This window comes from Lepisosteus oculatus, chromosome 11 (genome assembly GCF_040954835.1).
Source record: "Lepisosteus oculatus isolate fLepOcu1 chromosome 11, fLepOcu1.hap2, whole genome shotgun sequence".
Taxonomy (NCBI): domain Eukaryota; kingdom Metazoa; phylum Chordata; class Actinopteri; order Semionotiformes; family Lepisosteidae; genus Lepisosteus; species Lepisosteus oculatus.
The window spans coordinates 35,361,040-35,482,935 of record NC_090706.1 but is presented as its reverse complement, the minus strand read 5'-3'; the positions used below and the strand labels follow the sequence as shown (position 1 = coordinate 35,482,935).

At 36.9% G+C, this 121,896-nt stretch overlaps 4 protein-coding genes and 1 long non-coding RNA gene across 6 annotated transcripts in view; 2 read left to right on the top strand and 3 right to left on the bottom strand.

Moving 5' to 3' along the window:
* Positions 1-14,183: 14,183 nt before the first annotated feature.
* LOC107077707 (uncharacterized) lies at positions 14,184-19,617 on the bottom strand. Its single transcript, XR_001478706.2, has 3 exons — positions 19,440-19,617; positions 18,890-19,106; positions 14,184-14,539 (listed from the first exon to the last, which is right to left on the bottom strand). It is a non-coding gene; the product is annotated as an uncharacterized lncRNA (long non-coding RNA).
* A 6,653-nt stretch (positions 19,618-26,270) lies between these two features.
* LOC102692611 (proteinase-activated receptor 4-like) lies at positions 26,271-30,774 on the top strand. Its single transcript, XM_006632032.3, has 2 exons — positions 26,271-26,397; positions 27,072-30,774. The coding sequence occupies exons 1-2, from the start codon at positions 26,310-26,312 to the stop codon at positions 28,100-28,102; spliced, it is 1,119 nt and encodes a 372-aa protein (XP_006632095.1). The 5' UTR covers positions 26,271-26,309; the 3' UTR covers positions 28,103-30,774.
* On the bottom strand, positions 29,946-74,951 carry arap3 (ArfGAP with RhoGAP domain, ankyrin repeat and PH domain 3). 2 transcript variants are annotated; one of them, XM_015349879.2, is made up of 34 exons: positions 74,480-74,951; positions 56,918-58,018; positions 54,038-54,081; positions 53,438-53,511; positions 51,510-51,583; positions 50,774-51,010; positions 50,045-50,114; positions 49,413-49,533; positions 49,011-49,195; positions 47,580-47,686; positions 47,056-47,255; positions 46,785-46,870; positions 46,383-46,565; positions 45,964-46,123; positions 44,739-44,864; positions 44,088-44,241; positions 43,404-43,506; positions 42,710-42,908; positions 42,164-42,227; positions 41,594-41,757; positions 40,762-40,974; positions 40,245-40,350; positions 39,413-39,560; positions 38,914-38,982; positions 38,663-38,737; positions 37,736-37,853; positions 36,960-37,088; positions 36,504-36,640; positions 36,162-36,244; positions 35,880-35,915; positions 35,542-35,605; positions 35,253-35,390; positions 34,866-34,904; positions 29,946-33,147 (listed from the first exon to the last, which is right to left on the bottom strand). In XM_015349879.2, the coding sequence occupies exons 2-34, from the start codon at positions 57,931-57,933 to the stop codon at positions 32,650-32,652; spliced, it is 5,220 nt and encodes a 1,739-aa protein (XP_015205365.2). In that variant the 5' UTR covers positions 57,934-58,018; positions 74,480-74,951; the 3' UTR covers positions 29,946-32,649. The 2 variants fall into 2 exon arrangements, with proteins under 2 accessions (XP_015205365.2, XP_015205367.2); XM_015349881.2 differs by lacking the exon at positions 34,866-34,904.
* Positions 74,952-78,193: 3,242 nt separating this feature from the next.
* stard15 (StAR-related lipid transfer (START) domain containing 15) lies at positions 78,194-99,801 on the bottom strand. The gene is made up of 6 exons (XM_006632030.3): positions 98,843-99,801; positions 89,472-89,619; positions 87,498-87,601; positions 86,208-86,325; positions 85,203-85,255; positions 78,194-82,263 (listed from the first exon to the last, which is right to left on the bottom strand). Exons 1-6 carry the CDS (start codon positions 98,990-98,992, stop codon positions 82,033-82,035), a joined length of 804 nt encoding a protein of 267 aa, XP_006632093.1. The 5' UTR covers positions 98,993-99,801; the 3' UTR covers positions 78,194-82,032.
* Positions 99,802-117,091: 17,290 nt separating this feature from the next.
* Positions 117,092-121,896, top strand: part of tgfbi (transforming growth factor, beta-induced) — a 24,779-nt gene continuing 19,974 nt past the window's right edge. Inside the window, exons 1-2 of the mRNA XM_069196157.1 lie at positions 117,092-117,313; positions 117,589-117,687. Of these exons, the coding sequence (XP_069052258.1) occupies positions 117,198-117,313; positions 117,589-117,687 (215 nt within the window). The 5' untranslated portion in view covers positions 117,092-117,197. The remainder of the gene's footprint in view (positions 117,314-117,588; positions 117,688-121,896) is intronic.

Sequence of the window (121,896 nt, the reverse complement as noted above, 5' to 3'; positions counted from 1 at the left end):
TCAGGAGGGACAGCCTCTGAGTCAAACAGTAACAAAAACATCAAAACAGTCTCCCCTCACTCCCACTCTGTGCTCTGCCTTTCTCAGACCAAATCTTGCAGGGCTATCCGGAGGTGGAATAAGCCCCATTGACGATGGCCCAAGGTTAGAGGTTGTGTCTGCAAATGTCTCAAACCCTTGACCTTTACATTGGAGATAAGCAGTGACACACTGCAGACGACTCATGTCCAATTCATAAATGCACCATGGGACATTGCAAAGACATTTGATTGAGTTGAAAGTAATATACAGGAAAATACGCCAGGACTTATTGCATTATTTAAAAATGTTTACTTTTTGTGGTTATGATCAACATTATCAGTACAGTGATGAGTTTGCCTACCTGTCCATGAAACTGTTTGTTATGATGTCTATCTTCCCATTCTCCTACTCACTGACCAACCTACTCGTCTCTGTGTACAGCATCTATGGCTTTTATTAACTGCTTTGAAGAACTTTAAATACTTACTTGTGGTTAAAGAAAAATATTCATAAATGGGGGGGGGAAACTACCTCACAATTTCCAGATTTGATTGATAATGCACTATCTTCTAAATTAACAGCAGAGTACTGCTTTCTTCAATCCATGTGTTTTAGTGCAGCACCATGTCAATTTTTCCAAATGTGTGAGGCCTGCTTGTGTTATCTGTTAAGGGTTGTAAATGTGAATCTTTCGACTCATTTTCTTACAGTCAAGCACATTTTAGGTTTCTGTAGTTGTCACATTGCTGTACAGGTGCTCTTTCTGAACATACTGATTTCTAAAGATCTCAAATCAAGTACTAAAATAATTTTCTAGCTTAGGCCCTTGGATGCAGAAACTCCTGTTTTGTCATGTTATTTAAATAGAGTGATACAGTAGAACAGACCTACAGACCTTCTAACTTTATGCTTCTTCAGAGTTCTAGTAGCAGTTATTAAAACACTAAAAAGAACACATGAGCCCAAGAATTGCAACTCATATTGAACGGATGATCCCAAATTGATCTTAACTGCTAAGAGCCTGTTTTAAAAGGGCTGGATTTGCCCCCTCTGTGTTTGAAAGCTGCCGGTTTCTAGAGACCATTAAGCATTGATTGAAGCAGGATGAAGGGGCAGCAGGTTTAAGTCCCCCTCCCCTCATCTCACTTTAGCCTTCAGGGTATGTGACTGGACTGCACACAAGGAGAGGACAGCATCAGCTGCACAAGAGGAGAGAGAGAATACCTCATTATCAGAGCTTTGAAAAGCACCATCGTTCCTAAAACTTTACTGCACCTAAAGAGCAGTAAAGAGACACCATATTCTGGGCTGTTTTTGTAAACTATTCCCTGGTACCACATGAAGCTTGCACTTGCTTTTCTTTTGCCAAAGAAGAAACCAGCCTAGTGACGCTGTAATGTGTCTTTAAAAGTATTTTAGATTTCAGATTCAAGGCTGCACAGGATGTTGGAAGGTTTTCTCTTATATGGGGAAAAATACTTACCTTCAGAACTCGCAAATCATCCTCTGATGACAGCACTGAAAAAGGAAATGACTGCTAACATTTGGCAGGATGACAAGGGAAGTGCTGTTTGAACTGTTAGGTCTTAATTACGTGGGCTAGCCCGTTGCTTTCATCACCCAACAAGTGTGGTGTTACTGTGGATCAGTGTTGTTTTCGGGCACCCTCCCCGATTGCTTGTTTTGGAGCGTTTTGGCATCTTCCCCCTGAAGCCCAAATTTCTGTGCAGATGCTGTTTGTGTACACATCCCAAATGAGGATTAGTGAAGTCCTGCTGACAGCTCCTCACCCTTCCCAGCTCTGCTCTCCCTCCTCAGTCTGTTTCCAGCTTATCGCATTCCTCCCATTCCCCATACTTCAAACTGAAGGTTTCACACCTTAAGCTCCTGAGCAGCTTCTCAGAAGCAACTAACAGCAGTGGAAAGCTATTTAGGTTGCTAATGATTTGTTGCACAAATAGGGGATTATTTTCCATCTTTAGAAGCTAATTGGTCTTATTAGTATCACAAACTACTTAGTGCCAGCCCCATCAGCACAGCTACCCAAGTATGACAGATGTCCATAAAAAGTACATCCCATCCCCAAAGATTATAAGATGCCCCACACAATATCTTTTTCTAAGTGAATGTAATAATGGGAATAAACAAATTCTCAATTGCACGACTTTTTGTTATAAATATAACCGGTCACTCTTAGTGTCCATGGCCACATGATTTTTCACCAGCTGCTGCAGTTTCCTCTCTTAGTCCAAAGACTTTAGCACAGAATTATTATTGCAGAATGGATTATCAGGACAAGTTACAAAGGCACAGATACTGGTGTCTTTTAAAACTATCCATTACACTGTGGTAGAATAACGTACTATATGGGGAAAAGATGAGCACTGACAAGCTGAATGGGATGTGAAGCTGATGAGTTCCATTCCACTTCTCTTCAATTCTTAAGGGCATGGAAGATCTCATGATAGAGGCTACCTTCCGTCAGTACTTCTGATCAGGTATATAATTTGTTTTATACAAATGTCAAAAGCTTGCACCCCACCTTCTTCAGTTCATGAAAACAGCAAATCTTCCTGTTTCTCCTTGTCGGGGATTTAGAGCTTTAGGAGGGTTTAGAATGGGTGGAATCCTGAATCATCTTCTCTTCCACCTCTGAGAAGGTGATAGTTTTCCACCTGCACTCCCCACAAATATCCTTGAGCTTGTGGCAACACCATTGCTGGCGTGACAGGAAACTCTGTGAAATGCTTCCCACTCATGGGGATGATCATGCTCTGTCTTCTCATGAGTTTTATTGAGGAGGATATTAGTGAATTGTTAGCCCGTGCTCTGCCCTTCACTTGTGCCTAATCATGACAGGCAGCAGCCGACAAAATGCTTTTATGCAACAGATTAGGCAGTGAATGCTCAAGTAATTCAAAGCAAAATAAGCAGCAGGCAGTGTATAGAATTGTAGATATGTATATATAGAGACAAATCCTCATCTAATTTTCTTAATTTACCAAATCCATGACAGTTTCCTTTGTTTTATTGTTATATCCATGACGGCTCCTGCTTTGAGTGCCCAGTGAAGGTGTTTGCTGTACCACAAGTACTGTTTATGTTGTTGGGGTTGTTTTGCTCTACAATAACACAAAACTGGCAAGAATACAAAACTGATTTGATATTAGAAATTATCCTGATGATGCCATGCATGCCATTTCATGGCATTTCTTTCTCAGGTGGCATGACATTTATAATCAAAACAGCTGTATTTTTACCTACTCTTTAGTTAACAAGTGTCTGTGGTGAGGTGTCTTTTTATGGAATTTGCTTTATTCTGGGAATTTTATAGAGTAAATTTATTTAATTTGTCAAATAATAACTCAGATAACTCAAATGGTCCTTTTTTTTCCAAAAATGGAAATTAGTCATAACACCCAACTGTGATTCATTTCTGATTGTCTAAAATGGTCAAAGAACTGTTCCTTACCAATTAGGTACAGCTGAGAAATCTAATTTTTGTAATATAATTGCATTGTAAGATTTATACTTAAAAGAATTGGTACATACACAGTTCACACTTCTGATATTTCAACACAAAGTGCCCCTCCATCTTCGTACACGCAAGAAAAAATCTCCATGACACAGAAACCCTTGAGTACACACACAGATACACCTGCCTACATAAACCTGTCATAAACAATACAAAAGTTAAAATTATTGTAGCCAGTCATTGTCCTACAAAAGCATATGTCTTAATCTGAAACATTTGGAGAAGGCTTTTGGGTAGGAAAAAAATATACATTTTAACACTCAAAGTGCAGTACAGGAGTTCTTTATCATTGACAGCAATTTAATCATGATGAACGTTTCAGTAATCGTTCTAAGAGTGCATTTGCACTGTAGACACATCACTAGCAGTGCTATTTAAGTACACTGATGTTAGTTACTGAACTACTGTGAGTGCAGATGTTTCTCTATGGTAGATTAAACATATGTCCCATAACCTAAGGTAGAAACTAACCTTAGATCTGTGTGCTTCAACTATCCACTTTAAATCTGTGGAACAAAAGCACAGAGGGACCTAGCCTCAGGGCTCCTAGTTCCAAGCGGCTGCTTTCATTATGTAAAGATAGCTTGTCTTCATTTGTAATTGAAAGCCACCAATACACACAGCCACACAATGTTTGTGCACTCTTAAAGGAGAGCTCTTGAAATATAGATTTTCAAAGCAGACGTCTTGGTTTTGTATTAAATTTCAATACTGTTTCAAAATCCTTATTTTCTTTTCTGTTTTTGAGAGACCAATGGAAACGCTCTCATCAATATAAAGCATTTTTTGTGTGTTTGATGCCTGTGCTATGTGTTTATTTACTTACCTTCTATTCTTATACAAGGTGACATACAATGTAGAATGCCATTTCAGTGTTAGTACATAATGTAATCGGGAAAAAAATACTTCCATTCTCCCATATAAACCATTTAAAAAACATGAAAAGTATTTTAAATTATTCTTTAAAAATGTAAAATACAAGTTGTGTAAGTGTTTACACATTAGAAACAGATGAATGTATCTAAAGTTTAGCTGGATGTGTAAAAGCAAGACTGTCTTCTTGAAAATACGCCCACAATTAACTTTCCAGTGCACTCTCTGTGTGTGCGTGCTGACTCTGTTGCTTGAACAAAAACATGCTCTTCTTAATGAACGGATGCTCAGGTTGTGCATTGTGAGATATTTGACAATGAGGTGCTTGCATGAATAAAGCCCGACTTCAAAGTGCGAAGGGCTACTCTTCAGAGCCACTACAAGTTCAAAATACAACCTGTTTTGAGAGGATGTTTGTAGGGAAATCGCTAGCAGTAGGTTAGAAGTGCTCTCAACCATGATAAGTGCTGTCTAATTAGGGCTGAGTGGGGAGAGAAAAGGGGAGGGTTTGGGGTGGAGGCAAACCTACCTGAGCTGACATGCACTGTCACCTGCGCTAACCCCTGCCTACTCCAGCCTCCTCCTGCCTTTCTCCTCAGTGCAGGGACAACCCACCACTTGTACAGATGCTTAGATACCCACAGAAGCATAACAGAGTCACAGGAAAGTGTCAATCAAAGAGGCAGCCATGCAGCTGCACATATTCATACCGATCCTATGGAAATAGATGACTTTTTTTTTTTTAGAAGGGGTCCTAAGAGAGCAGAGATAAAAATCAAGGAAACCCAACCCGCCTCACGCTCAAGATAAACAGATGTGATTTTCCTCTTTCTATGCACTACAAGATAACCTATTCTCCTCCTTCTGCACCTGTATTAAGGCTTCACTGATTTCAAAGCTTTATAGAAGGGGAGGTCACAAAAATTGGCCAATGGCTTTTTGTATTCTGTGCTAGGATGGCAGCTATTTATGATAACTGGGATAAAAACAGGATTCAGATGTTTGTATTACCTTTCTGTAGTCAACTCAGTGCACTCATTGAAAGCAGTGAAAAATTATATAATGCAGAAAAATGTATAAGCCAGGTTGCAAAATTGAAAACAGGTTTACTTTGTTAAAGTTCAACAACAGATTTATCTTTAGATTTGAATTAGTCAACACTAGTGATCGCTTTCATTCATACAGGCCAGAACGTTACTGAGAAAAATTGCAAGAGGTCTGAAGCAACATTCCTGAGCATAACTCTTGTTGACCCCTCTGTTCAATATCAGCGATTCTCAGTTTCCTTGGGAAGGTTCAACAGATAACAGAAGTGTTGAGGTTAAGAAATGGAAGGCTTGGTAAAACAGAATATCTGTCCAGAATGAGATTTGGAACTTTTGGGATTACCTGTGCAGGGAAGCCAGGCATGGTGTTACGTAGCGTATCTGTGTCTTCTAGATGGTGCCAGTTGGAAACTGCATTTTGTAGTGGCTAGTGTTTGTTGATATTTGTATCACATTATGTCCTGAAGTTCTGTAATGTTGCTTGCCACTAGAAACTCCATCTTTGCTTAAGAATGAAGATATTCTTACTTTTCCATTCTTTGATTCTTTGAAGTAAACCAACAGATCAGAATGATTCTAGGAGTAATCTTCAAGTTCATCTTAATGACGTTGGTAGCAAATATTAAATACTTTTTCACTAAATATCATTAAAGATACAAAAATCTATTTACCTATACATTTATGCATGAGCATTTGGTAAATACTGTACAGCTACTATATTTCTCATATAGCAGTAATGCTGTTTTAAGCACCCTTATTAATACTATGAATTTTAGCACACTTTTATCTAACCTTTTGTAATAAACCAGGTCATAAAGCCCATCCTCACGTTTATGGAAGAGAAGAATATTTCATTCATGTGTTTAAACACAAGATATTTCCTGGCTATGAAAAGTATTGTGACACTTTCTTGGGATTTTCTTCATCTGAATACTGTTTTAAAAGACTTTTAAAACTGAGCCTGCCAATAAAGTGCGAAGAACAGTTGCAAGTACAGAATAATGCCGTTTAGATTTTGAGTTTAGATGTGTGTATAAACCTTAGGCGTAAGTATTCTGCCTGAAAAGAGGTATTCATTTTTATAGGCAGAAAATGGAGAAGACAAATTATAACTATAGCGATAGGAAAAAGGACAGACTTGTGTAAATTCTCTATTGGGCAATTCTCTGAAACCAGTAAAAACTTTGCAACATTTGGACCTATATATTGTTTTTATAAAGCATTCCAGTGAATTGAGCATGCCTACCTTTGAACTCAGAAAACAGTATTTTTTTTTTCTTTTACTGTTGGAAGCCATTATTGAGATGAAGCAGGGAGGTTTTTTATGAGAACTTAATCAGGGCAGCAGAGGTCAACCCCCCTGCTTGTCTTCAACAATTACCATGAAATTCTTAATGTCCACAATGCGGACGGGACCTCAAATTTAAGTGTCATCCAAAGGGCGACTTTTCCAACACTGTGGCCCTTCCACCCCCACCTCCTTTACACCCATCATCCTGGGGTACCGATAAATGTAGCAGTTTAAGTTATAGTCAGGCAGCCGCTGAACCTGTGACCTTCAGAAAGAGAAGACAAGGGGCAATTTACAGAGCCATAAACAGACCTATAGCACAATCAGTGTAGTTTCCTTGACTAATGCCCAGGCCAAACTGAAGTGAGGTTTTCACAATTCTTGAACCTTGATTATAGCCAGATCTCACATTGTAATTTACAGTTACACTTCACCTAAAAGTAGACTGCTTTGAAAGTCATGCTGAAGACAGTACAAATCGTGATTTATTTGGTGTTGTTTTTTCCTTCCATGGGCTGTGACTCCCATGCTTTTATTTTAAGTAAATAAGAACTTTTTTATATAGCACTGCATGGCACCACAAAGAAATACCTAAATATGGCAGTTCCCTGAAATAATTCATGCTGAGTTAGACTGTTTTGAAAACAGAAAATAACTGCCAGATATCAAACGTTGAAAAATAAAACTCTCTCATAGCTGGACTTAAATAGGCCTTACAAATTAAGCTCCTGCAGATAAAAACATTTAAGTTTTTCATGAAGCAGTATGGTGTACGCTGCCTGTCGCAAACAATGGTTCACGCTAACTTTTTTGTTGTTGTTCAAATAATGCATCCTATTTTTCTACTGTGCATGATGAAACCAAGCCCTACTCTTTGAATCTGGTTCCTATTTTTTTTTTGTTTTAAGTCACCATGAAGAAAAGTATAAATCAGACATTTAAGTTGGCCGAGTGCACGGCTCGCAGACAATAAAAAGAAGCAGAGAAGAAGAGGGTAACGCCATAATGTAAAATAGTTAAAAGCTTATTAGAACCATTCAAAGGCAGCGTGATTTCCACTTTGTTTCGGAACACCCCAAGCTCAGCCTTTCAAGTGATTGTGAAGGGGGCAATTCAAATCTCTTTTGGTCCATATGAATGGAGGCCTCTTAAAGCTCCTTTATAAACCACCAAATTCCCCACAGGCGTATGCCCTTTAGCTCTATTACTGATTTACCCACAGCATTCATCTCTAACCTTCTGCTTCTCCTTTGTCATTGTTCTTCCAGCCACCCCAGCACCTGACAACTCTAGCACCAGGCTTCTTTTGCTTCTTAAAAACGTGTAGGCCCCAAGAAGTGAGATTATTGCTATATATCTTTCCCCCCTATTTTTACCAGCAGTAAAAAAAAAAAAGAAAAAAAAAAGATATAGGTTGATTGATTTTCTTCACTCACGGGGTCCAGCAGTTGGTAATGTTAACATAAATGCCTGAATAAGGCCTACTCTTCTCTGGATAGAAAAAAAGGGAGGCTTGTCTCCCTTTCTTTCTTTCACTTCAGATAAAGGAGTGAAAAAATTCCAAGTGGGCCCATTGCCTCTGTACTTAGATTAATTAGGCCCCTTTTCAAGGGCTATTCTTTCCACCTCTAAAAAGGGCCCGAGTTACATTATGTAAAGTTTTCAGAGCCATTTGCATTTGTTTGTGTTACTGAAGTTAGTGATGAGGGGCACTTGGAGAGAGAAAAAAAAAACAACAAATAAAAATATACGCTTTTACCAATTTTTAACATCAACAGCTTGAATTTTGTTTTCACGTTTTTCCTTAACAGGCCAAATTTAAAACAGTGCAATACTTTTTGGAGTAAAAAAAAAACTTTCTTCTTAAACGAAAAGAAAAATCAGTTTGTTGATCAATCGCTGCAGTACTGCATTCCCTTTGCGTCATTCATTAAAAGGATTAATTCATTCCAAAAGATTACTTTCCCCTGTATCAAAAACTCCCCATTGAATCCACTACTACTGTTATTATTGATATTATTATCCCTTCACCCACACCTTAAGTGCCATTCTGTGCCATCTATATACTAGTTATACTACACAGAAGGTAGAAAAGGACTTCAACAATTGAAATCAAGGGAAACTGTAGATTGTAAATGTCCAAAGAAGAATTTAACCAAGATACTCCCTAGTTTTTTCTACGGGTGCTATGATATCTTTAATGACAAAGGGCAGCAAGCACCTGCCCACCTGCACCAGTTACAGCAGTGACCTATCTTACCACAGCATGTCTACAACGTGGTCATGCTGATGTCCAGCAAACAAGAAATTGAATATTGAATACGCATGCATTGAAAAAGACTGACCTAATTAAATATCTGTAATCATAAAAATGTTATCTATTGTTGAGTCTTTCTACTTAAGTATTATGAGGTTTGTCTTGTGGCCGAAATACCTTCTGCAGATTTCCAGAGGTCGCAAGGGTCTCTTTGAATACTTTAGACAGTATTGACAGTAGTAGAGGAATGGTTTAAACATACTGTAAGACAAACATCGGCATAGCAGAAGTGGGGTCATGAAACATAGTTTTCCCAAAGTTTTGGGTGCAAACATCATTTGATGATGATCATCCTTTCTTCCCCAGTACCTGCGGCATACCTAATAACAATGTTATACCATGTTATAAGATGGTGGTTATTAGGTTGTAATTAAGTAGTAATTGTGTAGTAATTCAGGTGGGTAGCTGCGTCAGCATGCGTAGGCTGCAAAGGAACAAGTAAGAGGTCAACATTTCGTTGTGTTCTCTTTCTTCTTTTTTTCAGCATGGAATAAACCTATTTATTGTGTAGTAATTACTGCTGCACATAAAATTCCAAAGGCAAATGAAAGGAGTTATCATTAATTTTAAAACGCCTAGTTCCAGTACTTGGTTTTGTAACTTTATGGAAAAAAGTGTCACTCCTTGTTGGTTAAATTTGAGTTTGTAATATCATTCCTTCTTGAATTACAATTCAACGATCTATTAACTATCACCTGTTTATTGCTTTCCCTATAGCCACAATAAGTAAAAATGGTTACAAAAGCCAATTTGTTGAAGTGCCTGTAGAATGAGGAACAGAGGTTCCCAAGATGATTTGAATGAAAAAAGTTACATTTCTGTTTTAGGCCCAAAACCTTCAGGGAATATAGATTTCCATCAGTACTGATGATCATTTTTGCTGTGCATAGCCTTGCGGTATCAGATGTATTTTCGGTAGTGTCCCATTTTCATACAAGGACTCATCAGCATGTCCTTCTTCTAAAATGTGTTTACAGGTAATTTGATTTTTGTAGGAAATTTCTGCTTCTTTGTGTGCATCCCTGTGAACTGCGATATAAATGTTAAACAAGACGGGATCATCTAGTGTCCAAATGCCAGGCAGTGTTGTAGAGCATTCATAGGGAAGTTGCAATGTACAGTAGCTGTGTCTGACAGAGGGTATTTGGATTGTGATAAGGTGGGAAGAGTCTTGGGTCTGCCGAAGTATTCAAGCAGAGTTTTAGAAAGGGACTGGATGGTGTGGCTGCTTAATACCAAAAAGTATCACAACACAAAGAATTAGGAGGAGGCTTAGTGAATGGTGGCTCTGTATTCCAGATCATATTAGAACTGTAAGTCTTAGAGCTCGGCTGGATTAAGCATTTGTCAAATGAAAGTGTTTGAGATCCTTAGAATGAGAAGGGAGAAAACAAAATGGCAAATCCATGGAAAGGGCCCCGTAGCAGGGTATATATGCAGAGGAGATGAGAAGAACTCTGCCATGCATTTTGTGTTTTGTAACCTGAACATTTCTTTTTGTATACAGTTCAACTGTTAGGAGAAGCAAGTGAAAATTCTGAAGTATGTATGCGAGTGTGGTCATTTTTAGAAGTACTTTTAGTCAGCTGCCTGTGTTTTTTAGGACTAAATTAGTTCTCTTCTTGAGCATTGACATTCCTAAAGGAATACATTTATTCATTATATATTTAAAGGAATACACAGAGCACTAAAAAAAACTCTCCTGAAATTTAAAAATTATACTGTATATGGACACTTGACACGCGTTACAGATTCAGAATATTCCAAGTTTAAATTGAGAATATTTATTTATATTTATATACATTCAGGTGCAGACACCTGAAGAAGGCTCCATGACCGAAACGTTGTGTTTTCTTTCTTCTCTTTTTAGCATGGAATAAACCTATTACTTGTTCCTTTGCAGTCTACGCATGCTGACGCAGCTACCCACCAGAATTATGAATATATATTATTTATTTATTAATAGTAAAACTGTTGTACCATGTTTCTATTGGAAAGTTCCATGGCACGTTCATCCTTATTTAGTAGACTTTGTTACATTATACTGGGAATTCCAAAGGAAATTTGATTTAAATTAAAAACAGTTTTTTTTTTGCTTGGACGTGAAGAAAATGAAGAAAGAATGTTCAGGAAAAACCTGTCATATAAGTCATTCAGCCACACTCAAACCCATAAAGACATCTATGCTGCTGTGTTGTGGGCTGCATTTTGGTTTAATACTGCTCTACCATTTAAATGGACACTAACATGCTTAACTGTGGCATTCTGCCACTTTGCCTGGGGATGAAATAGGAGCACTCTGCAGCCTTAAATTAGAAATAAAAGTAGAACAAAGAGCTTTAGAGAATGGAACGGTGTAGGACAGACTTAGACAACGAGAGGGGTCGCCTGTCTACATTGATCTTTTGCCTCTTTACTCTTTCAAAGGATCTACAACTTCTTCTCTTGTTCACCTTTTGGCAACGTTCCTACCCTCACAATTCCTCTGGGAATACAGTCTGTCCCGTGCGTTTGAACCCACTCCCCATCACAATAAACAACACCAGAGCCCTCTCCATTTCCTCACAAGCTCAGCAGCACGCAGGGAGGTCAGAGAGGCCAGCCCAGAGTGGATAACAAAGCCCTGAAAGCACGGCCACTTGAAATTGCCTGACCAGGCTCCTCTGCTTTTCCAAAAGCTCACACTGTTGACTTTACTGTCAGCGGTGCCTGAGATCATTTCAAGCCCTAGAGGTCTTTCGGTGTAGCTCATTAGTCGGGCGCTCGGAATGGAAATGAATCCTCCTGCTGGCACTCCATGAGCTACAACCAGCTTAAATCTTCTCCTTTCTTCCCCTCTCAAAAGTCATTTTTAATAAGACCTATCCAGATATCCCAACTATGTGAATTACATGCACATATCTGATTTTAAAATAGGTTGCAAGTCCAGTTCTGGCAATAATGAGATTTCTCTGACACCTGGTTATACATTTTCATGGATGTCCTTTGTAAGACTGAATCTGTCTTCTGGATTGTTTTGAGGAGGGCTCTGGCATACTTCAGTTATGACTGTGTGCTAGACTGTGTCATTTTTTAATGTCAGTGTTGAACTTCACCAACAGTGAAATGTAGCAATAGTGGTTTACAAACATGGCAGATATTAATGTCTTCACCACAGGTGTCTGTTGAGGATATCTGTGGTGTTCCTTTCGGTATAAGAAATACATTTTTTATGTCAATAAAAACAGAATGAACCTGCAATACTGCCCTAAAACCCATTCCTGCAGAAATAGTTATCCTCTGCTGCTGCTACACATGGAATTCAACTAGAAATGCTTTGAGACCCTTTGACTTTTCATCTGAATTGGCCTTTAATCTTTCCAGCCATCTTTTTGTGTTAAATTTCTAAAATGACTAACAATAAAATACCAACCAACATGAACACGTATAACATTTTACCCATGTGCTGTTGATCCCAATCTTTAAGGGATTTTCTGTTTATTACCCCTCTAAAAACAATTTTAAAAAGAGAAAATGGGTGACACTGGAAGAAACAGCTAATTTCAGACAAACCAAGCAATTTCTTCTGGGTTTTGTTGAAATATATTCCTACTAATTATTTGACATAGGAGCTCAAGGATCACAGGATTTCCAATCCTGGTGTGGATATCCTCTTCCTCCTGCTTCTGTGTGGAAAAACAGAATTACTGCACATAATTAATTCACCCAAATGTAATCTAATTTAAAGAAAATGTTCTTATGGAAAATTCATAAGGCTAGTACAAATTTAAAAAAAATTCCGTACAACATAAAGCTAAAACCTTTTTATTTTAATTTTAAAATATTTATTGGATAACATCACCAAATTACAACCATAACAAAACATCCATTTGTCCTCCACTTACATGAAACAATTAAATTGTCAGATCTAGGTTGTATCCACTCTAAGTCAGTTTTTAATGTTCTGCGGCTCCGGACTACTTTGTTTAATCTTTCATTCAATTGCAGTTGTTTCATTCTGCTCTTTCCAAGCCACAAACTTGGCAGAAAGCTAATCGAAGCAGCAAGTGAGGATCATTTCATCTTGTAAATAAAACAGGAAAAAATACATATGTTTTCACCAACCAGTTTTTCCTTTAACTTGTTTTCTGCCGGTCTCTTTATGACTAAAACAAAATCCTGAAAAAAAATAAAACTGAAGCCCAGACACGGATACAGATATGCCCCCATGAGGAACATCCATCCCTCCCCCCTTCCTGTCTGCCCCACATTAACCCTAACAATACCCCCCCTCTCTGTGCTTCCAGACCGTGCTTCACCTGTAGTAATGACTTCTTGAGCACCCAGCCAGATGATCTGGGTCAATGGGGCCCCTACTGCAGGTGGGCGAGTCTGGGCCGAAGTGTGCCACCCGCCTCTGAAAGACTGGAGCTCTGAATGAGCGCGAGGAGATCAATGAGAGCCCCAGAAAATCCCATTACATCCCATTCGCAGGCTGCCTTGGCTTAGACCTTTGACTGCCATCCTCCCTGAGGCAACATCTCTCTCTTTGTGCACCTTGTCTTTTTCTTAGATTTTATCACATTAGTTCCAGGGGAAGCTGGAAGTCTGGAATAATTACGGGCCTGTGACAGCGGTGGTGCAGAGGGGCCGAGTGGGGCAAAGGTGGACGGCTGGCTGGGCAGGGAAGCGGGGGAGGTGGGGGTCGAGGGGTGGGAGTGTGGAGGAGACGATGAAATGTTTCCTTTTTTTCCCCCCTGCTCCATATCCTTACATGCTAAACATTTCGTCTTGTGCTGCTGAATAAACTCCTCCGTTACGTTGAACTAGATTGAAAACAGAACCAGGAAAGAGCATTTGCTTTTTTTTAGTTCATTTAAACAAGTTTGTAAAACTGGATTGTAAAAAAAAAAGAACAAATGAAACAAATGGACATAGAAGTCTAATATAGGATATCATCCCAACTCAACATTCATCAAAATTTTCCTAAATACTGTAATTCACAGATGTTTATAGTTTGCATGTTCTCTTAGTTTGAAAGAAAATAAGACATACATTTAGCTTTAACATTATCTAACAAGATCTTTCATACCATAGCATGGCTTGAGACATCATGGAAAGTACAAGTTAAATGAACTTGGGATCAGTTTGCTCCTACGTTTATTACAAATCAGTAAAAGGACAACATGCACCTAGAGTTTTCTGTGAGGTTTACAATCACTAAAGTAAGTCACATGGACCAAAGATCAATAAGCTGAATGATCAGTCTGCTTGAATCTGAAGGCATTTTATTCTTATTCATGGATTTGATGTAGTACCTTTCCATTGGAATGGCTTCCTTTTTCATTATGCATGGGCCAGATGAGCTCATTCACTTATAGATTGATCTTTCTGTGGCGGTGTTGGGTGTAGTGGGCGTTCATCATCCGGATCTGTCAGTGAGTGGCAAGCCTTGGCTTCAGCCTGAGCCTTTTAGACTGAGAAATGAGAAAATGATTAACAAACCTGTCAATACTTTCAGTGCCGTTAAACACGATGACCGTTCTCATGCTAATGGCTAAAAAGCAGGCACGGGCCCACATTTTCAAGGCACTGGCTTTGAAAATTTCAAAGGTTATTTAATGCTTTATTCATTAGACCTTCCACTACGTTGTTATTTGTTGTGAATACTTTGAATCTTAATGATAAGCTCCTATATTCATTTAACACACTCTTCACTGGCCCATATGTCGATATTTCCAGAAACATACTAGACAGACTGCTGTAGAGCTGTAAAGTGTAGTTTTGGGATATTATGGTAAAATAATGAAAGAAACCACCTGCCTCAAAACCTTTTTGTCTTTACATTAAATTCTACCCATCAAAGAAAATTACAGTATTGTAGCAACTTGAGTAGATGTGTATGAATGCTGGTATGAAAATTGATCCTAATGTTAACTAAGATAAGAGATGATTAATGAGTCACAACAAGGATTTATTTTACCTTAGTGTACACACATGCACATTTTGCCTAGGTTTCAGTATTAAATATCTGACCAAGTTTATTTGACACTTGGATGCATTTCTTGCATTCTGTCCAGTCAAAAAGAATTGATTCCTTTTGTGAACTGAGAGCAAATAATAAAAAAACGGTTCTCAATCTTTTGTGCCCATCAAAGTGTTAGTATCTCCATGAAATATCCATTCCCCCAGTATTTCCTCCCTCATTCCCTTAGCCATGTAGACACGGAGAAGGGTCAGACAATATTTAAGCCTGTCTGAATCTACCGTAATGTACACAGTTTCTCACGTGCAACCCAATACGTGTGAATCAGCCCTTGAATGTGTTGCCCCTGTTATGGAGGGCTGGTCTGGTGCCACCCTCAGACAGTTTCATTGTTCGTACTCGGAGGCAAAGATTATGTGGTTGCAATTAAAAAAAAAAGAGCTTGCAGAAAAAGAAAAAAAAATCCTAATGGTCTTTATATTGCTCGATGCGGTTTTACGCATTAAAGAACACTTTGGTTAAACCCGTCAGGTTTTGGAGTCACCTGGTGTCCTTGCCACCCAGCATGACACGCTTTCATCTTTTGTATCAGAGTGGGAATGGGCGGCGTTTTTTGCAATGCAGCTGGTTTAGCCTGCCTGTTCCCAAACCACCCCCCCTTTCCCCACCTCTCCAGCACAGAGCATCATTATTGGGCCACCTTGCTGCTGTTTGATTTTAGGTTATGGACATTTGTTCCTTTTGGAAAAAAATAAAATCCATACCCTCCAGTATTTCTATTCTTCTTAACAATTTCCCTGAACTTTATGGAAATCAAATGTGTACAATACAACCACCAGACCTTGGGTGACCTTTAAGGAACACAAATACGGAAGATTAGGGGTCAAAATGCAAACTGGTCCAGTCTGTGTTCTGACAGAGAATGAAATGACAGTTCCTGGGATCTCAGGGATCTGACCGTTCTGCAAGTAGCATTATCAGTCGACTTGGATCGACGTGAAAGGTGGCCCCAGGAAAATGTGACAGCCCTGTGCCTTTGAATGGAAGCACTCTGTACTTGTAGCGAGGATGCTGGGATTTCATCCTCTCTTTGAGGCAAGCTGGGCCCTTCCTTTCTGGCCCTCTCGTGATGGGGATGAGAGGACGGGGAGCAGTAAATGAGCTGTTTATCTAGCCATCATTGTTCTCCATTGAGTCTCAGAGAAGCAAGGTAAACAAGCTCCAAACAAAGGCGGTGCTTCACAGTGATAAACGCCCAGCAGGAGCCCAGTGTTCTGTGGCACAGTGACAGTGGCAGTCCTCGCTTTGAACCAAACACCGATACGTCACGCTCACCTATTCCCCCATTCAGCCATGACAAAACGGCTACCACAGTGGAGTGGCCTTTTCAACGTCCCCGTTTCAGCGCGTCAGACTCCTCGCTTCTGCCCCTCCGTAAAATAAAATATGAACTAAAATGAAATTAAACTAAATGCAACAAATCCACACCAGCAATGCTTCCACAGCCTGAAGACCTTAGACTTCAAAATGCAGCTGCATAAGAACAGGTTACATTTAGGATATGAACATTCTTGTGTGGTTCTGTAAACTAGGCTTTTTATTTTTCACAGTAACTCACAATGTCAGGAGTGTTTGCTGACATCGTGTTAAAGGTAAAATATGTAATACTATAACAGGATTTAAAATCTGTGGTTTTCCTCAGGAAATATGTATACATTGGTGAGAACTGTACAGAACTATAATTAATGATATTACTTTTCTTATTTTAATTACATTTGTTTTTAATGGGGTATGTTTGTAAAACCTTTAAACTCAGTTGTACATGCAAGACAATATGTAATTCAACTTTTTTGTGGGGCATAGTTACAGTTCACCTCCAATTAGGATCAGGATCTTATTTTGCATTAGTGTATGCTTTCTCATATATCAGGGTTACATATATTGTGTTTTATTAAAATGATTACAATAAAAAGTACTTTGTTGTAAAGATAAAGGTGTTTAAATTCCTCGGTAGCTGGGTTCTACAGACCCCTGATGTATCACCTAAATTAAGTGGCGCCATCTGCTGACCTTATCACATATAACTACTATTGGCTATTTAAAATTAAAATTAAACTATGAATAACTTTATTTTAAAATAACAAGTGAAAATATATTTTTAATAAGTAGTAAATAAACTAAAATACACATTTATTATTTTAAAAAGATATTGGAAGCTATCATCTATTTTATCATGTTTATATTCCTTATAAAGACCTATATTATTACATCAGTCAGTATACAATTTTAAGAATGAGAAGCTCCTCATAGTGAACAAATCACAAATGAAAATAAATCATTGAAAAAAATGGAAAAATAAAAAAGAAAAGCATAGGTATTTGTTGGTAATCAAAATGAGGTCAAATTAGTTTGTTTCCTTTTGCTTTCGAAATATCTTTCCATTCATTTTCATTCTTGAATGTTATTTAAATGGTGCTGAGAGTTTGGCCTTTAGTGCGTTTCACGCTCTTGAAAAGAAATAAACAGGAGAAAGGGAGAAAAGGTAGTGATAAAACCTGAGCTTTATCTTGAATATACAATTGCTTATGTTTTTGAAAGCCGTTCACAGATGGCACAACGAAATAGTCAAAAAACGCTTTCAATGTTTTTACAAAGCAATCTAATTGAGAACAAACTGGCATTGAATTATAAAAGACCATGACCACGGACTGCTCTGGGATGCAATGGATTTTCTTATAAATTTCCCTGACCACATTAATGATAACACACTCCCCTCTTCTTTGTGTGACATGAAAGTTAGATGAGGCACAGCCTTGGAAGACAAATGGAAAAATATCTGCTTTTAACACACTAGGTTCAGAGAAAAAACAGCTTCTTTTTTTAACGCCCCCAGCTCTGAAGCAAGTTTAAGTAAAAGTTGTATTGTTTTCTGCTTTAATGGATTACAAAAATGTGTTTTTTTTACAACAGTTTGTTAGTTGTAATATTTTAGCCATTAAATCACTGTCATGGCAGTGTGAGAGTTCACTCATTTTCTTTATGGAAATTAAACTGGAAGTGCTTGTTCATATGCAGGTGACAACAGGTGACTTCAACTGAAATTTCTTCTAATTCCTTTTCCATGAGTTCACAAAACGCAACTTTTAACTCAAGCATTGTTGTTTTTTATTGCAATTCAGCAATGTTATTTGTATGTGTTTAAACTGGTTCAAATATTGTACAATTTGAAACCCCTTTACAGCGTTCCACAGTGTAAAAATTACTCCAGCATGCTGGGTCAACTCTCCTAGGTTCTTCAGGGTGAGAGATCCCTTGCTAGGCTCCTACAGTATTCATGCCAACAGGATGGGTGTAAATTAAGATAATAGTATAATCTCAAGTCCTAAGGTCTTTAGCACTTTCCAGTCAGTTGCCTTTGCTAAAATTAACAGACGGGTGTTTAAGAATGTAGAAATGGTAAAAGAAACATTGGAAGGGGTTGCAGCACTGTGTTAGAGTCAATTAGATGTGTGAAAAAGCCATGTTGATCAAAACCAGCACCTGTAGACACTGATGGTAGAACAATCCCCTTAAAAAGGTGATACGTACACTAAAGATACACTACCTTTGTCTGCACGTGTAAAGAAATTGAAGAGGAGCATGTTATTCATCTGTTTTTTATTCACTTATAGTGGTGGGAATTGTGGAAAAAGGCAAAATAAAATGTGCATTGTATAGGGTGCCTTACTGTGATACCATGTTAATCTTTTCCCTATTCGTAACCTCTTCTAACTGTTATTGGACATAAAGGTCTGAGAGAATAACAAAACAGTTAAGTATTGTGATATTTAGCATTTCTTACTTTCACATCACTATTGGCGAGTTTCTCTTCCAGATCTGGTCAAAGTGTCGTCTTCAAATTCATTCATTGCGTCAGGGAATTTTGTTTCTCTTGCACAGCAGAACTACTTTGAACTCTGTGACAGGAAGACTTGCTTATTGTGCAAATTTATTTTGCAAATGAGGTCATTTCTTCTTCAGTATCGTCTCAGGCTGTATAGTTGGGGATCCCACAGTAGCTATTTATGGGAAATATAATCACATCTCTATTTTTAAAGACTTTGAGACTTTTTTAAATGTAACTGAAAGCTCTTGTTTTTAATATTAATACTTCTAAAAGGTTATTGTTAAATTACAAAAAAAAAAGACATAGCAAATTTAGATTTAGAAAAGTATTTATTTGGTTTTCACATCTGTGTTTTGCTGCCTGACCAGGGGAATACCATAAAATCCCAAAACATATACTATATGTCTAAGAATCATTTATTAATGTGCACCACAAACTTTCACAAGAGCATTAAAATGTCCAAGTACAGATCATGAAGTAGTCAAAATAAACTTCAAATAGTTACCTGTTCTTCAAGGAGAGGCATTGCTAAAATATTTCATCAGAATACCTCGAAACCATTTTTCAAGCCACCTGGAGTCAAAAGAAGTCATAAAAGTCAAAAGGCTTGTACCAGAAACATAGGTTTTTCAATAGCGAGTAAATCATGGTACATAAGTTGTAAAATGTAATAATACGTGTAATGCTTGTAACATGATTTAATTCAGACAAAAAATATCCCCCAAAATTTGTGTTGAGAAGACGATTTCAAGATTTATATAAGATCACTTATATATTAACCCTTTACAATCTGCCAGTAGAGGGTGGTATTCAACCCACTGGGCACCATTGTTAACATCAAACCCACACTTATTAGTTTTTTGACAGAGAGTGTGCCATTCGATTTTTGAACACCGCTACACAAAGTGTAGCACATTGTATGGTAGTGAATTTCAGTGGTGACACTGTGTCCTTTAGAACGTGCTAGTTAGGATTTGCATTTAATTCACTCTTGTGACTTATTACTACAGATGTTTCAATGATGTTTGGACGGAAAAAAATAACAGAAAAGGTGGGGGGTGGAAAGGACAAAAACTAGATTATTCAGACTGCAGCTCAGTCTTTGCTACAAAAGCGTAATAAGGAGGAACTTGACCACAAAAAGGTGTTGAGGATTAAGATGGTAGAGCAAGCTTTCCATATATAGGAAATTACATTCAGGCTCTGCTCTTTCATGACTGATTCCACGTCTTGCCTTCTCCGTGCCCTGAAGTAAAAGGGTTTCCACAAGTCTTCATCTCATGATTTCACTGGTGAAGACAAAAGACCAGTAGTGCAAAAAAGTACGGCAGAACAAAAACTGTAGCAGGAAACACAAAGACCTCTCAAGAAAGTTCAACAACAAACTATATTGGAGTTGTTCTTACACAAAAAGCTGCCACAATCATGTCAATACTGACCCATTTTTTATAATTCAACTCCCAAACTTGAATCCAGTTTATCTTAACCTGTTGCCTTTTTATCAGTCATGTTCTTTACGAATTTAGAAATAGACATGCTCTTAGGCTACTTTTTACTTTCTAATGTAGCTGGCAAATACTTTCAAAGCAAAAACTGGTTGTTCATTTGTAACTCATGGTGCTGCTTGCAATATCCTGATACTTGAGCTGCTATTGAGCCAATTCACACCTTATCTAAACGATTTTGGAAAACATAGTTTTTTTCCTAAATGTTCTTATTTTGTCATTAGCAAAATGAACTAACAGGTATTTTTTTCCCTCACAATGAATTGACCACAGTAGTTCTGTGGTAAATTTATGATGAAATTATGGGGAGTTGGTGAATGCAGTTTGTACGTTAGTTTTGCGTAATTTGTTTTCAGTGGTTTGTGTTGTGAAATGCACCAGTGTGCCTGTCTCAAGTTGAAACTTTCGGGATGCTTCTTTTTATTTTAGTGCCATATTTAATTTTTTTTTAGTTTCAAGACAAGAGGCGGCTATAGAATAGAGGGCAGTAGGAGCTCAGTGTTGCATTCTATAAGCTCCTTTAAGGCCAATTAAAGAGAATCACAGTCATATATTTTATTTTGTTTTGTATCAACACAGCAACATGCTTCTCCTTATCGGCTATGGTGCGCCATATTATTCCTCCCCAAAGTTTTCCCATCTGTCCCTGTTGATCGCCAACAAGTCTCTTTCAGGCCCCTAGCTGGGAGTGGAGAAAAAAAAGTAAACTAGCAGGGGGTCCTCATTTCAGTCCAGCCCTCGACTGTGGCCTTCCAGACCAAAGCACTCTTGTATAGCTTTTTGATGGGCTTTCAATCCGAGTCCCACTGACAAGAGGGTTTATAGGAGGGGTAGGAGTTGTGTTTTTTTTTTAGGGGGGTTGGGGAGCTTTGCAGAGAGTTGGGGAGGGGGGGTGGGGTGGGGTGGAAAGTAAAAACTGCAACAGATGGGTCTGATTGTGCTCTCTACGCAAATTAAGGAGAGGGACATCTGCAGCACCAAAATACTGGTGGTCTGAAGCAATTAGGCCCCTGGTGGAAAGGAATAAAAAGAGGAGGAAAAGGCTGTCCGGCCTGCCAGTGCATAGAAATGAAGTCGGGCTCACATTACAATGAGCTTGGCCACAATGGTGAGGAGCAGGGAAGGAGAGATGAAGAAAGAAAAGAAGATTAATGTACAGAGAAGCAAGCAAGAACATTTGCAGCACTAGGCCGTAAAACAAGAGGAGTGGCTTCAGGATTCAGACTCGGCTATAAAGTGTCCTTTCTTACCATCGTCCCAAATCTGGGGGCCATTTTCAGAGGTGTCATCTCAGAGGTTCAGTGTTTTTTTTCCTTGGGGAGATGACATGATAATGCAGGGTCATCTTCAGGATTATACTTTTTTTAATGTATTCTTTGTCGATTGGTTTTGGTAACTTGGGATAGACTGCGCAGGGGGAAAAAGGAAGAAATGCTACCAGGGTGTTTACAAGATTCCCTGCGGGAAATCTGTGCAACAATGCAGTCACTTGTGCAGATTTGCATAATCCAGCCTAATGAAACAGTCACGTGTTGTGTGAAATAACTGGGGCAAGTTACTGGGTAGATTGCCGGGAAGCTAGTTGTTTTCTTGCTCTGAGTTGCTGGCTAGTTAAACATAGGCTGTCATATCTGCTGTCATATACTCCATGCACAAACATGTTCATCAACAGGAGCATAAAGGGCATAACTTTCCTGTGATGAATGCCAATTGACATATAAAGTAAAAAAAGGAAGGGGTATGCCCACCTTGCAAATAAAATGTATATAGTAAAGGAAAAACTGAAACTAAGTATGATACTGACAGGTTTTCCAACGTTCAACATCATAGATTTAATAAATTGCTGATATATATTTATTTATATATATATATTTGGACTGCAACTGCAATCATTAGTTGGTTGGGGTTACACATAAAGGCATCACTCTTGGATTTAACTGTCCTGTTAAATGATTAAAAAAACAGGATTAGGCAACTTATCCAGACAGTGACCATGCTTTGTGCCTATATTCAAACATATTATAGGCACAAATGTATTCGTTTATACTTAAATTTGTTTCAGCTTAATATTCCCTTACAAATATTCAAACCTACCTAGGTTCACACTTCTGTTCATTGTGTGTGCAGAAGATCTATACCTGCTTTCTTCTGACCTGAACTTTTACATGCACTATGTTAGGATTTAAAAACTCCAGAAATGTATTTAACAAAAATTGGCATTGTTTGGGATAAACTATTGCCAATAATACCTCTGTGAGCCATTATTATTAATATTAATGCAAATAATACATTTGCATCACCTACACAGGTAGTTCAGAATTATTTCTAAAACAAACAAACAAACAAACAAACAAACAAACAAACAAACAAACAAACAAACAAACAAACAAACAAACAAACAAACAAACATTATAATGGGCTGTATTTTTTATATCTGATATGAACCAGAATAAATTAATGGGACAGTTTCTCCTAGCATTATGCGACATACTGTAGATACATCTGGCTGATAAATCTGTATACACACCTGTGTGTGATGAGGGGAAAAAGGGAATATGGAGTTCAGAGGTTTGTGGTCAGAATTGCTGGTAAAAATAAAAATAATGAGCATTTACCTGAAAGGTCTCCTGTCTTTGATTTCAATAGCTTCCACAAAGTGCTAATTGCTCATGATTGCTAAGAGGCTCTCATAAAGACAGGATTGCTCTTGGTTTGAAATAGGAGCCTTAGCTACCTAATCCTGTGGTTGCCTCATCTTCCAACTCAGACAGATTCCTAAAACATTTTTCCCACATTTGCACAGTCATTACTATCTTTCCGTCTTATTTAAATTAATAAGGCACTACCCGAGTTTGAAATCTTCACCCCTTTAATGCCACTTCCACTACACTCTTCAACCATCTAATCCTTTGTGAAATACAGAAATATTTCAGGTAAAAAGCAGTATTTTCCAGGATTGACTGTGCAGTTTAAAATGGTTCAGGGTGAGGGCTGTTCAATTAAAGAAGTGGATACAAAAAGAGAATGGAGGTCACTAAATGAAAGGTCACTACTTCATTTCATTTGAGACGTACATGACAACAAACTTGTCTGTAGGCATTTAATTTTTATTTTTTCGTGTGTGGTTGATTTCAAGTCAATACCTGCTTCCGAAATCTCTGATGTCAGATCGTCAAGAAAACAACCAAAGTTTTTTAATAAGCAAAGTTACTTTTAGCACACAAGGTGACCTTATGAAAATAAGTGGTTAGAAAATGGCTGGACAGGTGACTTTATATTGCTCAGTGGAGTACGTCAGCTGCTGCAAAACATTCACATCTGTAAGAGTGTTTCAATTTGGAGATAAACTGGCAGTGAGAATATGATTAAGGCTTTAATTCTCTGCTAAGGCTTGAGTGTTCTGACCAGCAGACTTCGGCTGCACTTCATACATACATCTGGTGAACATGTTTACTTCTCTGTGATACACAAACAATATATGAGTGTAGTGTACAGTTTGTGGTGTAATCTGACAAATCTGATAAAGGCCTTCCCATTCTTTTCAGTTATCAAAACCACAATCTAAAACAATCAGCAAATACCAAATCCTACCCCACTGTGGTTTCCTCTATCAACCAAAAAAAATAATAAAATTAAGCAAAAACATTACAATATAAATATCATTCTTACTTTAATAGAATGTACTCTCAGGGGAACAAAAGCAGTAAAGAAAAATGGGACTAATCAAACATCAAGTGCTTACAAAACATGTTGCAACTGATACAACCCTTGCAACAGCACAGTGTAATTTTGCTGGTTTCAGTACAACGTCTATGAAAGAGAAAATGTTTACCACTGTTATCTTTGACTCTACCCAGCCTTATAAAATGGACTTCTTGACAGCGGAAAAAGTTGCCAGCTGAAGACATCACAACTCTTTATTAGCAGCAAACTGGGAATCATCACTGAGCAGGAGTTGCCTGGATGAGGATCCAAGCCAAGGAATAATAACCTGTACTTTCCTCATTCTGTAATGGTTAGATGTGCCTTATTTAATTTAGCAAAGTCAAAATGTGACACTATAATCACACGTTCTGTAATTGTGTTTTGAATTTATCCCTTTAGTCTTTAATGACATTTAACCTCCTCTTCCATGCTTATTAAAGTGGGCAGCTAATCTGTAATTGAGGGGAATTTCATCACAGCTCGAAATAATGGGAAAAGGAAGCAGAATATCCTGTCTTTTGTTCCTTGCAAGTAGTATTTTTCTTGGCGTTTGCTTGTTTTTTGGTAATGACTGTTAAATACTGCGAAATGACTCCATCAGTGCAGAAGGGAATTCAGTCAAGCTCAGCTGCTGGAACTGTATTGAAAAGCCAAAAATTTAACAATTTCAATGCATAGCCCTTTCCGTAAGCTTACTGTGGTATTCCATGGTTGAAACACAGTGGGGTGTTGTGAAGCATTGTGAAAAAAGGGGAAAAGAGTGACAAAGTATTGCAGAGATCACAGTTATAATTAACCAGATAACTCAGTTAAAATCAAATTCTGTTTTGCCATGATGTTTTAGTGAAGGAAGCCACATACAGCACCTACAGTACATCAACAGGAATAGGCCACATTTAAACCCAGAATCTTCTAGTTAGAATAGATCTAACTCCTATTCCACACTGCCAGCCAAATAAATACTTGCAATGGGTACACGAAAAACACTGGATCATATAACTTTACTAAACATCAATGATAGCAAAGAAGGGAAGTCAATGTTAGACTTTATTCACAACATTGCGCCTCCTGTGGGTCGCTCTCTAGCATGGTTGTATGATACTGCTTCTCAGCTTTTGGCACCTGAGGGAAGAGTATCACTTAAAAGACAAATATCAAGTCTTCAAGGTACAGTTTCATCTTAAGAGTCTCCAGTTAAAAGCCAAGCTGAGCCTTGCTTGGTTTGAGATTAGACATCAAGGTGGTATGACTGGAGGCACTTACAAAATTAATTCCAATAACTTAGAGTAAAAAGCTGCACTCTGCCCTTAGAATCCAGGTGGTTTGACAAGCAGTGATCTCTAATCCACACAGGCACTAAATGAATGGATTATTTCTTCCCCTACTTTGTTATAAGGTTGCGTGTTTTTCTGTTGATCTGTTGAATTGAGATAATTAAAACAAAACCTTCAGTTTTATTTCTGTATAGCGTCCTTCACAATAAGTAGTCACAGAGCAATTTGACACTTATTTACACAGAATATACAGGAAGGGTTATACAATAAATTCAAAGGAAATGAATGTAAGTGGATGTAAAGCGGTTTAGTGTATCACAGAGTAACTGTAATTGGACTGAAACACATAAATCTCCATAAGGAGAAAAATACATCTCTGGGGGTCCAAGGCCCAGTGGTCTGCCTCCCCTCCAGGCATGAGCTGTGTGTATTGAGACAGTAGATGTGTGAGGCATGTTGGGGAGAGTGTGTGTTTATTTTGCTCAAGTTAGTGTATGAAAGCAGAATTTATAATGAATTCAACTTATAAATAAACAAAGCAATGATATAAACTCATGTAGTTTCATATGGATTTTTTTATCGCTCTTATTTAGAAACATGACAAAAACGAGGAAGAAAACACATTAAGAAACATAGAATGAGGTTAATTAATGTCAGTTAATCCAGTCATTCAATTTGAAAAAAAGGTTTACCATTTGTAATGAACATTACTTTATTCTAAAACAACACTGTATTCTAAAAATAAAATGTATCTACGTACCTTAAACCGGATTATCAGCAGGAAGCTGTGGTTGAGAAAGACTAATTTCCATCTGACCAGCTGTGTCATCAGTTTTACAGATCTGTGTGACAGCGATAGAACGTTTCAAACTGATCTCTGGAGTTGAAGTGATGAATTCGTTGCTGTTCGGACTGAGTTTATTTTTTGGACTTTTTGGTCTCATCTGGACTCAACAGCATGTCAACGAGCGGAAATGTGGTAAGGGGCAAAATTTTATTGAACTTTCACTAGGAGAGATTGTTGGAGTATATACCATAGAGCATGCCATGACTTAGCCCAAGTTAACATTTCCCCTTTTCATCTTTAGAGTATTAAAACAATGTCCCAGACAGTATATCCATTTTTTTCCTTAATCACTTTTTTAACCAGATCTTTCTGAACCACTTATAAGATATTTTGGTTGTTTCAAACAAAAACTGTTTTATTTTATCAATAAGTTAGTCTGAAATAAGGGGAGTTCTTAATAGACCAGAGACTGTTTTTGCTGTAGATGTTCACACTAAAAGCACATGATCCTTATTCAAACATACCTCAGCATGTTTGAAATGGTTTGTGGGCTGTTCATGATACAAAGCTGTTTTTCTTTTTTGCTTCTGTGGTTACAATTTCCATTTGTTGACCCACTTTTTTGCTATTCTTTATATACATATTACTTTATGTATTATTATTGCATTAGTAGATTTGACCTTATAAAATCGGGATACATGCCAGAAAAAATGTATGAAAAAGTTAATCTTACCTTAAAAATTGTCTTCAATCTAGTTCTGGGAAATCAAGATTAATACAAAGTCAAACTATACCTCAAAGCTCCTCACTCCAGGGATAAGTACAATGCTTTCTGATTCACAAACACAACGTTTATTTTTATGCAGGACCTCCTCCTTCCCGGAGCCTCACCCTCTATCAGAAGTGTGAAAATGGAGTCATCAGTAACTTCTTGAACGCCTCCAGTCAATCCACTTTAACTGGTCCAGTAGCAACTTTAATAATCCCCATCGTTTACACTGTGGTGTTTCTGGTGGGGCTACCAGCAAATGCTGTCGCTCTCTGGGTCTTGCTTACCAAAGTCAAGAAGCTGCCCTCTGTAATTTTGCTCGTCAACCTGGCCCTTGCAGATCTCCTCCTCATTCTGTTTTTGCCTTTCAAAGCAGTCTACTACTTTCTGGGGAGCCACTGGACGTTTGGAGAGCCTATGTGCCGTATTGTCACCGCAGCCATTTATGGCAACATGTACTGCTCCATCCTCTGCCTCACGCTCATCAGTATCGACCGCTATATCTCTCTGGTCCACCCCTTTTCAGCCAAGAGCTTCAGAAGCAGGACGCTGGCCATCTCAACTTGTGCTGTGGCTTGGGCAACTGCCATAGCAGCCATGGCGCCGTTTGTCTTGAACAAACAGTCTTACCCCATCAACGGCACCGACCTGATCATCTGCCATGACGTTTTACCAGAATCTCTAAATACCGGCTTGTTCATCTACTACTTCTCATTTCTGTCAGGGTTTGGGTTCCTTGTTCCCTTCATTTCCATCCTATTCTGTTATGTTTCCATTGTGTTTTCGATGATTCGGCACAAAGAACGTTTCGCACGAACTATCAAGATCACCATCCTGGTACTGACTGTTTTCACTGTGTGCTATATTCCCAGTCATGTCATTCTGTTGCTTCATTACTTCAGAGATAAAGCCTGGCAGGACCCCCTCTTGTATTTGGCCTACATGATTGGCCTAGCCCTCAGCACGTGCAACAGCGCTATTGACCCTTTTCTTTACTACTACGTGTCGGATGATTTCAGAGCCAAAGTCAAGGGGGCGTTGGTTGGGCTAAGGACACAAGAAAGCACTCAGGGATCACAAACAACACAACAATCCTCTAACAAACTGAAGTCGGAAGAAATCATATAATTTGTAAAAACTAGCTCTTTAGAAAAAGAAGAAAGGACATGATGGACTGACATTTGACATTTGTTTTTTAAATAATACCTTCATTTTGATAGTGGTTGCTACACACACATAATTATCTTTTCGATAATAATAAGGAGAATAATCCTACTGACAAGCTGTAAAATAGAGGTATAAATGATCCTCATTTCTACTTTTAAAGATACTATTTATTTAGCTAATGCCTTTATTCAAGACAACTCACATTGAAAACAATGAACTGTACAAAGTACACACTGCACAAGAAACATGCAGAACACAAAGTAGTACCAATAAGATTATTGGTTACTATAATTTCTCAAAATAATTCAATATTTCAAACTCTGATGGTTTGTCTTGTCTTGATAAAGAAGCAAGGAACACGAAGATATGGTCATATAAAATAAGAATTGTATTTAAGAACTAATTAGAATGCCTCAACTGCTAAATGAAATATGCTCTGTTGACCAAGAAACAATAATGATAGTGCAATAGATATTTAACAGAAAATTATTTTCTATATTTTCACATGATGTGATTGCTTATAAGTAGTATGCACAGTAAGTACCAATTAGAAAACAATGAGAATGAGGATATTGAAATATAATCTGATGAAAACCACAATCAGTGTTGGAAGATTTCAGGGCTTCTTATAACCTCACAGACAAAAAATACTATGAAAAGGTAATTCATACTTACCAATGAAGGTGATATTGCTTCGTGAAAGACCATGTCTGTTTAAAAGACTGTGTCTATTTAAGACCAATATTCATTTTTAAAACTTTGTGCTGGTAGCAAAATGCTTGAAAATCAAAAAACATATGAATAATTGTAATTGTCATTGTCAGAAGCTGGACTTTGTGTTCTTAAGGCTTATTTATCTATTATAGCTTATTTGCCTTTTCTCTCACACAATTACGGAAATAATTGAGCTACATCCTTTATTTCTGAACCAATAAAAAATAATTTATTTTATAGCATTTTTGTGTAAACAAGCCAATGTATATATCAACCAGTGTCTATCAGTCAGACCCCTTATAGAAAGCCTGTCTAGGAAGCAAGTAGCAAGTAGCTTGGTTCTGAGACCGTAATTCTGAGAAAGGATATGAAGCAAATAGTTCATTTTAAGAATGTCTTATGTGCTTAGTCTTCAACATATGGTAAGTGCTAAATAAAAACAGCCAGCATGATTGACTATAGCATATAAAAATGAAAGTCACAATAACACAAAAGCCCACAATCTTCAACCATATCACCTGCTTCATTTTCTTTTAACTTTATTTACTATTCTTGTAAAGCACGTTGAGATCACAGCTATATAAAATGGGTGATAATTATTAAAAGAAAGGTTTGGATAAGAGAAGCACATGAAGAAATCATGCAACATCAACTGAATTCCTGAAATCAGACAGGCTGTTATGCTATAATCTTCTGCTCTAAAGCAATAGATGAAAATCAGAATGAAGTGCATATCTGAATAAAATATATTCCAGAAAGCTTTCATTATCAGTTATTGTTGGTAGAAAATTTGTTAATCAAGTACAGGACCTCTTAAAACAGTCCCAATTGTAGTAGAAATTTTAACATTCTTGTAATTCCCATCATAAATACTTAAAATTCTAACCCAGAGTGTAAAGTCTATAGGCTCTATACTTTTCACCTCATTTCTTCTTATATAGACAGTCTTCTATATTATATAGCAGTCTTACTGCTAAAATTTCATGAACACCACAAAATACAATTTTGAGAATATGGTGCCTACAGTTGCTGAAGTCTTTACGATTTGTAACATTGTCTGGACTATGAATAATCAGATATAAACACTATGTAGAAAACATTCATTTAATACAAGAAACAAACTTCCTTCACAATCTGTCATTTCAGTTACATTTTTTTCAAAAAGGTAAATGAACTAGTTAAAAATGGCACATATACACTGTACAGTATTTACAGTTAATTTGAGCAATACATAAAGCTATGCACCATCAAAAACTAAAAATAAGAACATGCCAAAATTAAAAACATACTTTTTACAGCATAAATAACCTTTAAAAAAGTTTCTGTTGTTAAACATGTTAAAAAGTTTTTGCTATTAAATATTACAAATTAATCTTTAATGCAATTAGGTAGTGCTTAGATCACTGCAAATGCAAAAAGAGTAATTAGTTCAATTATTAGTAAGATGAAAGGAATTGTCAAAGATTGACAGATGATGAAGGAGTGGTAAAGCATGCATCTTAAAGAGTTTTGTAATGGACATCAGAATCTGAATTTTAACATGGTTTGTTTCATAGCTCACTCAGGCACTGATTCAGGGAAAGAAATCACATTCACAAAATTTTCAAAATTAGTGATGCTTCTGCTGATCCCACAGAATAGGAATTTAATTTTTAAGCCTGTACTGTTGCTGCATACAGCTGTCAACTATGTACCGAGTAGCTGTAACATACACTGGGGTTGTGAAAATTCTTGCCAATGCTCATAAATGATAAAACTAGCTACTGTCTTGTGGTAAGAAACACACACGCTAGTTACTGCTTTAATTGCTGAAATACTCTGGTTGTATAAAATAATGTGTACTGCGGAATATTTTACTATCCAATAGAGTACTTTGCATTTGTAAATGTACAATTTAAAAATAAACATTTAATCATGAAGATGTGGATGGTCGTGAGTGTATTCAAGTGGCAGTTATACAGTAAAATAAAAGTGCTGTGATAATGAATGCATTTCTTCCAGGAGCACTTCATTTTAAATAAATAAGTAACATAAAGAAAAGCAGCACTCATAACAGCTTATGTAATTCAGTATGTAATAGATCTGGATATTATTTTCTGCAACTATAAACTATAAAGTTTGCATACAGGTGCACCATAAATTGACTCAACCACATATTGGCTTATAAAGAAAAGACACATATGTGTATGAGTGTAATACACTTTGTGTATTTTGAGTCCCTGGGAAAATAAAAGTTTTTGCATCTTTAATTTTGGCAAAACTTTTCATAGTCCTAGAAAAAGACTGAACAACATTAAAAAGCAGTAATTTATAAAATATTTATGAGTGAGCTTTGTACATTTTTAATCATTTGAATTGATTCTACCATACAGAATGTGGCCTAAAAGAATTTGTATTTCAGAGCAAATTTCTGATTTCATTTTACTTCGATTACAAATAACCTGAAAACCAGTTACAATACCTGAAGGGCTGTAGTTACTTTACAAGGATGCCCAACATCCCCCTTTTTTTGCTACAACATGTCCAGCACTGACCTCTGCTGTCAAAAACAGTCAAGCAGTTTTGCAAAGCTCTTATTTCAGAGCAGTTGTAAAATAGGCTGAAATGAATAGTCCTTCAATCTGTTTGGTTGCTTGATTCTTATTTTATAATGAACTTGCTATAGTCGTGTGATACAGGCAGTAAGCTACCTTGAATACTAACTGCTCCACCAATAGGGTTAAAATATTTCTGTAGTGTAGAGTTTCTTGCCCACTCTATCGTGTGCTCTATGGCAAACAACTTTGATATGCCTTTTCAGAAGCTATTTTTCCTGGAACGGTGTAATCAACGTGACAAAGAGATTCACGCAGAAATCCTAACAAAGTATATAGGAAAGAATGCATACAAAAAAATAATGTGGGCACTTCAGTTATTGACAATAACTCGATTCCCTTTTAGAAAAGAGAAAGATTTAGAGAGTTCACTTTTCAGTTATAAGCCCATGTAAGACCTTTGCTGTTGTACTGCTAAATACAAATACAAATAGAGTATTTTTACTTTATCACTTAGTACACTTTTTAACATTACCACTTGTTACAGGATATACCTAACATCCAAGAAATAAAATTATGATGGGCCTTAAAGAGAAAGACTAACAAAATACTAAACAATTGAAGAGCATGACTTCTTACATTCAAGAAAAGTGCCATCATTATTAGAGTGGACAGCAATTAATGTTACAATGATACTCTTTATTAAGATCAGAAATGTGATAACTTTAAATAATGTTGTTGAAGACAGAAGATGTAAGTGCAGTTAAGTGATACTAAACTCACTAGAAGTTAACATCATTTAGTTTTCAGAATTAATCTGACAATTGTTAGCGGTAATGCAAAAATAAAAACAAGGTCTGTGAACATCTCCTCTGACAACTGTATCTGTGAAATTCCATCCACAGATGGAATGAATCCTGTTTCAAGATATTTTAACTATGAATTTTCATGTTTCCATAGTTGATGTATTCCCAGGTTTAAGGGTCAGTTTAGGACAAGGCTTCTGTATATTTAAATAGCAGTAATATACAGCACCTTTCTAAGGGCAAATCTATTATAACAGACATTTATCTATTTTGGAAGCACTTATACATATTGGGCAAAATGTTTGTAAGACATTTATAACTGTTGTATTAGGTAACAGAAGGGTCCCTTCTTACAGTAGTTTTAAACACTTTCCTTGAACACCACAAATATGTCTGCACATAGCATAATTGCTTTGTTTTTAAGAAGACATAATTTTGTGCATTGTTTCTGTCCTCAAATGATATTGTCCTCATCATGCTTGGTGGGACTATCAGTCTCATTTTTCTTCACAAACACATTAGATAACTCTTCCAGTAGCCTGTCCTGCGTAGGGCTGCCATGTCCTATGATCTTTTTTCTGGGGTTAGGTCGGGTCATCTTGGAGTCTGGCTGACCAGTGTCATCCAAGAAAACGGGCTGACCGCTCCTTAAAGTATCCAAAGAGGCTGCTGGGGTGAGGCCTCTGGGACTTTCAGTCATCAGCACCTTCACAGGGTTGGGCCCGATCATCCTGTCCAGGGAAGCAGTCTTTCTCTGGCCCAAACTGGTTGGCCTGTCCAGGGTCTTTGCAGAATTCACCCCTCTTACCTCCTGGGTTTCTGCGTCCGTACTCGACAGGAAGCTGGTCTCCAGGGACTTGAGGACCTGCATGCCAAAGTCCCCGACTTCTTCATACAATGGCTCAGGACTCTCCGATTGCTCCTCAAAGGAGTCCTGCTGCATCTTCATGGGCTGAAAGTCAGGAGTAAAATGGAGTTTAATGTGAACTCTACAAGCCTAGGAAAGCTTTATCATCTATGATGCAAGCTAGCACACATCTTTTACATTACAATATATCAGCATATACTGACAGGCATTAAAACACAGCAAATGCTGTTGGTTCCAGTACTCATTTGTTACATGTGTAACGCTTCTCGGTACATTAATAGCAGGATAAGACTTTTTTACGAATGAACCAAGGACAAAAAACATCCAATAAGAACCCAAATCACACGCTGTGATAGACAGACACTTTATTGATCCCGTAAAGGAAATAGCAGCTTAACACAGTCAACACAGCAACAGTGTAACGAACAAAAGATATGTCAAACAGAAATCTATATTAAAGATCTACATGGAACTGGGTACGTGGAACAGGGTAGTCAAGGGACATTTCCCAATATGGTAAAGATGCCATTCTGCTTTGTGCACTTTTAAACATTAATTTACACTGTGACAAAGTTAAAGGCAGCACCATTTCAGATGAATGGATGTTGACAACTTGCATACAGGGATTAATGTGTACTATTTGTCTCATCACACCATCTCGCAAGCTGTGTGAGTCTTGAACAAGTTACTCAGCCACATTTTCAAGCTAGGACCCAGGCTTCTCTCAGGAATCAGCAGGATCCTCCAATTAATTAGGTACTTAGCAACAAATTGAGCTTGATAGCCTGAAATGCTTTCATTTGTAACTTTTCTTTTGTTTGTTGCTTCTTTTCATTTTTACAGTTTTGGCCTATGTGTGATAAAATTCCTGTTGCACATATTTGCATGTTGCATTTTTAAAATCTGGAATAAGCAAAACACAACTCTCTCATTTTCACTCTCTGTTGTAATAATAATGTAATAACTATGTAACCCTATTTCAGAAGATTGGAGGCCTGCATTAGCTATTAGGCATCTAGAAGAACAAAGCTAGAAAAATAAAACAATAAAGTATTTTAGCAATTAAATTTGGACATTGATAAGTAATGAATAAATAAAGAGAACTTATCTGAATGGAAATCATGCAAGGAAAATCTTCAGTGCTTCAATGCCTAAATACCAAACCACTAAAACCTTCATGTTTATGAAGATGTGCCATTAGGTCGTTATCTCTGGCTTGAGCTATACCCTGAGTGTAATCACAAAGCTTTGCCTTAAGGCAAACTTCAGAACAATAGAGTATAGCACCACAGTTATCTTTTCAATTCACTCAGTTTCCTGTACTTAAAACCATGGAAGAATTATATTTGTCACAGGAATGAAGCAATCCAGGAAAAACTGCTGTAGAGTTGAAGCACTGATAAGATGTATTTTCTATTCCTCAGACAAGTAAGATTTTACACATTGCTTCTAAGATCATATTTATTCAAACAAATTAAATCCAGCTCAAAAAGAACTTTTCACACTTATGGTTATAGAAAGCGTTTTACCAAGAGCACATCACTCCATGGGTATTAAGATCAAAGCAAGAACAATGTATTTATTTTAATAAAGCATGTGATACAGATTTTTCCTTTTATGTATTGGTTCACCATATATTAGGGTAGAGTGACAAACTGTTGAGATACCAATCTCTTGTGAGTCCCACGCTACCAGAACTGCAAGCACATGACACAAGTACTGTATATAGGTCAGGCAGACCACAGGCTGAAAAGAAAGTCTGAATTGTTTTGCAGGCAGACAAAAAGCAAGGCCATACTTACAAAGAACATGGAGAGTGTCCTTCTAGCATGTAGCTTTCGCTGCAAAGACAGAAACAGATGAGCTATGAGCCCCTAATAAAGCTACATAAGCAGGAAAGACAACACTGCGACAAATACAGGGAGTCAAGGGCGGACAGCAGCAAAGGCCCAGGCAGGCAGGTGAGGAAGGTTTTGTGCTCAATATGCTTCTTTGTCACAGTGGGAAATCTTGGAAGCTGAAAAAGTGTCATGTAATAAAAGTGCCTTTTACCAATAAAATAGAAATTTCTGGTTGGGTGTTGAAAACTGACGACTGAATCCAAAGCTGACCTTAGCAACTAAAAAGGAGAAGAAAGAGCCACATGTCTACTCTCAGTCACACTCTCTGCTGCAACTCTGTTACATTACCAGTGTCTGATTGGCGGAAAACATGGTGGAGTTGCTTTCATCTCCTCGGATGGGAACCAGGGGCATTGTTCCAAATTTCTGTTTGGAAATGTCCGAAGAAGAGTGCCGTCGTAAAACTGGAGGCCGGAGGTCATCGTGCTGAAAAGGAACCAGGGCTTGTTTAATGAAAGCAGACTCAAGGGGAACTACATGTGTGGCCTGAAAGCTTAGTCAGATGAGTGACTCGTTGAAAAAACCGTGGCTGATTAGGAATTCCAAGAGTTTTGAAAGGTGGTGAAGGGAGACGTACCTGGGCTTTCAAAAAACTGACCATCCAGTCCCACATCTCAGCTTCTCCAGAACAACAGAGGTACCTGTTCCAACAGAAAGCCTTCTTACTAGAGTGGTGTTCCAGAAAATTCAGAAATACAGACTTCCACTTTGCATGTCAAAAGCAACAACAGCTTGACTGGGCTAGGAATACACGACACATGTAATGAAACATACAACAATTATGCAGCTGTGTGCCCACGTTTTTAGGATATAATGAAGCACCATAACAATTAATCAGTAGAGCAACAGCACTTTGGCACAGTATATATATATAGTATATCACCAATTACAGAAGATTTTAATATTATTACTTACAATTGTTGTCTGTCCAGAAGCACTGTAAAACCCCACCTAAAAAAATAATAATATTGATGTCACCTAATAACTGCAAACAAATACACTTCTAATAATTTTCTGATTTGTCATCTTCATGGAATAAAACTTACCTTTAAAGGTTGGAGTACTTTAATGACAAATACTTTAAAAGATTAAGAGGATCTACACAGCAGCAATACTCTGTGTGTGGTTGTCAAAATGCAGGTTAATTCCGAATATAACAATCAGTTGTCTGAAAGATTAACATAAACAATGTCTTACTGTGTTGGTGCTTTGAGCTTCTTGCGAATTCCAATATAGATTTTTAGAGTTTTCAATGGCCACTCTTTCTCAGGTTTATTGCTCTGGAAAAATATAAAAATTTAAGAAGTATTTAATTTTAAATAAAAGCTACACAGTGGAGACTTTCATACATTTTGCAATCAGCTTATCTGCTTAACTCAACTCAATTTAAATGTGTTTTGATATGCAAAACACAAAACCAGGATTATATTAATATAAATATATTTTCAGCATTATATAATTCAGGCTGATTTGAACATTCAGGTTCTTTGATTCTTCAGGCAGCTCTGTCCATATCAAGATAAAGTTGTGTATTGTCACCTTTTTGTCTTTCAGAAGAACAAGTTTGTGATCCCGGATCTGGAATGATCTCTCCTGGAATCTGTTCCCCTGCAACATTTTGGGGTGCTCTTCACGACACTTCAGCACCCCACTCTTCACAATGTCACACTTGTAAGCTGTCAACAAACCAATCCACTGATTTTTTAACATAAGTTGGAAGTTTAATTCCAAACAAGCAGAACATCAGACCAAGGTAAAACAGACTCTAAGGCAATGAAAGTTGTGTATTTCACGAACTTTCTTTTCCATTCCTCTGCCTGCTGCAAAGAACAGTGCCTGTGACAGTTTACAAGAGTTTCTTTACTTCAATATCTTCCACTTTGGAAAGACCTCTGAAAAAAAAAACATCTGTGGAGTTATGCACATTACACTCATATGCACCACAGATTTAGAAATAACTTGTGCCAAAGCCGTTAAAACTTAGCGTTAAGGTACCTGTGAAGATGTTGATAGCCTCGGTTCTGGGAACCTTCTTGACAACGAGGTAGGCTGAACTTGGATTAGGCATCTTGCACCACTGCAGAGCCTGTTCCAGAACCTTCTCTTTGGGATGGAGGGGCCTCTCTGTGACAGAAAAAATATACGGATGACAAACGACAGCTTTTAAGCAATGTTAATGTAATGTTGCTAAAATATTCCTGACAAAGAGGATCACCCATTTAAACTCCAAATTTTTTCCAAATCATATATATTTTTCTATATATTTTTACAATTAAAATAAAATTTTCTAATTTTTCATTCGAATGTTCATAAATCAAGGCCTAGCACCAAAGGCAGGATGTGAAGAACTCTCAGTTCGGCTTCACAATTAATGGAAATTTTTACCAGGCCATAAAAATTAGTAGGATAAAGATGGAAACATATAAATTAAACAGGCCCATCAGATAAATGGAAAGGTGTGGTACATTTCATGGGCAATATTGCATAATTGATGACACAGCTTTGTCACAGCCTACTATACTCATATACAGTTTCACCTACATTACCTAAAAAAAAAAAAAAAAAAAAAACATCTTTCAAGAGAGTTCAGAAGAAAAAGAATGGTTATAAATTTGACCACTTCCTTACAGCATTTTCTGCTTTTTGAATTTTGGTTTTGAATTTACTCTGCATTCAGGTGAGTTAAGCCTCATCATGGCACTTGGGCTACTTCCACATCTTCTAAACCTCAGAGCTTCACAATGCCCAAAACCTTAGGGCCTTCTGCTTACCCAGCTCCTCATCCTCAATGGCTTCAAACGTCAACCAGACATCTTTTTCACCTGCAGGGACATTTCTCATGTACAAGACCTGGTTGGTTAGTTCCTCAGCGCACATGGTTGGAGATACCTAACAAAAGAATACAAAGAAACAAGTAATAGGTTTATTCCATGCTGAAAAAAAGAAGAAAGAGAACACAATGTTTCGGCCGTGGAGCCTTCTTCAGGTTGCACACCTGAAGAAGACTCCACGGCCGAAACGTTGTGTTCTCTTTCTTCTTTTTTTCAGCATGGAATAAACCTATTACTTGTTCCTTTGCAGCCTACGCATGCTGACGCAGCTACCCACCTGAAAAAGAATACAAATACTGACTTACAGTAACTAGATCTTAAAAGACCACTTCATATTGCTGATGTGGAGCATTAGCCCCGCACTGTGGTGGAAATTTGGAACTGCAGGTCTCCAAAGGTGTGACTTTTTCCCATTCAAATTCACTTTTTACTCATTCCAGCCAAAGACAAACATGTTCAAAACAAAATTAAAGAAATTCTATTCATGGCAGTTGGGAAGGAAAGATGTTATGAAAATCTACATAAAAAACATTTCATCCAGGTAAAGTTTGTGTGAGATGTCAATGTAAAATGGTGCACCAATAAATTTCTTTTCATGACTATAAAGAACTTGAGTCATTTAGATTCACCTTTAGTCTGCTAGCATTTACAACATATACAAAAAAGTTTGCAAAAAATGCATTGGGAAATTTGCAAATGGTGTAATTTCTTACCAGCAGAAATACATTATAATTGAAAAGCAATACCCAGAGGAGTAATTAGCTTGTATATGGCTGTGAGTCTTAGTCATATTTTGTAGACTCTTTGTAGCCATGTGGCGACAAAAAAGACAAAGAAGATCTCCAACCAAAACAGTTTGCTTCTTACTTTGAGTGTAATGCAGCAATCGGGCAACTTCTTCTCCAGGTATACTTCAATAATCAAATCACCTGCTTGGGACAGCTAGCAGATCAGTAAAGAAAAAAAACATAAATAAAAACCATACAATCACAGGGCATCAAAAATAAAGGTGTGAATTTAAATATATTGATCATATTCACAGTGCAATATTAGTAAAACAAAACTACTTATCATTAGGTGACTAGTCATGCGATTTACCAAGGTCAGATTGCTATTACCTGTACATCCTTCCAGGTGGTGATCAGACTGATCTCCAGTTCAATCTGTGTCTGCTGCTCATCATCAATCTAAAACAATCAGCAGTTTTTAAGTGAACATAATACTGCTCGACTGTTTTTTCAAAAGCTCTTTTTTGATTGATAGCCCCTCACTCTAGAAACTATCTGCGTTTTCACATTCAATATTTCCAGGCCAGACATCTCTTCTAAGTAGCTAGGGCTTCCGGACATTATGGTTTAAGGTGGTAAAACAGAAACACCTCCACAAGTTTCTGATTTCACATTCCACCTCCTTCATCCTTCTGCTATAGGATGCAGATTCCATTTGCCCTTGCTTATTCCCTGGCTTTCTTAGTCCTGCACCCCTCCTCCTCTTTTTCTGCAACACTAACTACAAAATGTGGTAACAAAACTCACCAGAATGACTATACGGTATAAACTGTTTTGTATATCTCCCAGTGTGAGTATGATTGCTGTATAATAAAGTGCATGTACTCACATCGAAGACATAAAGGTAGTTGTCAATGAGATCTTCAATGATCTTGACCTCGTGTTCCCCTTTCCCATCTGTCTGGAAGAGGCTGGGTGCAAACAGCAAGGACAAGTTCTTGGTGCACATCTGGTTCAGGTCTGCACACTTCTGAACCCTATAAATCCAAACAGAGGGGTTTTAAAAACATTCCTGTACAACGTCATTCAAACATGTCTTCATTGATAAGGTGTCTTTTACAGCAATCATTGCAAGACACCGTATAATATATGCAAATGATATAAAAGTAATTACAAATAATACTTAAAGTTACTGATATATTATTGTAATTTTAAATATTTATGGATGTCAAAGTGGTTAGTAAACAGAAAACTGCAGGCACCTAAACATTATAAATGTAGACTGTGAAGAAATATTTTTTCTTAGTACTGTATTAATCAAGCTAAAAAAAAGCTTAACTCGGCGGTTTGGTTGGTAGTGGTCTAACAGACCGAGGACCTCATTCCGCTATGCCAGGAAACGAGCAGCTTTTTCAAGAAACTGGCTACTGGGTCAACTCTTTGACTACTCAATAATATCTATTAAGACAGAAATGCGCATTCCCCAGAATACATTAATACAGGTTATAGTGTGTATATAATTATGGACCTGTGTATGTTTTTTGCATGAAGTGTACATGTATTATTTAATTGTTTTCATCTGTTTTTACACACCAGATCAAAATGTAACCTATTTGGCAAATAAAGTGATTCTGATTCTAAATAGTTCGAAGGTCTCAGGCATACGGCCATTTAGAAAACATCAACTCAATGTGTTATAGTCAAGTATTATGGGTGCTGACCTGTAGAGGTGACCAATAAGGGCAGCCAGTGTAGTCCTGTTGACCCTTGGCAGGCTGCGAATCAGATCCTTGTACCTGTCCAGACGGCGCATCTTATTGGAAATCCCTTAAGGAACAGAGACAATCAAATAAGTTGTGTCAAAGGACAAAGACTGTACTCCTTCAAAATAATTGTTCCCACCTCCTGACAGTACATAACAGCCTTCAAATCAATAATCCCGAAGAAGTAACGTGTGAGGTGTTAAACTGACGTCCTTTATGTTCTAGTGTTTGATCTTTACTGAGATGTACATTCATTTAAAAGATTAAAATGCTAATTGTAATTACACCGTAATGGGAAATTCGAGGTCATGAGAAAGATTCAATGACCTATATACCACTGCCACAAAAAATAAGCAAGCACAAAAAACAGACTTAAGACAAAGCTGAAAAAAAAACCAGGTAAAGGAAACGAGATATTACCCTCACACTGTGGTTTAAATGTCTCAAATAACTAAATGAATGATTAAACATGAACCTGCAGCCTCCTTCCACATGGGGTGGAGATCTGCCATGAAAACAGGGTCATCGATTTCCCTGAAGAACCTCTTGAGCACGTCAGTGACATCTTCAATGAAGTTGTCTCCGATACGCAGTTTGACGTTGCGTGCGTCCTTGCGGAACTCTTCCATCAGCAGCTTGATCCTTGACTTGGCTCCATTTTTCCTGTAGATTCCTTCATGCCGTAGGCCTGATTTGCAAAAACATGATAAGACCATGGTTATATAAACAGTGGAAGAGCCAAGAAATGAACACACATCCGTTGAGTGTTCCTGACCTGAGGTCACAGTATCTACTGCAACTCTTCACAGTCAGTAACACCAGATCCAGAAGCTCTGGATAAATCACAGTGCTTTTTTTATTATTAGAAAAAGCAGTAAAAGCTGATGAAAAATGTGCAGCTAAAACTGCCAGCTATTCAAACTGTATTCAAATGCATTAAACTAAAAAGCAATACTGTTGCAGTACACTGCCAAACTCATCAATAGTACTTGAAAGTGCAATCTTGTTGCATTATAATATTTTCATGTAAGCTGTAGCCTTGATTACACCCTGGCAGTTTGAATGGACTCATACAGTACATTAACATTAAAGTAACACAACGTACCAACTGATTCTGGGAAATTATAAAGTTGTAGAGCTTTTTGAAGAATTCGTAGTTATAAAACAAGAGATATGCGGTTTTGCAGCTAATCTGCAGTGAGAACACTTAATTCCTTTTGTATCACAAAGGGTTCTGTGACGAATGGATCATGCCAAATAATGACATCAAACTGTTTTTTATTGAAGAAAGTTAACTATGTACCCACCATACTGGGTGATGAAGGCTATGCAGCTGTCAACTATGATGGGAATATCATTTCTGCTTAGTTGCTGATCTCTGAGGGTATTTCCCTTCCCTCCTGCCGCAGTCTGAATGTCTGTGTACCAAAGGGAGAAATCCATCCGTCCTGTACCCTGAAGGTATAGCGTCCTACAGCAACACAGTAACCAGCTTAGACGAGGAATGGCATTCAGCACAATTCTGGACACACCACCACTGTCGTGTATCCAGGTAGCCGGTGGCTATATCACAAAGATGCTAATGTCTAGGAGTGGGAACTGTTGATCAAGATCAACCATGCCTTTAATGGAAAAAGATACTAAGATTTCTTAGCATTGTGTTCAGTCATTATTCTTGATCTTAAAGAGGGAATTCTAGCTTACAGTCAGTATAACCAACTTGGGGGAATCTTTTATTTTCTGTATTTCTACATTAAAAAGTGTGAAATGTAATTAGTTATTTAGTTGCACTCGATGCAAATACTGCTAACAAAGTAATTCAAACTTTGAAAAAAACAAAATAAAATCACTGCAATAGGCGAAAGGTGAAAACCTACCTTCCCTTTTCAACAAGTACCAGAATGTCTTTCTTCTCATTATTATCATTCTGGGAGGTAATACCTAAAAGGAAACAAACAAAACATGTAGCAGTAATTAGAGTTCTGGGTTTATAATTGAAAGTAATAGGTTCAGATCTTGGGTAGGACCCAAGGATACCTTATCACTTGAGTAAGGTATGAGTAAGGTATGTCACCCTTATTGTTCCAGTATAACACTGAGTTGCTTTGGATAAAAGCATCTGGCAAAAATTTCGTAATTGTAATTTTAATGCCAATACTTGGCTTATTTGAAAGAATTCTAGTAATAGAATTAAATCGGTATCGTACAACAGACATAAAATTTATTTATCACAAACATCAGTATCCACAGTGTATCTATCTTATAACCATTATATAAATATAGACAACCACCTCTAATCTAGTGAGTTTTACATTTCTGCACATGCTTTAGAATGACAAGACATTCTGTATATAAACATGTTCCAACATGATGCACAGTCTTTCAGAGTGTGTGGATTCAGTTCACTGCACGGGACTGCTTACTCAGTTCTTGCAGTCGTTTCAGGTTGACTATGTCTTCCGCAGCTCCGTCATTCCCTGGACAGATGAAAAGGTTGGATTTCTGCAATACAAAGTAGCCCTCCTTCCACTGCTCAAGGTCCAGCATTGCCTTGTAGCGAAGTCGCCCTATCCGCTCAAACTCCCTGGCCAGCAGGCAGTGACAGCTGAGTGGAGTGAAAGCCTGTAGGAAGGTAATCACCAAACCTTGTGATAATCCAAGACTTACTATTAGGAGAATGAAATCTTTTCATTTCATCCTAAAAATGAGAGCCATGTTAATATACTACTGTACACTCATGAGCTATAGACAAAATGTACAGGATTTCTGGTGGGTCACTGCCTCAGAATGCGTAGGCTGCAATGGAACAAGTAATAGGTTTATTCCATGCTGAAAAGAGAAGAAAAAAAAACACAACGTTTCACCCTCACAGCTGAAGAAGGCTCCACGGCCGAAACGTTGTGTTTTCTTTCTTCTCTTTTCAGAATGGAATAAACCTATTACTTGTTCATGTACAGGATTTGGAGACCAAAACAAAAAAAAATAATTACAAAGATAATTCTGGTCATTTCTATGCTTCCAATCAGCTGGAAACACTGAAACACGACCGATGGACATAATGGACATGATCCTGATCTCGTTGTAGGGTAGGTTAGGGCTGCAAAAGCAATGCTGTACCTTTCCAATGGCACTGGCCCAGCTGTGGAGGCCTTCAGCAGTTTCTAAACCAAACTGGTAAAGCTTCTCGGAGGACAAGTAAAGTTCAAACGTGTATCGAAACCTGGAAACCAAGCACAAAAAAAACGTCCAAAAAATGACTCATGGCAAAAAGTTAGTGTCTCATTTTCATTATATCTGTCAAATCTTTGCTTCCTTGCGTAACTTGTGGAGCATACTCAGTCTTACAAATAAAATCACAGGGAATTGAATGATTAAGGTCAACTCCAGATTTCCATATTTACATTTATGCAGAAATCCAGATGCACTTAATTAGATTTAAGTATTTTAAGACTAAAGGCTAAACATTCATGCAATAAGGAGTATGTCAACAGATGGGATTACTTTCTTTTCTTTGATTAACACACTTTAAAAAAGCCCACCACTAAAAGCTGAACTTTATGTATTGAGGCCTGTTTTCTAAACAAAGAAAAACACGTAAAGTGAACTGCAATTAAATAATGTACGCTCTACAACTAAGATTACAATGTAGCTCCAAAGTGAGTAACAGATATTTTGCAATAATAAATAGTTGTGATGTGTAAATATAACGGTATGTGAAGCAGAAAAGAGGCATATTTTGCATTGAGACAAAAACTATTATAAGAAATCTTTGACATTGATGTCTAAGGCTGCAACCCATACCTATCTATAAATCCAGTGCTATTGGATGAGTCTGGCCTGCTGACTCCTAAACAGATAATATCCTTAACGTCGATCTTCATGCTTGGATCATGGTTTCTGTCAGACTCATAAAACAGGAGTGACCGTTCCACTGAGCACCAGTACTTCTGGAAATCTGTGGACCCAAGACCATTTATTCACAAGAAGAATGCACACAAATCAGATACAAATATTTGTAACTTATAAAAATATATATTTATAAAAAACTAACACTTAAATTGTGTGAATGCCAGAAATAATAAAAATTTATTCGTACATTAGTGCTGCATTGACCTCTAAAACACACTTTTTAAAACCAAAAACAAGAAACAAAGAAAATACTAACTTTCAGTTACTTTGTTTTGCTTTCTTTCTATTAGGTAAATAAATGGTCTGCCACTGAAAAAACCCTACTTTTTGTTAGTGTGCAGATAAAAAATGCAACATAAACAGTACATTTTCATTACTATAGGACTATATAACATTAATATATACAATAATACATCCAAACAAACATGGATCATATAGAAATGTGCTCATGTACAGCAAGAAAGGTTAGCAATGTTTTGGTATACCTTATAAATCCCTTAGCACTATGATCTTACGATGATGGCCAGTTCAAAATTGGCCTACCTTCTCTGGTTTTCCTGGATAATGTTCCTTTGGTTAATGCTGAAGACTTGTAGATGTACCCAGAATACATGACTGGTTGCATTATTTCATCATAAACACTCTGTGACCCATCTGAGAAACTGAAATCTGCAGGAAACAATATTAAAGGAAAGTAATTGAAATAGTAACATACTGAAAGGATTCTTTACTTATTTGGATTGTGATCTCAATGTGATTAATTTAGAAGTTTCACAGATATATTAAGTTATTTCTGCATTATTGGAAAGGAATGTAAAATACCATACTCAAGGACAATACTCAAGACATTTTAACTCTACTTTCTGCTTATTGAAAACTCTACAAAGCCACAAAAACATTTTGTGTTTCTGTCCGATCCCTCCTTCGACAGCCATCTCAGAGATTCATCTTTCTTAATGAGGCAAGAGAAGGCTAAATGCTCAAGTGACTGTATAAAAAGAAACGATTCACAGAATTGGAGGTAAAAATAAATCATTACCTGAGTTCCTGTGTTTCTGACAAACAAAGCATAGCTGCAAACTTCTCATTTTCCTGTTCTCGAAAAGGCTTGAAATATTTAGAGCAAGCTCTCTGGCTGACATCTAACATTCTTTCCCTCTTTCTCTCGTTTTGTACATTCTCTTCTCTTACAAAGGCACTCATTCATCAGTTGAAATAAGGCTATGGCTACGCATTTTAAAGTGTGGGTAGTCTACAAAACAATTCTGGTTCAGCACAGCTATGATATCTTCTTCAAAAAGCTCAGGACCCCAGTGGACCCTTTCAATTGATTATAAACCACTGAATCCAAATCTGCCTTGTTCTAGATGACGGATATCAGACTGCTCAGAAATATCCTTATTTATTTTCTCTCTTGACAACATAGTAAGCCACTTTTTCAAAACAGGCATAAATATTGTTCATGCTTAAAAAGCTGTAATGAACAGCTAATAATGACACCTTTACCTTTTTGTCCTATTTTTTCACTGTTGCCTTCTTAAACGCACAGTGCAGTAGTTATTTATAATTAATGAGTTCCACACACAAACAGGATTATTTTCTAAACTTTTTGAAGTATTTTGAAGTCTTTTCAGCTTTTCTGGAAGTAAACTGATAATGTACAAAACGAAACATGCAATGTTTATGGTTATGCAATACTGATGACATGCACAGTTCTGACGAAGTAAAAGCATGAGCTGGCGATTGAGATATCTAGAGATGTTCATACCTGAAGTAGTGTGGGAGTGGGAGTCAAAGGTGCTCTTATGATGAGGGGAATGACATTTGTCATAGCCATTAGTGTCTGATAAATGAGCTGCCTCTGCTTCAGAGAAGATGTACAAGACTGTTTTCAGGAGATTCTGCTCTGCCACTGCTGAGCACAGGGCCTGGGGAGAACAAAAACAAGTGCTGGCTAAATCTAAAACAAGAGACTACAGACTTTTGTTTAATACTGAATGTTTATGATTACATGATAATCTATGAATCTGACATACAGTACTAACCTGTAACTAGTTATAGATCAAACCATCACTTTAATAGAAACGGACTGCTCTAGGTCTAGGTATTAAACCACATAGTTTAATGGCAATAAAACAAAACTATAAATAGGGGTGTATGAGAAAATGTTGTTTTTTGGTTCTTCACCTTTAGCAGCTCTTCCTGTGTGCTGAAGCTGGGATGCATGCGGCGGTATTTTCCCTCGCGGTACTTCAGGGTGATGAATTCGCGTCGTTGTTCCGGTGTTGCGTCGCAGTCCAGCTCTTCTGCCGGGGGGAGCCGAGCTGCCCAAAACTCATTGGCTTTGTCGTTCCCCAGCATGATGAAAAGCTGTGACAATTCAAACAAAACCGAAAACTAAAAGTGTCAAAAAACTAACCATAAACCCCAATTATCATAAAGAATTTTTACTATCGTCTCTTAATTTGGATGAAAGGTGCTTGGTTAAAAAGGTGTTAAAAACAATGTCATTAATAGAATCATGTACAAAATATTATGGCTTGTTCTGCATACTCAACCAATCTTAATTTGCTATGTTTATTTGCTCACCTGCACTATTTCATTGCTCCACACGCTGGTATCCAGTTTCAGGCTCTGTACTTTTGAAACCGTTGTGCCCAGACCTCTGTGTTGACCTTAAGATAAAAAAAAGACTTACATTTTGCTGAAGTAAATAGAAAAGTAGAACAAATAATCACAAACTGAAACCAAATTCATCACAGAACAATTAAGAAAGCTGAGACGTTCTCTATGAACTACTCTAAGCATAGAGAGGCCTTCATTCACACTAGGGTTAAACGGGCTGTAAGCGGAGACCCACCAGCGCAGTTCTTGCAGATAACCACACACAGATTGATGGACGCCCAGTCAGGGTTGACGGCCTTGCAGTCAGCACAGATCTTGTTGTATCTGTTGGACCAGATTTTCTCGGCCACTTCATAATCAGAGAGGGTCTCAGCAATAGACTCCTGCAGCGCCTCCATCCACTCTTTCTTCTCTCTCTCGCACTCTGCTGTGAAGCTGTTGGGAGATGCTGTGTCAGGACACAAACCTACTGACACCACGCCAGTCAGTTTCACTTCTGGTCATACATCTGGCCCTTTTCGTCCAATTTTCTAAAAAATGTGAATCTTATGAATCAGCACTTTTCTCCGTAACCTCTGCCTCAGATCTTCAGATATATTGACTGACAAGCACCTTGGTGTGTGTTTGTACTTGCAGCAGAAGAAAGAAAAATCAGAAAAATTAAAAGTACTGTCTATATCCCATAGTAAAATTCCATTTTGAACCAGGAACAGTCTTTCTAACACCGCATTCTTATATCCTGCAGCTACTAGATATTACCTGAATATTTTGTGTGGAGTTATCAACTCAAAGGTTTTGCTCTTGTTGTCTCGGATTGTGGAGCCCCGAACATCGATTAAAGTAATCCCAATTCCATTTTTAAAACACTTGAAGGAAAAAAATGGAAAATGATACAAATTATTGTTTTTAAACCAGGCATTTTTACATACTGTAATATTTTCAGGTTCGGCAAGGACTGACACAGTGATTCAGACTCTTGTTGAATGAAAAACGGCGCATTTATTTTTCGGACGAGCGTCCAGCACAACAAGCACAACCATAGCGCCCGCGCGCGAGCAGAGAGAGAGGGGAGAGAGAGAAAGAGAGAGAGAACACACCAGTGCCAGAAGAAGAGAGAGAGTGCAAGACACTAGGGTCTTTTTGGGTAGTTACACAGGGCTAGGGTGGCAATTGGGTACAAGTATAAAAGGGGTGCTTAACCAGGGAACTATTTATACAAACCCGGGCGATCTCACCACTCTGTACACCCGTTTTGCAATGGGTCAGCTGCACTGGTCAGTGGCCTTCCTAGTCCCTGCCCTGACCACTACTACTCCTGTCCTGCCCCTCGCCTCATACCCCAGCTGGGCACTCTTAGGGCGCAGCGCCAGGCGAATGCGCTACTCTACATTTGCTAGCTGTGATATTTCTCTTTACCAGAGATTTCTGGTCTCCAAAAATCCAAAGCCTCACGGATTATTGTGTAAATTGGGGCAAAACAGCAAACTTCTTTAAACAAGTTAACACTCTGAGAGTGTAATGAATAAAAACAGCTGCCTTTATCAAAACCCCACTGCACGTTTCCAAATATCATATACTGAGTTCTTGCATGAATAGTAAAACATTGATAGTGTTGACCTTTTCTGGGTTCAAAAACACAAGTAAATTACTTTTGTATTGTTTCATCTGGAGACTTGTTTGATAAAAATACACTGCTTTAGTATGAGTGATTGTCACGCCCTTTCAAAAGATTGTAAAATAACTGAGGCAGTCTTTTTCGGAATGATACTATGTGTTTTCACCCATTTTTAAAGCCTTCTAACATGCAAAGTCTTTGAAGACAGTGAAGTGAAGAAGACGGTTGCTGTGAAGCAAGACACAAGCGGTCTGCATTATCAGTTCTTCTCATCTAACATGTTTGCTTCCTGCCTTGTAATCAGCCTGTATCTTTTAAAATCAACTGTTTTGAAATATCTTTGATTAAACCAAGAAAACTATGCCTCCCATACAACACAACTAATCCCATGGCAACTGATATCATTTAAAAAATACAAACAAGAATATTTCAGTTTTCCTGCCATCAAATGCATTTCACAAACCAAGAGAGATGCACTTTAATTTTTTGGTTCAGCATTTAACTAGTGAATTGGTCTTGCAATTGCAAAGCACTGCATTTCGGTTTGGCTCTAGATGAACTGTAGCTGGACTCACCTGCTCATTTTTGTGCAGCCACACTTGGTCAGTGTTGATGGCTACGTATATTTTGGACTTGGTTCCTTTCAGCTCCAGATAACCACTCTTTTGGCAATGACTGCCGGGGCCAAACCTGTGCCTGGATGTCACTTGCTGATCCTTAACTCTGTTCTGTAGTGTACGACACCAGTCATATCGCAGACCTGCAGAGAAAAAAGAATCTTTGTCTTTCTGACGCATTACTCCTGCAAACCAATCCCACCTTGCTTACTGAAACCTCACCCTAGATGTACATATTATATACTAAATAGGCTTAATGGCAGGTTTTCTTCCCAATCAAATTCTGTGTAATTAGATCTGAGAACTACACACACACTGCAGAGCACTTTGAGCTCTAAGTACAAAAGGAGATTCAGTTACCTTCATTTTCGGCACGAAAGACAAATGTCCTTTGGCTTGTGACAATTTCAAATTTATTATCCTTGGCTGTGCGTGCCATTTGAATAGCTGCCAAAGGGATCACACCCTTTGGGTAAACATCCTAGTGAAGAAAACACAGATACAGTAAAAAATACTGCTTGTAAACTGTGTTCATTCTGAACTACGACTTGTAAATATTTGTGTAAAGAAGGGAAGAATTTACAAACAGTAGTCATCCAATTGTGTGTTTACATCTCGCTATATTTTACTTATAAATAAAAAGTAGGTGTGGTTTGGGAATAAGAGTTATAGAAAAATAACTAAAGCATCTATTTTTATACTACACCAAATGGCTACAATCCTGTACTCTTTTCCTAAGTTTTCTTTAAGTGCATTTTATCTTAACAACAAATAAAAACACGTATTTGACAGAAATTCCCATTACAAAAACAAAAGGTGTGGTATCTATTTCTCATGGAAGCAGAAATTGAAATGTGTTGACCATTCCAATAATATGAAGCACTCATGTTTATTTGCACAAGGGGTCAAAAGGTCAAGAGAGCTTATCAAGACCTCAACATGTCTGGCACTGCGATATGGCGGGAATCAAAATGATAAACACTTCACAACACCTTCTCACTGCTGAAATACATCAGGTTCTTGCCATCAAACTTCACAAAGCGCTTCTGGAAAACATAGTTCCTGGCAGAATAAAAACAAGAAAACTCTGAGCATACGTATTAGCCAGGAAGCACAACTATTTAACTACATACGGTACTTAGCACTGTTGTATGCCACACTCTGGTTTTAAATTAAATGTGTCTAAGTTTGGGATTTTGTTCAGACCATTTACAATTTCTCAAGAATCTAAGAAAGTTGTACAGGCTAACTGTGATATCACTTTTGATGTTTGCTATTGCTCATTTAAATGTAAAAGCAAGGTAATTCCATAAAATTGATAGTGAAAATGCTTTAAAGAAATTCTTAGCTAAAAATACATAATACCAGAAGAATACATAAAATGCAAAAGTACATAATATCAGAAAAATCGTTTTTTTTAATTGTCAGAATCACATTATATATACATAAAAAACATAAACATAAACATAAACATAAAACACATCCAACTCCTAATATAGATGCATTTGGCTTAAAATTAATCTCAGGATAGGTCTGTGTGGACATTAAGCAAATGTACTTTTTATTTCATAAACCCAAACACTTTTCATAACCCAGTTATTGGGTTTTTCAGACCTATTTTCAGACGCACATAAAGACAAATAGTTTGGAAGATACCATTTTAGAGGGAGTCTGAGGTAAATGACTGGGGATAAAACAGCCCCTGTAAAGGAGTCTCTCACCCTTGTGGGGACAGTTTGTCCAGCCAGCTGCTGATGACAGGTGCGACGTGGTCAGACAGCGAGGTGAAACTGGCGTAGGGCGAGATGGTGAGGTCCTCATTTAACTCATCGCCATACATGTCAGGGGGCAGAGAGAAGCTCCGGGTGGGGACGTGGAGTTCTCCCACGGTGGCGTAGCCCATCGAATCACTGTGCATGATTTCGGAGATCCTCTGGTCCCTGGCCAGCACACGACGCCTAGGAAAAAAAACCTACAACATTCACTTTTCAGCTCACTGTCATTTAAGAAGGAAGCCCAAGGAGTGTTTCAGTAAATGTTGCTTTTCTCAATCCACTCCATTGCCTGCTGCAGCTGCATGCTTCAGCATAACCAATGACCTGTTGTCAACATGACGTGTAAATAGGCCTGTTTCTAGAGGCTATGATAATGATGAAGGCATGTGTGTATAACCAAGCTGATCTTTGTTGGGTCTCTTTGTGGTACTGTTTCTCTAGATTTTAAATACAATCCAGTAAATAAAGCCACATGAATGGAAATATCTTACTAGAGTGTCTTAAAACCTCAGGGTTCCTGAGGGGGAAGATGAAAGTATAATAATCAAATATCTTGATTCGATATCTTATTTTACTCTTAGAAATTAGTATTTTTACACTACCTATGGTGTCAACCTCTTCAACTGCAGTTTCACCTCTATATGATACTGTTGGGACGAGTGTGTACATATTCCATTCTTACCCAGCATCCTCTTCCTTTCCATCTTCCTCCTTTTTCAACAAACCAGTAGTTCCTTCACTTTGAGTTCTTGCAAACTGTGCGTGACAGAAATTAACTATGTTAAGACTTCACAGTTAACAGCTCTGTTAATGTCATCGATTACAAAATCTGATTTGCAAGGCTACAGAATCTATGTTATGATTTATATCTTATTCATGGAATAATCCACTTAATTCACAGTAGTGTTGTACAAAAGACCAAGTAAACATTTATTCCAGGCTGAAAAGAAAAAAGAGACACAACATTTTGGCTGTGGAGCTTTCTTCAGGTATTATACAAGAGTATCTTTGTTTTTTGAGGGACTCTAAAAGCTAAAACAGCAACATATTGATTACCTATGCACTTTCACTGTACATTTATTATTTGTTCTTTATTAACACTGCTTTATACATTGAGTTTATATCTGGCAATTGTGATTTAAAATTTAAAGTTGGAATTCTGAGATTTTAAGTTGCAATTGCGAGATATAAACTCGTAATTCTGAGATACAAAGTCGCAACTTCGAGAAACCATAGCGCATTTTTTAATCCCTGGTGGAAACAGGCTTCTATAGGCTTCTGACCCATGGTTTCTGAAAGTAACTCCAGTGCTTTTTGTACAAGAGCTCTTTAAGAATAGGGCATCCATGACATAATAGTCACATTCTCATCTTGCATGAAAAGTCATTGTTACATGAGCAGCAGGAGGATGTGTGCTTTCTTGCTGGAATGTTGTCAGGAGAGGAAGAGCCCACTGGAAAGGGCAGTGAGTGATCACCTATGATCAATGCTGGATCATAAATACAAGCTGCCATCAATCATTATAAACAGAGCGCTGTAGTGACTAAATATGCCTGCTTATACCTTCACACCTGTACTTCCCCATCTGTAAGTTTGTTGTACACTCAGAACATTATTCTTCATGTGTGAAATGCTTGTCAGCTACTCTCTGATGGGCTATACAAAATCTTGCTAAAGAGGACTTGGCTCCACCCGAGGTGATTCAACATACCAGTGGCACAGAGGCACTGCTCTCTCGACAAGAAAGACATGTTTGCTTTTTTCTGTATTTCTTTATCACCAGGTTTTACATTCCAACAGGTTAAATCACTTCATCACCTGTACTCCATCAACTCTCTCACTAATTAGGTGATTTAGTGCTTATGCAACAGTCTAAGCCACCTGAATGTTTTCACCTGAATTATCAAGCACTTGCAGCTTAATGTAAAAATACAGAAATGAAAGACCTTTCCTACTTCTCACGCAAGAACCATTTTATTCAGACAAGTCTTTCACATACTTTTATGAGTTTTTTTTCTCCCTCCGATTTCATAATCATAGTTCAGCTGTTCCTGACTCGGTACTGGCATGTTATCATCGCCTGAGGTGACGAGCGAAAGAGTAAAACCTGGATTTTTCCAGGCCAGCTTTACAACCTGACCCTGGTAAATGAAGAGACTTGTGATTTAAAGCAAAAACTGAATATCACACAGAACAAAACAAGGCGCGAGTGATGATGTAGGGAAGTCTATTACACCACAGGGGGCATCAACTTTTTTAATTGACAAAAAAGAATCCATTGCCAAAGGCAAAAATAACAGGGCAACAAATCATTGATACTCACAAACATGAGAAAAAACTAAAATTGAAATTTCAAAACTGAAATAATTAAATCTAACAAGCAAACAAAAAATTTAAAATATAAAAGTGAAATAATTAACTTTACTGTTACAGTCTGTGCCAGTCTTAATTGTGGTTTGCTTTGTCTGACAAAGCACTGAAAAGCATAACATTTTTAAAAGATAAAACTGAAATAATGAACTTTACTAGATCTGTTACAGTCTGTGCCAGTCTTAATTGTGGATTTGGTTTGCTTTGTCTGACAAAGCACTGATAAAAAAAAACTCTCACCTTCACTTCCTGATTGGGCCTTTTACTCTGAAGTACAGTTTCACAGTAAGGGCTGATCACTTCCTCCTGGAGAACTGCAGAAAAGAAGGAAGCAGCACATATTTATACATCAGCTACAAAAACGCAAGGCTTTGGCCACATTTTTCAAAGGTTACTGTAACAAAGGAATGCCCACAAGTTTCAGATACATCGAAAAGAGTGTGAGAGTGAAAGATAGGTACTTTTCAGTTCTACGGTATTGATATGCGATTGTAAGGTTTTCTGTGAAATAGATCACTTTCTCAAAGTCACAGCTAACTACCACTCTTTACTCTGAGACAGACTATTCTGTCACACATACAGCCTACATCTGTATTATTATTACGGACTCATCTGAGGCTAAATAAATAACAGTGGGTATTGTGTACAGAAATTGATATGAACATGATTTTTTATATGAGCTAGACAGGATATTTATACAATGTCAATATGAACAATGAAAACAAACATATGCACGGGGGAAAAGTGAGAATAGTTCTTATTTAGCAATTACAGAAAAGTGGTTGTTAATAGGCAGTCAATGCTCTCACCAAATATTTTATTATAACTGAAATGACTTACCAAGGCCTCTCTTGTTGGGCTCAACAAAGCTAGTCTTTAAAGTGCTGCAAAAACAAGAGAAACCAAAAATGTTCAGTATAATGCACTGTGTACAGTTCATAAATAATATAAGCTCTATTTTCATAAAGAATGCAGGGCTTTACTGCAGAAATTATCAGTTTAAAAATAGTGTTACCTTGCCTAATTCAATTTATTTTTTAGTCAATATATACTTTAAAGCCACTACAAACAAACAGTATATTAGTTGAAACAAAAAACAATATTACAATTAAAATCCCAGACACTGGTAACTTCTTCTCCCTTTTGAGAAAAAGTGACAAGGCCAATGTTCTTCCTTCCTCGTGCTGCAGAACTGACTTCTATGTTCAAGGATAGCCTCACTGCAATGCTCTCACTCTGTTGTCAGTCTAGTTTACACCACTGTGCCACTGAAAGCACATTTCAGATCTTCCACTTCGTGCAAACCTTTAATGAAGTTGCACTCTTACATTTCTACATCAAAATTGATTAATCGATTATTATCATCATGCTCTACTAATTTCTAGCTCCTGGCATCAACTGAACAAATAATGTGAAGACACTAATGTATGCTGAATTTCAAAATTGCTTTTGAAAATAGTATGAAATAAAATATATTTGCTAATATATTTGCTATATTTGACAATAGAAAACGGTCTTCAAAATACAGAAAACACATGACGTAGCCCAGCGGATGTTTGAAGACGGAACAAATGTCCATCGGTATTTCAATGTTGGCTTCTCTTTCCACTTATCTAAAAACATTATAACCTTGTTATTTTGTTTAAAGTTACTTTTCTGTAACTTTATAACATTATTGTATATACTATAACAGAGTTATTTACTGCAGATGAATAAATCCAAAAGCATAAAAGTATGGTGTTCAATATGGTCTTTAAAAACATTTAGAAAATCCTCTGTTGATCAATAGTGAATGAAGAATCTCAAGCTGAACTGATGAGCTTATTATAGTTTAATGTGTGACCTGATAGCAAAAGCTTGTCCCCACTGCAGCAGACATTTTACAGTCAGTAATTACCACAGGGTGGATGTTAAAAAGAGGTCACATATACACCCTCATATTTTCATGTTAAAGTTTACTGTTGGATACCACATCAATAAACAGACTAATTTTTAATGTATTCTTGCTGATGCCAGTATAATTGCTGCTGACTCCAATCAGCCCTATTATCTTTCACTTGAGAAGTAAATGGAGCTCTCTCTTTTTGTTATATATACCATAACAACGAGTTACAAAATAAGCTTTCAAAGTACTTATAAAATCATTTACAACAATGACAGATACCTGCTTCCAAGAAAAGGGTTTACAAAGCCTTAAGTGCATCTAATTAATGTTCCTGAACACCTTGGTGCCCATACATTAATTCCAGATATAAAAGCACATACTTCATACTGTACTTGATATACTGTGTAAAGCTGAACCATCTATGTTTATAAAAAAGGAGGCAGTAACACCCATCTTTGTGCAGTGCTATATACTACGCTATTAATCATTTTACCAGTTATACTCCAGTGATGAATATTCACTGCTACATCCAACTACATATTTTATCAATTCCAACCCAGCAATAAATTACTTACATTAAGAAAATGACAATTCAATAACACTGGCCGTTTTCTCCATTTGATTTTACACCGACAAGTAGCTTAGTGAATGAGAAGACTTCACTGGATTGAACGCTAGTCTTGCAAATGTACCCTTACAGTTTTAGTAGATACATGACAAGTGTATTATATTTCATGCTTTATACAGCTGACTTCACTAAAAAACTCAATATAACAAAAATAATCACTTTATGCCATTATGCCAGGAAACGTACATATGTGAGCTTCTTTATATGAAGATGGGTTACAAAGCATCAAAAACACAAGTGCTGCTGCTGCTTCGTGTGTAGTTTCTGGTGATTGTCCTTGACTGTGTCGCTTTCCCAGACACCCACACTTCCTGCAATCTGAGCAGCCCAGTAACAACAAAAAGAAAAAAAACCTAGAACTAATAACTCTTTGGTACCTGAGGACAGGATCACACAAACTTCACTTCTGCTCAAATTAATTGTTAAAAACCGAGCACTTCATAGCACACTTAATTTTTGGGCGGACAGAAGGCTGGAAGAAAAACCATTATACAGGAGGTCTATTTAGGCTCTACGAATTCTACAGTTTAACAAAGAACAGCTTCCTTTACTTTTGGTCTGCCTCATCAAGAAAATGAACAGTTAAGAGCGTGATGTAACTTACATTCCACTCTACAGTAATATAGTTAAACATCTAAAACAGTGTATATACATATTTATGTATCCTCGAAAGCTCTATACTAACACTATAATAATCAAATGATGTGTTGCGTTGGGAAGAAACGCGCTAACGCCTCTTTAAATGATGTGGCTCACTTTTTCTCTTATTTCACAGTAAAGAAAGCAAACAAATTAGAATGAATCCATCTGCCAAAATCAATGCAAATACATAATGCTTAACAAAGTATCCTCCCATGCAAAAACTGCAGGTTTCAGATATTTTAGCTTCTTAATGAAAAGCAAAACCCATTACCATAAAATCAAAATGGGAGAGAATGGTAACATTGTCCCGAGACAGCTAAGTTTACATCTAATTGCTACACTTGCAATGTTAAAATTAATTTCATAAATGTTTTACTGTTTTAAATGGGTGCAGCCTATACCTTTCATTTGTGTTCACTGGTAATGCTTGCTTTTCCTTGAGACATTGTTTTGAGACAAAATAAATGATACAGAACCAAATCACCATGCTTTTGGTGAAACCGTATTCAAAGAGATCTTTAGTAAATCACAACTAAAATATTCCAGGCACAAAAATATAGCCTACCTGTTTTTTTCCGGGGATGGGCTTAAATCTTGCCGAGACGGGGGAAGTGGGACAGGTCTATTCCGAAGTCCCTCGCATGCATTCGATGGGGTGCCAGGTAAAGTGCCACAATAAATATCGTTGGATACCATCTCAATACTAGAGTGAGGGGAACTGGGTGGAGACAGCATAGGCACTATGGAGAATGACTCCTCATCATGGCTGCAGGGGGAGACAGGGGATGATGAAAGGGGACTTATGAGCTGGTTGCTCTCTGCTCTTCCTGGAGAGCCAGGGCTTGTGAAACTGGCTGGGGGAATTCCACGGTGCATTCTTGGAGGAACTGGGGGTAGATTCCCAGGAGTTTTAGCGAGGGATTCCAGTGAGTTTGAGTGGCTTAACCTCCTCTCAGGTGTCCTCACGCACTCCCTTTGCTCAAGACCAAGGCCTTCTGCATCAGTATTGGACTCTCCTGGACTAAAGCCTTGTAATAACACAATACAATTCAAACTGCAGTCCTGAGAAGACTCTTTTGAAAGGTTTCGTTCCTGAGGTTCTGATTTTGGACAGGATGCCTGTTGCTCGGTCTTAGGTCTGCTGAACACCGTCCTGGGTTTAGGTATCGGTTTTACCAAAACATCTTCGCTAACCTTGGAATCTTCAATAATAGTGGGAATGTTTGGGACAGATTTGTTCCTAATGAGCTCAGAAGTATTGGAAAAACTCTCAGAAGGAGAATCAGGCCCTAGGTCTTGTGGCAAAGCCTGGTGTATAGCAGATTCTGACCATGATCTGTCCAATGTTGACTCCTTGCTTTGTAATCGTGCTGTTTGCTGTATCTGCTCAGCGAGTTTCAAAATGCGTTTCCTGTGGCCTGTAGCTGTTACTCCAATTTGGATGAGTGTTTCATTGTCAAGGTGGTAGAAATCATTTGCCTTTTGGAAGCCGAATTGTCGGAAGCTATCCATGTACTTTTCAAGATGAATGGAAGCAAGCAGCTTCCCAATATCTGAGCAGTCACCGCAAGGTGTTGCCATGATGAGTCGGGCCTTCAGTTTCAGCCAGTTACCGATACAGTGTCCAATACTGGCCACAAAAGTGGAAATCGCACCACTCCTTCATCTGAAATGATAAAAAAGATAACATTTTGAGAGTTACTGGATACACAAGTACAAAGGTAGAAACCAAAAATAATCTCTTAAAAGGTCATTTTAGAAAACTGCTGTTATACTGTATGTATCAAATGAATAAATATATGACTTTTCTATTCTGGCTACTTAATTGTATCAAATTATGTCACTAATTCTGACAGTGTTCCTCTTCATACAATTCTGATGATTGAAAAGAGTGCAGCGACAAATACATCTTTTCTGGTGCTCATGAAAGCCCCTGTATTTTAGAAGTTCAGATTATGTCACTGTGACCTTTCAAGACGAAGGGTCAGGGCCTTCCCTCTGCATCATAAAATCACTTGGAACAAAGACTGGGGTCGTTTATCTGACAAAGACTCCTTGTTTTTCCTTTTAAAATCCTTGTTAGGTGCCTGCAAGAGTACAGGGACTATGAAAAAAACACCTATCCAGTAGCAAGAAAATAAGCAGGAAGTTCTCTTCTGTAAAACTTTAAAGACTTTGGACTTAAAACTACACAATATAAACCACGTAATGAGGCTGTAATGTTTATCGAAGTATGTTCAAAGGATGTGCAATCTCTTCGATTAAATAAACTTACTCTACAAACAGAATTACTGTACAGAATTGAGCAAAGATTCCCTAATTTTCTGCATGTAGTAATTATGGTATTAGTGAAAAGGTAAAATAGCTTCTTAGACTTGTTTTAAGATTTTTAGCTCTACTTAAAAAGATAAGAATGAATTACTTCTCATATATATTTATTTTGCTAATATATTACCACACATGATTCTGCTGGGTGCTGTGTAGCTTTGGTAAGAGAATTCCAGTGTACTTTACTAGCACATATTTTTAAGAACCTAAATCTTCAAATAAGTTTTTAACAGCAAGTGTAAGTGGATGCCAAATTTCTCAACTCTTCTATCCCCACTTGGCAACACAATTTCATAACTAACCTCAGTTTACATCATAAACTGTGTAAAAGTTAGATATTACAAGACAGATATTACTGCTGCTCATGCCTTGCTGAGCACTTCACTAATATGACTTTCCTACCAAAAACAAATCATGATTCAATATAGGTGGCCATATATTTAGTTGCAATGACACTGTGCAGTATCTCAAACTATTAATAAGCATATATGTATCGATTTCCTCTGCTCACTTTTTTGTTATCCTTGATGTTTTACTACTGAATATACAGTATTCAGTTTTACTATTGAATATGTAGCCCATTTTATTTTTATACTCATACTCACTGTACTCATTAAACTCATTGCACCCAAGCAATGTACAATGAACAAATACTTTTTCAAAATAGGATAAAGCAGTTATGCAGGTAAATCATGCAAAATGGCATATTCTTGTATAAAATCACTTCTAAGTAACTTGTATAAAATCTACGAAACCGCCCTATGTATTTTGTAAGATAACTTTCTTTATAAAACTGTAACTGTTTAAAGTCCAGATGACTTAAAGTAATACATCCTTAAACACTTAACAAAGATAAGTCTCTGGTTTCTAAGTGGGTTAGTAACAACACAGTGGTTGGAAAGATGCCACTTTTAAACACATCTTTTACAAACCACAAAACCACAGAAGATGTTCCATTTTTTATTTTCAAATATGACTCCTACACATCATCCGGAGTGGGGACAAATGAATACTAAGGTGACAAAACTTTAAAACACATTGCAGAATCTTCAAAATTATAAGAAGGGTTGCTTAATAAGGTGGCACTACATTTTACACACTGAAAAATTAACGTACTGTAAGAGTGTCACTCTCATCTTACACACCTTGTAAAGGGGATAAAGGGATTAAAGGGATACTGGATCATTGTTCTGTTGCTAAAAAAACAACCAAAGTGTCTGCAAAAAACAGTTACACCTCATGTTAACAAAAGGCATCTCATAAAAATATATATTATCAATCTTATAAAAAATTACACCTATCAATTAATATCCAGTTGTATGGACTGTAGATCATTGCACATTATTAAATGAGCTGTATCAATATAACTAAATATTAAAGCTAAGCACTACATGTATTTAGAAGCATTGCATTTCCTGTGCTGGCAATTTTATAATTCAGGTTAATAAAAAATATATACTGTATAGTCTTGAAAGGATACATTCAACTTGCTCCTGCCTTACACGTGGTGTTACTCTAAAGGGTGTTGAGCTCCAAACATCCTTTCCTCTTACTCACTGTACACACAGTATACAAGAAAACCTACTTCAAGTAAAAAAAAATGCCACTGTAATATATTATGCAGAGTGAGGAAAGAAGCTGATTTATTAGAGCGCTTAAGGTGTTCAAAAGCTTGAGAGTGAAGTACAAGCAAAATGATTTTTTTCCCTAGAGTTCATGACGATGTGCTATTTTTTTTTAATGAGAGGAATGTTCTTATTATAAGATATTGCAAATTTATTATAAAGAAAACTGAGCAATTTCTCACAACATCTTTTCTTCTGTTTTTGTTTTCTTCCAGACAGTAATAAAGGCTTCCCATGTTATCTAACCATTGTAAATAAGAACTGACAAGGGCAGCCACAGACACAGGGGGCTGTTTACAGACATCTGATATCCCGCCAAGACAAATAATTAGTATCTCTGTGCTAATTTCAAACTCAGCCCTGGGACTTTTAATTACAAGTGACACACACCAAAAGAAAAAAAGTACTGAAAAAGAAACACCTTTTAAATGTTATGATATACTGTTCCACTATATAATGTACATTAAAAAGGCTCCACGGACGAAACATTGTGCTTTCTTTCTTCTCTTTTCAGCATGGAATAAACCTATTACTTGTTCCTTTGCAGCCTATGCATGCTCTCCCAGCTACCCACCTGAATTAATATAATCTTTATGACTCTTTCAGATCTAGTGTACACATGAAGCTAAATGTTGCATTCTAATTCTTAGAAGGCCAACTTCCAACTTTCCATCTTGAAAAAAGGTTGCTTCACTGACTTTCTAGAACCCCATCAATATATATGTAAAGTTCACAATTATTGAAGAGGATATTAGATTCACATTTACACCTCACTGCTTTTCAGGGACTGGTGTTTGATAAAGCACCTAGATCTGCTGCTTTAGGCTTTTGTATACAATGCCTTAAGGGAGAGCTTTAAAACTGAAGAGGATAGAGAAAAGTTAAGGAAAAAAATGTTTTTTTTTCCATATATTTATATAAAACAGACAATAAAATAATTATTGATGATTATGGTATCATGTTAATTATGAACTTGCAATATAACAAGTGTGCTACAGAGCAGTTACAGACCTGCAAGAATGATGGAGTGAACATTGGAAAAGCCAAAAGCTAAAGGCTTCCTGCAAAGTTTTCCCTGACTCTGCAGTGTCCCATTGGGCAACAGAGCTTGAGAACATAGCAGTGCTAAAACTCTCAAGGCCGACTGTGGCTCTCAGCCAACATCTCTAAGAACAAGGCTGGTACTTCTCTCATCATATTTTTAGAATAATTTAAAATTTCTGCACGGTGAGCTGAAATCTTCCTTTATAATTCCATATTACTGTGCATGTGAGTTTTGTAACTAAAATAGATTAAATGCTAAGAAACTACGAGCAAAGAGCTAATGTACTTTAGTTATAGAGGAACACTATAAAAAGAAGGTAGGGAGTATTTCTTAAAATAAAGAGGTAAGCACAGCTTCATATTAATTAATGCATTATAGTTTTTGAAGCACTAGGCTCTTACAGAGCTGGATGATTCTGGCCATCACAAAATTTTCCTTTAAATGTTATCTGCAGGCTTTTGAGATAAAAAATAAATTTGGGAATGCTGAAAAGCACTGAGGTGTTCAGTTAGTATCATATGGACTGAAAAAATCGGAAGCCATTTAATTGAGATATGATTGACACCTTCAGAATTTACATATTTTTACATCAATCAGATGCACTAATGACAGGCAACCTAAAAGGCTTAGTAACTATTTTCAGGCTTAAACTGTTTGCGATTGTAACTGCAAGGCAAATGAAAAAGCACATTATCCAAAACAGCCACTTTTTTATATTTTCACATTCATCAGGTAAAAGCCATGGGTATCAAGCAGAAATATGAGTACATGGTAACACACTTTTAAAGGTAAAGGAATCTGAGACTAGCATGTGGTTTCATTGCTGGTTTCTGTTAAAATTGGGTTCCTGTTAATCTTAAAGTGCAGTCACTATGTGCACTAAATAGCAGTAGTGGTTCTGGTCATTACGTGCAAAGTTACGTTCAAAAACTCTTTCCGTCTTACTTGGTTGGGATGTTACAGCATGCCTGTGCAACATCGATGACTTCACCATAAGCACTCTTCCCTGTACAGCAGTAGCGTTCTGTGGGAAAATCGCCATTGTGTACATGATTAAAGGGGAGTGAGTCATACCCTGTCTCAGAGCTGACAGGTAACCTTTGGCTCCTGCATGCTGATACACCAGATTTATGGGGAGCTTAAAGGAGGAGACACATGAGTTCAACTGACAGAATGAAGTATAAGAGAGGCAAATCGAAAGGGAGGACATTCGAAAATTATCTCTGGATAACTTATCTATGACCTTCTAGCTGAAAAGCACTGTTTACCTAACATACTATAAGAAAACAGAATGTCTTAGAAATAGAAATGTCAAAAACTGAAAGAATACTTTGTATGAACACACACAGTCAAGATGATTTAATCTCAGCATATGAATGCAGCCAGTACTGTAACTGTATTCGTTCCTACATAATAATGTTAAAATAATGACAATAATAATAGGCCTACCCTTTTTACAAAGTACTTTGTGAGCACATCTACATTTGTACATGCGACTCTGTGCTTTTATAATACTTCCTGATAAACAGAGAGCTGGTATAACTGAGAAACGTCTCAAGTCAAAGATAATATCTGACTTTTAAAACGAGCTGTGACTTGCAGTTCAGAATACTAGAAATGCAACATCTAACTGATGAACTGCATACCTACAAACACAAGCTTAGTAACTACTAATTATAAAGTGATATTTTCCTTTCTTCAGGTTTCATAGACCAGAGCAACCAAAATACTACCTACCTTGCATGATGAACTTCTTTGAAAGCTCTTATTAAACATTTGAAATATGTCCCAAATTCTAAAAGAGTATAATTCAAAAAAATTGAACATGTAATTTCTGTAAATTAATCATGCTTCTTTATGAAATGTGGATTCACAATAAGACGTATCCAATACTGAAGACGATGCAGTTAACCTTCCAAAGATTATGTTACCCACCCATTAGTCAAGTCAGATAAATGATACTACCTTTACATTGATAACTGATGTGAAAGTTAAAAAAATGACAAAACAAAAGAAAACGAAACCTCTCGGCTCATAAATAGGTATATTTTAACTACAAAGTAGGAAGGTTGTATCAGATGTGCTGCATTTAATCAAAACAAAACAGAAACCGACACCGAAAACAGTTTAGACAGGATACACAAAATCCTGGTTCAATGACAAAGATAAACTGAAGTAGTGGAAGATAAGGATGGAGACACAGATGGCCTTAAGAAATTTCACAGTATGAGGAGATGGAGAGAGACTTGTTTGGCTAAAATATTTTCAAACATAAGATGCCATTGTGGTTGTGCCGAGACATAGGATAACTACACCTGAGGAGATGAGGGACAAAGCTGTAATAGATGAAGAAGACCTAGAATAGCTCTGAGAAGTAAAGAAAGATCTTTTTAAAAGGTAAAAAACATCCTCTGTTGTATTGTCTAAATCAGCTCCTTTAATTTATTCAGAAGTGGTTGGAATGCATGTCTGTTGATGATTGCAGTCAGCCATGAGTGTGTTGATCTGTAATGACGTTCTGTTTGGTCCTGTGGGGCTTTGCTTGTCAGCCTGGCATAGGCTGAAGATACTTCATTACCAACCAATCTGCGTTTTGTTTTCAGCAATTTATTTGTACAGATCAAACTGCCAAACCTTGAAAAGCATCAAGGGCAAACTGCTAGTGAAAGTTTCTAAATTCTAAGTGACTCACCACAAACTGAAGAAACAATATTTAAAATTAGAACCTATGGTCTACAAGTTATAAATATAAGCCTTTTTTTGTAATATAAATATAATACAATATGTAAAGACTATATTGGAAATGTACTCAATCTTCATACCATGAAATGCACTTTAAAGCTGTTAAATGATTAAACTAAGCTGTTGGTTACAAATAAACAATAATAAGCACAAATGTTTAGCCCAAAGACCAAGATAAATTTAGAGCACTAAAGTACTTGCCCTTACACAGTGGCAATTACTTTTATTCAGTACTGACTTTCTTGAATTCTCTCTCTCACACACACATTTAGCAGTTTAAGAAGCTATTATTTTCTAAATGCACTTAGAAAATAGAAGGGTTTCTAATACTGAAAGCAAAATGTGAGATCATTGTTGTTTAATGTATGGTTAAACTGAAAGACCTAACTATCTTTTCACACTTTCCATTTGAGTCAACATACATTATCCCTGTATCCAATCTCCATCCAGCTCCCTTTGGCCTCCCATGGCCACAAAGTCTCTCTTTCTGACTTCATAGGAGCTGCTGAAAATACAGGATACAGCTGTCTCTCAAACCCTATTAAAAACATAAGCCCACACCCTCCTTTCCCCCAACCCGCTCCAAAAGGAAACAAGATAAGTTACTGATGTTCACACAGATCAAAGATAAACACAGCTTGGTGCCTTTGGGAATAACACAGGGTTGTTATTCTGACTGCAGTAAAAACCCAATATGGAATACACTAATATATACAGTATATACAACAAAGCAGGTGAGTAGTCCTGTTGCTCACACTGTGATTCATCACATATGCAAACAGTTGTTTTAATATACTGGAAGGTAAAAAACATCCAGTTGACTGCATCTTTCCAAGCTCATAATGCAAACTGTTTCTGATGGATAAAATTAGGCACAATAATAATAAATTCCTTACACTTATATAGCGCATTTCTGGATACTCTACTCAAAGCACTTTACAGACAATGGGGCCTCCCCTCCACCACCACCAATGTTCAGCATCCACCTACCTTAAATTTGTTAAATATTTGGTAACCATAATGTATGCTTCAGTAATCATATTTTTTTTAAATTACCAACACAGCAACTAAGTACACAACAATAGAAAGGATATAATAAACTGGTCTTAGAAGCAAATTATCTTAGTACAGGTAATAATGAAAACCACATTCCAGTTTTAGATACAACATTCCTTGTTAACCTAACATTTCAAAAATGTTCATTCACTTGCTGCTGTAATAGCATGTAAATCAGTTGATTGGTTAGAACTTCACCATGGCTTGGTGTTGGCAATAGACTAAAGAAATTCCAGTAATAATCTCTAAACATTGCATTAAAGATTAATGAAGATATATATAAATCATGTACAAGTCCTTTGAAATAAACTGAATATATCAACGTTCTTCTACAAGAAAAGGAAGCTACAGCTTTCACAGAAAAGTGCTGTTATGTTTCAGATTAAGAACAAAAAGCAGAAGAATGCATTTACCAAAACATGCATTATTCACATGAAAAGTCGCACAATATTACCAAGAATACCACAATTAAACTTAAAAAATAACTTAATACAATTTGGATAAATAGTACTGCAGATACTGGTTAACTACAAATTACAGGTACATTACTGTACATTTACACTATAAATACCTTTTAAAGAGGTACAATTATAGAATGGCATTCTTTGAAAATCGATGTGCACATTTATAGCTTAATTACTGGTACAATCATAGGATTATTACGTACTGAAATGTGCATGCACATGTATTAAAAGGTGTAATTATACTGCAATACCGGCAATATTTCAAAATGCAGGTACACATCAAAACTTAAAATGTTACTCTTGCTAAAGTAATAATTACATAATGTAATTACAATATCGATAATATGATTAAGATGTAAATATATACATTTCAAAATACCACCCAATTGTAATTGTAATGTACAGTATTACTGCATTGTAATTAATGCATGTGTATTTTGAAGTGTATCCAAAATACTGAATGGCAACAATATGAAACATTTGTTATAGAATGGGTATATGATTAGTTGTCAGCAACCAGCTCAAGGCATAACTGTACATAAATCTCAGCAGGGATACCACTGCTGTCACCCAGATAGATGTTGCACTTCAGTGCAGGATGAAGTTGCCCCCCGTTATATGTAAAGACCTGTGGGATTAATCTTTCAACATGGAAATGACTCCAGTTGTACAGCCAATGTGGTGAAAAACTATCTGGAATGTAAACAGGCCAACAGAACACTCTCAAAGATGTCTTCATCAAGTCTTGGATGAATCGTGGGAAGTGTTGAGTGATATTTATTACACCATTTCTTCACTGCTAAACTGAAAGAGGGATGAAAATAACATATCAAGATTTGTATGAAGCAAACAGGCCCCGTACCATCTTTTGTAATGATTGTATATGCAGCATACATGATGTATTTTAAATGTACTGTATCTCTGTAACTCCTCATTCCCACACAAACACGCACAGTAAACTCTCCTGAAGGAAAGCAATCTTTTAGTTTCACTGCCAACATCTGAAAATGAGACAGGTCATTTTGTTCGAGAATAGTTTCTTTCAGGAAGCCTTTGATCTTTCACGATTTGACCACAGTACAAAGAGGCACTAGGAAAATGGAGAACTAGGTAGGGTGTAGTGTGGGGTGGTGGAATCTTAAGTGTAACTGTGAAACAGAGTACAGGCGTAGCCTGTGTTGAGTCTAGTGAAAAGTTCTTAATTTTACTAATCAAGGTAGAGTACACAGTCTCCTGGGGAAGGGAATTCATCAGAAATTATTACAACTAAACATTTTCTCCTGTTTAGAAACAGGAGTCTGTGTTACACTGCACTACCTTGCATAGACAAAGATCTTATACACACAATGCTCTGATGCAGTGACAAACTGGTTCAATCTCTTCTCTCTGCAGATACAGACTGCAAACAGTAGACCTGGAGTGACCTAAGGAGGCAGGGATAGCCCCCCAGTGATGACGATTTGTTCTTGTAGCTAACTAGGAGTCACATACGGTATGCATCCATGCACATGTTCCTAGTCGGGTCCAATGACTTGGACTTGAAGATTCGACTAAATTTGGATCAGAACTCTGGGCTCCTCCAAGTCACAGTCAGTAGGCAAAAAACAGGGACTATTCAGTCATTGGAGCTAATTCTCATTTTAAAAACTCCTGTTTCCCAGTTTCCACCAATTGTTGGCTTCATTTCCTTCCTCTCTTCCTTCTTCCTTTTTTGTCAACCTAAAAATGTCTTTTTTTTTAAAAGGAGCCAGTTTTGGACAGACAGTAAAACGTCATATCATCTGTGGTCAGGAGATTGTTTAAAATACAAGATTCATTCAAACAACTCAACTTGACTAGGCCCTTTATTACAAAACTCATAGGTTCAAAGTAAAAAAATAATGGTCATAAAAGTGTCACAAGCTAGTGTGATTTATAACTGGTCATAAAAGTACTATTATTTTATGTGACTTAAAGGCAATTGTTAAAGAATGTTGGAGCAATACATAAATTAGAGACTCATCTGAAAGACAGAAACATTTTAAATTCCTTATTCTTCATTTTAACAAATTGAAATACATCTAAACATATTTACATCCATAAGTATAAATGTTGCATTAATGGGAACATAAAAAAAAAACATTTGAAGGTACTCCTTTCAGACAACGACTGGAAATAAATACATATTTAAAGAAATGTAGTACTAGCCAAAACAATTTAATTCTTAAAAATAGCATCTATGTAAATGTTACAGTAAAGTGAAATATTTTCATATCTAAAAAAATCTATTTAGTCAGCATTTTGCTGATACCTGCTTATCCTTTATTGGTTTCTTCATTTCTATTTGATGTTGAGAAGCACTTTGTATAGCTTTTAAGTGTTTAAGTAGGTAGCTTTGTCAGCATGCATAGCCTGCAAAGGAACAGGTAAAGGTTTATTCTTTGCTGAAAGGAAAAGGAAAGAGACACAACATTTTAGAAGAAGGCTTCACAACCAAAATATTGTGTCTCTTTCCTTTCCCTTTCAGCATAGAATAAACCTTTACTTGTTCCATTGTGCATGTTAAGTCGTGTTTTATTCCAAGTAAAACCAATACACAGCACATGAGGATAGATAATATAGGCCTTAACTGCAGAAACTGCAAAAACTACAATCATTAAAGCTACAAAAAAAAGTACTCAACCCCAACAAAGTCACATTAGTCACAGAACTGTGTGGACGCCTACTGCTTTGTGAATCCTCCACTATTAAAAAAAAACTCTTATTTCAAAGTAAAAACCCACCCACGGCCTAGTCGCGTTTTTGAAGAAAATTTGTGGTCTTTGACTCAGCAACATTACAAGCAATCCAGTCTTAGTACAAAGCAAAGCAAAAATAATACATCTCATAGGCCAATTTCAATGTTACATGCAGATGATAATTTATCAGCAGATAATTTTCAGTTCCTACCTATGATACATATTAGGTGGCCACAATTTATCCTAACACTAATTTACATGTTATGAATTCAAACAATTCAAGCAGAGTCCAGTGAAGAACATACATCCAATTAAAGGGACATTTCTTCTGTTTAGATAATACAAAATGGTTTTAGAAATGACTTGTGAAGGTAGCAGGGTAATGTCCAATTAAGCACCTGAAAAATTAAATGGTGAATTCAGGAGTGTTTTCAGATAAAATAATTCCATTAATCAGCTGCATATCCGTCATGACAGCAACTCATACTAGCATTGGGGATGCATTCTGCAATTTTGTCTTTCCACCAGTGCAGATCGAGTAAATCCCATCTTTTCCAAACTCTTCACCCCAATTTATTTCAATTCAGGCTTCAATGGTCTTACCCTTTATTCAGATAGGATTAGGAAATTGAATAAATGCATCAAAATCTGCATGATCTCACATCTCTATGAATGTGAATCATGGAGGCAATGTAAAACACATGGCCATTCAGACATTAAATCACATCCTGTGATCAAATTTGGAATAGGAGCATAGCCTGAATGAAAAGCTAATTGAATGTCACAAAAATAACTTTTGTTGTCGCGGTAAGTGGTAAAGAGAAAATAGCGTTATTACACCACATATTCTTTGATGGCAGTCAGATGTTAAAGAGAAAAAGAGAGTAAGAGTGAGAGTTGGGATTAGGATTAAAATCAATATCCTGCCTCCATTTCAGCTGTTACCCGTATTCATAAAATAAAACTTGAATACGACACTCCTAATATCTTCAGATCCAATTCAAGATTAATTAGGATCAAGGACTAGATGTTTGAAATTTGAAACCACTTTTTAAAATGAAATCTGTTGAGACTTCTCCCCCATTTAAATGTTGCTGGGTCTAACAGTCAAACAATTGGTGGAAGCCAAGGAGTCAAAGGCAATTTGTGAAACCGAGGAATCAAGGAGGCCTTTGGGATGGAGGGTGCAGGGGTGTATAAATAACAGTAGGGTACTATTGTACACCACAATATATCATTGTTCGGAGCTGGCTGTAGCCATGTTGACTTGATGACTGAACACACTTGTGTGCAAATAAGTTGGCCCTCTTCCTCAGAGTCACATTTTCATTACCCAGATATGCAGTTTTGTCAGAGAAGTACTGTTGCATCGAATTTAAAGCTTTGGCTTTCTGGGTTTAGAAATACAAGTTTTTTTATTAAACTGGTAGATTTGCTCTATTAACAACTCACCTAAAGCAGGACTCTGTTTAGTAGCATTTTTTCTCTTTTAGTAAAATGTTCATGTGTTTAATTCAGTCCAGAGCAATTATTTCATACCTCAAATGAACATTGATACAAAAGTGGCCTCTGTGAAGTATATTAATTGAAACCCACCAAAATGTAAGGCAGAAAAGGCAAAAGTAATGCAGTCACCATGCCTCAGGACTTATGGAGTTATATTTTTTAAGTACTGGAAGTACAAACCCAGTGCTAACTCACCAAGTCAAATTCCTGCATGTAACTCCAACAAGGAATCTTAATAAAATAAAAACACCTATCTGTGCAATTGTTTTATCAGACTCTTATATGGACATTTTTTTTCCTTAAAAGGCACCTACTTATACTAGTACTATAGTATAACAATTAGATCTCACATTTATATTTTTGCACTTTAGTTATATTACAGATGGTTAACTATTCAAAAACTACACATTTAAACACAAACATGTACTGTACACACGCAAAAACAAAAAGCACCTGTTAATGAATTCAGCTTTAATTAAAAAAATGAAATCCCAGTTCTTGCTACAAAACAGTAAGAAACATAAGAATTGCGCTTCATTAAGTGTAAGGCTGAATGTCTGGGGTATGAAAACTTGCGGTTAATCTTTCTCATTTAAGGATGATGGAAAAAAAAACAGGAAGAGATGGAGCTGCTGAAATTACTACATCATACTTTGACTTTTTTCCTGCCCGTATCCCTTGCTTCAAACTTCAGTCTTAAACTTTACATTTTTTACAAAAGTAGCAGGATGCATTTCTTACATTATGGCTATCTTATTGCACGTGTGTGTTCTGACCTATGCTCTGTATTGCTTCTGCTCAGATTACTAGCCTGTATATCCTCTGATTACCCCTAAATATCACCACAACATTTAATTAGTGATAGTTTCATGGGGGGGGCAAATAAAGGTAGAATGATTGCCAATTGGCGAAGCAAAATGTAATCAAGCCAGTGTGATACAGTGTGCAATGTATAATCTGTGCCTCACATTCTGCTTCAAGTAACTGATTCATCAAGTTGATTAAATTAATAAAGACAGCCTGGAAACTCCATCTGGAAACAGTGAATGACTCAACAGGATACTTATTAAATAAATAACCATAGGAAACCTGTTTATGTACACTGCTTATTTTTGGTGTCTTAATTCATAGTACTTTTATAGTATTGCGCAGTTCCCTAAAAGCAACATTGATTATCTGATATTTCTTCCCCTATTCAATATCTTCATTAGATGGAAACAAGGTAATGTTTTTGGATGCAGCTTTATTTTTACCATAGTATCATTTACATCATTGTTTAATTTTTGTTTTTTGTCAGGTGCTCTTATTATCTCCTACCTTCTAAAGACATGCTGGCCAGGCTAGTTGTTCCTGTGTGTGGGTGAATACCTACAATGTAGTGGCATCCTGTCCAAGGTTTGTCCACCTTGCACCCTATACTTCCTGGATAACCCATGGGTTGCACAGGCTTTCGGATGATGGATGCATGAATTAAACTAATTTTTTATGACCTGCTTCTTAAAAAACTGACATTTGAATTGAGTGTTATTATCCTGTTGTTTGAGCTCTGTTTTGTCAGTACACCCAGACTCTGACAAAATCAAAACCTTGATCCAATAGCAAATTACAAGTACGAGATTTTATGGTAGGATCCTGCTGGATGAAAGCAAGCAAGCCTGACAAAAAGCCAGTCTCTAGAACACAGTTTGCACGATGGCTAGGATGACAATGTGATTTTGTATCATCCTAGTTTGTTTCTGTCTAAATCTGAAACCTGTATGACGAAAAATACTATTCAAAGCTCTTTGACATTTATTCACTGATAATGGAAAGAAACACAAGTTATTGTCCATTTTTACCAGAGAAAATAAGGAAAACCTTAATTTTATGGGTACTTTTATGTTACTTCATTTTTGACCTATTTACATTGCTTAGCTGCACAAGGCCTATACAGTATGTACTGTAAAACAGTGACCCTTCAAACTCAAGATAACGGTATGTTAAATAGAAGATTACAGAGTGTTATACAAAACAATGACACAGTACGTACCAATGTATAGGCCTTCAGATTTCAGTTACATCTTTACGTGTCAATCTGGCCACATTTTAAATCACTTCAATAATAATTTTTGTAAATCAAAGTTTCAACTGCAGCTCTTTTATACTGATATGCACATTCTTACAAGTGACTTCAGACGCTGTCATAGTCCCCGTGCGAAATAATAATAACAAAGTAAAAATGTCTAAGAATATAATAAGAGAACAAAGAAGCACACACTTAACAGAATATGCAGGAAATGACCGAACAGCATCAGAACAGAGATACATCTATGTCGCACTTTGGCAGACAGTAGTGGTAACTATAGTTCAACAACAAGTCATCTTGAGTGCAAGACTGGTCTAAATGAATGTGAGCAAGACACTTCACAATATACATTTCACTACAGCCTGCCCTGGACTGTCACACAAACCTGAAGATACATGTTGTGTTGCTGCTGAGCACATTACACACTTAAAGGTTTACAGTACTGCAAACATGCCAAAACCTCTCCGTCTAAACTATGACTGAATAGTGCAACATGCTGACATACGATTGTTGGAAGAGTTCCATCACCACTCTTAGAAACATTCTACTGTGCTCGGGAGAAAAAGCTTCAATAATTAAGAAAACTGAAAATGCACAAGGACACATCTTAATGGCAGAGAGTAAATACATGTGCCAGGCGGTTTACCTGATACATCGCGTAATTTTACTCAAGAAGGCTCAATACACAAATACAGACACAATCATAAAACGTTTGTCAATTAGCTTATACCTGCTTTTGCCAAATCAGAAATCACCAAATTGAAGGTGTGTTACAGTGTTACAAAATTCACCTTCACCTTATCTTTTTATGAGCAGAGCGGAGGCACTGTGGTAAGGATCTACGCCTGTGGCTGGAAGGTTGCCAGTTCAAATCCCGCAGTTGGCAGAGGAATCACACTCCGTTGGGCCCCTGAGCAAGGCCCTTAACCCCAACTGCTCCGGGGCGCCATATAAATGGCCGACCCTGTGCTCTGACCCCAAAATACTCTCTCCCCATCTGTGTACCCGTGTGTCTTATTGAGAGCAAGCTGGGGTATGCAAAAAAACAAATTCCTAATGCAAGAAATTGTATATGGCTAGGAAAGTGATCTTATCGTATCTTATTATGACCAATCCATTTGGTCATGACAATCCAAGACTAGCTTGAAAGGCAAAGACAATGAACAGAAAAAAATAAGAAGGCTTTATATTCTTAGACTAGATAAAAATGTTCATAACTGTTGAAATTCCCTGATCGAGAACAGAAATTAAGATATACTGCATGTAAAGATGACAGAGAAGGTAAGGCAGAACTAAACAAAAGATTACAAAAGGTGGATTTCTTCACTTTATCTTTTTAGTTCATGCATAGAAGCCACTGTATAATAGTCTATAGATTTAGCAGATGTTTACTAACCCTTTTATCTTTAAAAATAGCAATATTTTAAACAGCATGACTTTATGGTCATTACTCCACCCATCCCACACTACCAAAAGACAAATCCTTGTTCTTATAAAGGATAATTAAAATACTGACGGTTCAACTGCTATTTCTGTAGTACTGCATATAACTGGATAAATGTAATTTCTAAGTGCGTGGAGTCCTGCAGAAATGCATTATAATCCACTTGGTCACACCCAAGGATGAGGACAAGGAAAGGAAAAGCATCAATGTTATTACATACATATATGTAAAGAAGGGAGGGTTCGTAACTCACAATATGTGGTCTTGGTGCACTTACTGTAAACAGGCAAATCTCACTCAATTCCCCACACTTCTTATTCTGAGAATAAGCTATAGTGGACGTAACAGAACTTCTGAACAGGGTCAGTATAATTTTATTAATATTAAGAAAGAGATTCATCTAAAACAAAATGATCGTATATTTCTGCACCACGAGCAGAAGTCGCCAAAGTCTCCAGAAGGCTTCTGAATGTTTAAGAGCGATATGTCACACACGCAGCGACACTTAGTGAATCATCATCAAAAAGCCTTTTTAGAAGGATGACCGCTTTAACGCGATGGCTTTGTGATTGTACAGAAAAGATGTGCCTAGCTTAAAGAAAACCTCCCAATACAGGGTTCCTCATACCTTTGATTGCCCATCTGACTTAAAACCATAAGAGAGAAGCAAGACCCTATCAAATCCAATGACTGTTGAAAAACTTTACCAGAGTTACACAGCCCACTGCCTAGGAAAGTATGAATTACAATTATTACTATTATAGTTGTTATCAATATCCAAAAAGCTTGTTTGTTTGTTTACTATATGTTCACCCGTTTCATGCATGGCCACACACGGATTTTATTTTTCGACCTACTGTATATGAACTATGTGGATGACCACAGAAATTTACCGTGAAGGTAAAAGTTGAGCAGACTTCCAATCAATTGTAACATCACAGAAATTTACCGATTTATATCTACTTGCCAGGTCACTACTGTAAAACACTTGGCACGAATAAGGCAAGTCCATAATCTTTTCCAGTGGGTTGTGGCCCTTCATAATCAATTACTAGTATCATGTTGAAAACGTTCGATTAACTTCAGTCTCGCTCCCTTTGCCCGAAACTTGTACAGTAGCTGAAGTTTTACTTACCTCCCTCTTGTCTCTATCGTCAGCGAAAACTGTAATGTTGTCCCCCAACGTTTTAAAAAAAGGCATATGTATTACAGTTTGCAATTCCCCGGTACTTCGGACCATGAAAGAGCAATCAGTAGGCATGCACTAATATGCATCCGAGCGCTCTGAGGTTTTGTTGAAGTATCTCCTTTGCAGATCAGGAACACGAACGCAGACCTTAAAGGGGAGGACGTGTGAAGAAGAAAAAGTTAGCCGACTATTCTTCACAGAGTACTATAAAGTACTGTCTTGCACTCCACTGTTTTTAGATACACGTTAATCTTCCTTAGTAAGCAGATACTTAATTAACATTTAGTATAGATTTGTATTATTTCATTAAGGAACTTTGTTTTTAAAGTCTGACATTAGTTTGCCAATTTTACACAGATGTGTGATCACTAGAAGAGCGAAAAGGATCTTGCACTCCAGAACACAACTGCGATGTAGACGTCTGCCAAACACTACACGACAGACAGCACGGTCAATTTAATACCATATAATAATTGTACACATTGAGTTTACGTCACTGAACACTAAATAAGCAATTGTGCAACGTATTTACTGGTAGGTAGTTATTTTGAAATGCACCAGAAAGGAAGTTAGGTAAAAGGGAGACAGTTGACATAAGACGACGGGTTAATTTTAATCGTTAAGTGTACTGTAAATACAGACCCAGTCAGTGAAGTAGCTCAAGGAACAGGTCCAAATAGTCAGACATCTGCGCGTTAGATGAACGAAGGTATACATTCGCATTCAACAGAAAAAAAGAAATGTTAACATTTTACTGTTGCGCTGTTTATTGTTTATTTTTTTGGTGTGGGGGTTATAAATTTACAGAACGTCTTGTACAGTTTAGCACGTTACTGTTTACTTCGGCGACGATAAACTTCCTCTTGGATGTGACATTTTAAAAGCAACATTATTTCCTCGCCTGCCGTATTGAGACGTTGATGACAACAATCACATTTATAAACCGCCTCTACGGTAAACAATATTGATTTTTGGTGTATTGCCATTTAATTCTTACAAAAAAAGATGTTCGCAATTTATTAAAATTCCTTATCAAAATTAATTTATATTAATATCACTAAAATATAAGTGATACAATATATATATTTTCTGGTATCGTTAAGAAACCTCTGTAGTTTCTTGAGAACTGTAAGGTGTCCTTTAGCTTTTCATAGTTACCTCCTACATTACCTCCAACACGCGTAAACATTTTAAGAGTTTTTGTATAGAAGTGAAATACCAGCTGTGAATAATTTTTGAAGAAGTATTTATTATTACATGTTCTTTTAGTAGCATACTGCTCATATATAATTAACTGATGTTTGGTGTTTTGTAGCACAGCAGTTACATCCAGTGCAATTTTCTTCCACTAAACACCTTTCACAGCCCGTCAAAATGATACCCTCATCATTTAGAGTTTAACTCTCAGTCTGGAATGTTTAGACAAATATAAGAATACTTTTGTCACATTCATCAGTAGACAACTGGAAATCAAATTCAAAATCAATTAAAAAATCAACTGAAACCTTTATTTCGAATGTGTGAGCTGTCCTTCATCTAAACTGTTTTCCCTTTTGGCCACCTAGTCACACCAGGAGGATGTTTTTAAGGCTTCAGGCTCACGTCTGCCATCTGTCACAAACAGATTTTAAAGATTTTATGGCTTTCCAGCAGTCATGTCTTACCATTCAAAAGAATGAAAGGGTCAAACAGTGTTGCCCAACCTGAGAATATGCAGGAAGACAAAGCTTCAATGCGTACACTTCCTGTCCATATTCCTTGACTTCCACACCTACGGAAAAGGAAAAGATTCCTTGTGGATTCATGCACACACATAACCCTGGGTTATATAAATATTTTCTCCACGTTACAATGGTACAGTGCTGTGGTAATTTACATCTTCTATGGAGTATTGCATTTCTAATTTGTGGTTATTGTTTAAAGCACACACCAATTAATTTTAATATGTACAGATTAAAACACAGCACACAGTTACCTTCATTTCTTATTATCTATACTGTCTAAATTATATTTCAACCAAATGAAATGGTGTACAGTACCTCATCTTATTTCATTGTTCCACTATTAGAGTTATTTTATTGTTTGCCAGTGAATATTCCAGAATGGAAATAACACATTATACTGGAGTGCTTAAAACAGGCATTTCAGTTCGAGTTGGAGGGCTCTCCTGTGAGAAATCTGAGGATCTGTTTCCTTTCCTTCCATGAAACAATCTGACTCTGATACAGACAGGAAGTGTGCCAAAAGGGAAACAGGAAGTGCCTGAGACAATAGAGATTTTAAGGAGTGGTCCAGCTGTTTATTTGCGTATTAAGTGAAGCAAAAGAGATACACAGAGAGACCCAAGTGAACAGATATTTTCCAGGCCATTAGAAAAAAAATTCAAGGTTTTAATGTAAAAAATAAAGCATTATTTTCTCATATTTTGACCCCATTTTAAGTGTCTCGCACCGAAATCATTTGCTGAGATAAGCAGAAAAGCTTGTCTAGCTCTAAAGATAATGGCCCATTGTAGCTGCTGTTTAGATACAGTTATTCACATTCAGAATATAGATATTTTTAAAGAAGTTTGGTGACAAATACTACACTTAATACTTTTTTAACTGCTTTTTCTTACTGTCTTATAATCTTATATGCCTTCAATATGAAAGTGGCTTTTATTACTGTTTAAGTAACATACCTGTATCATGTATTTTTTCATTATTCCAATCTAGAATTATAAACCACATTTTTTCAGCATTAATTGTGATTATAACTTAAAATGGCTTAATTTGTACTGCACAGTTAATTTTAGGTACCTTGTGAACTCTGAGATATCCCAAAAATGGTTTTGCATTTGGATAGAGTATTATTAGTTCTTCATTGTTTTGACGAACATGTTCGATGACAAAAAAACAACAACAAACGACACAGAACGTCAGGATATTAAAGGAGGCCAATGCCATCTCATAGTCACAACTTATTCCAAGCCTTATTCCTTTGTCCTGTGTAACTCGGCATGACTAAGAAACATTTGTTTGAAGAAGAAAAGAACCTTTGGTATCCTGCTTTCAGAAGTCTAAAGGAAAAAGAGAAAAAAGCTGTCAAATAACAACTTAATAATGTAACCAGCAAGCTGTCGTAAATCTCATTCATTCAAACACAGAGTAATGTGATTAAAAACTAAAAGAAAAAATAAACAATACAGAGAACTGAAAGAGATTTGTGGTAGCACATAAACTTTTTTTTTCCAAATATATGAAAAAAAAATATTCTAGTCCTTCTGTTATAGATTTATATGAGTAGGGTTTTCTTAGTCATTAGTCTTTCACAGAATCTGCAGTCTTGGTGTTTACATTGTTTGCATTGTTTACACATTCCAACACTGTTAAAAGTGAAAATTACACAGTTCTTGTGTAGCAAAGGCACAAAGATGCCTAAACTATAAATAAAAGCATGGTTATTAAGTGAGAAGCAAGAAGCTTAATTCTTTAATGTATTTAGATACATCTGCATTATTCATTAAACTGTTTTTTGCAGGATTTTAATATTTCATATGATTATCTGTTAAGCAAACATAAGCCTGTTGCTGCTTTGTGCAAACACTTTGTGCTTAATATACAAGAATATCATTTATAAAACAACAAAGCATCCTTCAGACTCAAATAAAATGACAAAAGCTCTCAGAAACTAGTGATTTATTTGAAAATAAAAAGAAAGGAAACACCAGAGAAACCCTTTCATCAGTTAGACTCACGGCACATTGCAGAGTCAAGTGTAGAACATACAATATGTTCAGGCAAGTCAAATGCAGTAAAGCACTACTTAAAACTAAACAGTTGAGTAAACCAAATTTGAACACTGCCAACTTTTCAGATCCTTTCAGATCACAAATCACACTAATTGTGCAGATGAAATCTTCTGGCAGCTGAGTCATTTTCTACAGTTACCCACTGTGGTCTGAACACTGTTTACTAATATCCTAGCACCTACTTTACAGTTTAACACTTGGTAGGCAAGTACTTCACAAAATATACAGTGAAACAGCCAAAGAACAACGGCAAACCATATTTACAACATGAAGTGACGGAATCGCACAACACCTGACCTCTTAAATAGTTACAGAATAATGCCTACTTTTAATCCAAACCTACTTTGAATTAGCTGAATGAGTGACTAAGAGCCATTTTAATTATGTATTATCTTGTGAGGGTTTAAAATAACATTTCTCTCCAAAGTCTAATTGAGGAATAAAATACAGTTTTATTATATTTTTAAAACCAGTTTCACATTCATTTTCTTTCCTAGAATTCTAATGAAAATGTGCATCTAAGAAAATGTAAAAGGTAAAAAATACAGTATATTAACAAGGATTCCTACATAATCCTGAAAATTAAGACAACATGATCTGTTGATAAGATCCTTTTCAGTGTCATTGTAATACAGTATATGTCTCTGGTAATGTAGTTTAACAGCTGAGTGAGAAAATCAGATAACCTCTGCATATCCAATGTGCAATTGCAAACATCTATTAGCTGTCCTGTTAATAAATTTCTTTTCAAAACATACTCAGGGTTTTGTTCTTCTGATTTGTGTCCTGCCAGCAGGACATGGTTATGGTACTGATATATTTTTTAAATATCTTTTATTCCCGGACAGGATTAGCAGAAGGTGCTTAGGGTGAGAATGTGCATTTAAGCTTACTGGCATTCATTTTTTAATTTTATTTTGTATATTGAGTGATTTCATTTTTCAAATTAAGAATCCAATCCATTTAGAGAAGCTAGATGTTGTCATCTTAAAGGCTTACTTAGAATGATCTCTTGCTTAGGTTTTCCATATTGTAGCATCCTTCTTATTTGTGTGAAAGCTTTAAACCCCATATTTTTCCCACTCTTAACTATAGCAGGAGAACAGTGTAGGGGTTCATTCCTGTATTATTAATAAGCCTTGCCGCTACAACAGTTTTCAGCAAAGAGTTAAGCATCAAAGCACTGGTATTTTAAAATGACTCTTGAGTCATTGATCAGATAAATGATTCAGAACAAAGAAAACATTCTGCTTTCCCACTAAAATTCACATGCACTAAATAGAAATTGGATTTTAAATCTATACTTCCTACTACTCCTTTTGTAATATACACCATATATGTATTTAATTCTTAAAAATCTAAATGCTCTATACAGCCATTTTAAACGATTTGGAGAAGTGTTTTGTAACCTACTCATAGCCTAGGATTCCTTACTTAAAATTTCAAGCATTGCTCCAAGGCCAGTTAGTTCATTCATCAATCATGTTAGAATTTACGCATGGCAGCATCAAAATCCAGGTTTAAAAGAAGAAAAAAAGCTGTGAAAGACTATTTGTATCTGATATATTTGTTAACAAAAGTTAAAAGCTGTCAAAAACGACACGAACGTGGATACCAATGTCAATGAGAACCAGTACTTGTGTAATACTGTTCAGGTGACTGGATGGGCTATTGAAAGTAAGAATTCTGCAATGGGCATTTACTGAAGATTCACATTAAAAATAAGTTAATTTTATTGCAGCACCAATATATTATATCTTACAGAATCCCTAACGAATGTGTAAACCTAATACTACAAAATGGGATTGCCTTATTTGCTACCTTTCAAGTTTAGGGTTTCTTTATCTACATTCATTGATAGTTATTGCATGTATTCTGAAATACAATAACAGTGAAATACACATAGTGCTGGTAGCAAAATTCCAACAAACATCTTGCTACTTAATTGGTGTGCCGCTCACTGTTTGTATGGTACACACAATTCTTAGTAAAATACCTAAAAATAATATTCTTGCTGTCATTATAGATTAAAATCTTAAAATATCTTAGTGATAAATCTAGGTACATTTTTGTGATTGAAAATGCTAATTTTATTTCCATTTTCTATTTCATATACTCTTTGGTGATTTTGAACCTTTTATACTCTGTGCCTCAGATGTGTGTAGCATGTTTTATTCAGGTAAATTGGTCACAGTAAAATAGCATGGAACAGGAACTGGCTATCTTAACAACAGGCAAATAGTAGTGTTCCAAACCATGTACATCTACCATATCTCTCTTCTTGACCATGCTAATAATAATGGTGGTGGTAATAATTTCACCTTCTTCATCTCTTTTTGACAATTATTCTTCCGGTTAGTTGAAACACCTTAGTCTGTTTAGCATAATGCATACTTCTTCTTTATATATCTCATATCACATTAACCCACATTCCAGGATTCAGCAGTTATCTAACAAGAGATTAACTACCCAACGCCCCCCAAAATTATTTAGAAACATCAATCAACAACAACTATTTAAACTTTAATTTTCAGGTACGACTAGTTTCTAAACTCAATTAATATACTGTCTCAAGCATATTTCAAACCTCTGATTTTTTTGTCTTTTATGGTGTTAGTGGTTTTTAATTTGATATAAGGAGTGCTCATAACTCAGGTCTGTCTACTCAATCAAATATGTCATGAAAACTGTGCACCATGGAACAATGAAACATAGAAGGCAAATTAAATATTACTAAGGCAACAGTGCATTTCCACTGTTTGATATGCTCCCCATGGTTTCATCTACTGTATATAGTGCCCTTCAAAAGTATTGGGACAGTGAAGTCTAAATTGTACTTTTTACTATAAACTCTAACAATTAGCATTTCTCATGAAAATAAAGCAATGAATATTAAGTAAAGCCCTTAAGTAATTTATTTTTAATAAACTCAGTTCACTTCTACCCTCTTGGGTCAATTTAATAAAGCGATTTTTTACTTTGAAGGAGCAAAACTATTGGGACAGTTGACTGATTTCTCTTAATGGCTAAAATGGCTGTGAACACATCTAATGAGAATTACTACTTACTGTTACATTACAAATTTTACTCAGAAGACCTGAAGCAATTCAGTTGTTGTTCCAACTCCTGTCCCATGCTAAAGTGACCAAATACTTTAGTGGACGACAGTTTCAGGATGTCTGTCTTCACCTGCACAGGTTAACAGTGAAGTCACTTCATGCATTCTGTTGCTTTAACCTTCTAATATGGGACATATATTAATAACATCAAGGCATGGAATATGTCAACAGTTAAACTCTTCAGCCCACTGATACTAAGTGCCTCATACTGAATGTAAGCATTTTATTTGTTGATTTGTTTATGTGTTGATTCACATTCACAAATCTACCAGCAGGGGGTGATACTCCATTCATCACTACGCTCTAGGAGAAAAAAAACAAATCTTGTGTCATTAGATTCAGGAAGGTTATAAGCAAGGTAATGCATTAAGGAACACTACTGTTACTCTGTACCTGGACATACATATATGTTTCATATAAAGCCACCCTTTCAGGTCATGTGAAAAAAGTCACAAGTCCCTAGCACAGAGTCAATTACAATACATGATACACACAGGCATTCATATAGATATTGACAGTCAACTAATGATGTTCTTCCACTGTCTTATTGCCTGGGTGATTGGGTTCAATCAGCACAGCCTCCAGCGCCTCTAGGACTCTTTGGAGAAGCCTTCGTCATCATCGCTAATGTGGGTTTTCTCCTCGCTCAGCCCACTCTCGTCGATGTTTTCCAGGGAGTCTGCACGCTGCAGAGACAGCTCTGACAGGCTGATGCAGGGAAGAGTATTCTGCTCCGGGTACATCCAGGGTTTCAGGTTGGGGTTGTGCTTCCGTTTCCACTCAGGGTACTTCTGGCATGCCTTGTAGATCTTCTTCATCGCCTGCCAACAACAACAACACAGCACACCCCTCAGACTGATCGCTTAGTGTGGCTTACACGACGTCACACCACAGTTCATCTTCACTTTCAATACAGGGTGTCATGGTGGCCTGGAGCCTATCCCAGGATGCATAGGGTGCAAGGCAGGATCAGGGGCATAGCCATGGCTGGGCCTGGGTGGCCCACCCTGATCAATCCTAGGCCTACCCAGTCAGTCCAAAGTAATTTAAGATTTTTTTTCCTTGTTTGCGTCACATGATTTGCTTTTTAATGTTACATGTTTGATTTTTTCATTGTATGCAATTTGTTATTGGTTTGCTGTATCTTTTGTGACAATAAGAAAATTTTGTAAATACAGTGGGGTGGGGCCTAATTGGCTATCATTGTCATCAGACGCTCTTAGAGCTATCTAGCACTCGGTTTTTGGTTTATTAGCCAACATGGCAAAACAAATGCATATATCTATGTTTTTCAAAAAGCCGCGTGTAGATGACCAGACCAGTCCCCAAACACATAAGATCATGAGATGCTACAGGCATCTTGGGCTTTAAGTAGTAAAGTCTGGCTTCCCGAATACAAGTGTTTCTGGTACGTAAGGGACAGTGCACGTGTCTGCTTGTAGCAGCTCAATACGTGCTCAGCCTTCAGGAGTTGAGCATGAAGAGGTTCTAAAATTTCTCCTGTGAACAAATTACATATTTTGGAATGCATAAATAACATTGAGATAGGAATAAGTAGAAAGGTTAATTCCATTCTGAATAGCAGAATGAAGAAACACAATGTTTCTGCTGTTGAACCTTCTTCAGATGTTTTCTTCAGATTTTATACTTTACATCTGTCTTTGTAGCCAACATACGCTGACAGAGCTCCTTACTCAAATCTCATGTTATTGAATATTTTGATCAGAATGTAACCAAGATTGTTAAGTGACACGTTTGGTTTTTTCTCTATAACATTCTGTCTAACATTCTTCTCTCTAAACTAAAAACTAAACTAAAAAATATTTACACAGTTATTAAAATAATAGAAAATGCCATGCTTAATAGAAAATTAAAAATGCTCTTAATGTACTAATATGGTAACATTTGACTCTATCAGTTACTTTTGCATAGTATGTTAGTAATACTGTTAATTTTATATGACACTAAAGATTATATTATAGTACTGGATTTTTGTATTATTTAAACTTTGAACTTACGAATAATTTATCTGTGCCTTCCACGTAGGCATTCAATTTGTTTTTGTGAAACTAATTAAATAGGTTAACAACCAGGATTTTAGCGCACGTTGACACTAGGTGGCAGCATAACTCAGTGGTCGGTGTCATAAATGTATTACAAAGTCAGGCAATATGACTGTGTAAGAGGATCAGGAATAAGTGCTCTGAAAGCCCAGACTTGCTCTGCCATCAGATTGTAACTCAAACGTGTTCAGCTGTGAGTTTATAAATGGGAAAACAGACAGTTCAGGAATGTTGGTCTCTATGTAGAACTTCACCATGTATTCCCAGTAAGAGTTACAGCAATCCATAACCTATCCCAGGAACAAAGGGTGGAAGGTGGGACTATTCCAGGAACTTCCAGGGAGGATGACACACACAAACACTAAGGGACAAAAAGGAGATGCCAACCTAGCCTGTACCTTGTCATTGGAAAGTTTTGGCAAAAAAGAAATAAACTCTGGAATACTTGGAAGAACCACACAGAAGAAACTTTTGGAATGGAACTCAGTAACCAAGAACACTAGACACCAAACCACTATGCCTCCCTAGTTCAAGGTCAAGGGGAAACTACTGTACTTATAATTATATTATAAATATTTATAAATTATACATATAAATTATAATTATAAATACTTTGGAAAACCAAAAATGTTCATATTTCCATTAGTAATGGTTAGTATGCACTAATTATTTCAATAAATGAGTACCACATATATCACTACCTGTACAGCCCTTTAAAAATGCAAAAACTAAAATAAGTATCAAATTATTAAGGCAACTAAAACGGAAAAGCTTAGGCTGTGACTGGGAGCATCACTATAGCAATGACTGTCTGTTTGACTTGACTTGTATTGTCATAGGAGTCACAATATTGAAGCACCAGAAATATAGAACAGGAAGGAAAACTGTCACGATTGGCATCCCTCCACTTAAAGGGCGCTCCAACCCTTTTGTTTTTTAGTTAATTATTTGCACCTGCCTCTTGTTTTGTCTCATTATTTAAGCCTGGTGCTCTCGCTATTGCTGGCTCAGCATTGGAAGATGGACGCCCAGAAGCCTGCCTGCCAGCGGGTCCAGGAGAGACCTGACGGGATAGGCTTCACCACGGCATCCTGGCTGTCTGAGTCCGGGTCTCGGAGTGCCTGGTCTCGTTACCTTCGTTTTGTTCCCTGTCCCTGTTCCGAGTCCCGTTCCGGATTTAAACTGTGTTTGTTTCGTCTCGGTTGGATCCCCCTGTTTTGGACTTTGGACTGTGCCCCAGATTCCCCCTTTTGGACTGCCTGAACTCGTTTGCCATCGCCAAGGCCCCCCGAGCACCGGCTCACCGCCGTTATGCCCTCCCTGTCTGTCAACCTGTCCTGATCCTCTACGTCTCCTCCCCCGATGTCCTTCTCCACTTAATTCCGGATTATACCATCTGCACCAGCTCCTGTTACAAAACTAAATAAAACGTTTTATTGCACTCTAAATCAGCAAAAGCTGTGGTTTTATAATACTGTGGTAATAAAGGCAACATCCATAAACCAAAGTAAAAAAAATACACTTGATTACCTGTCTGGGTGTAACAGATATACGAGAACGAGATATTAATTGTCTCAACTTTATAGCTTTCTTTTTGGGACTACAAACAGAGAACAAGAAACGGAGTCCACAAAATTCCATAAACCCACACATATGAGTTGTGTGACACGAGGCTTAAAAAATGTCATAATCATTACCTTTGGTGCTACAAACTGAGAGACTTTATTTACCACCCACTTGGGCAAAGAACCTGCAATTAAAAAAAACAGTATTTAGACATTTAGAGATTTTCAGATTTTCAAACTGTTGTCTTCTGAAAATACTGTGGGACATATCTTAGAAACCAGGGCTACAGCTTGGTATTTTAAATCTCATATACACTACTGACCTAAAAAGTACTTAACTGATATTGTTTCTTTAAGCTCTTGAAGATTGAAAACAACTTGTAAAACCAACATCATTGCAGCTGAGAATGGAACTTCGAAGTAGAAAGTGTGCTTCTTCACATAATTATGCATTGATCTATAGACACAACAACCATTTGTGCAAGAGCTGAATGTGTTTCTGTTATTTAAAAAAATGGGGTCATTACCCATTGATTAATTGTGGCCAATTTTTGGTTGTGCATTTATCCTCAAAATCTTAGATGTCTAATAAAGGCTTTAATAATTCAAGCACTGATTTCTATATAAAAGTGTAGATGTTTGAACTTTTTTAAAACGTAAAACCACTTTGGGAGAGATGTCTTCAGAAATACAATACACATCATTTTTGCCTATTGTGGCAATGACATTGATGTGCAGATTTAGTGCAGCCTTTCATGGTCGACACAATTCTCAAGGGCAATGTAACATACACTATTACAGGATTTAAAGGACCGAGACTGTAAAACATACTTATATCTGAATGTGCTTTCAAGTAAAAATACTACAGCTGCAAGTTTCAAACCATTTATTTAATCAAACCATGAAACATCAGGATATAATGGCTATTATCACATCACGATCAGCATTTAAGGAATACAGTAAAGCACTTGAGACAATATGGTGCATGCAATGCACTGAAAAAGTCACATATCTAGCTACTCAATCAACGATTTCATGAATTGAATTTAATGGACTGTCTTGCCAAGGGCAAATTATAGGTCCAAGCCATCACTTACTATTCAGATACATTTTGAACCATAACCATGATTTTCTCACCTTTTGGATCTACTTGGGTTAGATAGTAGAGAGTGCAGCAGTTCGCACCGTTAGACTGGATCAGGTACCCGGTTTGTAAAGACACAGCTCTGACATAGTCTTTCTTCGGGGGATATTGCTGAGATTTAAAAAAAAATTGAGTAAAGGAAATAACATGAACTTTGAAAATACAAATCATTCCAGTTCCTAGCTTTCAAATCCCGTTCTGTTTAAGATACTGAGACAGAGAGATGAAGTATGATATTTGAGGAATATGATGTATGATGTTATAAATGTGATGTGAATGGCACTTATAGCTACTTTTCATGAAACCTTAAAAAATATTGGCTTCATCTATGCCCTAAAAGCTTAATAGCTTAAAGAGTCATTGGATTTCACATTTATTTTAAAAAATATTTTATTTAAAAATATAATCCTAGGTTGCATATCTCCTTGAAGGATGGAAGGCACTTTTGTGTCAGTTCACATCTGACCCTAACTATTTAATTCAGCTAAGGTGTAAGAAGTCATATTGTGTATTTTCAGTCTGAGTTATTTCTTATTTGAAAAGTATCTATAAAAATGTGAGACTCTGGGGGAGAATGGTGATTAAGACTGACTCGGCTTGTCATACATCCTCACTAAATTAACAGCTTCCATACACGAAGATCATAATTTCCAAGTCATTATGACTGTATGGACTGGACTTAGCATTATAGCTTTAAATTCACTAATTTTGAAACACAGTTAAAATTCTCTGCTGTGTAAGAAAGTCTCTGCTTTCTTTAAAAGATTACAAATTCAAAGCCACTCATTTGTTTAATTGTGCCTAATGTGGTGTTATTGAAACCCTCCACAAAGTCTAACAATTAACACATTTTATCTTTCATTTGAGTTTAAACAGACACTTCCATCAATTAACCAACAGGCATTGCTTTCCACACTTTAATATATACAGTGAAGAAGTCTATCCTAAAATGAAGCATCCTTCATGACTGCCTGTTTGTAAGGCGATATTCAATGCAAATAAAGAATGCCAGATAGGTACAGTACTATCATTTTACAGGATCCTCTATGCTTTTCTGTAGCATGGAAAGTCAAGACCCTGTGGTCCATTTAATGCCAGATAAGGAAAAGCATCTCTTCACCGGATGAAACTACCTGTTCTTCTTACATTGCACATGACTTCAGCCCGCAAAGTGGTTTATTTATACAGTATGCTATACATCTGTTAGGATTTTAACACACAACATTTAATGGTTTTACAACCCATAACTATTTCATGTATAATTATCTATTAAGTCAACTTACTGGGTGTTTAACAGAGTAGTTAATTATCAAGTAGTCCTTGCCCAGAGGAAGCCAGGATCGCAGAGTGATGAAATCTCTGTTCTTTAGTGGGCTGGGACACTTCCCTGTAATAACACATATATTGTGAATTGCAGTGCATTTCACATCACTGCCTCCCATCATGTGGTACCATATGAATCTTAAGAAATACAACACTGTTTTCTGGGCTTGAAAGGAAAGTATTATGAGAAAAGAGACATGAATACAAAAATGTGGTGTCTCAAAATTGCCCAGAAGATGAGAAAGCAATGAAAATGTACTTCTGGTTGGAATGGTGCAAAATGGAATCTTTATATTCATGATACATATCGTTTAAGCATGCTTTACACGATTCAGTCTTTACTCCTTGATTTTTACTGATGGTACAATTCCACGATTCAGAAAACAATCATTATAACTCCATTCCCACTAATTATCTTCCATCACAGAAGTCTGCAAAAAGTACATTGATTGTAAAATAAGGCAGCAGTTAACGTTAAGAAGACACAGATCTTTTGGGGTTTGAATCTTTCATAATCTCAGTTTAAGGGCACTGAATATTTCATAACTGTAAGAAGTTCTTGAAGAAGAAATTATTTGCAGCTCCAGGTGGGGTACAGGATGGAAACACAAAAGCAGAGAGTCTGGGACAGCTGGTTCTGATTACACTGTGTATAAGAAGTTGTTTGCTTTAATTATATTCAATGGGATATTCTTTAAATGAGAAACTAAATGAGTAATAACACCTGTCATGAAAAAAAATTGTTTAATTGAAAACAGAATAAAATAATTTCAAGTGTTGCATCTCAGAAGGGTAATGATTCTGTAAACTCTTAGACCATTATTCTTATTATCCTCTAAAGCCACCACACTCTTTTGGCTTGGATCATTATTGAAGAGCGGTGTTCCATGAAGACAGCAGCTGCAGTAAATTAGAGGCTATTGATTTCTTAGTGCTTGGGCACTGCACAGAATTAAGAACCATTGAGAAGAATATCTCTGTAGCAATGATGCACCTACTGTGAACCTTCAAGCAATTGAGTTATCAACCTAATGTGAATAAATACCACCCCTCACCCCTGTCGCAAAGAGAGTGGCTTGGGAAAGTGTTTTCAAATAGTGTGGTTTACAGTAGTAACTAGAATACATGGTAGAATTTCATAGTCTACCAATTGAATGTGTTTTCAAGCCCCTTTAATTATCCAGTCCAAGCAAAGCATTTTGATTCTGGCACTGACGTAGCTCAGTAGGAAACCATGTCAGCCTGCATCTTGAGGGTGGAAGTAATATTTTCACAGCATCATTGGAACACATTTCCTTAAGTACAAGTAATCTTGAACTTCAAGAATGCTAATTATGGTGGGTCATGTAGTTCCCAATAAACCATATCTTTATTCATCATAGGTGGGGGAATGTAAACCCAGATGTTGTTAAACAAATGACATACAGCTACAGCTGCATATAAACAATAACACTTCAGAAGACATAGTATTTGTCTATGTAAATGTATAGGAATATCCCTAGTTTCTTCCTGGATTTCCAGAACAGATCACCGTAATTGTGGAAAGTTAAATCCTCCCAAGATAATTTACTTTCCTCATGTCAATAAAAATAAGAAAAGACAGAGGGAATATTGATTTTCAAGTTGTTTCTTTGTCCAGAGAGGCATCATGGTCTAACCATAATCCGATGCACTGTAAGACACCATTACACAAACAAACATTATATAGTATTTCATGATATTGTAGGTTGTATGCTGACAAAAAATTAATAAATTGTAATACAAGACAAATCTTCAGATAGCTGAAATCAGAAATCAACACCTGAAGCATTCTTCTTGGGGTATACATAAACCACAACATGGAGTATATATAAGACACAAAATAGAGTGTAAAATAGTCTAGTGGTTTGGAAGAGATGAGATTTTAGATTGAAAACAAAGAACAACCCACTTACAGGAGTAGTATCCCACATCTGCATTTACCGTCAGTCTTCCAATGTCAAAGGTCTCAATCATGTTACTGTCCCACTTCTTCCGATAACTTGTGTCATGCAGGACATCGTATAATGTTTCTGCAGTCACATCCTTACAGACTATTCTCATCTGGAAGAAACAAAGATGAAAATGCTCAGCCCCTGCCTGCAATTAAATACCAAACATTCAATGCTGTTATGTTACATTTAAAACTGAAAGTGTTAATGTCTTGGCACACCAAAAAGTATATATAAAATAGATTGGTATTGGGAATAGGAAAGCCATTTTCTAACTGCTGTATCAAATGCACGGTCACAAGGGAGCCAGAGCTTATCCTGTCTGGGTGTGAGGCAAGATACACCCTGGATGGTTCCTAGTGTCAGCACATCTCAGGGTATTAGGAAATTTAGGGCATTAATATTAATGGGTCAGTAACAAACCTGCTACAAACTATATTGCTCTGTAATTATGAGTTATACAGACAGTAAATGAAATATAGCCATGAAAAACATTTCATTCTGATACTCTGACTTTTACTAATAATTTTCCCATTAGTATACTGTACCTAATTTAACTGTAACATTTTCAAGCACAAGAATTAAATGTACTTCTTGTTTTTCCAATTTGAAGTTCGAAACAGCCTCTTTGGTAATTCCGGCTTGTTTTTATGATGCAAACCTGGTATAATGCACAACATCTTTGCTTCAGTAGTGAAGCCATTTAAATGCTTGGGCATAGCCCCGTCAAAACAAAGACAAATGTGACTAAATGTTTTCCCTGTTATGAATGATGTCCACAAAATGGAGCTTGAAAAACAAGTCACAACACGTTACAAAGCTACCGGTACTTGAACTAACTGTTCAGGTTTCTGTGTCATGTGAAACATTATCTCCTTGAATTATCCTTATTAATTAGGCCTGCAAAACCAGGATATCATCCAGGCAAGAGGTGATATTTCACACTCACCAACTCAAACGGAAAAAGGACAATTGGGCTGTGTTCAAGGTCCAGTAAACCTGGGGAGCCAGTTGGTATATTTCATTTTCAGTAAAAATAAATTACCATTGGAAAGCTAAAAATGGCTTAGAACAGTGAATAACAGGCTTATATTGATCTTTTGTTAGAAACTCTCGAATAAAAGTCTACAAATTTACTGTAGTGCAAAATTAAACAACTTGATTACTGTAATATTTAAATATATCATGAAAATGTAAAAAGTAGAAGCAAACATTGAACACCATTATGATGGTACGTTTTCATACTCTCTGTTACTTTAGTTACCCATCCATTTTCTGCCCTGTTTATCCGCACACAGACGCAAGCACACAGACAGTCACACCAGGGCCAATTTTCCCAGAGGCCAATTAACCTACCAGTATGCCTTTGGACTGTGGGAGGAAACCAGAGCTCCCAGAGGAAGCCATTGAGAACATTGGGAGAACCCAAGAATTGAACTCGGGGACCCAGTCCTGCACAGCAGCAATGTTAACTCTGTACCTCCCTGCCTAAATTATACAATAAATACATATTCAAAACGAAGAAAATTGACTTTTTGTTTTCTGTGAGCAAGTCCTATTAGAATTGAATATGATGTATACTCAAACATAAAAAAATGATTGCTTTTATAGAATAAAGCATATAACAGGGTGAGCAAAACATAAAAAACACATATTCATATTTAAATTGGCATGCCCTTTTGCAGGCTTTCCATGAATGGATTTTTCTCAGTATAAATTAGAAAAAACTTCATTCTAAATGTCATATCCTAACACCAATTACTCCCTCAGCAACCTTCAGTTAAGCTTTCAAATGCCAACCATCCACTTCAGATCTCACAGCCTGGGATGCATTTTGATCTCAGTCAGAATAAGCTTCCCTTACCTCCAGCCTGATTCCATAATTAATAAGCTGCACATCTAACCACCACCATCAGAACAGTGGTCTAATTGTGGTAATAAGTGAAAAACCTGACTGCGTTTCAGTCTTTTGCGGGTCTTGGATGGCATTAGTGTTGCTTTAATTCAGCAGTTAATCCCTTTCAGTTTAACTTCCTTGCTGCTTTATTACACTGCATGAAAGTGGACATGTACATACTCATTTCTTATTAAATGTGTCATTGTAAAGTGTTTTATGGACTTTAGTTCCTTTTTTGGGGGGGACAAAATGAATCAAATAAATTTAGACTACAAATGACTGTATGGAAGAAGACATTAACTCTCACATAAGTCTCAAATGATTCTCCAGCATTTTCTTTATGAGGAACAACCGGGTTCCATTCAATTGTATTTTGCCTTTGTAAACCCCCACCTTCCACAGCTATGCCCTTCAGCTGTATGTAGAGCTATAGAGACAAATCTGTTACAGCCGGATGTTGGGAGTAAATTTATAGACAACGAATGACAATTGTCATTCTAATTTAGTATGTTTAGTATGACAATTGTCATTGTCACAACATATATAAAACTTACTCTCTGAGGTTTTTAATTTAAAAAAATATATATTCTAAGTTTCAAGCTGTTAATCCTCCATTCATCCATTTTGTAACTGCTTTATCCAATACAGGGTAGCAGTGGAGCTGAAGCTACAGGACATCAGTCCATCACAGGATACACACAGACACAAACACACACACTGGCAACAGGGCCATGTTCCCAGATACCAGGTAACCTACCAGTATGTCGTTAGACTGTTGGAGGAAGCCAGAGCACCCGGGGGAAAGCCAAGCGAACATCGGGGGAACACCAAAACCCCACACAGACAGCACCTCTGGATTTGAACCAAGGGACCCAATGCTAACCACTGTGCCACCTTGCCACTGTAGCTATTATCATAAACAGTAATTGTGTAACTTGGCTCTTAGATTAGAAACACATTGGAAGAATGTTCTAATGTCTTTCATCAAATTTCATCTGACAAATCTCAAATCATTTTTAACGACATTAAATTGGTATTAATACATTTTTAATTATATATTTAGAGATTTAAAGACCTAGTTACAGGGATTTTAATTTAAACACTGTAAGGACCAAGTCTTGATCTTTGGGAAACCTTTTTTCAGAAAGAAAAGATGGTGTCTTGTACCTTTTACTCTCCATTAATTAGCAGAAAAACAGTTTTTTTTCAGGCAGTGATAGCTAACCCACAGGACCTACAAAGTTCAGCACTTGGCGATACTTTGCCAAAGGCCTATTATCACAAGCTGTGGATAATGCAGTGCAGCTGTGCACAGCAGTAATCGGACCCAACTGCTGCCAGCTTCTTGCAGCTTTTCAGACCTGTAGTTTGAAAACAATGCCTTCAATGACAGTCATAATTAGGGCCTGTGCTCCTTTTTATACATTGACATAGAAGTGCTCAGGAATGTGCAGTCACAAAGCCAGCTGAAACTCCACTAGCTCAGCAAAGACATACATAATTAAATTATGTTAAAGGTATCTCTCAATATATCCTGTAGTTCCCCTAAAAGAGGATAAATACTCTTAATCACGCTCCCATCACACTGTTTAGTTAATATTCTTTAGTTGACATTATCAAAATTAGTATTAGTTTGTTTTTCTCTAACTGTAGTGCAAGGGATATTCTCACTGAGAAAGAAATTTAGAATTTAAATTTAAAAAGTGAAACTGAAAACTGTCCGTGGCTGTTTAGTCTTCTTTTGTCTTTCCAGATGCTACTAATGTAATAATCTTAGAGCTTCATAAAGTAGTTTCATAATGATATGTCGAGTTACAAATAGCATAAAATAATGTCCTTTCATTCTATGAACCATTTGCCAAAATTCAGTTACTTTTCAGGACATATTAAGAGACTGGCATAAGTCTGTTTTCAAGAAAAAAAGCTCAAGTAAGAGTATATACATTGTATCTGAGGAGGATACTGTCTTAATTAGTGTTTATTTCTATTGGACAATTATTTGCACCCCTAAGTTAAATAATTAAATATGAAAGATTAATTGTTGTTGTCAATTCATTCACAGAATATTTAACCTTACTTTGACTTACAGCAACATCAACATTTTAGTTGCTGTACAATAAAATCTTCACTTATAACATTATTGAGACCTTGTTCAGATGGGTCACCTTCAGTTACCATAGAAAAATTAATCTAGTGTTTAAAGTTTTTTTAATTAGGAATTCATCCCTCATTCTTCATTATTATTTTCATGTTGGCAGAAAATACAAGTGGATGCTCTTTTAAAGGCAAGTCATTTGACTGGGAGGTGTAGAGTGCTTTTACTGAAGCAGAGTTTGAGATGATAACAATCTTTTGAAGATTATTTGTGATTGAATAAACAATCTGATATGGAGGTAAAACAGGTATTCTGAATTAACTAGACTAATACTGTAGATGAATACTTGGCTGCAAGTAGAAATGATTCAGTCCAGTTATACTAGATGCAAATTTGACTATAATAATCACCCCCGCAAATAGATTGTCTGCAACTCAAGCAAAACCACAGAGATGTAACCAGCATATAGAAATAAAATGCCTCAGGGAGCAAATGCATTTTTCATTTCAATTTCCAAAAGGTCTGTCTTCTGTGGCGACAGCACAGGTGATGTCAAGTCCAACTTCTAAAGCTATTTCAGATGCAATTCGATCAGTTACTGTTGTAAGTAATGATGCAAACTCTCCATGTAACTTAATCTCTGACCTGCCCGCTAGCTGTGGTGTCATTATTCATGAGATCCCCCTCACTCCCCCTTTCCAGTCCACTTCTTGGAACAATTCTGACAGGCTTCTGTGAATGGGGTGTCGTCACATCCTTCTCCAAATGCAGTCAATTATTCATGTTGAGATGCAGTGGGGTGGCAAAGAAATTATGAAGGGACATCTATTATGCCTCTTTGTTCAGAAGGCTTTACATTCTTGTCTTATTTACCCCTCTTCCCCTATTACCCATGAATACCCACACCTGAAGCAACCCATGAGGTTAAGTGGAGGTCTCTTCCAAATACTTCCTTTCTTTGTAAAACACCAGAACTCTGATTCCAGAAGCAGTATGGCTTTTAGTATTGTTTTCCACTCTGCATTTTTCAAATGTACCATGATATTGCTTAGGGCCTCCAGGAGCATCATCTGACACCTGTGCGATCGCTATCACAGTTCTACAAGCTGAGATAAATCTATGATTTCTTTTGGATACACACACTAGCTTATAACGTAAGGTATAGACAGGGTCTATGCATAGTAGAAATACTGTCAAGAAACAAAATGTTTTGCTGTGATCTAATAATCAACCATTTCCAAGTTAGTTACCCTGCACTGCGTCAGAGAAAAGGGCAATGTTAGCAGCTTTTTAATTATTGTCCCATTGCAGCAGTACAAAGAATGCAACAGCCAGCACAAATACAACAAAAGACGAGATGAAGCAGGAAGCAAAGATGATAAAAAAGGCTGCAGTGATGTATTCCGCAGTAAATCTCTCCCAATCCGGATTTTTATCACAATTAATGATTAAATTGTACCAGAGTGCTCAAGTCAAAGATACAAAAAGAACAAATAGTAGCAAAACAATCAATGCTCTATTTAAAGGGTTTAACACAAAAAGGTGCATAAGTATACGGTATACGGTATACTTATAGTTTATGTTGCAAGAGCATACAGTATGCATACTGTATACTCTTTCAATAATAGTTCTGATATTCTGTACAGGCCCCACTGACATTGACAACCAAGTATGAAATGCATAAATATAGAAATGAAGACAATTGTAGTGAACCTGAAGAATGGTCTACACACATGTGCAACTGACTTGCTCCCAAATAGCTACATTCTCCATCTCCTATACTTCAAAAACAATTTTTAAAACCTGTAGAAAAAGGATATCCCATTTCACTTATACAAAACCCTTCTCTTTGCATAGGCACTGTGGTGCAGAAACATTTTTTTGTCTACATCAAGTATTTTCAAGAATACTTGTTATTTTTAATTCACATAAGTCTAAGAATGAGCAGCTTCCAGTGATCACACTGTATCATAGTGTATATATTGTAGTATGTTTTTTTTTTCCCTCAAATCGATTTTAAGTTATTTTTTCTCTTCCTTATTCAGCATAGGCCTAATCATTAGAAGTAAGTGATGACTTTAATGTATTCTGCACATTATGACTCCACTGCAACTATAGGTACTGCTGACACTCATAAAACTGTAATGGACTGCAGAAAATAAATGACTTCCAATCATTATAACCTCATAAATTCTACCTTCCAGAGCAACTTTATGATGAACTCCTTCCAATGTGAAATGAGCTACTCAAGGTATGTGCTTGATTAAAAGCGCTTATTGTACACCAAGAAAGAAATTTGCAGCATCCTGAACATGACTGAATTCTTTTCATTGTTAATATAGTGATTTATTTACTGTCCTTGGTTTTCTAGTCTTCCATTACCATTTAATTTATGGTCCAAAGAGTTTTGTTTACTATCCCTACAATTCAGTGCCACTTATTTTCATTTATTTAACATTTGTTGAATTCCAATCATGCAGAAGTTACTCAATACAGGGGTACTACCAACTTACCAAAAGATTGCTCATGTAGTGTCTATACATGGAAAAATTATATAACAAGTATTGCTTCTACTATATCCAAGGTTATTGAAACAAGAATTAGAATTAAGCTAGATAATAATCTGTATGACAATAAAATTCTAACAGATAATCAAGATAGATTTAGAAATGGTACTTTTGTTGAACTAACTTAGGGATTCTTAACATATAGAGTGGTAGGATTATGAAACATGACTACCTGGCCATGTTTTTGAAACCAGTATCTGGGATACTTTCAAAAATGGCTGGATGTGATTCAAGGATTTACCAAACAGTCTCTCCATTGTCTCTGAAGATAGGAAGTATGGTTTACAAGGCCTGGAACATACTTTGTATTAGTGGTACCATGCCCTCAGTACTCTGCCTGCTTTACTCCACTAGTTTTGCAGCTCAAATATATTTGGACTGATCCCAAAAAAATATACTTCCATTTAAAAACAATACATTATGTATATCCATAAAATTATGTGTGTTAATATAGTTGAGTTATATTGTAATGGCACTATTGTTTCCTCACTCCTTACATCTACCTTTCTTGTTAGTTTCATGTCTGTGGAAGTCTGTGAGTTATAATCTATCTTTTTCAAAAAGCATGGCACAATATTAAGCCTCCTGACAACTTCTGTTGTCAGGAAAGTACAAATTGCTCCTGCCAATTTGCTACCCCTGTTTATACTGTAGCTCTTTTACTAGAATCCATTTCATACAGTGACAAAAAATGTTTTAACATTAAGACTGCTGAAAAATGCAGTGTTTTCCTCTTGTACATGTGAGAGTGATGCAATGAAGGGGAGTTTAAAGATAAATTAATTGTGCTGGCTTTCATTGCAGTAATACCAGAAGTTAATCTCTTTGGGCATATGGGCCCAAAGAGATATGGGCATAAGAGACTCCAGAGATAAGAAGGTATTGTGCTTATCCCTGGGGAGACTCTGTCTTAGATCACGGTGGTTCCTGGCAGGTTTAGTGTAAATGCTGATGTTATATAGTCAAACCTTAGAAGTGGCAATTCTGCAACAAAATAAATTATTAGGATCCATAATATTTTTTAAAGTACCTTATAAATACGTTCTCCTAAATTCTATAGCCTTCAACATTTTTCATTCCCTTTGCCTCCAAATAGTTTTTTTTTGCTGTTGAGTTTAATTCTTAGGACTCCTTACATGTGGAAAAAAAAAGAAGTCAAAGTGTCTACCAAATAACAGCATTAAAATATGTAAAACTGCATTTATTTACTAAACTGGCCTTCTGGCTTGAAAATTATTTAATTCTTACAGTTCACCAGTACACCTGAAAATCAAAGACCACTATGTGATGTTATTACATCATGTAGGGATACCAAACAAAGGTGTTAGTTTTCAAGTCCCATAGGTTATAGGGCTTCATATTAATTAATACTGCAGAGACTCAATTAGCCACTGACAAGATGCTGCAGAAAATTCCATTCAGTGTTGTTTAGCCTCTAATAACACTGGGAACATTGACCGAGTGTGGTTTTTTGGGGGGGAGGGAAAGGAGCAGAAAATGCTTGACATTAAAACACCTTAATTTCTACAACACGCTTGATATTCAAGGCTGGCATTTGTGGCTCATGCTACATAAAGATAATGCTTAGAGGCACCATTCAATTTACTTCAAAGGAACGCATCTATTTCTAAAACAAGATGGACAATAAACCATATTATTTTCTTTTTCTAAATACTAATTTTGGAACAGAGACATCACTTGTCTCTTAAAATTCAAAATAGTGATACTCTGGAAGAAAGGAAATAGGCCTTAATAGTGGGGGAAAAAAAATAAAACTGAAGTGAAAAACTTTTTTTCCCAGAAGTAAAACAATTGGAGCTCTGTGAGCATTGTTACACCCATCTGGTATGGCTATAAACAGATGACAGGACTGAGTAAACATGATAATGTTCAAACCAACTAATTCAAGCTAATAGCCTGTAATGGTCTCATAACATTTTAGTTTTAGGCAACAGGATTCATCCTATCTATAAAAAATAACATTGCACAGACAAAGTGCTTTAGCCGGGATTTTGTAAAAAAAAAATAATTTTAGGTCTGCAATGCAGACAATGAGGAACGTCAAATAGGTACCAAAGCACTGGAGAGCACTTTTAATGGACCTTCTCTGAAGCTCAAGAGAACGGTGAAACTATGCTACCTGTGATGACCTCAAACATCACATTTTCCAGCAGTATTCTGTATTCGGTTGCTGGCACAGCGCCATGCCCCATCTCTGGAGAATTAGATGATCTGGGGGATTAGTCAAACTGACAGCTGTGTCAACATCCTAACTGCTTCTGGACATGTGATACCAGAGAGAAAGCGATCTCCTGTGTTACATGGGTGGCGTCTGCCTCTGTAAATTTAATACAATTCAAAACAAAGGCAGGAATTCTGCCATTCATAGCACCTGGTTGCGCCCGCATATTAAACGTAACATTTTCTGATAACCTTGCATGTTGCACCTGTGCACTGTGAGAATATTTTTCTGTTTAGTTAGCCCGAAATTAAATTCACCATCGCACAGACCGTTAAAATGAAACCACTGAATATATGAACAAAAGTCTGCCAAAAACTGAGGATCAACCCACACTCACAACCACAAACTGTATTCATAATTTTCCCATTCTTTTAACAAAGAACCAACCTGTATCTAATTTAAAAAATAAATAATTTAAAGGCACTACGATCAGAAACGCAGACAACCGGTTATAACGTCTCTTTTGGTTTCTCCGCACACTGCAGTGCGTATTGTAAGAGGGAATCCCATTACACACAGAGAAAGCCTGCTTGCCTTTAATTTCTGGACGCTGTTAGTCTCTTCGCCGTCTCTGCACCACACGGTCACTCCTCCCTTGTTGTACCGGGCAGTCCAGCCGTCCAGATTCTCGCACTGCTCCTTGAAAGAAGTGAAGTCGGAATCATCCGGGATCTGGACTGTCATCTTGTCCCGGAGCAGAACAGCTCAGGGAAATTAACCCTGAATAATAATAATCGAATACAGAAGAGAACAACGAGGTTGCCTCCTCCACTTTCCTTATCAGACCTTCCCCAATCTCCCTCCGGTCTTAAACAAGGCGATGTTGCGCTGCGGGATAGAGCAGCAGTGCCGAGCGCTTCGGTATCTTCTTCGGTCTACTCAATAGCTTCTTTATAGAAAAAAGGCGTAAAAACAGATCAGACAGCAATACTTTATAGTGTTGACTTAGCTCTCTATAACTTTAATTTCTTTCGCCTTTGTCTTGATTAGCCTTTATTCCAGCAAGTGCAGCTGTTCTGCACCGATGCCTTCAGCTCCAGCATCAGCGCTCCTGGTGCTCTTTCTGTCACTCATGGGGAAGGAGGCAGATATATAGATAACGGGGTCAACGATATCTAGCGCCTCGAGGTAGGCTACACTACCTCTTACTCAGTCTGCCTGCCTGATCAGGGCAGATCGGGTGTCCTGTTTGCTCCGATGCGCTGGGTTTCCTTTCCTCGGCGATTGTTCTTATGTTATTGCCCTTGTTGTGGGATGGGTGGAATATCAAACTCGCTTCTCGGGTTCCTCAGGTTGTCTTTACCGAGTCCCTTTGTTTCAAGTGCCCAGATGCCTCCCCTCGGCCCTTTGTTCCCCTCTTTAAACCCACAGCTCTGCTGTTTCGTGGCATGCAGAGGACGTGAAGATGACCACTTTGCTTCGTCCGGGTCGCGCATTATATACTGAATAACTGTAATATAGCCGTTCCACGTCCTGTTGTGAAAAGCCGTCAGGCGCGCTCTTGCTGCAGCGCTTTCAATGTAGAAAAAAACATCTGTTAAGATCTCTAATCCCTCCAGATGAGGCTCTTATATTAAACAAAAATAAAGTGTTTTTAAGCAATCCGGTTACACAGTATTATTTCTTATAAGAGCGTTGGATTTCTGAGGACCCTGATGCATATTTGGTAAAGTTAAGTAATACAGGAGACAATGTTCTCGGAGATATTGACTCCCTGTCAATTAACTCATATTAGCTTTCATGTTATTGTAACACTCTGGGGTTCACATGGGTATGCGCCCTCGCCTCTGCCGCCTCAGGTCGGCCCCCCACCATCGGGGACTCGAACCCGGGCCTCCGGCGTCACTCAACAGGGACCCAGCCTCTTGAATCAAAGGGAAATCTCCTGTCAGCCCGATGGATGCAGTCCCTGCTATTCACAGGGAAGGGCGGCGACGTCACCGCTCTGGTAAGCCAGCTCTCGCAAGCAATGGTGGCCGTATGCGTTACACTCTCCCCCGCTTAATTCGCCGTCCTCGGCGAAGGGCTATCCTATCCCACTGCTGACACCAATGTAACGCTCCGGGGTTCACGTGGGTATGCGCCCTCACCGCTGCTGCCTCAGGTCGGCCCCGCACCGCAGGGGACTTGAACCCAGGCCTTTGGTGTCACTCAACAGGGACCCAGCCACGAGCCAAAGGGAAATCTCCCCTCAGCCCAGCGGCTGCAGTCCCTGCTATTCACAGGGAAGGGCGGTGACATCACCGGTCTGGTAAGCTGGCTCGAACAACCTGCAATGGTGGCCGTATGCGTTACATTATTATTGCATCCCCAACCTGTGAGGTTGAGAGAAATTATCAGTGAATGACGTTTATGTGTGCTTTGCATTTTACTCAGGCATTTGTGATGCATATTTAGTGTGTAGAGTTTCACTTTCCGTGCAAGGTTGAAAAGAGGTTTCGAAATGTAGAGCTAAATTACTTATGAAACGGAAATGTATGGATACAAGCCTCAGCCGTCAGTCACAATGGAGTAAATCCATGCCACACCACATCTGGTGTCCTCAAAATGTCGTACAGAGAGGCAGTTTTTCACACAACTGACTCTCGGAGCCACCTGCCTCCAGACTGACGATGTGGTGGATGTTGGACCATCTGGCAGCGTGATCGAGAACCACCGGAACTCTCCACCCCACAAGCAAAATAAGATGGATTCTATTTTTACTTAAATTTGGGTTTCGCAAAAAAACAACTACTTCGGCTAAACGACTTACAGAAACACAAATACAAGCTGTGGAGTCCCGTCATGTTCCCGTCTTTTTCATACCAAGAGGTGACCATTCAAACTCAATTAATAATTGCTGAACCCAAACGAAGTACCTACATTTTCAAGACTGGTCTCCAGAGCGGCCTCTAATGGCAGCCCCATTGTCAGGGCGCCCCCTGACCAAGCGTTCTGAAGAAACAGGGACTTGCAGTGACAGCCATGAAAACACTGGCAATACGAGCCAGGAGCAATTAAGTGAACAGCTGATTCAAACAATGTCATTAAGAGAGCAGGACCAGGAGCCTATATCAATGATCTTCTCAACTACACTCATTCCAGCTCAGCCATTGTTACGAAGCCAAAGATGACATCACCAGACCAGCCTCTTTTCCCATTAAGCCGACACTATTGAGCTTCAGTAACATGTCTGTGTGAAGCAATGCAATTTGATACAGACATAAATTAAACTTTGGGGAACACTTCACCCTAGACAATGACAGTACACATTTGAGAACACTATATTGGTTAAAGGTGACCCAGTTCTGTGCTGGGTTTGTCCCCTCTGTCCCCATGGCTCCATTTCCAAGTGAAAGAAGCTTCATTGCTCCATGCTGCACAACTTTAATTACGGAGTTGTTCAAATAAGTCAATTAACTTTGAAAGCATCCTATACATTGAAATTTAAAATCTCCAATCTTGGCCATTTTTAAACATCACTTTTCTATAATTGATTGCCTATAATTGTATATTATGGAAGGATGAATCTTAAAAAATGTGAAACACTCCCTTCCCATATTTTCATCTAGGCAGTTCCTAAGGAAATAAGAAAGCGCTGACATCACGTGTTGGTTAACTTTTGTTCATTTCTGTAGCTCATCTTTTGAATATAGCTACGCCACACTATGTTCAATGTTGTTTTCTATAGCTAGCACAGCTAAAAATAAACTATCCTGAAATTAATTATACTGAAGCTACCATTAGCTGTTTAAAGGAGCCACAGAGGGGAAAACAAGCATCAGAAATATAATTCTGCTTTTCAGCTTTTTGGCTGTTGGAAGTCAATATTTTTTATGCATTTCACAGACTGTGGGCTTGTTTGTTTGAAGTACAGCAGTGCAAATCTTGTAGATGTTTCTGTCAAACTGGCTATTTCCATTTACATTAACCGCTTTTGTTAACCTGCAGTTGTTAATAATTTCTTTATAAATATAAAGTTATTCATACTTTTTGAAAAGTAATCTTTAATGTGTAAAATCTTCATCTTGTTTTCTTCCCTGAGGCAAAAAGCCATCTGCTGCATTTGGGGCCTAGACAACTGCTCCCCATATCCCACGCTCCAGTCATTTTCTTTTGTTACGTCAAATTCAGTAAAATTCAGTCTGTCGTTTTTCAGGATTCTTCCTTTAGCTCTTTCATGGCCTGTTCACACCAGAACGGCAAGCTAGCTGAAACAGGAATCTATTAAACCTGAATTATTGTGGCCTGATAGGTACATATTTAATGAGGAATGTGCTGTTCCCAAAGGATACAATTTGTTTCTGAACAGTGCTACAATTGTTCTGCTAGAACAGGGTTGAGCAAGGGCGCCTGTCTTACAACTTTTATAGGTCTCTGTAAATCTCCTGCTTCTCAGGAACAAGGAAAGGCTTCATCTTGTACAATTAAGCAATTAATGACTTAGGGGCTTAGGTGAAAGAAAAACCGTTCTGGCTTGCAGTCGTGTACTCTGGTGCTTGAAAGTCTTATGTCAGAATCTTCCAGCAGAGGGCACTCTTAAGCTAAAAGTGATGTGATCAGGAGGAGAATTGAAACCGAATGAATTGAATTCAATTGTTATTGCCTTTACTTTCCCTGTCATGAAGACTACAGTAATCTAACTCAGGTTCTGGACTACTGTTTTATTTTTTTATATCCCAAATCATCTAATTATTGGCTGAATTGGACCAATGTATCAACTTTATCCAGCTCTTCAGTTGCTGCTGCTTTAAAGAGACCACGAAAACCCCCCAAACCTTTCCTCCAAGACTAAAGTTGCATCACCCTGATGAAGGCTTTTAATGTGGTCAGATTCCTAGATGGCAATATCGTTTGCAGTCTTTTTATTAAAAAAACCACATATTTAAGCAAATAAAAATCCTTAATGCAGTCTTTCTCACACAAAAAAGAAAGCAAAAAAAAACAACAATTGAGTCATTGAACGAGTATGTCAAGGGGCAATTCTTTCCGTTTTTATTAGATTCCCTAGTGACCTCTTTAGGTTAGAATGTAGCATCTGGACTACTGGCATTAGCTAATACTGTACCAAGGAAGTGCTAAATCAAGATTGTGCTATAGTATTTACTTTTGAGAACACTTGTTTTAGTCTATGATAACTATTATTATTCCATAAATATTAACAGACTTAACTGGACATTTCTCTCTAAGAATAGGAAGTCGTGTATTATTTTATTCTACACTGTTTAGATGCCAATTGGAACATAAAACAGTTAGAACACGTAAGGATCTATAAGGAAAAGTAGAAGAGATTCTTTAATAAGTCTGTAAATACAGCATGTTGGTTAAGGCCAGTGCACAGGTAAAACAATAACCAGTTACTCCGACATAGTGGTTGCACTGTTATCTTTTGCAGTAAAGTTCTGAAAAAAAAGTAATCCATGTTATAGCATACTGAGGCTTTAAAGATATGTGCTCCCAATAATTTCCTAGTGGATTCTGCTCACCTCCAAGACATCTGCACTAGCAAACGCATCCAAAAATAAAAAAGATGTACATACTGTAGCACTGTGGCCTTACTCTCTCTGTTTTAGGTCAGATTTCCTCAATAAGAAAACGTGTGGTATAATTTTTTTCAGTTGTTTAATGTATGAATATACTGTATTTATATGTATTCTGCCTTTTCTTGCAACAGTAAGATCTCAAAGTATATTTGCTATCATATCTTATTGTGTCTTGCTTCTTTAAACAGTCTAAGTAGAAGCAGAGTTGTGCAAAAATTTGGTAAAGATTCTAGTAATTGCAGTTAATTTACTACACAATTGTTTACCACACAAGTGAAGATGATAATACAATGATGTGGTTGTTTTGTGAGTTTTGCTGGTCTCAATGTGTCTTACTGATCCAAGTGTTGCTGAAAGTACAGTTCAACCATTTCTTGAATGGTTGATCTTAGTTTTTAATAACATTGCTGAGACACTATTTCCACAAAACAATCCAGTTACAATACTATTTAACAATGAAACCTAACCCAAGGAATGGTTCATGGCTTTTTAACTGAGAAAACCAATGTCACAAAGTTTACTCCCCACATATTGAAAGTCATATCCTTTAAAAAACTGAGCTTGAGAATGCTTTAAACAAATCATGAGTACAAGGGTGTAAAATGTTCTTCACTTTACTTGGACAATGACTAAATCATGTACAGTATGCAGGTTTGGGGATGACCTAATATGTATACAGCCTGTTGTGGATCAAATAAGACTCCATGTCAAATAAAAATGCACTTTACTTACCAATAAAATAAACACATATCAACATGCCTTTGCCACTGGTCTTCTTTGAGAAAGCAAGGATGGAAAACATATTTTTCACACAGGCAGAATGAGACATGGTGGGATAAACACAGACAATCGGTACGGTGACCAGTAACTGGAAAGAATGCAAGTGGAAAACCACAGACAGACCTTAAGGCTGAGTCAGGAGGGCTGACTTCACTTTGGTGTACAGGGTTAACTCCACTTCCCACTACAGACCCTTGAGTTTCTAAAATAAGTAAAAAGTAAATGGCTGAGCTCTTCTCAATGGATTGCTGAATCACTGGTTACACATTACATACTTTGAAAATTTAAAATGATTGTTTTAGTTGAGGAGCTATATGGTGTATCTCCAGCTATTCTTTCAGTTACTGTGGTGTTAACTCTTCTCTCACAATTTATTGAGCATACAGTATATCACATTTTGATATATTTTTCCCTTTCATTTACTGAGCTCTTCCCTAAGTATCTGAATTGGTGGAACTTCAGCTAAAACTTTGCAGTTTTAACAGATTTGCCCATCTTTGAAGTTAATGAACTATACAATGTACATTATAAAAACGAACACTTTGTTTCCCAGGGGGAATACCTATATTTATGGGTATGATGTAGTACCCAATTTAATGCAGTATTTTATAGATTTATTATAAATAAATTAAAAATACGTTATGACAAGCAGAAAAGCAAGTGATTCCCAATCCAGTTGCACTGTATTATCAATTATTATTCAATATAGTATCAATTATTTCAGAAGTTACTCTTTATTATATCACAGGATGCATACACACAACATATCACGGGGTATTGCATACACTTTTTGACATGTTTTGTTCAAGAGTTAAACAGAAACACCTTGCACTACAGCATAAAGTGACGGCCCAGAGGGAATCTTATCATAAAGCCACACTGACACAGTCCTGCTTTGCAAATGGATAAAGTTTTATAATTATACACACATTATACAAATAAAGTATAAACACAGCATATGTGCATATAAAGGGCAGTGTTGTGGCATGGCAGTTTCAGCTGGGTCTGAGGTTCGGTCATGGACATGGTCTCCTTCCTTGAAGAGATGTTCTTATCATGTTCTCTGGGTGCTCTGGCTTCCTTCCACCTTCCCAAAATATGGGGAATTTGATTATGGAGACGATAAAATTAGTATTATTACTATTAATGTGTGTGTGCCCTGCGATAACATTTTGTTTAAGAACAAACACTTCATTATTCCAGAGAGGAAAGCGGGTTCAGACGTGTGAAACGGAGAGGTGTAGTGTAGACTGGGTAATTAACCCCGACCTGGAGGTGGAAGGTGTGTGCCCTGATCATTTTCAAGATCCAGCCTGTCACTCAGAGCTTCTTAATTATTCTTTTTTTTTAGTTTATGCGCCCATGGACTGCTTGCTTGATCCATACGTGCATTTTATCCTTTTTATTAGTCTGTCATCACCGAATAAGTGGTGTTCACCTGCTGCTGGTTGGTAACTCCCATGAAACACTCCACTGACTTTCCAAGCCCTACAGGCTTGGAAGAAAGAGAGTTTTACTGTAATCTGCATGACTCACTCTTCTCTCAAGTGCATATGTTAAAGTGAAGTAATGAAGTAGTATTGAAACTGAATATCTCAAAAACAGATTTGATTATTAAGGCTACATCAAACATGTTCTTGAGTTGAGTTTTTTCATAGCAGGTTATATCAGGTAACCAGCTCAGCTCAGGGTAGGTGTCAGACCGTAGGATGAATGAGCTTGACACCTCACCTCTGACCTTTCACCTCAGAAGTGGAGTAGCTTCTGGAAAACTGGTAGCATTAGTGCTGGAGATAGGATACAAAGTTAAATACAGCACAGCAGTAGGCAATTGCTTTTTTTAGACCTTGTAGCAGTTGTGATTTGTGCAAGAGTTAATCATTTTCTCCACCCCCAAAACATTTGTTTTCAAAACTCCAGGGGAAGATGGTGAAAAATGTAACTGGACAGACTGACTTCTCAAAGTTTCTATCTTGTAACAAAGAAGTGCTTAGTAACAAAACAAAAAAGGTCAAGGGTGGTCCAAAGTTTTATTTTTCTAAAGACCATTGATGTATCCATGGGAACTGGCTGTTGTGTTTTTTCATGTTAACCACAACAACTAAGGGGGAACCATGTCCAGACGGTGACGAGAGCTTTCCTGCTCCCCAAGGAAATGTGAAAGGGGAAAGCAGTTAATTATTTCTCCTTAAGGTACACTATCTTGGTAGCTGTGTATGAAATAGTAATCTCAAAATAAGAATGGGTATGGTGTAGTGTATACAAACAGGTAAACTCAAGTCTGAACATTAGATTTAAATAACATTTCATATTTGCTAGCATCTTTGTATGAAGATAAAATACAAATTTCTACAGTCATGTTCAGGAAAACATGATGAGAGAACAGATATCCAGCGTTATCTAAGCCCTGTGCTGTCTGTTGAACTTAGCCATCTTCTTCTTGAGTGAAGCTACTGTAAGTGGATCCATGGAGATCTTATTAAAATTGACCATTTCCTTTAGGCATGGTTTGTGTTTATGTTCTACAAGTGCCCGAGCTAGGGCTAGGGTTAGGGTTTGAACAACACTTAGGCAGTTTGTGGTGCTTTTGCTGTGCTTTAGGGTGCATTTGAAATGCAGGAAGTCATTGTAGCAAACACCCTTGTTACTATAATATGGGTGGGTAACATTGTCTGGGAATTCAGAGTACACTTATGTTGTATTTAGAAGCAAACCAAAAGTACTGATTGCATATCTGTGTATTTTAGAACTTGGGTAAAGAAGTATTTGATAAAATGTTGAAAACAGAAGAACGTGCAAAGAAAAAAATTCACAACAATGATTAGTTGAGCAAGGAGAGGCACATTTTTTAACTTGAATAGCATTTACATTCTTCATGAGCAAAGTCATAGCTGTGAACATGGCTCACAGAGTTTGTTTCCTATCTTTCTTCTCCAGATCTCAGCCTTCTCTCATTGAACTGACCTGGACATGGCATTTTCTCCCCAATGCAGCCCATTTCTCAAGTAATCCTATCATTACAGCACTTCTTGTTGTAGTCGACTTTCATGCTGTAGAAATGTATTTGGACTCTCTGCCACGGAAGCCAGGACTTAGCCGTGGAGAGAGACCCGGCGAGACGGTAGGACCCCATGCGTAGCGGCAGGAACGGAGCAAATGAGAGGATTTGTCCGGGGTCAAGGTATTGGGTGGAGTCGGGGTGAGACATAAGCCCTCAGGTAGCGGACGTGGGGCGACATGGTGAGGCGAGCCTCTCGACAACAGATCCCAATGCCGAGAGAGGAGGAAGGAGAGACTCGAAAATATAAAGCCCCAGACACAAGACACACCGGAAGTACAAGGAAAGCCCAGGGAAACTAGGAACAGGATAGAGCACGAGTGGCCTCCGGCTGTGGAGGGCGTGACACTCTCAATCAAAACTAAGGAACATTGGAACACTGCTTCAAATAATATAATATAATCTTTTGTACAAAATGATTGTCTTAACGGTTAGAAAGATAAAGATGTTTTTAAAGTTGCCATATCATCCCATCATTTTGTCATGCTGCGTTTAAGAGTGTTTTTTTTTTCTGGAAACAGGCCTTTTAAACATAACATAAAAACCCACATTGGATGCTGGACAGAGTTTTGAAAAGTGATAGAAGAAACAGATATCTTCAAACCAGGCCACGTGTCATAGTACGTCTTTAAAGGAAAATTAAAAATGTGTCTGTGAAGCTGTGAGATTGTCATCCTTCTTTAGATTTGGTTTCTGTGTATTATTACTATTTAATTCATTTATTGTGTATCAGTTTCACTATTTAATTCAGATTTTAAAGTTATAACCAAATTATAGTTTAGTTTCTAAGAAGTATTGTACAATGTAAATGTTCTGGTTACCAGGAAAAAATATTAACTGACTTAACGCACATGCAACTGGGTCGTTTGACTTCTTAAAGTTTCTATCTTGATACATAATTGAAATTGCAAGTTTTTATTTTGTTGGAATGGTGGGCTTTATCTTTTTGACACCGGTTTAAAAATTTGTAATTGGTATTTTCAGTACTTGAAACTGATGGATTAAAGTACAATAAAATGTGTTTTTCACTGTTTTTTTAATTTTATTCGGTTATGCTTTTCAGTCCTTTTGCAGGAATTTCTTCATGTAAAAATGTTTCTCTGCCAGCATATGTTATCTTATTAGGAATTACATACCAGTTTCTCACATTCATTAGATATAATTCAGATGTTGTGTTTAAATGAAAACTTTGTTTTACTTGTGACTTTCAGATTATGTTGATTATGCTCTTTCTCAACAGACTTACTTTGGGGTAAAATATGGACACTTTGCTTTACTTTTACATTTTAAATAAGCATATTACTTTACTTTTTTCCAAAAACGGCTTATCGTTCAAAGAAAAGTAAATTATGAGTCTACAACTAATATTAAGTGTGTTAGTAAGACTGCAGGAGGTTAAACTATTCAACACAAGCAGAGGTCAGTGGCCCAGTTAAACAGTAATAGGAGACTTCCAAGTTCCCAGAGGGTGCATTGCAGTCAGTGGCTGATGTACACTTTGACCTCTACTAGTACTAGTTAGACATTTTTGTGCTAAATGTGTCCTAATGTGCCGTTAAAGGGTTTTCTTGCTGCTGTAGAAGCATATACAGATAAGTGAAGGTAACAAATGTTAACTAGCCAAGCAAATGATTAAGATTTAATAAAATGTTTTTGTAGAAATGCTTAGTTGATAGCCATTACTTTACAGGGTAGTGTTTTGGCAATTACCGGAGTAGGAGGCAACACATTCATGTTTTGAGGATCTTACTGTACAATACAAAGTCAGGACATTTTCAGAAATACTTTTCTGTGACTTGTATAGTGCAGAGATTTAAAAATTGACATACCTTGGTAAAGTTCTTATCATAACTAATGAACAACCCAGACCATTTAATGGTGGCACACTGAGTTTAAAGCAGCAATTGTACAATTAAAATGCAGTCATCTCTATGCTACCATGATGCACAACAAATTATCCTTTGTGATTACACAAATGTAAATGTAGAAAGGGTGTATGCTGAATGCAAGCTAGAGCAACCTCTGCATATGGGTGCTTTGGAACTCTTAGTTGCCCTTTTTTGTTTAAGGATAAGGTCTGTGAGAATTGTGAGCTTGGGAGTACTGTGAGAGATGCATGGATTGTATTTAAACTATTAGCACATTTTCATTAACTTTACTCATTGTGTGGAAATAACAATGTATTTGTTTCCCTAGATTTCCACACTAATCCTATCCTATCTTGTTTTACCATATATTTATTAAAATATCCCTTTACAGTATGTCTTACTATACTTTTAAAATGATTTCACTATGCTTTAATACACTTTCCTCTGCTTTTAGCATGGTATACCGCAGGGGACATCCATAAGGGATTTTTTCAGCTGGGCTAATTACTGTATATATTGCAATATATTACTCTACACATCTGGATGATTTTAATCTGCCAGAATTACAAGTCTGCCTAAAGTCATCCAAACATGTCAGACACTTTTAAAGGGAGTATGACATCAATACTAAAAACAGAATGCTTGGATCTGATATAATACTAAGTTTCTTTTCTCATTTTGTTAAGAAAATAACAGCCAAACTCCAAACCAGTGGTCTTTGCTTTACTGTGAAGCACGTTCTCCTACCGTGTGTGGCTTTATTATTACAGAAAATATTTAGACTTGCCAGGCCTTGGAGCTGGAAGCTTACGTTCGTCTGCATTAATGTAAACGTATGGTAGTGCTGGATTTCCCAGTTCTGGTCTTTGGAACCAACATAATAGCTGGTTTTTATTCCAGCTGAGATCTCAGTTATGCAGTTGGACCCTCAATTGAATTTATAATTTGGCTAATTTGAGCTCTTTAATCGTTTCAGCACTTTAACTATTTGTGTTTCACAACTAACTTAAATCTCCAACCTTCAAGGATGCCTTAATTGAAACCTTACCTTAAAATGTTGTGATCAAGCAAAGTATTCATTCAATGAAGTGTTTAATTAACTAACAGAGAACTCCTGAGGGCTCGAACTGGGAACTTTGTTAAGAAAATGGTTTTTCACAGAACATTTGGATATGAGGGTAATTCATATTTATTATGACTGGCTTAAGCTAAATAAATTAATATCCTACTACAATTTGCTAGCATATTTGGCGTCATCAGTATTGACAAAGAGATGCTTAACTACTTTCATGAAGAGCACTACCACTACTTAGATTACCACTAAGAAACACTGCAATAGCTACCTTAGTTTTCGAACACCCAGCCAAAGTAAAGGAAAAATGAAACCTTTAAAAAAAAACCCACAGGATCAAGCCTTAAGTGAGGCTTCACGTTGTTTCCATTGAGCCATAGTGTGGTAAGGCCAAAGGAATTGCCTTCTGTTAAAAAAATTGAAAGTCTTAATGGGTGACTGCTGAACTGAAAAATATTACCTTTTTTAAGGTATGCAAATGGTTTATAGACTATGCACACCAAATACCATGCAGTTCAGCAAAATCATTTTTTTATTTTTATTTTAAAAAAGTCCTATAAAAGTTTACGTGTTGAAAATAAATGTCTAATAGAGATGGAGCCCTGGCAATTTTATTTTTTCAAAGAATAAAGGGGTGGTCTGTTTTCTAGTGCTTATGGCTGCGTATTTCTGGCAGGAAACACGACTTTTGGATGAAATGGATAGCTAATGTTCCACGTCATACTTCATAATGGTAAAAGGGTCCTATTTGAGCCTGCTGCATAAATCTTGGGACATATTGCAATGTTAAAGCTTTGAGATATTTAAAAAAGGAAGTAATTGTCTGGCTAGAGAAACCAGCATATTGAATGTGCAAATATCCTAAAATGATATATCAGTCAGCTGATACTGTATATCATATATAAAGGACACTGACTCCCATGGAACTCATAAAATGCCTTTCTTTCAAAGTTTTTATTATATTTGTTAAGGGGAGATGGGAATCAGTGTTGAAGTTACACTGTATTGAAAGTGATGGGCATCTGCATTTGATTGGTAATAGGGGATGGAAGGAAGGCATTAATTGAAATTAATGACCAACTACAAACAGTGTTTAAGTTGTATGCCTAGGTGAATGACTTTTTCACAAGCTTTCTCTCTTACATGTAAATATGAGTTGTAAAAAGTCTGTGTCAATCTGAAAAGAGAAAATAATATATTTTATTTAATACTCTTTGAAACTTTATGTCCTTCATGAACCATGAGGTTCAAAAGGGGTTTTCAACCTTTTCTCTGAAAAGCTACAGTCCAGTTGGTCTTATGTGTTCTCCTTAAACCACCAATTTGGAACATGTGTGTCCATGATCTTTTCAGTCAGCTAAATTCAGGAATGCCCAGTTATAGTTCTTGAGAGCTACAGGGTCTTACTATTTCATTTCAAATCTACCGAATTAAAGAAAACATAACCTTAACTGTTCATAATAAAAATGTAACAGATATTTGTAAATTGATCATATAAATTGTATTATAGCATCTGCTGGTTTGTGATACACTAGGACAAGGACTGAACACCCCTGAAATAAATCCTTCATGCAATGCCCGTTGTTGTATTTAACTTCCTTTTCTCTGTTCCCCTGAATTGTTTCATATTGCAAAAATGCTTCTGCCCACTGCTCTGAAGTTCCTTCTGCAAATAAACTTTAATTCACTCCTTTTCTGGAAGTAGTCCACAAAGAGTAGAAAGAAACCCCACCATGAGAGCAATTCTCTGTAGCATAATAATTCAGGAGAAGCCCTCTGTGTTGCTTAGGTCATGGATAGACCAGTAAATGGAATGGAAAAGGAATAGCAGGACAATATCAGTCATTTAAAGAGTTCGTAGTGGAAAAGAGGCTGCCTACCAGATGTAAACAGGGAAGCAGCTAAACTTAAATATAGCTGTATATTTCTTTAAAACTGAGATTAAACAATATATTTATGTTTTTGTCTTCCTGAATATGAACTTTGTCAGATAAGAGTCCATTTCATACTATAATAGAAAACAGTCAACAATAATACCTCCCATGTCTTTTACAGAGAGTGATTTTTAAGTTTGTATTTTCTCTATATGTTCACATGGGTTTTCTTCAGGTGCTGCATGTTTCCTCCCATAGTCCCAAAACATGCTGGTAGTTTAATTGGCTTCTGGGAAATTTGGACCAGATGTGAACATTTGCATGTTTGTATCTGTGTGTTCCCTGAGATGAACTGGCATCACATCCAGGGTGTATCCTACTCTAAGCCAACAGGCTCTGGCTGTCCCTTGGTCTTGAATTGGAAAAAGTGGTTAGAGAATGGATGGATGATATTTAAAGTGTCCTTGGGACTCAAAACACATATGCATGATCCTTTCTTCTCATGCTTTCAAAAGGGTAAAAAATAGGTTGAAATATCCTTTAAAGCCTTTCCAAATAGATATATACTGAGCTTAAAAAAGAAACTTACAACTCTCTGCATAGCGACCATTGACAGATCAATCAGTGCCTGCTCATAGTAATAAATGGCAATTGTTTTTGTCCTTACCGGTTTTTGACTCCCTGCTACTGTACTCGACCTCGACCTTACCTCTTGTTTTGGTTTATCTGTCCTCTCGGATCCCTTTCCTTCGCCTGACCCGACTCCACCGGAGACTGCTACGCATAGGGTCCAACTACTTATGTCTGCTATGGCGTGACAGAACCTGCAACTACTGTAGGTGCAAAACATGCATTGCAGATGTACAGTTTGATTTTCTTTAACATTCACATTAGACCCCCTATAGATCAACAATATTAATGACAATTTTTAATCAGCATTGTGAATTGCTTAATGAAAATCTGAGTCATGAAATAAAATGTTGCAATTTTCCTGATACCTTTGTGGATGTGTTGCAGTGATAAATACTCCATACACAATATTCGTCAATATACAGTCATTGTATAGTCTTACTGCCTTTCAAGGTGAAAGAATATGAAGTTCCAAACTCATCTATTGAGAAGATAGTTTACAAATGTCTGTTTCTTAATCTAAAATGTGAAATGTAAGATTTTTTTATGATTATGTTGTCTTTAAAAGATGGAGACAACACAATAAACTACTAACTATGATAGCTCACAAATATATACTATAACCTAGATAATAATTAAGAATTCTAGGCCACTTTCAATTTAGCAAGAAAAAAAAGAGTTCTGATGTCAGTGGGAAAGCATAGAGGACATTTAATCTGGTGATTATTGGATTTGATTAATGGTACCATGTGCTCTTACGAAACTGTAGAAAAGTGTATATATAAGCATATTTCTTTGATTGCAACTGATTAAAGACATAATTATGTCACCATATACATCGTCACAGCAAAGCAGTTTTGTAAAAAGTGAAATCTATATACAGTACTTATATTTACTCTTTGATTCTGTGCCAACCTGGTACCATTAACCAAGTGCCAAAGCCTACTCTTTTGGAAACTTTCCTGCTAAAAGGAAAAGTGTTAAGAAAAATTCTAAATGTTGTTCTTGCCAGGAATCCTTCACAAACAATCATAATCGCCATCAAAGTAAACTGCTGGAAAATGCAGGCTTTTGATGCTAAAATTATAGATTCATGGGAGTTTGAGATTAATGAGAAATGACACATTCAAATGGTTTTTCCTGTGTATTTCACTTTTTTCTTGTTCTTAGTTATCACAAATTCATCCACTTTTGCCTGTGCATTTTAGAACACCCACTGAGATGGAGGTAGCTGGAGGTCACTAGCATTACCTATTCTACTGATGATAAAGTGTGCTTGTAGTTTACATTCTTTAGGAAGGTTTTCACTTGCCTGTTGCTCCATGATATACAAACTTATCATTTCTATTAAAACTGATAAGAGGAAGTCACGCCCCTTTTCAGCTTAAGGTTATAAAAAAGAGAAGACTAAAGTTAGCATATTTAGTTTAGAAAAATAGCTAAATAGACATTTTGTTTTACTTTAAAGAGATTATATTAAGTTAATCCAATTTGCCCTAAAATACAATTTAACACATAAATAAAAAGGAACAAGTAATAGGTTTATTCCATGCTGAAAAAAAGAAGAAAGAAAACACAACGTTTCAGATGTGGAGCCTTCTTCAGGTGTTCACACCTTACACCTGAAGAAGGCTCCACAGCCGAAATGTTGTGTTTTCTTTCTTATTTTTTTTCAGCATGAAATAAACCTATTACTTGTTCCTTTGCAGTCTACGCATGCTGACGCAGCTACCCACCTGATGTAAATAAAAAGTTTAACATAAAAAGTGGTTAAATGTTGTTTTTTATAACATACCACACTCTTACGGGATTACATTTTGGAAATAAGATTTAAACTCAATACTTTTGTAGCTACAGGAGTAAAAACAAAACGTTTGCCTTACTGTCTGGCACTGAAGAGCAGGGACCAGACATTTCTAATCACAAGAATGCATTGAGTGTTGCTGCTGGTCTTTGGCACTGCAAGATGTCTCATATCTTTTTTGCATTTTCCTAACTAATGTTGACAGGATGAATGAAAGCTCTGGTGTTATTACTGAATGGTTGCTGTGAAGTGTGATCTCTGCCAGCTTCCAGGGACATGGCTTCAGAATGGAGACACTGTACAAGTTACAGCAATGTCTTGTCTTCAAAACCAGATTTGTGAGTAATCACTGAACAGCTTTTCTCACAGAAGTGTTAGTTTGCAAATCTGATGACAAATTCACAAGAATCTAATAACACCTATTCAAGTGTTGACTGTCACAGATGTAACTAACACACACAACTACTATTGATTTATATTGTTCTATAAAAGTTTCCTTCTGTTTATTATATGATACTCTATTTAACTTGAGACTAAACTGTGGAGGAACAGGATAATACTATGGGACTAACAGAGAGCGTTGTGTTTATACTAGACTTTTAAAACAGTGAAATTTACAATGTACAGTATCCTATTGCAGGCTGTGAAATCAGTTATGATTTATATTAATTAAAATTTACGGTATTTTATTAAGTGTGTCTTGTGTTTATGGAATACTGGTTTAAAAAGTGCATGCTTGACATACGGATGACTGGATTTAGTGGATTAAATGTACTGGCACTATTTTGTGATACAAGATTATTATTATTAAACATGATCTGACAAATCCTTTTAGCAAGAAATACAATATGTTTACGTTTACATTTTCATTACAAATGAGACACTTTTTCCCCCCCTCTGTTAAGTAAATTTGAGTCTCTCCAGACAGCAACAATCTACTTGAGGATAGAATTGCATTCAGAGGAACAATTTCCATTTGTCCAGATGAGATTTTTTTTTACTTCATACCCTAAAGGTAAAAGTTTAAACCACAATTGCTTTCATAGTTGGAATTTAGCCTTTTCATTGAACGTCTAACAGTGATTCATCCCTATTTTCGATTGACAGGGGTGCAGTATTAAAGCTGAACATGAAAAGCTGAGAACTGAGAGGTTACATTCCAGGAGGTGCTACCGTGGCAGTTAAGTCTTCACAGACAACAACTGAAATTAAATTCCTTGGAGGCTGCACACTCCAGCTAAGACACAAGAATAAAAGTCAAAAGTGAGAGAACACCCCTGTCATCCTTGCTCATCAATCAGGATTGTTTTCTTTGGTTATGGGCAGAACGACGTATTGTAGAAAACTGCTTCTGCTTGTATGATGGCCCTGCGCAGAAGTCCAATTTTTCCAGTTTTATAAAGATAACGTTCTTGTTCATGATGTGACTTGTCGTGTTAAGATTGCTTTGAGCCAAATGATAATAAAGATTATTAAAATTCCAGAAAGAAAAGCCTAGACAAGGTAAATAAACGTGTGCCTATGCGTCAGTAGAGTTTTTTTTTAAAAAACTTTTATCACATAATTACATTTTGTGCTGACACGGGATTACTACCACGTTTTTTATGTCAAGAACAGCTAATAATTATAATGAGTTGACTGATAATGAGGGAAATGTGTTACATCATGTTTACATTTGTACTTCTTGGCGTTTCCCTTGGCAGATCTAAGAGCTCACGAAGCCTGGATGACATTCATATCGTAAAGAAAGTTAATCGTTTTTTAAGTATCTGCCCAAAATGTAGTTATTATGCTTTAGGTGCAGAAATAAGAATACTGTTCAAATATTACTACTTTTTCAAAACGTTCCAAGAAGTTTAAATCTTTGTGTCTAAAGATAGCGATCACCCACAGCGCTTTTGCCTTTTAATGATACTAATATCTAGTGTTTTAAAGTCAGATGGAAGGAATCTTGCTGCAATTTTTCTTTTTTAAAATAATTCTTAACCACACATTAATTTCCTGTGAAACTTTGCTACCGCTGAGACGTGGAAAAAAAAAACTTTATTCGCTTCGGAATCAAAGAAGAAACAAAGCATCTCAGTGCCGGTGTAGCTGGCAGGGACTTCAGTCCTTCTGATGACTTGAACTCTGCACGACTACATCTCGAATGCCCGGTACAAGCTCCTCCCAACTGTATAACCCTGTCACTATATATTAGAGCTCCATCATTCACTTTACCTTCAACCCCTAGAAACCTGGCTGGAGTTTGAAAGGCACATAACTAAGGAAAAGAACAAAAATGAAGCATCTTCTCTTGTTTACCTTGGCTCTATGCATTGTTGCACTAATTTCTGCAGCGAAGTCTCCTTACCAACAAGTTCTTCAGCACAGCAGAATCAGAGGCAGACAGCATGGGTATGAAGATTCTTCATCTTCTGTATTACTGTATATTTGCATGTTGAATATATAACTACTACAGATTCGCGTATGTACGTTTTATATAGTTGAATTGCAATAATCCTTGCTCATCAATCGTGATCAAATCACGTTTTGTGACATACGTATTTCTAGTACTTATTATTCGAAAAGGTAATAAAGCTCAATTACAATCATTTAATAAGATGTATCTGAATTGCCCAGCAATAAATTATGAAAAGACTGATTGCAATTTTTGAATTTGTTAATCGCAGTCCAAATGTATGTGCAATGCAGAAGATTCAAGGAACCAACAAAAAATACTTCACCAACTGCAAGCAGTGGTACCACCGCAAAGTCTGTGGAAAGCCAACGTGAGTAGTTTTTTTTCTTTCTCTTCTCCCGGTTAAATCGTTTTTTAAATGTTTTTTTTTCTGATCTGAGGTACGTTTGTTATATAAAATACTTAACAGATGTACTGATGATTGATTGAAGCTGCACACATTTTAAGGTTGTATTTCATAGTAACCAATAATTTCTTCTGCGTTTCACTACAATGTTAATGGTTAGGTTTTCTAAAAATGAAGAATTAAAATATGACTATAATACATTAATACATAATACAGAAATACAGGAGCTTTCTCCACGTTACGTGGAATGAAACGTTTCATGCAGATAAAGTGCTGTCACTGGTGAAAAAATATAAAGGTTTCTGAAAGAACCCAAACTGAACAAAACATCCTGAAGAGCTTCACGTTTTACCACAGTCGAAAGAAATGTGTTTAAGGAATATAAAAAAGTCTACAAACGAGAGGAGGTCATATGCTTACTTGATTTCTAGTAGCTAAGTGATCTGACGAACCCATCCAGGTGTTTTCTTGAAAAAAGCCGATGTATCAGCTTTAACAGCTGTAGGTGGTTTGTTCCAAACTTAAAAAAAAAGAGAATAGCTTGTTCCAGTTTTACTGTTCTAAATCCACTTCATTGGGTGGACCTTGCCAATCCATAATCAGTGCCCTAGAGGACTTTGAATACTTGAACCATATCCACTTATAGTCCTCTTTGTTAAATACTTAAAATGATTCGGTTCTTTTAGTCTGTCAGAGAAGGACATTCCTTAAAACCTGGGAATGTGTCTGGCTGCTTTTCTCTGGACTGATTCCAAAGCAGCACTATATTGCTTGTATCTGATGACCACAGTTGTACACAATATTCTGAATTGGGTATTTCTTTAGAGCAAAATTCTACATTTGGCTGAGATATGTGATTTACACGCGCAATGCACATAACATCCCTTCATTTAAATTCTGCAGTTTTAACTGTATATTCTAACATTCTGAGTGCCTTTTTTGTTTTACAGTATGTTGTTTCACTAAAGTATAATGAACAAGAAGGGACATCTGTGTTTTTTCCATTCAGTTCCATTGCAAATCTTTGTTCATGCTAATCATTGATTGTCGAAGCGATATTCAGCACTTGGATCAATTCATCAACTTAGAAGCAGTTTTTGAATTAGATTATTGGAAGGCCTAAAGTCCTGTAATGGAATAAAATAGATGAGCCAAGGTTATCTGTTTCTGGTTTGGAAGATGTAAATGATGGGTAAACAGAAACATCTAAGTCTTTTTTATGAGCACAGTTTTCTAGTTCAGTATTTCTATTTGTTGTTTTTATTACCTCCATGTAATCTGCACTGGTCTACATTAAATGACATCTGCCATGTTTGTCCAGTCTTGTTGTCTAAATCTTTTTTTTTTTACTTCCTTTGCTGCCTCTGTAATGTATTCTAATCCTCCTATTCTACTATCATTCAACTAGTTTACTCACTATACTAGAATATTTTCCCTTTTTTGATAAATTGTTACATACAGAATTCTCAAAGGCTAATCTTGAGGTTTGCATTTACCTAATCCTATAAGGCAGTATGCTTATTTTCTATGTGTATCAAATATTTTTTCCCCAATGAGGGTTTGTGCTACTGCAAGAGATTATCTCACATTTTAGCTAGAAGTCATAATTTTTTTAAGCTGTCAGGGTGAGATAGTAGAGTTTACCATACATCTGAGATATTACTTGAATATAAAAGGCATCTCTGTCTTAAATGGATTGAGCATGCTTTTTTACAAACTGCACAGGAAGTTATTACATTTGATTAAGTTAATGACAGTGCCCCTTTTCAACTTAAAACCACCAAAACATTAAGTTGAAAATGGATATTAATCACACTAAACAGTGGCTTCAGTTGTAAGGATCAGATAATTCAAATTCTTTCCTTTTACTGTAATCCAAGTAATTTGGTTGTAAGCCATTATGGTCAGCTAGCAGCTAACCATAATGACTTAGTATTAAAGGTATGATCTCATTAAAAAATTACATTTATTTCAATAATGTTCAGATTACATGACTTTAGAACAAGGTGATTACTAGACATCCTTTAAAAAATGGAGCACATTTTTCAGCAGTCAGCAGATAGTTTGCAGACCAATTTGAAACAGAAAGCTGATTTTGTACCTTATGGTTTTACAAAGGGCTTCCCTTATGCAGTATGTGTCCTAATTAGTCTGCTCATGCAGAATCTGTTTAAACTGTTACTATTCATTCTCCATCTTTTTCTTACATGTCCTGCTTTATTTCTCTTCAGCTCCTTAAAGCATTCCTTTAGTCTACTATCTTGAAGTTGTAAACTTTTGATTTGAACTCTCCTTGTAGAGGTTTGAAATATCAAGTATCAAGAGCAAGAAGTACACTTCAGAGTACACCAAAGTACTATGATCATAGGTTTCTAATAGGTCTATCACCTTTGTCTGCTTCAATCTGTCTTAATACATAGATATGAACTATGAATCTACATATATATGAACAATTTATGCTTTGGCAGCTGTATTGCCATCTTCTAACCTGATTTCATCAGCTATCAGAAGTTAAGCAAGGCTGGTCCTGTATTCTCATATGACCTTGTGAAAATCTTTTGATTGTGTTTGTGTTTACTTGGCCATTGGATACTTCATTTGAGAGGCAAAACTCAATAAAGTGTTACATTATTGTTATGATTGACATGCTTTGAAGAGATAAATAATTTAGTTCTTTAAATTGTTAAGGCCATGATCCTTTTAACAGAACTGTGTAGCGTGTTGTGTCTGATGTAATTTGTGTTGCTCGCTCATAAACAGTACCTTTTTAAGTTTCCAGCTAATGATTTCAAGAACTGGCCTGGCCTACACTGGCTTTCACAACTCTGGAAAAATTCTTAACCTGTGTCCCAGTGATTGATCTCACAGAAATGTTTTCCTTAGATGGGTTTCACAGCCCTCTAATCCACAAATTATTCTTCATTGCTGGAGGTTGTTCTTAGTTTTGCAATTGTTTTAACAAAAATAATCTGTGTGTGATTCTGACGCCAAATATGACCAGAAAACATCCAGCCATCCATTTTCTAGTGGCTTTCTCCAATACAGGGTAATGGGGGAGGCGGAGCCTATCCCAGCAAGCAAGGCAGGTTACACCCTGGATGGGACAACAGTCCATTGAATGGCACACACAAACACAGACACGCACACACTCACACCAGGGTAGGTTTTCCCAGAACATCCCAGTATGTCTTTGAACTATAGGAGGAAACCCACATGAACACGGGTAAAACATACAAACTTCCCACAAGCCCCAGTGCTCTGAGGCAGCAGTGCTAACCCCTGTGCCACCACAACTAATGCCAAGAAACAAATGACAAAAATGCTTATGAAAGTTTGACAATTTATTGTAGTTAAGCATGTAGCAGTAATTCTATTGGTGTGCAAAGGAACAAATGAAAGGTTTATTCCAGTACTGAAAAGAGAAGAATGGAAAAACAACGTTTCGACTGTGGAGCCTTCTTCGGGTGTGCACATATTTTATTGGTGTGGCACATTAAATCAGCACCTCATTGAATCCTGAGCATAATCACAGCCCTTCCAATGATTCAATGAACTGGTCTGAACATAATGTAAATTGTCTTCTTCTGTGTTAGTTTGTGAGTTCTACAATACCGCCTTTTTAAACTTTTTGTTGCCTTATTTTCCTGTGTAAAAGCTTCTTCGGGTACAGTATATGTCTGAACACATTTATATAAACAGACTTAGCAGAATACTATCCATTTACAGAAAGAACCCATTCTATTTAAATCCTATTTACCTTGGCTGCTTTAATAAATGAGAATAGTGTGATTTTATTTGACTGGGAATCCCTGCCCTTTTTCTTAGAGCCATAGGATTGGCACATTGTGGCCAAGAAAGAAAAAAAAGGTTTGCGTCACAGTTATAACTGGCACAAGACTTAAGAGAAGCCTTCTAATTCTGTGTCATCGACTTCAGCAAGTAATTATAATTCTGGGAAGAAATCATACTGTACAGTACATCTTAACAGTAATGAGTAAGCTTTTTAATATCATGTGTTGGTCTTCATGCTGACGATAAATAGATATATTATGAAAAAGTTATTTTTTTAGTAACCAAGGATACTGCATTCAGAGCCAACTCACTCAACTTTATTGATGCTTAGTCAGTTGTGAGCTACTGTACCTCACTAAGAACCTTTGATTATTCAGTTTA

Coding starts and splice junctions, on each gene's coding strand:
- arap3 (XM_015349879.2), bottom strand. CDS start 57,933: ATGGCAACACCTTGCGGTGACTGCTCAGATATTGGGAAGCTGCTTGCT. Junction 40,351..40,761: donor CATGTGGAAGGAGGCTGCAG/GTTCATGTTTAA, acceptor CTGTTCCTTAAG/GGATTTCCAATAAGATGCGC. Junction 38,983..39,412: donor ACTACCTTTATGTCTTCGAT/GTGAGTACATGC, acceptor TGATTGTTTTAG/ATTGATGATGAGCAGCAGAC.
- stard15 (XM_006632030.3), bottom strand. CDS start 98,992: ATGACAGTCCAGATCCCGGATGATTCCGACTTCACTTCTTTCAAGGAG. Junction 87,602..89,471: donor AGATGTGGGATACTACTCCT/GTAAGTGGGTTG, acceptor GTGTTATTACAG/GGAAGTGTCCCAGCCCACTA. Junction 85,256..86,207: donor AACCCAAGTAGATCCAAAAG/GTGAGAAAATCA, acceptor TTTTAATTGCAG/GTTCTTTGCCCAAGTGGGTG.
- LOC102692611 (XM_006632032.3), top strand. CDS start 26,310: ATGAATTCGTTGCTGTTCGGACTGAGTTTATTTTTTGGACTTTTTGGT. Junction 26,398..27,071: donor TGTCAACGAGCGGAAATGTG/GTAAGGGGCAAA, acceptor ATTTTTATGCAG/GACCTCCTCCTTCCCGGAGC.